The sequence below is a fragment of the Triturus cristatus genome, chromosome 4_2, assembly GCF_964204655.1.
Source record: "Triturus cristatus chromosome 4_2, aTriCri1.1, whole genome shotgun sequence".
NCBI lineage: Eukaryota > Metazoa > Chordata > Amphibia > Caudata > Salamandridae > Triturus > Triturus cristatus.
Genome location: NC_140586.1, coordinates 508,867,707 through 509,011,885, shown reverse-complemented (window position 1 = coordinate 509,011,885; position 144,179 = coordinate 508,867,707). Strand labels below are relative to the sequence as shown.

The following is a 144,179-nucleotide window of genomic DNA, read 5'->3' as shown; positions in this document are numbered from 1 at the left end:
GCAGAGTCAGATTACCCCTTTCTAGGCTTACATGGCAGTTCAACACATTTGAGTACTTGGGCATATGAGTTTTCGACTCTAACATGGACCTCCTCGAGGGCAGGGCTCTGAACTCCATCCGTGGGTCCCTACCATTCTGGACTTCACTGCTTCTCTCCGTTTTGAGTAGGGTGGCAATTTCCAAGATGCTTATTCTTCCTTGCCTGCTACACTTTTTCACAGCACTTTCCCATAGGCTTCTCACTCACTTCTTTGACGATATTAATAAGCACTTGGAGGGGCTGATTTGGGGAATGGGCAAACACCGAGTAGTACTTTCTCGTCTCCACAGGCCCATGCAAGAGGGTGGCCTAATTATGAGCTCTATTACGAGATGGCCAAGCTGCAGTGGCCAGTGCGGTGGCTGGGGATGGCCCCCCACTCAGAGTGGGCGGTGGTGACAGCCTTCCTGGACATGACACCCATGAATACCTGGCTGTCCTCACTGGGACCTCAGCACCCTTACGTGACTCATCATATGCAGGTCACATATCACTGCTGGTGGAGGTACATAAGCGGCAAGGTGACCCTGCCACCATATTCCACATGGCTTCCTCTCTGGCAAACGGAAGTGCTCCGAGGGGGTCCTCCGAAATCACGAGATTCAGAGTAGGCATGAGGTGGGAATAGTAAATGCAGAGGACCTCTTGGGGGAGGGGACATTTTTATCCTTTCAGTATCATAGGGACTCTTGTGGCATTCTAGCATGTCACTTTCTGATGTATAATGCAATATACCTAGCAGTTGCTGCACACTGGGGAAGGGGACGTGCTATTCCACCCACGGCTCTCCCGCTACACACAGCCTTATCCCAAGGGGGAGCACGTAGACTCATAATGGCTCTCATTACATGTTTACTGACTCAATTTTGCCAGCAGGACACTTGGGTGTGCGTGCGTTGGGTGAATTTGACACAGAAGCAATGGAATCAAACCCTACAGCGGGGTCGAGGGTTATCCCGAAACCTGTGTTTTCACTTCACACAGTTTAATTATATACACCAGAAATACCTCAGACCTCAATGTATTGTTCACATGTTCCCTGCCACCACATCGGCATGCCCTCATCGCTGAATGCTGGACACGGGCTTCATTCACATGGTGTGGGAGTGCCCAGTGCTGACACAGACCTGGACTGAGATCGTGGGGATTACCTTGGCATTAGTCGACGGAGTGATCCTGGTTACACTACAATTCTGTCTGTTGGGTATACGTCCCAGGGCCAAGGGAACAAAATACCCACATAGATTTGTGGACCTGCTGTTTGTACTATTCAAACACCAGATCGCCATGTCCTGGAAGTCACAGGCGTCCCCTGAAAAGCTGTGGTGAATCTGCACATTACTAAAATGGGCACATACAGAAGCGATGGATGATGTGCGCCCCCTGTGAACATCCCGGCTCCTGTCCCAGCTGGCCATGCTTACAACGATTTATGGTGCTGTGATATTATAGTGTATATTACTGATGCTTCTGGCTGTTCAGGGAACTGATCATGCTAAAAACATTCAATTGTGTAACTCCACTGTATTTGTTTTGGGGCCTGGTTTGGGCTCTGAATTGTATGATGTGCTGCACCATGTTTTACATTCTTGTTTTCTTTTTTCTTAAAAATCAATAAAGGTATGGAATGTTTTTTTGTGCTGGTGATGTATTCTATTGTTTTCATGCCACTGTGTTCTTGTGCTTCATGATTGCAATTTGATGTTGTGTCGTATTGTGTTTATTGTGTGGTGTTCTGGTTTGTCTGTCTTGATTTTTTGTGGCATGTTAAGTTTTAATTGTGTTGTTATGCTGCTGTGGGCATGTTGTTGGGTCATATGTTGTTGTTTCTTTGATATATGTCAGCAAATGTTGTTTCATTTCCCAAAAAAAAGCACATGCTTTTGAAGTTCCTATGAAACGCATCCATTGACCATTGCCTAGAATTGCTGTGCTTCAGCTCAACTTCTATTTAGGAAACCAGTCTGCCTAAAACAGTGGCATAGATGGTGTCTTAGGGCCTGATTTAGATCTCGTGGATGGATTACTCCATCAAACCCTTGACGGATGTCCCGTCCGCCGAAATATGAATTCCTTTATACCCTATGGAATTTGCTTTTCAAAGGACGGGAGATCTGTCACCGGAGACCTTTAGCCCCTTTAGTGCATGCGTCAGCCAGTGGCTCACGCTGGAGAGGCATTAAAGGGAAGCATTGATGTAAGCACCAGATGCTTTCTTTATTTCCCTAAAGGTGGGGGCCAAAGCCGAATCACTTACGCTCATGCTCCCATCCGTTCACCAACCATCTTGGACGTCAGTGCACCATTTCACCATTTCAAAAGCATGCCCTCACCCCAAAAGGGCAATACAGTCTTTCTGCCCACCCCGGATGCAGGTTGGGGATTTGGCCCTAATCTGCCTACCGGTGTTGTTGAAAGACTGGTAGACAACAGGGAACTTTTTTTCCTGAAAAAAGAAAAAGAGGGGTCAGCGTCTCCCGGCACAGGGCTACTCATCATACCCAAAAGGACATTATACAGCCTTTCACCCGCAGGGAGACAGGTTGGGTGGTTTGCCCCCACTCTACTCCCCAAAGGGTAAGAAAGCCCATTAGACACCGGAGTTTTTTATGAACGAAGATGCCCCAACCCCAAATGAGACAATACAATCTTTCTGCCCCACCTGGGTGGCAGATTGTGGGGTTTGTCCCCAGTCCTAGGATTTTTATGAAAATGGAAAGGGGTGGGGAGGCCAGACCATTCTAGCAATTTCAGTGAGTTATTGCAGTTTGCTGACATGTCCTGGGGTACAGTTTGGGGGTTTGCCCCTTCAATCTGCTCCCATAGGGGATAGAGAGACCATAAGACATTAGTGAATTTTCATTTCCAAACAAAAAAAGGGTGGAGTATCCCCATGCCATAGGGCCACTTCCACTTACCCAACAGAGAGCAATACAGTCTTTCTTTCCCCACTTTCAAAAGTAGGTTAGGGATTTACCACAAATTTGCCTCTCGGGGGGACTAGAAATAAGGGCCATTTTCTAACAAAAAAGAGGTGGTGGCAGCTCACTCTGGCATAGGGCCATGCCTCCTCCACACATGGGGCAATACAGTCTTCCCCCCACTCTGCTTCCTGGGAGAGTAGGGAGCTCATTAGACACTAGGGAATTTAGGCCACATTTTTCAAAAGGATGGGGGTAGTCCACCTAGCTTAGGATCATAGCCTCTACTCCTGAAAGGTCAACTGAATGTTTCTGCCCCCAGTGGGCAGATAAGAGGTTTGCCCAATTAGGATTTTGCCCATAATCTGTGTTCGAGAGGGTACAGCGCCCACTAGACAACATGGCTTTTTCATTTGGGAAAAAGAGTGGTGTGGAATCACACACTGGCATTGGACCATGATTCCCCTGAAGGGTCTTTCTGCACCCCAGGGAACAGAGAGGGAGTTTGCCCCAAATTGCCTCATGGGAACTCAAGGCCCATTGGATGCAAGTAATATTTTTTAAAGAACTAATGGGGTGCGCTCTGGCCCATCCGGACCTCCAAAGTCACAACAGCGTTTCTGCTCCTCTGGGAACTAAAGCACCCCATCCCTATTACTAGTGGGAGGAATTTTCAATTATTGTGTGTTTAGTTTTTACCTATGGGCAAGCAGAGTGTGGGAAAATCCCGATTTAGTAATTTTGCCATAATGAATGATTGCCCTATTCGGGGTCATCTGAGGGTTGGCCCCTAATGCTTAGTTTTCAGAAATGTCTGGGTTTGGTTGGTTTTCCTGTGTAGCAGGTGAGCCTTGGCCCAAAATCCCCAGATATCTACATGGCAAAACCAGGTCAATTTTCCCATGTTTTTTTATATCTCCATATCGTGTTTTAAAGTGTAACAAGCACTTGGTCCAGCCACATAAGTGGGGTACTATTTTTATCATGAGAAATGTGAGTACTCTAGGTGGGAGGAATTTTCTGGATCCCACAGCTTCCTGGACCTTCTCTCACAGAAATGGGATGAAGGTGGATGGTTTTAGACAAAGTGTGAGGTCAAATGGATCCACATGAGTCACACCAGCATGGACTTCTGTAGGTGTCTTGTTTTCAGAAAGGTCTAGCTAGGATTGATAGATTTCCCTGGATGGTGGCAGAGCTAGGACCCAAATACGAAAGCTACCCACATTGTGTTGATTTTGCATGGGGAAATGTGATGTCTCCAGGTAGCACTTTGGGGTGTTTTGGGCAGAGACATTTTAAGTCATGGACAAAGTAGACAATTGCTCAGGGCCTCCAACCTCCAAGACACCCCCTGGTAAGTGAGGGGGACAGTCGAAATGTCTGCCATAATAAAATTGTTCTTAAAAAAATCTTTGTTTTCTAATTAGACTGCTAAGCTTGCTTAAAATAAATTTTGGGAATAGTTACCAAGGCTTTATGTGTAGCAAAGTCATACAAAGCAAATGCTTGCAAAGGTGATAACCTTCCAGTGCAAAATATTGGTTGTGCTGAAAAATGCCTTTTTCTCAGTACAAATAGTATTTTGTGCAATTTTGTGACAAGGAGGCAATATTTGGGTGTAACTTGGACAGAATAAAGGAAGAGTGTTGTATTCTGCTTTCCCTCCTCTGTGTCCTTTGTCAGTGTCTTGTTCTCTGCTGCTCAGCCAGTCTCTGTGATGTCATGTATTGTTCTATCTGTGTATGTTTAAGTGTACTTGTCAGTTATCTTGGAGGCTGAGCAGCAAGGTGGCTGCTCCCGGCGGAGTTTTTACTGGATTCTACTATCCTGATTATATACTGTATCTGTCTATCTTGTGACTTCATCTCAACAATACATTTTACATCTGGAACACAGTTACAAGGAGCCATCTTTTATTATATTGGATGTTACAAAGAGCCCATGTTTTTTGGCACAAAAACGAATCCATACAGATAGCAGGACCAGACTTTGTATGAACATTGAAAGCCCTGATAAAGCAGGTATTAACATGGAGAAATGTTTTAACTTCTCCAAACATTCAACACATTGCATGTATAGTGCCCTGTACAGCACAATACAAAATATGGAATGTATAAGAATGTGTACAAGCATAGGTTTTAATATGGTATGCTTCCAGAACAAATCATATGCTAGACAGCACACACACTTTTCTGCACCATGGTGCAAAGGTTGTGCATGTTGCTAAGCAGCTTGTTTGTGTACAATCACAGAGGTTGTATGCAGCAGCAGGTCCTTATTAATTAATATGGCCCTGCGCTGCTATTTTTCCCTGCACTGCATTGCAGTACAAAATATTAAATCTGCCCCTTAGTGTTCGTGCCTGCACTGCACAGCTTCTGTGACTTGATGAGGGGGAGGAGCTTTCACCTATAATACTTGAACATCAAAGGCTCTGTCTGAGCAAACTCATAAAGGGTTTGAGACTATTATCTTCTGACCATGGACAAGCTGTGGCCCGGGCAGGAAGACAGGAAATTCCAAGCATCTCCCGGGATGGAAACCTCCATAACATTCTCTTTTTTCAAAGTGGGCACCAGGTATAAATATTGGACCCTCAGTCCCAACAATTCAGTACACATCTTGACCTGTGGAAGACTTACAAGGTCTACTGTGCTGCTGTGCTACAAGGACTGCTACTATGTTGCCCTGCTGCCTGTGACACATACCCAGTGCAGGATCCTTCACTGCAGCCGCCGTGCAATGCATCCTCGTTGTAGGACTTTGCATCGCAAACAATACGTCGATAGAATCCTCGCTACTGTTCAGTGCATCCCCAATGTGGATTCTTACAGCACTCCTTAACAAGGATTTAAGGTAATATGTTCAGCGGGCCTAACTTGTTCCCTGAACCTGGCCCACGCTCCATCGCTGCCAGTCTCAACTTGTGACTTTGTTCTGTTCTGGTTAGGCCAGTTGATGTTTTTGCTTTGAGGCACTATTTTCTCCTAAATCTTTAAAACTGCATATCTCCTGTTCTACTGATTGGATTTTGTCATTTTGGTCTTTATTACATTTTACCGTATTTTTCTAAATCAATGTGGGTTTTTTCTTGTGCTTTGTTTTCACTTTATTACTCTTTGAAGTGCTGCATAAATACTCTACAAATTGTTTCTAAGTTAAGCGCAGTTTAATTTGGGGTTACTTGTGTTTTACCCTGACAGAGATTGTGGTTGCTGCTTGAGTAGGGTTTCACTCCACTCAACCAGTACCCCAATTTCTAACACTCCTTTTGTATCTTACTTCTTCATGACTACTTTTATTTCACTGCCTTTAGCCTGTTATCTCTATAACCAACTCCTTTCTCTCTCTCTCAGTCTTTCCTCTCACACTCAAACACATATTTCCCACTGGATCTTCTTGTTCATTTCATATCAACCCCTCCACTTCAACTATCTCTCTCAATGTCTTTCTTTTTGACCTCTACCTCACCATCTTTTCCTCTCTCAACACTACCTCTGTATAAATATCACCCCTCTTTCTATATTTCATGTATGTCTCTCAACATTTCTCTTTTCACCCTATGCCACAATTGACTTTCTACTCTTAACTGTCAATGTTTTAGTGATTCGAGGATGTCCTGCGGTACTTGCTTCATGGGACCATTGTAACACCTGTTGCTGTAAGCTCTCGTGAGGAAGATAATGTGTTTTATTATGGAAGAAATAACCATCATGGATTGTGTGTAGTCTATGTGACAACCATTTCGACTGGTCTAAAGTCTGTACCTTTTATTTTACTTCTTGAAGAAAAGAATTGGAGTGAATAACAGCCACTATCTTTTCTGGAGGAATAATGTGTTGTGGACTTTTATTTTCCTCTAGCTTATTATTACCAATTAACCTAGACAATGTATCAGAGATCAATTGTTTTTGTCTGGGACGGTACGTTATTAAAAAATCAAATTCACTGAAGAACTGTAACCAGCGCATTTGTCTGGGAGTGAGAGCCCTAACAGAAGTAAAGAATTGAAGGTTTTTGTGGTCAGAGAAGATGGTGATGGTGTGTTTTGCCCCCAATAGATGATGTCTCCATTCCGAAAATACGGCTTTGATTGCTAACAGTTCGCGTTCCGCAATTGTATAATTCTGTTCTGCAGGTAACAGTTTTCATGAATAGAAGGCAATTGGATGTAGGTGACACATGGAGTCATCTTTTTGCATTGACACACCTCCCAATGCACCTTGCGACGCGTCCGCTTCCACAAAAAAGGGTCTGTCTGGGTCAGGATGAATTAAAAATGGTGCTGAGGTGAAGGCTTGTTTTAATTTTGAGAAAGCATTGTCAGCACCCGTAGTCCATTGAAACCGCTGCCCCTTGCGAAGCAACTGGGTAATAGGAGTCACTATGTCAGACAATTTAGCAATAAAACGCTTATAGAAGTTAGCAAAACCAAGTATCCGTTGGGTGTCTTTGACTGCAGAGGGAATGGGCCAATTCAAAATTGCTTCGACTTTCTTTGGGTCCATTGTTATGCCCTCAGGAGAAAGTCAATACCCTAAAAATTCCACTCTTCTGGAGTTAAACTCACATTTCTCAAGTTTGGCATATAATGCATGGTCTCCCAAACACTGTAATACAGAACGTACATGCTGAACATGTTCTTGTTCCGTTTTGGAAAATATAAGTATATCATCGATATACACGATGACGCAAATGTCATGAAAATCATGAAGGACTTCATTTATGAAATATTGAAACGCAGCTGGGGCGTTACAGAGATCGAATGGCATTACCGTATATTCGAACAGACCGAATTTTGTCCGAAACGCGGTCTTCCATTCGTCTCCCTCCTTAACGCGAATCAGGTGATATGCACCCCTTGGGTCTAGCTTGTTGGAAATGATGGATCCCTTGACTTGGTTCAATGAGACTGGGATTAGTGGCAATGGGAAGTGATTTTTAATTGTGGCTTTATTAATGGCGCAATAGTCAATGCACGCTCTGATATCGCCACATTTCTTTGCCACAAAAAAGAGTGGCGAAGAGACTGGGGAAGTGGAATGTCGAATAAAGCCAATTTCCAATAACTCGTCGAGGTATTTCTTTAGATATTGATTTTCTGGCTCAGTTAGAGCATAAATCCTGCTTCAGGGTAGGACTGCACCTAGAATTAAATCTATCCTGCAATCATAGACTCTGTGAGGTGGTAGAGCGGTAGCTTGTACAGGATCAAACACATCAGCAAAATCTAGAAACTCTTTAGGCAACTGTGGAGACTCAGACTGCAACGCAGCACAGAGTAAGGGATCTATGGGATCATGGGTTTCTTTGTAGCAATGAGTCCGACAAAAAGGCGAATCTAATATTACAGTCCCTTTAATCCAATCAATTTTTGGATTGTGAAGCTCTAACCACGGAACCCCAAGTATAACACCAAAAGTGGGTGTATCAATTAAGTCAAAGACTGCCTCCTCTGTATGTCCATTGCCTCCTACAATGGTCAACGGTACAGTATGGTGTCTAATCAGGCCAGAAGAGAGAGGAGAGCCATCTACTGCTCTCACTGGTTCAGGTTCACTTTTTGGGACTTGAGCAATTCCTAACCTTTTGGCTAGTTCTAAATCAAAAAAGTTTCCTTTGGCCCCTGAGTCAAGTAACACGGCTAGACTGTGTCTCTGTTGTGCAGATATTATAAAAGTCAATCTTATCGTTGAATGTTTTGGGAGCCTATTGAAAACATTAGTAGCATATTGTGAGATCTGTGAAGTAGTATTACTCGAAGAGATCATCTCGCTCTTCTTCGAGACCATTAGTTTTCCGACTCAAGTTGGCTTTTATCAGACAAATTATTTTTGACCTCTACTTCTTTTTTCTCGTGTTTAAAATATAACACTCTAGAGTCACCTCTGGGCCTTTCATTCTTTCGTTCTCCTAATCTGTGGTCAAGTTTTACCACGAGGTCCAAAAATTCTGTATAATCATCGGGTAACTCCACTATGTGAGCTAATGAATCTTTTAAGTCATCTCTGAGTCCCCGATAAAACAAGGAGATTCTCTTTTCCTCTGGCCATCGTGTTTCAGATAACAACCTATTGAAAGTAGTCATGTATTTGAGCAAAAACCTTGATCCCTAACGTAAATTGAGCAGCTCATTATCTGAAGCTTGTATGAAAACATGTTTTGCGAACAGTCGAGTCATTGCCGTTTTGAAGACAGCTAGATTATGTAACAAAGGATCATTTGAATTCACTAAGGGCCTAGCCCAGTTAGCCCCTACCCCACCTAAATATGAGATAATAAAAGCAACCTTGGTGGTGTCTGTAGTAAAAACCTGAGGTTTGCACAACAAGTGCAACTGGCACTGACTCATAAAGGAGGCAAAGTGATTACTATCTCCTAAAAATCTTTTAGGATCAGCTAAAGGGACCGGGCTAGGGGAAACTACAGTCACCTGAAGGTTCTGATCAATATTGGAGGAAGGTGTAGGGGCAGAATAGAAGGGACTGCTGCGGGTATCAGTAGTTAATGGCTCCCTCCAAGTAGTGAAGTCTGATTTGGCATGACTAGCTTCCTCCCTAAGGGCCTTATGTAGGTAAATTACATTTACCGATTCTTAAATACCGAATTTTACGGATTCGGTATTTATGAATCGGTAAATGTAATGTAGGTAAAAAAATACCGATTCGGTAAGTGTCGGTATTTAAGAATCGGTATTTACCGATTCGGTAATGGTAACCTGTATCTCCTTGATTCCTATGGGCCAGGAGGCCCATAGGAATCAATGGGAAGCCAGTTACCATTACCGAATCGGTAAATACCGAATCGGTAATGGGGGGAGCTCAATCAAGGGTGGCAGGGTGTCACATTGACACCCTGTTGCACCCCTGATTCCTGCATGTGTGCACATGTGGCACACATACATGCCCTGAGGGCATGTGTGTCTGCCACATTGCACACATCTAAGGGCCAAATAATGCATTTACAGAGACATTCGTCATTTACCACCAACTTTCAGTTGGTGGTAAATAACAAATCCCCACACCCACCACACACTCCCCCTACATCTCATTTCTGAATTCGGTATTTACCGAATCGGTAAAATTACCGATTCGGTAAATTACCGAATACAGAAATGATCCCCCTACATCTCAAAAGCCTAAATACCGGTCGGTAACGGTATATTTACCGAAAATCGGCCGTTACCGACCGGTATTGGGCTACCTACATATGGCCCTAAGTGTTTGATTTTCGTGTCTAAGTTTCTGCATTTTTGTATTTAATTTATGAATCAATTTGGTTAATTGTGCCGAATCCATCTCCTTTTGTTCAAACTCCATCATTTCAGACTCCAGGAAGGAACAAAGTAAGTATGGGCTTCGCTTTCTGTCACAATTTTCACCCACCTGTACTTCGGTTTGTTCCTTCCAGGGTGCTGTCTGTTCCCGACTCCATCGGAAACTACCAGCACGGCAAGGAAGACCAACACTTACCGTCCTGACAGTTCCCTGGGGGAAGGGGGAATGGGAGTGAGAGACAAAGAAAAAACAAGAGAATGGATTCTGCTGTTCACTCTTGTTGACAATGCCACTCGACTGTCTCTCAGGGTTAAGGATGTTCTGGATATCCGCGGGTTTTTTGGCATATGTAACTAGGGAACACATACAATGCACACTTACTACTGAAATACTATACAAGCATTTGAAGGAACTCTCACAATTATGTATGTAAACCTACCATGTTAATATAGTGCCTAACATAAGACCCTTCTACTCAGAAGCGTCCACAGTGTAACTTCTTGTATATGTGGATATGAACACCAGATTTACCTTTCTAAACATAAAACAAAGAATAACTTTTAATTTAGGATCCATTCACTATTTGCAAAGTTTCTATTTCACTAGATTTAAACAAGAAAATCTTTGTCATGCACATACCTTGCATTAGCTCGTGCTTGTTGTAAAGGGTTCTTCAACTGAAAGAAAAATAATAACAGACACAGCACAGAGCAACATTGTAAATTGGCAGTTCTGATTAACAAAAAGTAAATTGAAGGTTCATACAATCAGTGTTGCACTATGAGGCTTAATCCTTGAAAGTCTTTTGCAATGAAGGAAAATAAATGCAAAAGCTTACAACAAGTCTTTCAAAGCTTTCTTGGACCTGAAAAGGGGGTTGCCTAGCAACCGGAATAACCTTGCCTTTCCTTTTCCTTGTAGGAATGAAGCCCAGGGACTGGAATCAAGAAGGGACAGGAAGCAGCAAAAGCTGCAAGTTTTCTGTGAACAGCTTGGACAGGATGCCTTGCAGGACCGGAGTCAGGTAAGCTGTCTGGATGCATTGCCAATGCGACGAAGCGAAGCGTTAATTAGACACAAGTGCTTCCTTAAATAGCCTGGTGCTCACAAAGTACTAGAAGACACGTGTGCACTGGGGAGCTGTTGACACGTGCGCTTGTCTTTCAATGTAACCGGGCACACCCTTCAATATTAAACCTAACAAGCATTGGCCAATGCAAGAAAACAAACATTGGCAAAACCAAGTGTGTACATAATTCAACAGTTTTGTCCATATCATAACCTAGATACTGATAATACATATTCAGGATATGATTCAGAACAGTTATGTGGAATCACAACATTTATGGGCCATACTGGGAAATACTGACAAGCATTCCTTAAGGCATACAACAATTACAGAGAAACCAAACCCTGTACTAGGTGGCATATCATGACAAAACAGCAGAATTCCGTTTACCCATAACATTAACCCCTCTCTCTACCTTTCTCTCTTCCCCACTGCTCTCTTTACCTGTCCTGTATTTCTATCCATCTTCTCATTTTCATCTCTGTCTACCTTGCATCTCTTAATTTTTCATCAAGTCCCTCTGTCTACTGCTACCTTTTGCTACACTTACCTCTATCTGATGCATATTTGTTTCTACATTATCTCCTTCTCTACCTCAACCTTTGGGGTATTATACTCATCTGCTCCTCTGTACAGTTTCTTTTCCTATCTCTAGATCACTCGCACTCTCAAAACCATACCTATGTTTCTACCTCTTTTACTCTACCCACACCTTTCTCTTTCTACCTCTGTTTATCTTTCCTTATGGTTACCCCACTTTTCTGTATTTACTTTATTTGCTCCATACCTCAGATATCCTACTACATCAGCTCTGTTTCTACCCCTTCTCCCTCTTCCTAACGTTTTTAGCTACACTGTTCTCTTTATGTTTCTGTTTAGGTCCTGTATAAGCATGAATTCTCACCTTATACATAGGAGAAAAAGCATGAGGAAGGGGAAAAGAAATTAGTAAAAAGTTATTATTCTTTAAGCAAAGGAATACTGAACATTGTCATTGCAGTGCTTTGATTTTCATTGTTGCAGAAATAATGGCAGCAGTGACAGAGATCTATTTGTGATTACAAATATTCAACAACTAAAGCTAGAATTTCAACTGCTATTTTCATATGTCTTATTCTCAAATTAAACACTAGGGGCCTCATGTAGGAAGCCAAATACCGGTCGGTAACGGCCGATTTTCGGTAATTATACTGTTACCGACCGGTATTTTGGCTTTTGGTTTGTAGGGGGACAATTTCTGTATTCGGAATTTACCGAATCGGTAAAATTACCGATTCGGTAATTTTACCGATTCGGTAAATTCCGAATACAGAAATGAGATGTAGGGGGAGTGTGTGGGTGATGTTTGGAGTCGGTATTTACCACCAACTAATAGTTGGTGGTAAATAAAGTATGGATGGTGAAATGCATGTCATAGCGCCTACAAGTGTGCAATGTGGCAGACATACATGCCCTTCGGGCATGTATGTGTGCCACATGTGCACACATGGCCGTTTCAGGGGTGCAGCAGGGTGTCAATGTGACACCCTGCCACCCTTGCATGTGTTCCCCCCATTACCGAATCGGTATTTACCGATTCAGTAATGAGGCATACCTTCCCATCAATGGGTAGCTATGCCTCATTACCGAATCGGTAAATACCGATTCGGTAATTACCGAATTATTCCGAATCGGTAATATTTACCGACCAATTACCTACATATCATTTACCACTTCATAAATACCGAATTGGTAAAATTCGGTATTTATGAAGTGGTAAATGTGTCCCTACCTACATATGGCCCTAATCCACTAAGAATCTAACAAGTCATCCGTAGCATTTTTTTCCTAAAATCGGAATTGCAAGCTATTTAGTCAATGAATTCGACATAAAATGTAGTTGTTGCAAGTAAAAAATTAGATCCAAAGTCAAAAAGAAAAGTTGCTTCAGTGCTTGCTGAAGCTTTCTTCTGTTTCTATTTGGCTGGCAGACACAAGACAGCTTGGCTCTTCAGCTGTTTATGTGTTCCTCCATGTCTGAAGGTTTAATAAATAATTCAGCGTTGAGCCGCAAAGAGGAAATACATTCAAAGTTGTTCCAAACAGTGGCCCAATATATATCTTACCAGGGGCCTCAAATATATTTAAGATGTCACTGGTTGTGTGTCATGACTGCTGAGCCCAGCCAGACCAGTGGGTTACAGTTTTTATCAGGAAACACGTGGAATAGAAGAGCATTTGTTATTAGATTTCTCTGCAGTTTAAGCCATTGTGCAGGAAAGAAGACATTTTGGAAATTGGCCTCTGAACCACATGAAGGTATGGAAAACCCCATATTATCAGGTGTGCAAATACCCACTGTTCCCAAAATCAGTTTCTTGTGCACATTTCAAAAATAACTTTTTTTCTTCATACCCATTTTTCATTTTTTCTGTAGACATTGAAAAATCATGATAGGCTGCAGCTCTGTTATTGGCTCTAGGTATCGGGTGTTTTTTGAGACCCTACAAACCCTATAATCCCTGCAACCAGGAGGGTATAATAACGTAATAGTATATTGTTTTTGTAACTGAGCAATTCTATAAAAAAAAAACTCATGAAAATATTGCCAGCAATTGATATTTTTTCCCACTCATTTTCCTTATACTTTTTTTCAAATATTAGTTTCTTTTGGAAAACCTTGAAGGATGTACTCAAACAAACCCTTGCTGCATTAAGTTTGTCTACTTTTCAGAAGTGAATAGTTTTCCAGGGTCACCCACGGGTTACACACCTGTTTCCATTACAAACTGCAAGTAGGTTGAAACTAAAAATATGGTAAAAAATGAAAAAAGCTATGGTAAAAAATGTTTTTCTTCTTTGATAGCTTTATTTCGGTCAGATGACCATAAAAGCACAGGCAAAATATATACAAGCATAAAATACATAAATAATTCAGAATTTGAGATAAAAAGTTATTAAACAACAGTTATCAAAGTGAAAACAATCAAGAGTACAATATACATATTCGATCTCTGATAAGAAGTAAAAACATTTATAGGGGTCCTAACGCCTTTAAAATCCGGTTGCGCGTGTGCCAAACATTGGTCAAAAATGTTGCTACTGCGAAAACAATTGGGCCAGAGAGGTCAATTTTTAAGATTCTGTACATTGGTGCGTATTCCCTGCAACCCATGTTCCTTATCAACGGGAGGAGCCAGTATTTTCGTGCTATTTTATATGCCGGGCAGAAGAAAACCACGTGCAAATCAGTTTCTTCCATGGCGTCACAAGCCGGGCACTGCTTTTGGGTGGAATCCGATGACCAGGTACTTGTAAAAAATCTGAACGGCAATGTGCCGTATCTCCATTGGAGAAACAGCTTCCTGGTGAGTGCGGGGGAGATGGAATCCAGCACCCTCTCCAGTCTATAGACATCCTTGCTCTGCATGAACACAGAAGCTAGGGACCCTTCTGTCTGGGTAGCTTGAGCCCTGTTTATTTTATATTCATGGTAAACCTTAGCCAGGGACCTTTTGGATATTTTCGGTGCGGCTCTCGCCGGGTCATTCCATAGGTCAGGGAGCCCTATTCCCACACAAATGGCTTGGATGTTTTTGACCCAGGGAATACTGAGCGCCATTGGTTCTTTCAAAAGTTCTGCCAATTCCGCCCTATATTCTACTAGATCAATACTGCTCCACAACCTACGCCAAAGTGCTAGAGGTCTCAGGCCTATTTCGTCAGCTAATGGTCGTAGGCCCAGATCTAGCCTCAAGGGGAGGAGCGGAGTACTGGGAGGGAGTGCGGCTATCTGTCTAATAAACTTGTTTTCCACTAATGACAGACTCTTACAAGATGTGTGGCCCCATATTTCCGCCCCATACATTATTGCTCCCCGAGCCTGGGCTTTGTATATCTGGATCAATGCCCCCAATGGACGATATGATGAACCCTTCATCATACGAGCAATACCCCCAGTGATCTGCGTGAGTTTGAGGCTTGCCCTGCTCTGGTGGGATCCCCAGGTCATGGTCTCGTTGATGGTCACACCAAGGTATTCAAAAGTAGTCACTCTCTCCAGCCGTCCAACACCCAATTGTGGATTTGGGCGAAGTTTTTGCCTCGGGTTCAGAACCATATATTTGGTTTTTGCCGCATTGATTTCGAGCCCCCTATCGCTACAGAAGGCCACGAAGGAGTCAAGAATCCTCTGAATACCCATGGGGGTTTTGGATAGCAGCAGGGTGTCGTCCGCAAACATAATTGCGGGCACCCTGCTGCCATTCAATTTCGGGGCGTCAGTGTATTCAGTGGCATTCAAATGGGCGATTACCCCGTTGACAAAGAGGCAGAACAGGGTCGGTGCCAATACACAGCCCTGCCTTACCCCCCGGTCAACGGGGAATCTGTCGGTCAGTTCCCCCGCCCTCCCACACCTCACTCGGGCATAGTTGTTGTGATGCAATCTCTGTAAGATCAAGAGGATGTCCGGGGGGACGCCCATCTCTGCCAAGATGCTCCAGAGTTTCCCCCGGGGCACCAAATCAAAAGCGGCACGTAAGTCCACAAAAATTGTGTACAAACTACCGCCCTCGATTTTCGCTACCCGCCAGTAGACCAGATTCAATCTAAAAACCTGGTCCACTGTGGATACCCCCCTCCTGAATCCCGCCTGGTAAGGGCTAAGGGCTCCCACCTCCTCAATCCAGTCCTGTAGCCTATTCAACATCACCCTACCAAACAGCTTCTGCGCCACGTCGATCAAGCTGATTGGTCTATAGTTGGCTGGGAGGAGAGGAGAGCCCTTTTTAAAGATGGGGACCACCTCAGCCCCCAGCCAAGTACTAGGGATCTCCATACCACCAATAACTCCATTGAAGAGGGCGGTAAGATAAGGGGCCCATACAACAGGTTCCTGCTTAAACATATCCCCTGGTAGTCCGTCCAGTCCCGGCGCCTTTCCAGGGGCAAGTCCTGAAATGGCAGCAATCACTTCACCAAGCGTTATCAGCTCCCCTTCGTAGTCCCGGAGGCCTACCTCAACAGCAGCAGGGGATTCTTCCGAGTCAGGGCTATATAGAGTCTGAAAGTGAGCCTGCCATACCCCAGGAGCAATATTGGGCTCTAGTGCCGATTTTAAGTTCCCCGCCCCCCCATTCACAATCCTCCAGAACAACCTATGGTCTTGGGTTGCTAGTGCCTTAGTGAGTTTTTCCCACTGTTCTTCCTCCCATTCTGCCTTAGCGTGGGCAGTGAGTTTCCTATAAGCTCGCCTGCTTTGTTTTAGGGTATCCCCACCAAGACCCTCCTTGATTAATTTGAGGAGCTCTGTTTTTGCCCTTCTGCAGGCCAGGTTGTACCATAGTGTTTTTCCTGGGCGCCCCCCTTTTGCCATTCGCGGGCTACAAGTGAGATGGGGTGCCGCAGCTTTTATAAGATCCTCATGGGCTTTGAATAATTTACCCTGGGAGTCTTTACTAAATGGTTCGACGTCCAAGCAACCCACAGTTTCCAAAATGGGAATTATCCCATCATAGAGCCTAGGGAGTTTGTTCTTGCTCGTGGCCAAGTGCTCCCACCTGATCCTTCTGCGGTTATTGTCAAGGAGAAGTGCAGGGGTATTTTCTACCACATTATTCCAGGGGCCAGGATGGACAAGGTCGAGCTCAAGTGCATTGTGGTCACTATCAGACCTTTCCATCACCCTGAAGTCCTGGATTGTCGGCCACTTCACTATTTGAGCCAAGACATAATCCAGGCGGGACTCTCTTCCCAGCCTGTTGTAGGTGGTTTTACTGGGTATGTCAGATTTTATTCGCCCATTACAAGCTCTGAGTCCAAACTTCAGGGTGAGGGCTGTGATTTGCACCGCTAAAGGGGTCCATGCCTTAGGAGGTGGGGCTTCCACCATAGGAACTGCCCATTTAACTTCTTCATCAGATGATAACCCATCCAATAGACCAGGGAGTGGCTCAAAGTGAGAATTAAAATCCCCTCCCACGACATAATATGAGTCACTCGATAGGTCAGTTAGAAAATTGGAGAGTTCATCTATGGTCGGCGATTCCTTTGCATTCCCCATTGGCCTGGAATAAATGTTGATAAACACCAGTTTAACTTGGTTGGGCCATAATAGAGAAATTGCAAGGATGTCCTCAGAGTTGGTCGGCATCCGAGTTGCCACACAACCCAGATGGGATGCAACCCAAGTCGTGAGTCCTCCTGACGGCCGGCCTTTGCCCTCCCATCTCGCTGGAATGGAGAATGACATGTAGCCTTGATGGCCATGTTCCTCTCTGGCCCAGGTCTCCTGGAACATACATATGTCCCCCGACTCGATGTAATTTGCCCAGTCCGAGTCCTCCAGTTTGTTAGCGAGGCCAGCGATATTCCAACAGATTAGCCTCAAAAATCCAGGGGTGTTAGGTGCCGGACCAGGAGAATTAAGAAGTGTAATTCCGGGCTCCACTAAAATTTGGGGTTCTGACGTAGTACCAGCAGTAGGGGCCGGTAAATCAAAAGGTCTACTGTGGTCATTCTCCACCAGTGATGGGTCAATCGGAGTTCCAAAGGCATTGGGAACATTATAGGCCAATAAATTGTCCAAGACCGCCAGATTGTTCAGTGGCCCATCCAATTTAACATCAGTCGAGGCAGGTAGCTTGGGAGAACTGCAAACACCGCCATCCAAAGCCATTGGCTTGTGACTAGAGAGTCAATCAACCCCATCCAAACTGTTCAGGCAATTAAAGCGATTAAAATGGAAGTAGGGCCTGTCCTGCACTTGAAGACTTGGACGTTGTACATGATCCTTGTGTCTATGTCTCTGGTCCACCCTCACCCACTCATCTTGTGTCGGAATATGATGCATATGGGTAGGGGGGAAAAAAAAGGATACTGGCATGGTCTGGATAGTAGAGTCCAGTGACCTGTTTAATCCTTTGCAAATGTGCCGCACAGTGCCCGGGTCCTTAAAGCTTGTCAGGATACAGTCCCCTATTATTGATTTCCTAGTTTTACCTAACCAGGGGACCCTTCTTACCATAATAATCTCATTGTTAAAATGAGACGGTAAGGGTCGATTCCAATTTAGCCATTTAATGACCTTGTATTTTAGTGATTGGTAATCTTCATTCTCCCCTAGTCTTAAGCGGGGGACGCCTGCTAGGACCACCGTTAGGCTATTAGCCTCTGGCGGCAAGTCTGGTCTCCGTGGACTTGGAGCCGGCCGACCCGGGGAGGGTAGAGGGGTGCCACCAACTTCTAGATTGCCGTCAATAGTCCCCGAGTGGGAACTTTGAGGGGCCGAGTACCTTGTCTCTCTGGGCCTATTAGATGCATTGCAGCGCGGTGCCTGGTCTAAGACAGCCATTAATGGTTGCAAAGGAGGGGCAGTAGTCGCACTCTGTGGGGAGACTTTGTTATTGCCCTTCGTAATTCCTTTTTTAGTAAGGTTTCCTGCGGAGGGATAAGGTCCCGTATTACTGGATTGCTTACTAACTAAGGTGTTCAAATTAGTAAGAGATGTTTCCAATAAAGTGAGCCTGCTCTCTACTTTTATCAAACTATCGCTAATGGGCTGTAGAAGAGAACGCAGTAGCGATTCTATGCTCCCTATAGCTGTAAAAGGGTTAAGTGTGTCAGCCACTGGGGCGTTTAGAATAGTAGCTCTAGTTGGACTAGGGGCCTTTGAGAGAAGAGCAGTGGGGACAATCATATTATCCCTCCCAGGTTGGGGGGCAAGTGTGTGTTTTTTGCCGAAATCTAGATGTGACAGTTTGGCTTTCCCCCTGCCCCCCATTGACTTTTTACTGCGTTTACTCGGTGGGGGCCTGTGCAACTCTACCTCAACTCTTTGTTTAGGCTTGCTTTTCTTAGCTGCATGCGGAGGTGGGGTTTGAGTAACCAGATTAACAGGAGTAGGACAAGTCCCAGCAGGGGTTATATCTAAAGGTTTTCCAGGGACCAACTCAGGGGAAGTGGGGATGTCCCGTAATAAGAGAGGGAAATCCTCAGGGGTCAGAGGTTTTGGACTAAGTGGAGTGCCATCCTCTTGGGTAATGGGATACGGGGTGATCTCTGATAGGGGCGTATTCTTCATGGAATCAATGGAGCGCCGCCGCTCGGCCCTGCGTTTCTCCAATGAGTTTTCCTTACCTACGTCTTCTTTGGTAGGTTTGAAGTACTTGTCCAACGTCCCTGCGTTGCAGCCCCCTTCCCTGGCAGTAGATTTGGAGGGTCCTGGAGAGGGCATCCTCCTGGACTGGTTGTGGTTAGGAAGAAAGGGGTATAGCCCGGCCCGGCCTCCTTTGGCCCCTGACGGCCACAGACGGCCCGCCCTCTGCCCGGGCTCAGCCCGGCGCCGCCCGCGCGCGTCCCGCGACGCGGAGGAAGGCGTGTGTTTTTGAAGCGCCTCCGGGCGCGTTGGCGGCGTCAGCAGCCGCAGGGGTGCTTGGGAGCTGTAGTCTCCCCCCGCTCTCGGCCGCAAGTATGGTGATGGCGGCGGCGGGGGAGACAAACAGCGAAGAGTGACCAAGGCTGTAGCGCCAGCAGCGCTGGCGTGACGGTATCCAGGCGGCTCCCTCAGCGGCGGCAAGTGGCGGATTCGGTCAGTTTCCCAGCTCCTCAGTGGAAGGCGCGTGTTTTTGAAGCGCCTCCGGGCGCGTTGGCGGCGTCAGCAGCCGCAGGGGTGCTTGGGAGCTGTAGTCTCCCCCCGCTCTCGGCCGCAAGTATGGTGATGGCGGCGGCGGGGGAGACAAACAGCGAAGAGTGACCAAGGCTGTAGCGCCAGCAGCGCTGGCGTGACGGTATCCAGGCGGCTCCCTCAGCGGCGGCAAGTGGCGGATTCGGTCAGTTTCCCAGCTCCTCAGTGGAAGGCGCGTGTTTTTGAAGCGCCTCCGGGCGCGTTGGCGGCGTCAGCAGCCGCAGGGGTGCTTGGGAGCTGTAGTCTCCCCCCGCTCTCGGCCGCAAGTATGGTGATGGCGGCGGCGGGGGAGACAAACAGCGAAGAGTGACCAAGGCTGTAGCGCCAGCAGCGCTGGCGTGACGGTATCCAGGCGGCTCCCTCAGCGGCGGCAAGTGGCGGATTCGGTCAGATGTACGTGTTCCTTGCCTGATTCGTCACGCGCAGGACTGAAGGTCGTCAGGGCCTGCTGTGAAGACGCGGGAAACGCGACCATTCATTCGTTTTGCAGTCGCAAGCTAACCGCGTTTGTCTTTAGACTGACTGTTTCTTAGCTTTGGAAGCAACATGTCCATTTCACCACAGTTTTCGATACAGCCTGGCCCTGTATGGCTGTATTTCCCTATATCGAAAACTCACCCCAGCTATTGCCTTCTGTTCCCCTTGGAACTGTTTTTGATAACTTCTGCTTGTTCCTGAAACCTGTTAACATAGTGATCCTAACACAACAAATCTTTCTTTGATTTCATTTTTAGAATAAAGCATGTCAGTGCCCTGCAGGGAAATCCAAAATTTCTGGGTACCTTTATAATCTCTTGACTGCTAGAGAATAAAAAGTCACATTTGGCATAGATAACTTACATAGGAAAAAGCTTAAGAATGCATTTGCACAAAGTGCCTAAAATATCAAAGAAAGCGTTCAGCTGAGGATGCAAAAGCCTCAGTGGTAAAAGGGTTAAATTAGTATTTCCACTGTTCACTTCATGTGATACGGCCCACACACTCTTTGAGTCTGGTTGAGGACATGGGAAGAAAGCAATATGGTAAGAGAGTTGAATGATGTCACATAGAACAGTTGATGATAAACTTGTAATAGAAATAATTATTTTTCTGTAAACGTCTGTCCTCTGCATTGTATTTGAATTTTTAAGATATCAGTAAAGGTAGGTCATTTTAATGATGAAGCCTATATTTCCACAGCACAAACCAACTTGTATAATAATATCTCTTTAAAATAATGATCTTCTTTCATGGTTCTATTCTGTGTACGCCATCCCAGGACTAGTGTTACAGTTTAGAAGATGATTTTGCTGAAAAAACACTTAATATAGAATTTTTTCTCTGTTTCTTGTTTTCTGGAAAGCCCTCAGATATGCATTGGTTAAATCTATTTAAAAATAATTAACATGCAGGGCAACATACCATCTTCAAACACCAGTACATTTCACAAAATGACTCCTGAAGAAACAATTGCCAAAGAATTGAAACTTATTTGCTGCTGAGGTTTCCCTTCCCAGAGCTTTATTATTTAGATCTTGTCATAGAAATTGGGTTCCTGGTTGACAGCGGTGGAAGCCACGGTCAAACAGTAATCACAATCCTAGTCAGGGTAAGTCACAAACACTCCCTAACTGAACCTGTGCTCACCCTCTGGTAGCTTGGCACAGAGCAGTCAGTCTTAAATTAAGAGCAATGTGTCAACTATTTGCGAAACCCTTCAAACTGCAAAAAAGTAAAAACATCAAACAAACAAGATTCAACACAAGGTTAGAGAAATAGTTATTATTTTACTAAATAAAACAAGACCAAAATGACAACAATCAAATAAGTAAAACTTATGATATGATTTTAAAAGAATAAACTGTAAAAACAATGCTTAGAAGCAATAGGTGCTTATTTGGGGTATCTGGTCGTGCCAGAGTGGGACAAAGTCAAAAGTTCAGGTCGACCGCAATGAAGCGCGAACCGGATACAGGGACCCCATGAGGCCCACTGACCAAAAGTACCTTAATATTGGTGGCCACAGCAAAGATGCAGGGTGTAGCAGAGCAATGCATTGGTGTCGATCCCGCAGTCGAGGCGATGCGTTGATTTTTTCCACACAACAGCAACGATGCAGTGGTTCCAGAGGCAATACATTGGGTTTCTGCATGCAGTAAAGGTGATGCACTGAACTTCTCCACGCAGTGATACATTGGTTCTGAAACGGCAGTTCTGATGTTAATACACAAGTTCCGAGGGTGATGAACCGATACTGTTCCTACAACAGCAGCGATGCACTGATTCTGGTCTCACAGCAGAGGATGTGTCGGTTTCACTGGAGAAAGCACTTTGGCCCACTTCCAAAGGTCCAGGTACGGCAACAGGGTGAATGGAAATCTTTTATGTCCCTGAGAAATCAGCTCAGGTGGCCAGTCAGCTAGCCCTTGGAGTCACTCTGGGTTCTTGTGATGTAGGTCCAGTGTTTATCACCCAGGCAAGAGATATCAGCAAGCAGCAGGGCAACGTAGAAATGCAGCAGTTCTTCCAGAACAGCACCCAGCAGAGTGGTAGTCCACCAGCACAGCAGCTCTTATTCTTGGCTGAATGGTCACAGGTTTAGAAGTGTTCTGAAGTGGAGATGTCAGAGGTCCTGTACTTATACCTAGTTGTGCATTTGAAGTGGGGGAGACTTCAAAGAAGGGTCTTTGAAGTTCACAGAGGTCCTCCCTTTGTGCCATGGCTCCAGACTCAGTACAGAGGTGTGCAGACATTTGTGCGGGGACGGAACACACCCTATTCGGGTGTAGGTGTGAGGCTGTGTCCAGGTCCTTCTTCCCATCCTCCCAGGATGGCCCATCAAGTCACACCTAAGCTTCCATTGTGTGGCTGTCTTTAGGAACATACAAAGTCCAGCTGTCACCCAATGCAGACAATGGTGAGAGACAGGTAGCAGGCACTAAACAGCTAAGAGCAATAAAATGCCTACATTTCTTAAAGTGACATGTTCAAAATAGTAGCAATAAATCCAACTTTGTCATTAACGATCATTTAACATTACCATTCCATAGGTACTAAACATGACAGATCTACCTCTCCTCAATTATGAATTACAGTGTATTAAATGTAATATGGAATCCCCCATGTTCTAATACCCACACAATATATAGGGTAGCACTAAAAAAGAGTAATGTGAAAGCAGAAGGGAAGGGGGCACAACGTAGTTTTTGCCGAAAACTCTCACTCACCAGAGGGTGACATGCTTCATCATTGGGTTCCTCCAAACACACGGTGACCGCAAAATACCCCGTGTGGGCTACGACTAACCCAAATGGGAAGGAGCAAGAGTGCAAAGCACATGTTGGATCTACCAACTTGGTAAGGCAAGGAGGGGCAGAGTGCAAATAAAATGTGAAAGTGTGTTAAAAACTACCTACATAGGGGCAACAACTTCCATCCTATGTGTTTTTCTTTGCTCATTGTTTTGCAGAGCCCTCTGACCTAAAACTACTGACTGTTACAAGCAATTGATGGACAAGATTTGAGGCCTAAGTACCACTTTTATTTCATTATTTGTGCACTTTAGCAGAGTGACTGTATAGATCTAGATCCTGATGAATGCCCTGAACTTGATTGTCGTTTTGGCAGAAACATGTTACCAGATAGTGTATACATCTATAACCCTACTTTCACTTGCTTTTTGATTCACTACCACATAGGATGGAAGAATAAAGTTATTGAACTATGTTGTCCCCCCTTACGCTTTCACATTACTCTTTCTTAGTGCTACCCTATATATTGTGTGGGTATTACGGAAGGAGTATAGGATAGATTTTCAATTTTGTAGCATAGTCCTCCCTTAGACCCTTTGTGTGTGATATATATCCCCAATGTCATCCCATTAGAGGAGTTGACCTCACAGTAATGAAAAGTGAGTTTAAGAGTTTTTCAGTACTAAGACATGAAAAACTTGAAAGCACATGTCCTACATTTTAGGCACATAGCACACTGCCCTCTGGGCTACCTAGGGCCTTCCTTAGGGTTGACTGATATGCAAAAAGGGGAGTTTAAGGCTTGGCAAGGGGTTTTAAATTCCAAGTCGACATGGCTGTGAAACACTGCTAAGGCTGAAATGGCAGGCTTGGGACAAGTTTTAAAGGGCTACTTGGTGGGTGTCACAATCAGCGCTGCAGGCCCACATGTACCATTTAATTTACGGGCCCTGGGTATATGGTATACAACTCTACAAGGGAATTACAGTTAAATCAAATGTGCCAATTAGGCATATATCTATCAAACCATGGAAGTGAGCACAAGCATTTTAGCTCTGGTTAGCAGTGGTAAAGGACACAGAGTTCCAAGACCAAAAATTGGAGGAAAGCTCTACAATTGATGTTTCAATCTAGAGGCATTTGGAACGCACAATCCTAACTAGAGCGGTGACCTAGGGCAGGAGCTCCGAGGTATGATGTATGATCTTTTACAATGAAGCATGATGGTCGTGGGTGTTGAATCCAGTTCTAATGTTGATGGAGTCTTGTTCCAGGTCTGGAGTATGGTTGACTGGTCGGCATCAGTTCACAGACACATGCTAATTGCATGAAATTGAATGGCTCTAAACCCACTTTTGTTTTACACCTCATCCACACCTCATCCAATTTACAGCTGTAATTTAGAAGATATTTCCTGAGCACTATAATTCAAGGAATAAATATGTCTAATAAGTGTAAAATAAAAATCTGTTAGTCCTCTTGGATGCACGTGTGTTCCTGTAACAGAAGATAGATTATCACCATATTTTGCTATTTCTATTACTGTTGAATATGATTAAAATGGATTTGCCCTATTTATCAGAAGACAACTTGAAAACAACTGCATGGGTAATAAACTGTAATAAACTGTTCTCAGATAGAATACTGTAAAGATCCATATGCAGAAATGTGCATGCCAACGTGAATAAGACATTCAGGATTTTCACTAGAACACAGAGAACCCATTCAGTGTGACTAAGCCGTGAAAAGCCTTTACTGTGTGTGCCTTGCCAAATGATGCCGATTTTGGAAATGAGTGATGCTACTAAAAATATTAAATTACACCATACAGCCTGGAGCAGGAAATCAGCTCCTGTCACCTGCTTCAACAACAAATAAATCAAGCTGCTTTTATACCATACTTGCTTTTTATTTGATAAAATAGAAACACACTGAAATAATTCTCAACTTTCTAGTTTGAAAAGTGGATACAATACATTATCAGAATTTCGTATTATGTAAACACAGCAACTACAGTATTGAGCAAAACTTTAGGTTGGAGCTAATACGGTTTGTTTCATTCCCTATTACAAAATCAGAAATTGCAGTGCATGTTTATTTGCCCCATTTCATTGCACCAATATACGTTTTCTGCACTAAGGTCCACTGAATAACACCTGTTCTAAATGTATTCTCTCTTTGCATGCTTGTAGGTCTTGATTTTACTCATTTGGGGTTTAGCGCCATGTAAGAGAGGAATAGGAGCATAATTGAGTGGTTGGTCAACTTTGTGCGAGTTTACATTTGCTCCAACAATAATATGCCTTTGATGGAGATTTCCTGGCGTTCTTTGAGCTACCTATGTAGCTTATTGCTATGGTATGTCCTTGAAATGTTCTCCATATCGCACTAAAGCTACCATTGTGACTTGCAAATACAGTGAATGAAAAGCCATATGTTTGCCTAAAACATAAATATACTTCTTCAAAAAAGGGGGGAACCCAAGTTAATAACCCTCCGGCATCTGGGTATATAAACAATATATATGAAAGAAAACAATGCCTCGGGACTAATAATGTAACATACATTTTGGCGAAAAGATAAGTAAAATATCTCCTCCCTTGAGTAATATTCTTTCCCCAACACAACCTTTGTTGCTGTATTTTGTGACCACGTCAACGGCAATTCCAATGAACACAATTTTTAAAGAATTTTTTTGGGACTATTTAATAGTTTAAGTATAAGTATATTTCTTTTATACCTCACTTCTTCTTCACAATTTTATAGAAATGTTTTTTAGATATATATATATATACAAACATATACAATATTTACAATACTTACATATGACAAAACAACTAAACATATACATATCAACAAAAGCCCTATTTTCAACCAGGATGCCTATGGGCTTATTTTGCTACAGCATTCCTATATATCGAAGATCACTCATTCAGAGACACTTAGAGATTTTGTTGTTACAACCTCCAGATTATTTAGAGTGCTCATGCGAACTAGAGAGACGGAAGGTTAGAAGTTGGTCTCGTGGATAAGTTGGAGAGTTGAAGCGCAAAGATATTATAATTGCACCCCAAATACCAAAAATTGAAAAGTGTGACGAGTCTTTTCGTTGCGGCTTAATAGTGATTGGCAAGCTCGCCAAGATATATAAAAAATAAAAAAGGAGAAAAGGGAGGACGTCCATTTGTCCCAAAAGATTGTAGATGGACATGAGGTTGAACTGTATGAAACTATACGTTCTTATGCCCTAGTCCTGATGAGGCCGAAAGAGTTATTTGGCTGAAACGCGTCGACATTTATTTTGAAGACACTCGCTTGATTGTGTTTTGTGTTTTGGAATTAATTTGGAAAGAGCACTCTAAATAATCTGGAGGTTGTAACAACAAAATCTCGAAGTGTCTCTGAATGAGTGATCTTCGATATATAGGAATGCTGTAGCAAAATAAGCCCATAGGCATCCTGGTTGAAAATAGGGCTTTTGTTGATATGTATATGTTTAGTTGTTTTGTCATATGTGAGTATTGTAAATATTGTATATGTTTGTATATATATATCTAAAAAATATTTCTATAAAATTGTGAAGAAGAAGTGAGGTATAAAATAAATATACTTATACTTAAACTATGAAAGCACTTCAATAAGAGTCCCTATTATCTGCAACCATTACACCTGTATTTCAATGCATCTCCATACCATGTGTGTAAAGTTGGCGTCGTGTTCTACGCATCTAGGGCATGTCTTGTCTTAAGTCCCATACATGATGTTGAGCTTGTGTGGTTTAAGGTAGGTCATGTGAAGAATATTGAACTGTATATGTTTGAAATTAGCGTTTCTAGATATTTTCATAATGCTACCAGAACCATTCCACGGCAGTCAGAGGTCTGCCGATAGTTCCCCTCATTTCTCCTACAGGTGGGTCAGAGTCGGTACCGACAGTTCCATAATCGCCCCACTTAACCATTTTACCAGGTGACTACCGGATCCTAACGGAACCACTGCCTGGAGGACCGGGTGTGCGCTAGGCTCATGTGAGTCCCTGCCCCAAGATGCAGCCTCCGCTCCCCTGACTGTGATAATTTAGGTACTGGCCCGATTTTAGTTTGTAGTATTCCAGGAATTCCGTGAGGGGTAATAATTCACCGCCTTGATAACAGTCCAGGATAGTGGTCACTCCCGCCTCCACCCATTCTTTCAACTGGCCGTGTGAGAGAGGGAACCCGCCACCCTCCTGAGGTAGCCCCACCACAGGCAAGTAAGGTGCATATAAGGGGAATCCCACTCCGCACTTCACACACCTGTTCCAGCATTTCAGGGCCACCTTCAACAGCACTCCCATGTTTTCAATCTTATGTTTGGGTTGCAGCATTCTGGGCAGTATTGTACCATGTGGGGGTTTCCCCAGCAGTGCCAGTGTCTCAAGTCCTATTCCATCTAACCACTGTGCCAACCACAGGAGTTGCGCTGCCAGGTAATATGCCTCAAAATCCGGAGCTCCTAAGCCTCCCATAGTTTGTGACTGTCACAGGGTCTTGAGAGACACTCTATGCCGGGCTCTGTCCCATATCAGCTCTCTTAACAGAGCATCCATGTCCTTAAACCATTTCTTGGTGATCACCTCCGGGAGGATCATGAAGAAGTACAACAATCTCGGTAATATCACCATTTTGGAGAGCGCTATTCTAGTCATAACTGGGAGTTTGAGTGTTCGCCAGCAGGCCACATTTATCTTTAAGGCATGACCAGTCTTCCCCAAGTTCCCCTCCAAGAAGTCTATCTGGCTATGGAATACTTGGATGCCCAGATATTTAAAGGATGAAAGTGCCCAGGTAGGCCTGTCTGGCAAGCCCACTGGTCGGCTCAGTGTGCGTCTCATTCAAAAAATCTGGGTCTTGCGTGTGTTCACCTGGAGTCCTGACAGTTGTGCAAATGTTCCCAGGATGTGGAATGCTCTCTGTATCCCCTACCTTCCATCCCTAACATAGAGTAGAATATCGTCTGAATATAACAAGATCATATGCACCGATTCATCTAGCTCAATCAGATGTCTTTCTCCCTCTCGTCAAAAACTTTCCGCCGGTGGCTCCATCGCCAAGGCGAAGAGCAGAGGTGACAGCGGGCAGCCCTGCTGTGTTCCCCTATATATAGGGTAAGATGAGGACACCATTCTGCCCGTTCTTACCCGTGCTTTGGACTTCGAGTATAGCAATTGTACCCATGGCAACCATTTTTCTTCCAGTCCCATGATCCACCTCACTTGGAACAGGAAGTCCGACCGCAGAGAATCGAAGGCTTTTTCCAGGTCAAGCGCCACCACCACAGCCTCCAGGTATCTCAGTAGATCCTTATGGAATAGAATGTGATACAATCTTCTCAGGTTATTAGATGTCGACTTAGTCGGGATAAACCTGTTTTGACCCAAGTGGACCAGTCTCTGTAGATATGGTATTAGTCTTGTGGCCAGCACTTTGCTTAGAAGTTTAAAATCAAGGTTCAGCATTGACAGCGGTCTAAAGTCTGATGTAACCAGCAAGTCCGATTTGGTTTTTGGCAATGGAACCACCAGTGCCTCCCCTGTGGACCCTGGGAGTGGTCCCCCCTGAAAGGCCGAGGCCTATATTTTTTCTATATGTGGGGTGAGGATGGTTCCGTAAGTGCTGTACAATTCTGCCGGTAGACCATTTGGGCCTGGTGTTTTCCCTCTGGCCATCTCTTTAATGGCTGCACTAATTTCTTCTTTTTTTTTTGTCCTCTTTCTCAACCCATTTAGGTATGCCCAAACTGATGAGGAAGAGAAAATTCCACCGTCTCAGTACACTGGATCTGAGGGCTTGTACCTAGAAAATGCACAGCCTGCCGGTGTCTTCTCAATCGTACAAAACTGGAAACAATACCCACTTGGGAGGCCCTTAACTCAGCTTATAAATGCCGGAACATCTCAATCATACCCTTAAGCAAGGTAAGGGGTATACCAGAGAAAGAGGGCTGTGTAATCCTTGGACTGGAGGGAAAAAAAACCCTAGTACCATTTCAAAAGCTTCCAGAAGTCTAGCTTCTTCTTGTTTCCTGCTCTTGAGGGATCCAACCTGGAAACCCTCAATAGAGATGACTGCCAGTCTTGATTTGTAGGTGGTAAAGGGTCTTTCCATTTCATGCAGATCTCTCTCCTAGCGAGTAGAATGGCATAGAGTAGGAGTTTCTTAGATGGGCCTTCCAGATTTGTTGCTAGGCCAAAAATAAGCATTGGTAAATTAATAACAATGAGTGTCCCTAATGACCTTGAAAGCATATTGCCCACTCCTTCCCAAAAATCTGCAAGGACAGGGCAGTTCAAGAACATATGAATATCCGATGCTGCGACTTCCCCACATCTCGCACAGCAAACTGGTGGACCATTTGATAATTTTGTTAGCCTCTGAGGTGAAAGGTAGGCTCTATGAATTGTGAAGAGGTGGTTCCTGCGGAGCCAAGCTGGTTTTACAATGTCCCACAGCATTTTGCAAGAATTTAACCATATTGACTGGAGATCTTGCTGTGGGATGCAGCTCTCCCAGAGTGAAGTTGGCAATTGAAATACACCGTCCACCTCTTCCATAATACACCAATACCAAAAAGCAACTTCTTTCTTTACTGGAGATATCTGTATAATCAAATGCTCTAATTGATTGCCACTACCCGTTAGACATTTATTTCAGGAAGCTTCAACTGAGGTAGCCCAACTAGTTAGTTGCAGATATTTAAATCTGGAAAGAGATGTACCTACTTTCTCCCTGAGGACCTCCCAGGGGACTAATGTACCGTCCACAAAGAGATCTCCCCACCTCTCAATTCCAGCCGTCCTCAGGGGCAGAGATAGACTGTCTAACAGACATTCTGGAGTCCCTGGAGAGTCCCAGAATGGAGCAAGACTAGAGAAATATCCCAACTTCAGCGAAACCCTCAGCTTGACCCACATTTTTAACAGGCCCTGTAGTACCTTCAACCTAACTTTTTTAAAGAACTTAGGGTCGCCGTATTTAAAGAAGAAGCCGTCCTCTGGGATACCAGACCATCTCGGCATGGCCAAAAACATAATACCCGCTCCCTTGCTAGTAGGTATCTTTAATAACATACGCGAGTGGGACAGTTGAAACACCCAGGCATACATCTGTAAATCGGGAGCTGCCAGACCTCCCTTCTCCCTACGCCTTCTAATTTTCTTCCAGGCTATCCTGGAATGCCGGGAAGCCCATACAAATGTGTTATATTCACTTTGTAATTTAGTCAGGGCGACAGTGTCAAAAAATAAAGGAATAGAGTTAAAAGGAAAAGTAAATCTAGGCAGAATAGACATTTTAATTAAATTAACTCGCCCCAGAATAGACAAAGGTAATAAAGCCCAAGTTTTCATTAGCTTCCGTGTTTCTCTTGCAATCTGTGTTAAGTTATAAGTGGGTATCTTATCTATGTCTTGAAGAATGTGAATACCCAGATATCTCATGTTAGTTTTCAAAAGGGGGAGCTGGTGCTGGGTCTGCATATTCCAGGCCATTATTTCGGTTTTAGATGTATTGACCTTGTAACCTGAGACTGTACCAAATTCTTGTGCCAACTTAATAACAGCGGGGAAGGCACTATTCAAGTCTGATGTAAATATCAAGATATCATCGGCATAAAGAGCCACTTTTTTTTCCCATTCTCCACATTTGAACGAAGATACTCTAAGTTCATCTCACAACGTTTGGGCGAAAGGTTCAATATATAGATCGAACAATAATGGGGAAAGGGGACAACCCTGACGCGTGCCCCTAGAGATCTCAAAGGGTTCTGCAAGGGAGCCGTTTATGAGAAGGTTTGCCGATGGTTTACTATATAGAAGTGCAATAGAACACCTAAACTTATTCCCGATCTTAAACTTAGCCAAAGCCTCAGACAGGAACGACCAATTGACCCTGTCGAAAGCCTTCGCTGCGTCAAGGGTCATCACTGCAAGTGGAAGAGACCATGTTGAGGCCAGATCTATAGCGCCAATCAAGTCGTAGGTCAAATCTGACAGGTGACGGCCCCCAACAAAGCCCCTTTGGTCCGGGTGTATAAGGTCCCCCGCAACCCTGCCAAGCCTGGTAGCCATTATTGAGGCGTAGATTTTATAATCCGCATTTAATATAGAAATTGGCCTATATGATTCACAACTAGTGGCCACTTTTCCCGGTTTTAGTATTAAGGTCATAGTTGCATTATTCCAAGAGGGCGGGGGCGCTATTCCATCTTGGAGAATTTGGTTAAATAGGGTTGTCAAAACCAGGACGACCTCCTTAACAATGCATCTATATATCTCAGAAGGAAGGCCGTCCGGGCCTGCTGCCTTACCCTTTTTTAGCCTCATTATTTCTCTATATACCTCCTCATGGGTGATCGGTTGATCTAGCGCCTCTTGTTGTTCCGGGTTTAGTGCAGGGAGATTTATATTCCTTAATCAGGACTAAGTTTTCGATAGGTCTATATCTCCATCCTCCGTATAAATTCCCTGAAAAAAAGAGTGAAACACCCCTCTGATATCCACATCAGAATTATAGGATATACCATCCTTGAAGACAGAGTTAATATAATTTCTTGCTTGGTCAGATTTTACTTTCCAAGCAAGAAGTTTCCCTGCACCTTCACCATATTTAAAGAGGGCTATTTTGCTAGCCTCCCACCTTTGCATTAGATGTGAGCTCAGTACAGTTTCGAGCTGTCCCTTAAGATCACGTAAATTAGCTTTCACCCCTTCAAGAGAGCGCAGGTTTTGTAAATCAAGCAATGATTGCGTATCTTTAATTTTAGTCTCTATCTCAGAGATTTCTTCCTTATATTTTTTGTTCTTATAGACCGAAATACTTAATTTATTGCCCCTCATGAAATCTTTAAATGATTCCCATACATTGACCACTGAAGCAGTATCCAGATTCCTCACCATAAAGCCTTCGATCTCTTTCTGGAGGGCAAGTGAGACATCATCCAATGTCAATAGTGAACGGTCCATAGACCACGTTCTCAGCATAGGCGCCACAGCTCTTTCAATAACCAGGCTCACTGCCGAATGGTCGGAAAGATGGGAGGGGAGGTAAGATATGTTTTTTACCAACTTCTTCTCGTCTAGGACCCGACCTAACCCTACATATATCCAAATACCCCATTTGCTTCATAACACCCATGAGACAGGCCCTTGTTTTGTACGAAGTTACTGCACGATTGTTTGTGGAGTTATCAACTAAAGGATCTAATACTATATTAAAATCCCCGGCTAGAATGACTGGTTCAGGGAAAGCCAACAAAGCTGATATCATATTTTTGAGAGAAGAGGGGTCGTCCTGATTCGGACCATAATAGCCTGCAATCGTAACTTTCAGACTGATTAACTGGAGTTCTGCGATAGCCCATCTGCCACCTAGGTCCACCGTTGTTGATCTAAGAGTTGCTTGTGCAGTTTTTTTAACCAGAATTGCCACCCCTCCTGTGTTTACTGATTGTGTGGCACAAATTACAAAGTCAATCCATCTTGCCTTCTTGGCTAAAGCAGATAGCTCGTGCTCGATTAAATGTGTCTCCTGCAGGATCATGATCTGCGCACTACTATCTCGTATATATTGAAAAATCCTATGTTTTCTAGGGTTAGTGCGCAGACCATTAACGTTCCAGGAGAGAACACAAATATTATTCATGAGAGAACCACCCAAACCATATTAAGACTTCCCAATTTGTATACAGTCCCACCAACCCAGTCAGCCTCAAAACGAAAAAAGAAACAATGATACAAACACTCACCCTTTTTTTTTTAAAACTACAAAGAAAAAGGCTTTGACAAAGAGAAGGAGAACATTTTTTGTTTGGTTTTTTCCCATTGCAACACCCCACCCTGTTTCTCCCAAGTGCCCCTATCTCTACCCCTATCCCCTGTGACCCAGTAACCCCCCCACCCTCCCTGAAAATCCCTGCTCCAATAATCTGGACCTTGTCCAGTATTCGGCACCTGGCCGTATGTGACACTAATTTCTTGTGCAGTGTCCCTTATCTGCTGTTCTGATCAGCCCCAGTTGTCCCACTTTGACCTACTTTGATCCCTGCAGGGGTTCCGCTCCTACTCCAGTACAGCCTGACTTATTACTGTTCAGGGCCTAGTGAGGCCATTCAGGTGGCTGCTCTCGTTCTCCCAGCATCCATCGTCACCGGCCAGTTTGTGGAAGCAGGTTCGTCGTTCATGGTTCCAGATCTCAACAACTTCAGAGATTCTCTTTTCTTCACTCTTCTCGCTGCGGAGCCTTTGCACTGTTATTTTATCCCCGCGAGAGGGTCGTCTCCTCACCTTGAGACGGAGAAATGGAAAATTTATAACTGCCCAGGATAGAGCTCCGCGTCTGCGCATCTGCCATGTTGAGCTCTCGGCCATGCCCCCATCCCTCTGGTAGCCTGGCATAAAAGCAGTCAGGTTTAACTTAGAGGTAATGTGTAAAGTATTTATGCAGTACACAAACAGTAATAACAGTGATACTTAAACACAAAAAAAATCCCACAGCTCAATTTAGGAAAATAGAGTAAATTATAATAAATAAAATTATACTAGAATTATACAAATGCGTTTAAGTAGAACCTGAGATATGCAATTTCAAACGTTTTAGGTAACCATAGCGCCTCAAAGTACAGATTGGGTTTAGAGATCAACTGGTCGTGCTAACTACAGGAAAGTCACAAGTTATTACCAACTGGGATGGAGCATGGGCCAGATTCAGTACCCAGGTCAGAGTCTGGTGCGAAAAGTCCAATTTGGGATGGAGGAGGCCACAAGGAGAGCATAGTGGATGGCCGTGGCTGTAGTGAGAAGAGCAGGCCTGGCATCACGGACAGTCAGTGCAGTAGCTCCAAGATCAGATGGGGATTTGCAGACAGTCATAACCGGAGCTTCACTTTGGTGGTCTCTGTGGACTGTTGTTGCTGTAGCATGAAGTGCAGATCTTTTGTTGGGGGTTGTCACTGGCGGTCTGCCAATCCAAACCCACACTGCTTATCAGTAGCAGTCTGTCAGGCAATCCAAGCCAGCAGAGTGAAGTAACTCGGCCCTGCAGGGTTCAATTCGGAAGAGAGCGGTGGGAGCCTCGTACATTGAGAGTCTTGAGCAATGGAGGAAGACTCGGACTGGGTGCCTCGGGCAGCAGCGGAGGCCTCGGACCAGAAACCTTGGTCAGCAGTGGGAGGAAGTGGAGGAGCACTCAATAGAGCAGTGAGAGCCCAGGGCAGCAGCAGGAGCACCTTGGACACAAGCGTGAGCCTCGGACAGCCAGACAGGGGTGGGAGCCTCCGACACAACTGGGAGCCTCAGACAGCAGGAGGAGCCTTGTGAAAGCTTCAGGCAGTGACACGAGCCTTGGACAGCAGTGGAGGGACCAGGAGAAGCCCTGCAGGCCATGATAACCGGAACCTACGTCTGCCCTAAAGAAGCCCCTTAAAGGGCGAAATGCGTTGGCTGCACTTTTGTGTACACTGACAGAAAGCAAGAACAAAAAGATTTAAAAGACAAAGGAATTATCCGTTTTGCTTTGTTATTTGTCTCATCTTCTTTTTGTATAGTCTTTTCTCATGTTGCCTTTCTAATATGATTACAGGTCGTTATAGAGCAAATGGTCAGGTTCACCAGAGCATCGCGTTAGAAGTCGTAGCAGGCGTTAAAGTTTAGGCGGGAATGGGCCCATTTGCGGATACGAAGAAACCGAAACTTCAGGGCTTCACCTTTCCTTGCAGAGAAGTGCACTTGGATGCCAACGAAGGGTTCAGGACCTGGAGAGGCCCCTCCTGCAGATCAAGGACTCAATCTAGAAGAGGCCAGCAGGGCTCAGGCAGGTCTAGTTAGAGGTCCAGGCTGGCCCAGTTGCAAATGTCAGGTGGGCAGATATAAGTAGGCCTCTGGAACTTGCTGTGTCCCTGTATCTTAGAACAGGAAGTCAGCCAACTGACTGGAGTCAATCAGATACCCTGAGGCCTCAAGCAGCAGGGCTGTCTCATGGAGAACAAGGCAGACCCCAAGCAGCAGAGCACTCCTCTGGTAGTAACAGGGCAGTCCTCTGAAGAGCAGGACAGTCCTCTAGGGAACAAGGTAGCCCTTCTTCTGTAGTTCACAGGTGCAGGAGTGTACAGAAGAGGTGGTTCAGGAGGTCCAATATTTATACCTGGTACCAGCCTTTGAATTGAATTTAACATCCTTGCTACAGCCAAATCTGGTTGTGTAAAGATCTTCCCTTCCCCTGTCAAGGCTCCAAGTAGCCTAGGGTGACAAAAATGCTGGTGCCAAGTTTCTTCTGAGTGTGCTGGCGGCAGTCCTTTGAAATGGAAGCAGGGCAGGGATCTGCTCTGCCCCATCGATCCTGGTATAATGGCCCTTCTTACCAATCACTATTCCCACTTTGTCTCACTCTCCAGGAGGAATACACAAAGGCCAACTGCCAAGCTATTCACAGTCATGTGACACAGGATGCAGGCTGCAGGCATGTGGTTGGAACAAGAAAATGGCAACTTTCTAAAAGCATAATTTTCAGAAATGTGACTTAAAATCTGACTTTGCTATTAAAGAAGAGGAGTTTAGATTACAATTCATTTGAGTTCAAATTTGACATTCCTATCTGTTCCCAATTAAAATGTTAGCACTTATTAAAGGCAGCACGATAACCCAATGTTTTAAATACAATGCAATCTGCCTTGTGTGCTGTTTAGAGCCTATTTTCGGGGTACCATTACATGTTCTAAAAAGGAAGGTTTAGGCCTGGCAAAGGTTTTTTTTTGCCATGTCGAATTGGCAGCCTAAAACTGCCACACAGGCTGCAATGACAGGCCTGACACAGGTTTTAAAGTGTTACCTAAGTGAGTGGCACAATGAATGTTGCAAGACCACTGGTAGAATTTAATTTTCAGGCCCTGGGTACAAGTAATGCTTTTTATGGGGACTTATATGTAAATTAGATATGGCAATCAGGTCTAAACCAACTTTACCATGATTTATGGAGAGAGCACAAGCACTTTTGCACTGGTTAGTAGTGGTAAAGTGCACAGAGTCTTATGGCCAACGTAAACAAAATTCAGCAAACAGGAGTTGAGTTGGCCAAAACTTTGGGGGAAGACTACATCAAGGACTTTAGGTCTAACAATCCCAAATCAGCAATATGGGAGTTGTCACCCGAGGTCTGAGGGAAATTTTCACTGTCCCTTACACCCAGGTTTTACACGGCGGCAACATAAAGTGAACACTGGCCATTTGACTGACCAAACTAAATCGGACAGGTAATCATATGGCGCAATACTCCTATGGCCCTTACTCCGTCAGACCATTGGAGGTGTATGTCAGCAGCAGAGACGGAGTAGTCTCCACGACTGACATACTGAAGTTCAGCCTGCATCTAAATCAGGTGGCCAAAATTTCAGTTTGGTGGAAAAGGTACTCCGTCATCTTTGTAAAGGAGCACACTCTCCACCAGACTTTAAATGAAGGCCTAAACCAGAACGTTAAGAACTCAATCTAGCCTGTTCACCTTGGACACTTACTGCACTTTCACTGGTGCTACCATTGACAGTTTGAAATTAACATTCTACTTTGTATTCCCTACTGCCTAGGCCACAGCAGGGTTAGAGAGTTTGTGCTGCTGCTACTATGGACAGATAGAGCCAGACTGCAGTTGTTTATCCAGTTTTCTTGCATGGTCCAGAACAATCCAAAATGCAATCAAAATTATTGTGTGACAGTGGCTACACTGGACATTGCCTATTCTTTGCAGAGACATTGTAGAAATGCTATCATTGCATGTTATCCAAACTTAGTACTAGTGCTGCCAGGATTTCCTTCCCACCTGTGGAGTTGTGAAATAGTCACAACATGAGTAAAATTTGCATCCCCCAAAAATCTACAATTGGAAATCTGAGAACCTGGTGCTAATATTTCTGAACTTACACAGACATAAAGTAGATGTAAATGTTCTACCTATTTCGTGTAGGACATTACCCTGATCTCACCTCTATAAAGAGGTTCTATACAATGAATTTTGTAACATTCAAATGCTTTCCAGGTTGAAAATGGGGAATCAAAAACATTACATGATTTTAATCAGCCTATATATGTGGATTGTTCACATTGTTCTAATCTAGGGCAGTCTGTAGGCGTAATGTAAGGCAATGCATCTATTCTGTAATCAGTCAGCCAGTATTCACTATACAGGCATCATGAAGCAGCCCTGCTCCCACTTTAGCAGCGTGTGGGGTGAGATTAACATTTACCACTATGGCCTTTTGTGTGAAATTAAACTCAATGCAAATGGACTATAGTTGATAGAGGGGGTATTTTAATTTTCTGGCTCTTCCCTTGAGTGACATCTACGTAAATCATGTATTGTCTTGACATACACACAGGAAGTTGTTGAAAAGAGGAAAACTCATTACTGTCTACAATGATTACGGTATATCCACACATCTTTTATTTTATGACTTTCTTTGTGAATTGGGCCCTACTTTTATGACACACCTATTTCTAAAGAAGAACTCAGAGTCAAGCTTTGAAGCTTAGAAGCTTACTACTATCTAGCTGATGTTGTCATGCTATTGTGTGCTAGCTAAGTGGGTTTATGCTACTGCTGCTGACTCTTCTCAAAATCTAAAATCCATGAAAAAGACTAACACCATAGGAGATCCGTTCTGCTGTGGATCTACAGTAGTGTCAATCTTAACTGAGAAGGAGCTTTTTAAAATGTTGGCTTGTATACATATCACCTTGCACATCTATTGGACGCAGTTTGTGTTCAAGCTTCTATTATGTAGGGTATCTAACACAAACAATTACAGGAAATATCTCATTTGTAGGTCTCATGAAGGTGATATATTTTTCAATATGCTTAATGTCTAGTAAGGAGCCAAACTTGTTTTTTTGGGTTTTTTTTTGTCAGATGACAACTTTATTCAATAGTCTCAGGTGTCATATTCCTGTTCAAGCTGCAAATTTTAACTGCAATACTTTTCTGACTGGATTCTCTTGACACCCAGTGATGCATTCAACCTCATGACTCTTTAACATATAACGTAAGGGGTTAAAATGAAGAAGTGAATTCACCTATGCTTAAGTGAGTCGCAGTCAGGATTATGTTTTGTCAAATCAGCTCATGCAAAGTGAATTTGACAACAGCCAAATCTTGTGGATAAAGCAATTCTAAATCTGCTTGTTGAGGAATGTATGAAAGCCTCAAGGTATGTGCTGAAACATGTCAACATCACTTTGGAGCACAAGAAATTGATCAGAAGGTCTTAGTAAGGAGCCAAACTTGTGTGTGTTTTTAGAATAATTATAGAACATTCTTTTCCAGTCTCCTGATTTTCAGTTAAGCATTACTTGGATTCAGGTTACAGAATGAGGATCACACACAGCCAAAAGAAACCAAAACAGGTATTGTTTTTTAAATGATTTATCTGTAAAAGGAAAGGGTGCTTGGCACTAAATCGTACATATTTGAAAAAAGATTACATTCTGGAAGGAAAAATAAATGATTTTGAAGAGTCCTCTTTGAATTCCATTATTTTACTGACCTTTCTTTTAAGACAGCATCAGGTGCTGCACCCCTAGTTCCAGTGTAACTGCAAAATAATTACACGAATCCTAATTCTTTGGAGAAAAGGTCAATTTATGTTTACGCATTAATGACTTGCTTACTGAAATGAAACAATGACGCCTGTGCTTCTTTTTGAGTGAAACAAATATTTATTTGGAAATAATATATTTATATGGAATTTATCATTTATAGCTCGAATGGCAAATCAATTTAGATTTGGTTTACAATCATTTATAATGACACACTGGTTGAAGGTTGATGTGGAAATCTCATCCTCTGAGTGGTTGTTCTGCGGAGTGCTTTGTAGTTCTCCAAATCAGCATCATGTTGTGTCACTAAAAATGTTCACTCCTTGCCTACTTTAGACTATCAGCAGGGTTCAGTGTAGAATCTGTACAAAAAGAGTGAAGGTTATCAACAAGGGACAGCCAGGTTAACGTTGAGGCCCTTACAGTGTTTACCATAAGAGACATCAATAAATGCACACAAACAAATGTAGATACATATGTTGTTAGTGGCGAAACATAAATGAGTATATGTTGTTTTTTTAGTAGTAAGCTCCCAGATTATTAGCAGAATACATTCAGGCATTACCAAGGGTGTCATTACACATATCTTATTATTTGGGGTCTTAATATTATACCCAATCCGACAGGATGCAATTTTTACCACATGTCATATTATCTTCCAGTGCTAGTTCTCCATTCTACAAGCTGCAAAACTAAGACCAAATTGTGTTTCCCTCATACAACTTACACTAGGTTTTACCTTGCAAAATTTCTATGGAGTAAAAGTGTGGTATTACAAGACACATTGTCTTGTAAATATAGTATTATAAGAGAGGCTCCTATACTTCTTTGGTTGCAGACTTCTATTTCTATAAATTCTATTTAAAGACTGTTTAAGCTAAATCATAAGTAAACCCCACTTTATAGTCAATAAAGGCTACATTTGCAAGATTATATTTTCCAATAGCTCAGCATTTTTAGAAGTATAAACCAAATAAGACCAGAATTGCAGTTGCACCTCCACTATCCTGTCCACTCAATTGCAGGGTAGGTAGTGCCTAGGTCCATTGGCTTTGTCCAGAGGGCATAATTGTATCAATCCATCATACAGGACATCAGCCATACCTAGGTAGTGCCCTTCACTTGACCCATATGTGGGTCCTCATTTCAGTCAAACTAACTCAACATTCTCTGCCTTGGGGAACATGTCAGCTCCCTAGGATACCTGGGCCTAACTAATATAACGTCACCAACAGGGAACTCATGGTACACCTCTGAGACAAAGCTGAAACATGTCAACAACCTTCTAGGGTCTCTTGCTTCTCTATGCTGTGGCATAATTGGTTCTCTGTCTCATGGGTGTGATCAATTACTATATGGATGATCACATACATACATACATCCCTTAAACAGGCACAGTGAAGGGCAGGCTAAGTGATGTGACATAGTTCAGAGGGAAAACCCAAGTTGATGAGAAATCATAGGGCCAATATTTTATTTTCTTGTTGCAAAACACGGGTCTCAGTTTGAAATCACTAATCACTAATTTTGTGTTCAGTAATTACTTTTCTGAACTGATCTTTGTATCGTTAGTTCTAGTTGGAAAATTCAGACTCAGAGGGTGTCGCAATTCAACCTACCTCATACATATTCATCAGGTAAGTTGCAAATTGCGACTCATTCAAATTGGAGGCCATCACAAGGATAGTGGACTGCTTGTGTCCGCAGAACACAACATCTGTTATTGTCTTTCAATAAAATATCTATTTTTTACTACAGCTTGTTTCCCTAAAGAAAATGGGGATGCATTTAAAAAGATGAGTTTAATTTATTTGCTTGATTCTATTAATCCACAAACGGGTAGAGTTCCAAATTGGACCACTTCGTTTTTGTAAAGGGCTACCATGCCAATGTGGGGGGGTTGGCAACATGTCAATGTTTTCAATTTGGATTTGGTTGCAAAATATTGATACATATGATATCAAATTGGCGTCAAAGGGGGGCCCTAAACATATTAGTGCCAAAAACTGAACTGGTATCCATTCGGAATTCCATGTCGCAAATGGTGAATCTGAGGAGATATGACTTTTAAAGGGTTTGTACTTCACAGGCAATATCATCTTATAGTTTTGAATTTTTTTGGAACCACTTTTAGTTTCATTTCATCCCTTTAGTAAACAGAACAGGTAGGTATTTATGTGTGGGTGTGTTTATGTGTAGTACCTTTTGTGCATGGAGTGTGTGTGTGTATTGGGGATAGAAACAATATTCTTTTTATGACAGCACAACCCTGCTCCTCCTTGACAGTCTTAATCAAAATTATTAAGAAATATGCAAACATTTATCCTACAAGATAAATTGCGATATTCATCCTACCATTAAACAGATCATGTTCATAATTTGACATTCTAGATACTATTTGGAAATGGAGACAAAATGAAATGTGCTAACATACCAAGATAATAATATTCAATAATGACTTGGAAGATACCAGGAAGCTAAATGCGGGAAAACTACTTGAGAGAGGAAATGTTTTATTGGCTACATGGGCCCCTCTGCCAATCTATATGGTAGACTTGGTTCTAATAACATGACAGCCACTCTGCTAGAGTTATTGCATTCATCCAATGAATCAGTTTTGTCAACTCACCAGTTCTAAACCTTTTATCACTGTTGAACAGAACATGATTCTTTTGTATTCCAAGATTGGACAAAACTCTCCTCATCTTTAGCAACAATTCCATCTGGCATCTGATATTCCTGTTCCCTCTCATCATCATGATGGCCACAAACTCCACATGTCTTGCCCTTCATCCACAAAGCTGGTGTAACCTTCATGATAAACAAAGAAAGAGACATCTGATGTAAATCTATGTAATCTTGTCAATATGGCCAACCATGCAGTGAGTGAAATGCATCAGAATACCTGGCATGTGATTCCATTGTAGTGAAGCTTCTCAATGCCAAAGTCAGGTGCGAGCAGGATCAGCCCATCAGTCTCCTTTTCAATCTTCAAATGCGGTTCTGGAATCAAAAGAAGTGTATGTGGTTGAATTTCAAATGAACAAGTAACTAGCGATATATCCAAGAAGAGATAGAGATTTATCAGTTAATAAATAGGAGCTGTACATATAGTTTTAATTTGAAACTTCTATTTAGAATGCAACGAGTCTGCAAACATGCTTACTATGTAGGAGGTGGCCCTTTAATTGATTTGCAAGGCATGTTCAAGCCCTAGAGAACATTATATATGTGTGCATTGTTGTTGTATTACCTTTGGAGTTAAGTATAGTAAATCTATGCATACCTATGCCTACTTATCTTCAATATATTCTGATAGCTAAAATGCTGGTCCCCATATGTTTGCATGTCAGTTTTCAAAAAGTAATATTGTGGTACCATAACCACTTTTGTATTTGATTTCACTCCTGGTGATTCTTCTGACTCACAATTCAGCAAACCTACAACATTGCAAGGAAACGTGATTCACATGTCATCAAGGCAGAAGGTGGTATGAATGTATCCGTGAGGACATTCAAATACAGTTTTTAGGATCACGCACTCTGCTTTAAATCAACCAGTGTTGCCACAAAAAGTCAGCATTCAAAATCTTTAAAATGCGATAATTAACTTCAAGTGATGAATTCAAGTTAAGATTTTCCAATGCTTGTAGAAAAGACTGAAATGAATACATTTCAGACGTGTAACTATTGATTTAGCTACTTGTCAGATAAACATAGTTACTTTGGGAAACCTGGAAGTTGTGTACAACTTTTGTGATTTATGAACCTTTCCTGCATTAGAGAACAAAAGGAACACTCCCATATTTAATGTAAGCATAAGGGGTAGAACAAGGGGCTTACACAAAGGGGAAATATCTACCTTCCAGAGGAAAATGTTAAAAATGCTCATGTTTACTCATGCACCTTGTATGGGTGATGAAAACTCAAATGAGTACAGTTTTGGGAGTAGGGGTGCTTTTGGAATAGCACGACTGCCATTGATTGCCAGGATTTTGGCTTATATTGGTTAGGCAATCCCAAAAAGTACAAAATCTGCTTCATTTTTTTTTTTTTGGGTTAACTTTTTTTTTTTATTGAATTTTTTTTTTCCTTGACAAAAGTTGTGGTCAAACGTAGGTTTAAGACTGTCAAAACATTAATACAGAATATCCCGGAGAGAGAAAAAGAAGCAAAACCACATAGAATGGCACAACAAATCGGGGAGAAAGAAAAGGAAATTAGAAAAACGAAAAAGAAGATTCAACTGATCCATTCGGTGATAGGGCTCCAAATTTTCCGGCTCCTTTCAGATCTGCTACGTCCTTTTAGACTGTATACTGCTAACTTCATATTATATATATTGCCAACAGCCGAGCTCTCCAATTTAAAAATGTGGGGGAATCAGGACTGATCCATTGGGAACTTAAAATAGACATAGCAATAAACACAAAGCTTTCCTCAGATTTGTTCCACCCTGCCTGATTTTGCATCTGGTCAACCCCCAAGATCACTAAAGTGGGAGTTAATTGCAATTCTTTACCAATTATCTGAGCTAGAAATAATTCAATATCTTGAAGATATTTAGACAGTTTGGGACAGGAAAAGAACATATGAATCGTGTCAGCAGCCAAGATGCCACATCAACTGCACGAGTTCCCTTGATTATTAGACCATCTCGAGATTTTCCCGGGGGTATAATATAGATCAAAAGCTGACATGTAGTGCTGGGCCCTCAGACTACCAGTTATTAAAGTCTTATTGGCCAGCTCCAAAGAAGCTTCCAGGTCAGTGCTCTCTTGGCCAAATTTCCTGTCCCACCTGTCCTTTTGAATAGTTAAGTCGTCGGGCAAGCCATAAATAAGTATTTGATATATTAACCCGATCCGAGACCTTTTCTCAATAGTCCCCATCAAAGGACTTTTCCCAAACTTACCTTTCCTGGTGTTACATGGTTAAGCAGGTAGCTCCGGATTTGTAAAAACATAAAGAAGTGCCTGGTAGGAAGCCCATATCTATCTTGTAAGTCGGAAAAAGAAGTTATATGACCCTCGGAGAAGAAATCGCCCAATACATTAATTCCTAAAGTACCCCAACTAATAGTGATCGAGTCCTGAAAGATTGGCGGCAACAGAACGTGATACAGAAGAGGGGTGTAAGCATTGATATTGAATATGCCAAAACGGCGTCTGTTTTTTTTCCAAACAGAGTAGGCAGATTGCATTACTTAGAATTTTACTTTCTTATAATAACTAGGTTCAACGTTTCTAACTAAACAGTTACGAGCATCTTCCCCTAATAGAACCTCAAAGATTGTAGGTCTGGCAAATTCCGGCACAATCGCCTTTCCTCCGACCAATAATATACCCATTTGCTGTAACAGTGCAGCCCAGGAATATAGCGTTAAGGAAGGTAAGCCCCGGCCACCCCTTGATCTAGGGAGTATTAGCCATTTAGCCGCCCGTCTAGATTTATGATAACCCCACAAGAATCTTGTGCAAGCCCTTTCTGCACTAGAGATAAGGTGCACTGGGAATTCTATGGTGATAGTGCGAAATAGGTATAAAAATTTAGGAAATATGGACATCTTTATGACATTAGAGCGACCTTGGAGTGAGAGGTGCAAATGGTCTAATCTTTCCAGGGTCTGGTTCACCTCTTTAATAATAGGTGGCAAATTAATTTCTGGTATCTGCTCTACGGATGGCGTGATCTTCACCCCCAGATAGGTTACTACTGGGGCTATTGGGAACCCTTCTGGCTTTAAAAAATCTGAATGTGTGACTTGGGTTTTATCAGCATTAAGCCTATAGACCGAGACTGCGCCGAATTGTTTGGCTAAATCATAAACTGCTGGAAGAGCAGAACTGATATCCTTCGTAAAGATGGCAACATCGTCGGCGTAGGCTAGTGTTTTGTAAGCCACACCATTAACAATGGCAGCCTTAATCCGTGAATTGTTATCCAGTTTACTCAGAAAGGGGTCGATATAAATTGAAAATAGAAGCGGAGAGCAGGGGCACCCTTGACGGGTTCCTCAACTAATGGAGAGGGAACGCGACTCTTGGCCAGAAATACGAACAGAGGCCGCTGGGGAAATATATAAGGCTTGTATAGCTGTAATAAACTCCGGAGGGAATCCCTTGGTTTTTAACAGTTGCCATAAAAAAATCCCATGAGACCCTGTCGAACGCCTTTTCGGCGTCCAACAGGATCTTTGCCAGAGGTTGTTTGCAAACCAGAGCCCAATCAGATAGTGTTATTGCCCGCCTGATATGATCTGATGTATTGCGACCAGGTATAAAGCAGTGTTGATGAGTAGAAACCAGGGGGACAATAACCTTTGCTAGCCTTAATGCAACAATTTTAGAATACATTTTACTATCGGCGCAAATTAAGGAAATCGGGTGATAGGAAGAAGTGCTGAGTTCTGGTTTATCTTTTTTCTTAAAGACTACGATGGTAGTCTTATGCCAAGAGTCAGGAGTCTGACCATTCTGTGCAAGTAAAAATAAAGATTCAAGCTCTCCGAATAGAGTATGCCTAAAATATACGATAGAATTCAAGGGGCAGTTAGTCAGGACCAGCAGCCTTCCCTGCTGCCAGTAAGGCTATCGCTAGTTTCATCTCCTCCCTGGTTATCGGGGCGGAGAGTGTAACCCTCTGTTCCGGTGTGACCTTGGATGTTTTATAGTCACACAGAAATTGCACACCAGGTATTTCTTCTTCGTACTCGTCTGGAGAGTGGAGCGTCTTATAGAACTCTTGGAATACCTCCAAAACCTTGCCCGGTCAATCCTGAATCTGGCCATTTTTGTCTTTGATTCAGCATATTTGGTTCGAAACTGCCTTCTGTTGCAACTCTTTGGCCAGCAGTCTGCCAGTATTTTCGCCAAACTCATAAATATCAGTTTTATATTGAGAGAACTTAGCGGCAAGTTCCTCCCCCAAAATTTTGATGTATGCTATTTCTAACAATTGCTATCTGACGTTGGCATTCCTCTCTTTTGTCCTGATCTGCAATTACACGAATAAGCTCTTCCTCTGCTACTCGAAGCTGGTTAACCCAACCATTAACCCTTTCTTTGATCACCTTCGATGAAGGAAAAAAGTAAGGGTCGCCCCCCTCACAGCAGCCTTAAAAGTGTCCCAGACAGTTAAGTCGGATGCTGTACCCTTGTTCCTATGGAAGAAATCCGTTATCCAGTTTGTCATATACCTACAATATTCTTGGTCCAGCAGCAATTTTCGCTCAAATGTCCAAGTTGCCACAGTTTTTTTTGGGCCACTCGACGGAATTTGCATTATTAACGGATTATGATCCGAAATTACTCTAGGGTGCAGTTCGCAGCTAGTCCCCTCAAGAATCGGATCTGAAACAAATAAATAATTCAAACGTACGAATTTACTGTGGGGGGCTGAGAAAAACATATAGTAAAAGTCGGTCGGTCGCAATGTTTGCCATACGTCTACCAAGGCATGTTCAAGGCAGAGCCCAAGTATGGCTTTGAATGTCTTGCCCTTCCTTCCAAGGTATGGGGTATTACTATACAAATCAAAATTCGCATTCAAATGAATATTAAAATCCCCACATAAAACTTTAGGAGAGGGCCATAGAGCAAGTTCGATACTCAAGAAATTTGGAATAGAAGAGTCAACAAGGTTAGAGCCATACAGGGAACAGATAGTGCAGGATGACCCTTTGATTAGTATGTCAGCGATTACCCAGCGGCCTAAATTGTCCACCTTCAGTTGCTTAGTAATAGAAGTGCCTTGCCTAGCCATTAGGGCAACACCCCTAGTGGTTGTGGTTTGTAGAGTACAAGCAATAAGTTCAAGACCCAGTTCTTTTAGCCAAGCCCGGTTGTTCCAAGAGACATGAGTCTCCTGTAGGCATAATAGGTCTATATCCAAGTGCCTCATAAGTTTTGCTAAAATTCCCCTCTTCTTTCTGTCATTTAGCCTAAAGCAGTTTAAAGAGCAGATTTGAATATAGTTGTGCCTACCCGGCATCCTTAATTGTTGACCAGACCAGCCCAGTACCCCCAAAACAGATCAGTACAGTTTTTCTATTCAGGATATAACCAAAAATAAGATTAGCCAAATAATGCTTTTGAAGTATTCTGTGTTGTTTGCCACAACTACTATTAAAAGGAGCTATTTGTACCCCCCAGGACCCACCTCCCTTAACACTCCCCCCCTAAGTGACCCCCTACCCTTTTACCCTTACTGCCCTACCCCATCCCCTACACCCGCCCCTCCAACCTTCTTCTTCTGAGGCTTGGGGACCAGTGGTCCCTGGTGATGGTGAGCCAAGCAACCCACTCTCTCCCCACTACACCCTGCATGTATTTAAAGATAGGAACATGCAATGAAGAACAAAAAAAAAAAAGAAACAGAAAAAAGAGCCAGAGCCGGGAAAAACCGGAAAAGACCAGCTCAAAATGAAAAAAACTAAAAAACAAAGAGAAGCAGAGAGCCTCCTGAGCAAGGTTAGTGACAATGTTAATTGAAACAGAAAGTCAATCAAATCACAGATAGTCAGCAAAATTCTGTCAACTAGCGGCTCTGATAGTTAAATCAGACATTATGCCTTGACTTTATCGAGTGTAGATACCCTTTAGCCTGAGCTTCTGACTGAAAAAAATTAGTTTCCCCTTTTAAAAGCACTTTTAATTTGGCCGGGTTCAGGAGGAAAACCTGGGCTCCTTTCGCCTGGAATTCGGGCATCAATTGGTGAAAATGCCATCGTAGTTCGACTGTCTTCTGACAGAAGTCAGGTCGCACAAAGAAGCTACAGCTTTTTCCAGTTCTTTTACGATCGGGCCTGGCCAGGTCGTACAAAGATTCCCGGGCCAGGAAATTATTAAGAGAGATCAAGATGGCCCGAGGGCGATTGACAGACTGCCCCCCTGATTTACGCTGGTTAAATGGGAAACGGTGCGCCCTTTGAATTTGAGTCTTCCAGTCCCATTGAGGAAGATCTGGAAAAGCTTCCTCGAAAAGTTCGGTCACAAATTGGTGGATGTTAGAACCTTCCTGACCCTCCGGGATGCCCAGGATTCTAAGATTATTTCGCCTAGCCCGATTTTCCAAGTCAGTCAGTTTAAACAGAGTATCTTCTCTGGCCATCTGCATAAGTTCTGTCTTGGATTTCTGCATCGCCAGTTCATCTTCAAGTTGAGAGATCCTGGTTTCTGCTTCTCCTATTCTTGTGGAAAAGTCTGAACATGTCTTGGCTATCCTACGGATAGAGTTTTGTAGTTTCCTGCAGGTGCCTTGTGTACGGGGGCTTTCGACCCTTGCCTCCTCCCTATGTGTCATCATCACCTGATTGTAGACAAGGTGATTTCGTCAGGACAGCCAGGAGCTGTAACCAATCTGGCAGATAATGCTCCATCCGTTGTGCTATTTTTATCTCCCAAGTCTGGTGAGTAGGAATAGTCCCAGGACATAGCTCCAGTGACCTCCTCCAACGGAGTAGGGCAAGTAGGGATTACTCTCGGTTTTTTCACCTTCTCTGGGTTCAGCTGAGAGTGGTCAACGTCACCCTCCCAGTGGAAGCTGCTGGTGTTGCTCCCATCCCCAGCCCATTCTATCTCCTGGGTGTCGTCCTCTGAAAAGTTGGATACATCAGATAAAGAAAAAAATGTATCCAATGTGTCATCCTTCCTGTTAGGGTCAGTGCCTTCCTTCTGGGTATTCAAAGCTTCTGTTGTATATGTATATAGGCGCGCTGATTCTTGTACTTTAGCTGGGGGGACTGCATCTACCAGAATGTATTGCATTTGCTGGGTAGAGATTAGGTCGTTTTCTGGCCCTTCTGTAAATTCAATTAGGATAGAGCCTATAGCCTAGCCCGATGCTGCATGAACAGTAGCCAGCGATTCTGCACTCAAAGACAGTTCGCTCCCTGGTAATAACACAGATGTAGGGGGAGACCCCCCACTAGCATGATCATCAATCACCTCAGAACAACCATTTGAGATGAGGGCTGGTGACTTTGTTCCTCTAGCCCCCTCCGGGGCACTAAGCGGTGGCTTGGTCTTCAAAGACTGTGCTTTAAACAACGCTGGAACAGTCTGTCTCCCCCGGCCAGAAGTATGGTTCTTACCGGTGGATTCCATCGAGGAAGGAGGGGCTGTCTGAGGATTGCCGGCCTCCCTGCCAGCCTCCCTGCTCTCGATACCTGAGTCAGCCACTGGAGTCTTCATTTGACTGCACAGAGCAGACGATAAGCCGCGACCCCTAAGGCTTCTGCCAGATGTCTTTGGCGGCATAGCGGCGATTGGCGGCACCGTAGATTGCACAGCTGATGGAAACGTAGTGGCTTCAGAACCGCTCAGATTGTGGGATGCTCCGTGACCAAAGCACAAAACGCCTAATCATTAGGGAAGACTAGCCAACATTTGGTGAGTACACGACTCTTTTTCCATCCAGATAGCAAAGTTCTTCATTTAAAAAAGACAAGTCAGCGGTGGAGAGTTATAGGGCAGCTCATCCAGCCGTCCAGGCGGCCGCCATCTTGCCTCTCCTTGTGCTACGAAATCTGCTTCAAATGTAGAAGTAGATTCCTGGCTTTTTAAAGGTGGTTTTTGTGAATCTTTTCAAGAGAAAGACGGGCATGTACATGATTTACACATTGTAGGACCCAAAAATCACTCGAACCTGGACCACAAATCTTACACTTTTAACGCGTTTTACAGACCACTTTATACAATTTGAGGCCATGGAGAGAGTTGGTGACCAGCAAGGGAAGACAGTAGAGTCAAAAGAAAGGACAGGGAGAGCAGGGGAGAGCGGGAGAAGGGGTCAGAGAAGAGTCTGTATTCATTTATACATAGAAGGACAGTGAAAAACTACAGGACTCTTAATATTCTTAACTGAGCATTATTCCATGATGCTGATAGTGATGATTCCGCAACATCAACTGCTAGCTTTATCTCATAATAGAAGCAACTGAGTTATACCAACTTATCAGCTGTAACCTGGTAGAACCCTGCCACTGACCCTTAAATGGGTCCTCATTTCAATTATGATGGAATTGATTGTTTGATTATTGATGCATTAAATAAAACTCTGTCACCTACCAGAATGTGATTCATATGGCAGCCTGTTGACTTCAATACCATTTATCATCAGCTTCAGGGAGTCAGCAGTTGGATACATGTCAATATCGCTGAAAAAGAAGAACAGATTATATGGATGTTTTTTATATCTTTTACTACCAAAGCAAAATCACATGCTTTGTTATGGTAAGTGAGTGGCCCAGCGCTAATAACACTTTGCTCTGTTTCTTTGATAGGCTTGCACTTTGAAATAAAAGAAGACCCTTCCTATAAAACATAAATGTTTCACTGCATAATCACTAACGTGGTCAGGTGGTGGCATTCAAGGACTTCCCTGACACATACTTCAGGCAAATCAAGAAATCCCTTTCACATGGTGCACATTCCCAAGAATGAACATTGTGCCATCTGATTCGACACTCGAGAGTCGTACTTCTCATTTACCACCCTGAAAGTGGGCTAAACCCACCACCCATAGCCCATACCTGTTCTCTGGCTAGGGGTAGGCAGCAGATTGGGTCTTCATGATGGACCACCTTCCATCTTATAGCCTGTTTATCTATTGTTAGCTCATTTCTTTTAATCTGATATCAGTTGCATTTTGGGATAGGAAGGGTCAATTAGCAAGTGTCAGTGTTTTACTCTGCTTTTATTTACTGCAAAAAACCATGCTGCTTGTTACATATGCTAGATCCCTCAGTTAATTAATATCCTGTCATATGATTTGTTTTTAAATGGCCAAATTCAGAATAGGCATGCTTCTATTACAAGATAGTGAACTTTAGGAGACATGTCTGGTGTTGCATCACCACTGCCGTAATAATCCAAATCAGAGCACTCAGGTTACAGAAAACTCAGATGAGAGCCAAAGGGGATTTTTTTAAATGAATTGTTTGGTTGAAAGTACACAATCAACTAATACAATCAATACCTGTACCCACAGGGGTGAAAGGACATGCTTTAGAACATGTCTAATCATTAATTGTCATTAGGTAAACCTTCTGTCCTTCCTTTTCCCCGTATGACCATAATATTGATTAAATCTGATTATTGTTACCAAAGGAAACACAGACTTCCTATACTATTAGGATTTCTTGCAGTGGATAGAGCAATATTAACTAATATTGCCAAGTCCTTTGATGGGATTGTCTTAAAAATACAGAGCTAGCTTAGTATCAATGTCTGCTCTTCTCCAAGTGGTTAATGATGGCATTTGATAACCATGCCCCTTTAAATTCTAAATAAGTTTCTGCTCCATATTACTCCCATGATTTAGCACAGGTCAAAGTTAAACCCAGCTGGTTACAATGCAAATGGGGGATCCTGTTAAAGGTTAAAGAAGAGTTTAAAAAAGGGCTAGCTGCATACAAAAAACATTTATTTGGGTAGGACAACATTATTTTTGTCTTGTAATCAGTGAATCAAATAAGCAGAAATAAATCATTTTGATTCTCAGCTCTCTGACACTTCCACAATAACCTCTTGCATGATTCCAGCACAAGTGTTGTGCAAGCAACTCAACTTGTATTTGTGGAAAACTTTGTCAACTTCGGCCTAGATATTTACAAAGGTTTTTTCCCTGCCTCCCCAACCTAAAATTCAGTTCTAAAATGAATCTTCTTCAGTCCAGATGACTAGAGAAGACCTACTCTCTATGATTGCCAAAGTAAACTCAGACACCCCATTAAAACCTTGTCCATCTATTACCCAGCACTAAATCTGACCATTTGCTTGTTTAATTTAATTATCCACTTGAAGAAGAATTTATTCCTAGCACCCTTAAAGAAGAAACTGTTGTTACAAAGTGAAAAAAAGACAGTGACTCATACGACATAAAGAGTTTCATCCAATTTCACTTTTAACAATCATTCCCAAAACCACAAAAATTGTGTGGGAAGTATCCTATGTACTCATTCACAATAGACAAACTTCTTAGATGATTCACAAGCTGGCTTTCACCCACCACATAATACTGAATCTGTTCTGGTATCTATTTTAGATGACCTACAAATGGACTTGGATCAGAGACATGTCAATGCCCCAATCTTCCTATCTGTAGCATTTGTTATGGCTTATCATGTTATCCTACTTAATCATATCATCAGGGATGGCTTGGAGGTGAGTGAGCTTAATTGGTTACAGTTTTTTCTTAGTAGGCAATATCAAACAGTATGGTTGGCACAGGGTACCAGAGAGATCAACTGGATTCTTATTAGCCACATGATCCACTGTAAGATACTCTGCATGATTTTTGAGTCCTTTCATAGCTATCGTCATATATTTATAGCTCAACGAGAGGTGAGATATTGCCCTGACCGCAAGCAGCGGTCCTCCTCAGATAACAGACCCAGTGTTCCTAAACTGTTTTAAACTAGAACCGGAGTGCACAGTTTTTTTCTATGTCCTTCAAGGTTTTTGAATCCTGTGTCCCTCAGTCTAATCTGCACATTTCCTCAGATTCACACCTATGTGGGGTCACTTGCACTAGCTATTTTTCTTATGAGCTTGATAAAGAAATGTGCCATGTGCTGCGTAATGACATCTGCCATTTTAATGAAGTAAACACATTCATTTCAGTGCTAGGTTAAAAGCATCATCTTAGTCCAAAGAGGCCATCAAATTGGGTAAAGAAGGTACTAATGTTTGAATGGCTCAAACATAATAATCTATGTAAACTTCCATATAGAATACTATATTCAACCATTGAGTTAACCACCTCTGTAATCCGATAAAGCATAAAAATCATTAGACAATCATTTCATAGAATAAAACACACAAGGAACACATTTCTACTGGTTTTGAGAGATTAACATCTAAGGGTAACACCAAGGATACACACTTTTGAACATTCAGCTTGTTAGACTGAAAATACTCACTAGCTGCCAAGTTTGACATTGATGGCCTTTTGCTCGGAAGACTCTCTCACTTTCTTCATCATCACCAGGAAGTTCAGATCAGGACTACAGTCTTGGACCAGGACATGGTAGCAGCTTCTGGGCATCGAGTAGTTAAAAGCGACATCATTAAAGGTAGTGATTGTGTCTTTGGAAACCGTGCAGCGACCTAAGAAATTTTAAACACAAATTAAAATAATTATATTTGGACACCTTACAGTGAGAAAAACAGAAACTCTAAAAACAAGACATTGATTTTCAGCAATGCACTGGTTACTGGAAGTGACAGGACACTTTTTTAAAGGTTGATGCTCCTGAATTGGCCCCTTTCTCAGACCTAGCTCATCAACTTCATCCTTGTTAGTGATGAGGAACTGCTAGGAGTGAAAATGACTGAAATTAGCCTATGTGATAGTACTGCCTCTGACCACATGATGCCTGAGATCAAGGTTACCAAATGGAAAGCCAAGGGTAGCTGCTGCTACTACTAACTGGCATCCATGTTTAAATATTTGGTCCTATCATCAACACCAAGTGCCTCATTGTACAAACCTGATTTTATTTATGTTCACTTCAGGTAAATGACTGCACATTTCCTTCGTCGTGCATACTCATTTATTTTGACTTAGCAAAGCCATGGTTGCATGGATTGCAACATGCCTCGTTAAAATCCTATATGTATTGCAAATTTCAATGCACATGCCTAGCCATGGTATGAATATATATTATTAGAGTGCCTGTTATTTGAGCGTTTAAAAGTTTAGACAATTATAGGTTTAAAAAAATGACATTTAAAGTATGACGTAATACCAGTTTTTATTGGGCCTTGTGCTCAGTGATTTTATAATATTCCTCAAACTAATTATTGTAATTAGGAGGACATGTATATATTCAAAATTTTGCAATTTTATATTTTAAAGTTTTTTACACAAATGTGTGGCATGTTCTGATATTCCAGGCAAACAGCAAGTGTGGCCTTAAAAGAAACTTAAATTGACATTCGAGAGCAAAGGAATAGCTAGATATAAGTAATCCCAGGTGTTTACCTCTCAGATTGTCCAGCAGGTAGTCAGGGGCTTCTGTAAAAATATTCCAGCTGGGGGACTGAAGGGATGAGATCTGCGTAGGATGAGCAGCAGGGATTGCAACTGGAAGCTGAATGGATCTGTAATAAAGTGTGAGCTGCAGAGTAATCAGAAAAAAGGCAGTAAATATCGTTGGATCCACTCTTTACATAGATACAAATATGTTACTGTCAGTAGCTGTAATATTTACCCTTGGAACCTGCATAACTGCATCAATGGTTCTTGGAGAGCTTAGTGAGAGGACCACTATTGCTTTCTTAGAGGGATTTTTCCGCATCTTTTCAGAGAACCCAGCCATAAGTGCAGCTCCTGGGACAAACTGTGCAGCCCTGCATAATTGATAAAACATTCATTTTTCGATGCTGATTTACTCATTTAGATGAAGTATAAAATTAGGTGGTAATGTTTCCATAAATATAGTGCTCTGCATTGTAGCAGTTTTTTAAATAGCTAATCATGCTCCTTAATGGGTGAGTTTGTCTTGGTTTAGGAATGTAAAACTAGTTGATCTATTTGTAGGGAGTCATTTACGATCAGTTGAGATTTTGCAGACTGTATATTTCAACTTGGAGTCTTTCCTTCAATCTTTCAAGTGCATGTTCTGTCCTATTATAGGCATTGGCAATCAATTAATCAGTCCTTCGGCATAGGTTATGTCAGTGCCATCACTGGTGAGTTAGATCATTCTGGGGGATTCCTTTAGAATGTAGAGTTAGATAATTCCTGGGGATTCCTTTAGAGTTTAGAGGGTGGCCTGGCAGCCTCCAGGTCAGCAGAGGTTCTGGCCTCCACACTCCTAGCAGAGTACACCCCAGCTGATGCAGCAATCACTACCTGCCAGTTACGGATTTCTGTGCTCTGAGTGAAGGCGCTTCTGAGGAGGCTTCATCAAAGGCACTGAATATCTGATGAGCGAGCGCCATGTTTGATATACCTGCTACAAGAACAAACAAAGTGGAAGTTTGTTCCAAAACAACACAAAAATAAAAATTCCTCATACATGTAGTGTGTAGGCCACTATGAGATTTTCAATAAGAGTGACAGTCGCATCACCATAAAAAGCATGGAGCAACTGGCCACTATGGGTCTGTAGTCCCAAGATTAATGGACCCCCATTCAAGGGTTTCCCACAGAGAACCAGCTAAGGTTCTACCAGTGTAAACCTTGCACCCTCACATTTCTGCAGGGCACAGGAACTTCAAGTATTGCATAGAGAGGCATCTATTGGTTGATGGAGGCTGCACCATGCCGTCAGACTCTAAATGCCCCTAAATGTTTGTAACTGTCAGATTTCTTTGTGCCTCTCCCCCATTAGAGGAAGTACCCAATCCTGCCTGAAAGCTTGGTATTGAAAACTTTAACACAATTGTAGTATTTGTTCATTCCTAGCACCGCATGAAACAAACACAGGGGGCCCGATTGACAGAACTAACTTAAGACAAAATCCTGAACTTACTACCATTTTGGTATTCACAGAAGGCACTTACTCATTTTGGTATTCACAGAAGGAACTTACTCATTTCGGTATTCACAGAAGTTAGGAGGTCTAACTTTAGGACTCCTAAAAACCTTCTGTGAATACCGACAGTCTTAAAATTAGGATTTTTCTCAGTTTAGGAGTAGTAAAGTTAGGACTCCTAACTTTAGGACTCCTAAACTGAGAAAAATCCTAACTTTAGGACTTTCGGTATTCACAGAAGGCATTTAGGAGTCCTAAAGATAGGAGTCCTAGCTTTACTACTCCTAAACTGAGAAAAATCCTGACTTCAAGACTTTCGGTATTCAGACAAGGCATTCAGGAGTCCTAAAGTTAGGAGTCCTAACTTTACTTCTACTAAACTGAGAAAGATGCTATCTTTAAGACTTTCGGTATTCACAGAAGGCATTTAGGAGTCCTAAAGTTAGGACTCCTCACTTCTGTGGATACCGAAATGAGTAAGTGCCTTCTGTGAATACCAAAAGGGTAGTAAGTTTAGTATTTTGCCTTAAGTTAGTTCTGTGAATCGGGCCCATAATTATTGCACTTGTGAAAATATTTTAAGTATGTTATGCGACTAAATTAAAATACGCAAAAATGTTGCATTGATTAGAAGTTAAGGATTTTAGTTTAGGCCCATCAATGCATGCGGAGAGAACGGAATGATTTTTTTTTATGTCACAAAGCATGCCTTCTTTTGAATATTGGGATAAAAATGTAGTGGCTTGGCAGCGGAATGAGGTACATGCACCAGGTTAAGTTAAAAGTGGGTTGACAAAAACCTAAATGACCTGTTCTTCTAACGGTTCACCTTGATTCATTCATAAGTTAGATCATTGAAAAACTACTCAAGAGAAAAAGGTCTAAATAAGCTTGAAGTTGACCTTCAGGTAAAGCTACATTGCTAGTACAGGTTAATGGAGACTAACATCAAGCATCAAATGTCTAGGCATGCTGGTTATTTGTGTCATATGTTGGGTACGTTTTGAACTGTGGGGCTGAATATCATGTAAGATGTCTATTCTGCAGTATTGTAACATAAAACATTTTGAATACCCAGTTTTATTTTCTGTACTCCTAAGACCTATCATCATGCTTAACACTACTCAAACTACAGGTTGGATTGAGACCTTCTATAGTGCTAATGTGTAAGTCACATGGGGAAATCACCTGTTGGTGCCTACCTCAGAATATAGTATTTCTTGCTTTTCCTGAATATATACAATTAGTAAATTCTTACATAATGTAGAAATATTACCATTTTCCAGCCGATTTCAGTTTTGATGGAATTTTGGGCCACTCCACCATCAGCCTCAGGCCCGGTTGACTGCCAAAATGACCAGTTTGAGCCTTTGCAACAATTTTGTAGTCCTTGCAATTCTGACCCCATTTCAGGTAGGCCTAATCATAATGTAAGAAATGACATAGATTAAATTTGATGCATTCTATACAGAGGAGATGTTAATTTCCCTGTGTCGTCTGCTCCCCCGGCCTCACCTGGGCTTCATGAGAGTTGACAACAATTGCATTTGCACAAGCGCGCCATCTACTGGAGGTGGCGATTTCTACTGCATAGGCCTGGATCTGGGGCTTGGAGGTGTGGTAGTTGGCGTACACGATCACCTGGTATCCTTGTTTCTTGTTGTCATTTCTCACCGCTTGAGCAGTAACAGCGAGCACTGGGGGCTTGTTGTCTCCCATAAATGCAGGCTAGAGGCATGTGACAAAAGTGGAAAATAGCTATTAAAATGGAGACCTGAAAACTCTGCACCAGTTCTATTGTCAGGTGGGATACACAGGCACTTCCTAAAGTGGATGTTTGTTCAGACAACACCTTAGCTCTATTAAACATGGGGCACCCTGCTCAGAGGAAACCTTGCAATATAATAAGAAAAAAGGGCCGTATGCAAACATTTTTGGTTTCCATAGATGGGAATTGCAATGAATTGCTCAGCCAGCTTGTGTATAACGCAACTGGTTGTACTTATGCTGTATAGCAGAGCCCCGATAACCCATAATGCCTCGACTTCCAAGTTCATCATAGGAAACATATTCCGTGCGTTCCAAATTGCAATTGCGCAGTCTATAGAAACTTCACCACCATCTGTGGGACTCTAAAAATACCTCTCTTCTAAGCCTCTGCCTCTAGTGATTACAAGCTTTCTCGACCTAGAGACAATCAAGGAGTATGAAGCCTGATGCATTTGTTGTTAGTGAATAATTCATAAACTATAGTCTCTTGTAAGGGACACTGATGTTTCATCTAGTTTATTCTAATTCATTAAACAGAACAGTTGCACCTTCTCTGCCTGTTTATCATTGAAAAAAAAGCTTTTTTTTGCCAAATGATCTTCATTATTGTTTCATAGGATACAATTTGCATCAGCGATAATCAGCAGATTTACCTTTCAAAATCAGTGGATGTTTATCATAAAAAACAAACATCCCTGCCCTGGTTTATTTTAGGCACACAAAGACTTCTTCTCCTGAGTTGCAGAGGGAATTATTGCTTTGATATCTCCAATTCTTCATATAGAACATGAAGATGTCTTCTACTGCAGTCCATAAAGACTCCTCCCTGAGTTTGTTGTAGTCAGCACTATGTATTGTCAAGATGGTTTACAGGAAAAATAGAAAGTGATAAGTGCCTCACTTGAATGTATCACTTGTAATGAACTGGGCCTTGTAATAATCAATTGTTTTCTTCTCAACGTGCTGCACCAGACAGAGCAGAAGCTAAGAGAGGCACCCTTAGTGCAATGGTTAAACCCAAGTATAAGTTTCCAAACAACTGTGTTATTGGACTGGCGTCACACATAGCTTGTAAAATGTCTTGGGTGCTTGTATCCCCATCTGTATGGGACCTGGTATTGTAGTTCAGAGTGGCATATATATGGGGCAGAACCCCATTGTGATTTGCATATGACTGGTCTCTGCCTAGACTGGCATAGCTGGCAAAACTATGGACTAGAATGCAGCTAGAGTAATAACCAGTGGCTGAAATTAATTCAAGCATTCCACTCATGATTTTTTGTTTGTCGCTTATGAAGAATGTATGCATGCTTTGGAATATGTACAGAACATTAATGCATCATCTGGATTAAGAACAAAATAGTAACGCGTTATCTAGGGCTATGAGCAGGCAGCTAATCCAGTGTCTCTCTGACCTACAGAAGACTCCCACATCTTGTGGACTGTGCATAGAACACTCATAATGCACCATCATGACTGCACAAAGGCGAACATTAATGAATCTTCATATGGGAACGGAGCAATTACAATGAATTATCTTTATTCCTTATGAACGGTACAGGGTTCTGTGGTTTGTCACTGAGAAAGAGCAAATCTATAAATGTATTTGCTATACATAACACTAATTCCTAGTTCTCTTTTATATTTAGTTTTTACATTGCTATCTATAGCATGGGCAACACAGGCTATTGTAGCACTGCATAGGAGAGACCTATATAAAGTGTATATATATATATATATATATAAATTACCTACTGGCGGTCGCCAGTAGGTAGTTATAGTTAGGACCACGTTTCCATAGGAAATCCGCAACATTCTATTTTGAATAACTTTGGCGCCGGTTGACGAATCCTTGCGAATTTTTCAAAATAGGTGGGGCGCTACGCTCCGCTCCTACCCTGAAAGTCTCGGGGGGATTCGTCAAGCGGGGGCTGAGATAAAAGGGGGGTCCCAAAACGCGTTTTTCCATGCATTTTTCCATAGGACCTTTAGACACAGCTACAGCCCGAACGGCTGAACAGAATTACTTGAAATTTGGCAGAGAGGTAGTCCTCAGGTCAAGGAAGTGCCTTTTGTAGGTTTGGTGTAAATCTGTACAGTAGATTCTGAGAAAATAGCCTTTAAATCAATATATATATCTGAGCCAGCTTACGGTGCGCTTACAGTGCGCTTACCGTACGCGTACGGTGGCGTGCGCGAGCGTGATTCTGATTGGCCCTTAGATCTTAGTAAACATTCAAATCGGTCGAAACCAGGAAGCGGCGGCCGCCATTTTCTCTCTCGCACTCTGACAGGGGGTTGAAAAACCAAGTGCAAAAACATGTAAAGGGGCTGTTTACACAGCTCCCAAGCACCTAGCCATGTCGAGGGAGTCCCCAACGATCCCCCAAGTGAAAAAAGGCAATTTTAATTTTTTTAAAAATTTCGCCGATTACGCTTACCGTACGCGTACGTTAAGAAATAATAATAAAAAAAAAAATATCCACATTCATCCCACCCTGTGTGCAAAAGGTGCCCGAAGGGCACCTTTTGCGCTTGGCTTATTAGAGCTAAACAAAACATATATTTTACCTATCACAACGATGCTCATCATATGTCCTCCATGTGCGCACCGTGCGCGAAGCGCATCGTGCGTTCATGGCCCATCTAGCGTAACGTGGGCACGCGGTGTGCGAAGCGCACCGTGCGCGCACGGAACGAACTGCGTTAAGTGGGCGCGCACGCCACAAATGGCGTAAAGTAACTTAGCATTTAAAAAACCGTACAAATTCACTGAAAAAACCATAGGTTTCACACACGTTATAGTTAGGAATTAGCATTTAAAAAACCTTGCAAATTCACTGAAAAAACCATAGGTTTCACACATGTTATAGTTAGCTGGACATTTTACTGATAAAAAACCAATGAAATTCCCCCGTTATAGTTACTGTAGGCAACTATAACTCACGCGACCGTAATCCTCTGCTGATGACATATGTGTCTTTATGAAAAAAAAATATTTGTAATATATGTATAGCTAAAATTAAATGGAAGAAGACATGGGCAAATAAGTGTCTAAATACAGTATTAGCATCAGCAGAGGATTGCGGTCGCGCGAGTTATAGTTATCTGAACTAACTATAACGGGGGAATTTCATTGGTTTTTTATCAGTAAAATGTCCAGCTAACTATAACATGTGTGAAACCTATGGTTTTTTCAGTGAATATATATATATATCTATACATATATTCACTTAAAAAACCATAGGTTTCACACATGTTATAGTTAGCTGGACATTTCACTCGTAAAAGACCATTGAAATTCCCCCGTTATAGTTAGTTCAGATAACTATAACTCGCGCGCCCGCAATCCACTGCTCATGACGTCACATATTACATCACTCATGACATGGTCAGTGGCATCACTCATGACATCACTGATGACATCATCCTTGTGATAGAGTGGCGGTCGCGCGAGTTATAGTTATCTGAATCAACTATTACGGGGGAATTTCAATGGTTTTTTACGAGTGAAATGTCCAGCTAACTATAACATGTGTGAAACCTATGGTTTTTTAAGTGAATTTGCAAGGTTTTTTAAATGCTAGTTCCTAGCTATAATGTGTGTGAAACCTATGGTTTTTTAAGTGAATTTGTAAGGTTTTTTAAATGCTAAGTTATGTATGTATTATTATATTTTTTATATATTTATTTTACAATAAACTACCTATGTATATAGTTATAGATTGACTGTATCCTGTAATATGGAATGGCTCGTTTAAAATGTTTTTTTTTTTAAGGTCTTTCACAGTGCGAGCACAGTGCGCGAGCCCCGCGATTTTTTGAAAAAAAAAAAAATGTTTTTTTCATCCTTCGGGGTCCTTCAGGGACCCCCTGACAAAGGCTAGGGGGTCAGGAACTCTCTACCCTCAAAATGGCGGCCAACACTTCCTGATTTCGACCGATTCGAATATTGACTGACATGTAACCACCAATCAGAATTACGCTCGCGCACGTTAGGGTGCGCGCATGGTGCGCGCACGGTGGGCGCTTATAGATATTTATGTACTTTTAACTGCAATTTTCTCAGTAACTACTGAACATATTGACACCATATATGCAAAAGGCACATGCCTGACCTGAGGACTACCTCTTTGCCTAATTTCAAGTAATTCTGTTCAGCCGTTCGGGCTGTATCTTCGACTAAATGTCCTATGGGAAAATGCATGGGGAAAACGCGTTTTGGGACCCCCCTTTTTTCTCAGCCCCCGCTTGACGAATCACCCCGAGACTTTCAGGGTAGGAGCTGAGTGGAGCGCCCCATTAGTTTTGAAAATTTCGCGAGGATTCGTCAACCGGCGCCAAAGTTATTCAAAATAGAATTTTCTGATTTCCTATGGAAACTCGGTCATAACTATAACTATCTGCTGGCAACCGCCAGTAGATAATATATTGACATGGGGAGAGATACAGACAACTCTGCAAAACCCACTGGGGTGATTTTATAATTTTAACAATGACGGAGCAACACGAAGACCCACTGTGGTTAGATATTGCAGGACTACCTTTACCAGCATGCCCGGAGGCCAGTGGGCGGGGCTTATTTGAAATAAAATTAAGGACTGCATCCTTCGTGTTTGTTTTGCTTCGTGTGGCCAGTGATCAAGGGCGCGAGCCCGAAACGCGTTTGGCCGTGGATTGCCAGCATTGTGTGCCTGCCTCTTCTCATTGCCCCTCTTCATTGGGAGAAGTCAACAGCTTGAGAGGCCTCCTCCTCATGGGCAACTGTGTGGTTTTGTATTTGAGCGGCCTGCTCGGTCGCGGAGGGGGCCCGCCGCGGAACGGCGGATTCGGAGCGCCGGACGACCGGAGTGCTTATGACGAGCTGGTGCTCTATGCAGAGGTGAACTATTGACATGGGGAGAGATACAGACAACTCTGCAAAACCCACTGGGGTGATTTTATAATTTTAACACTGACGGAGCAACACGAAGACCCACTGTGGTTAGATATTGCAGGACTACCTTTACCAGCATGCCCGGAGGCCAGTGGGCGGGGCTTATTTGAAATAAAATTAAGGACTGCATCCTTCGTGTTTGTTTTGCTTCGTGTGGCCAGTGATCAAGGGCGCGAGCCCGAAACGCGTTTGGCCGTGGATTGCCAGCATTGTGTGCCTGCCTCTTCTCATTGCCCCTCTTCATTGGGAGAAGTCAACAGCTTGAGAGGCCTCCTCCTCATGGGCAACTGTGTGGTTTTGTATTTGAGCGGCCTGCTCGGTCGCGGAGGGGGCCCGCCGCGGAACGGCGGATTCGGAGCGCCGGACGACCGGAGTGCTTATGACGAGCTGGTGCTCTATGCAGAGGTGAACTATTGACATGGGGAGAGATACAGACAACTCTGCAAAACCCACTGGGGTGATTTTATAATTTTAACAATGACGGAGCAACACGAAGACCCACTGTGGTTAGATATTGCAGGACTACCTTTACCAGCATGCCCGGAGGCCAGTGGGCGGGGCTTATTTGAAATAAAATTAAGGACTGCATCCTTCGTGTTTGTTTTGCTTCGTGTGGCCAGTGATCAAGGGCGCGAGCCCGAAACGCGTTTGGCCGTGGATTGCCAGCATTGTGTGCCTGCCTCTTCTCATTGCCCCTCTTCATTGGGAGAAGTCAACAGCTTGAGAGGCCTCCTCCTCATGGGCAACTGTGTGGTTTTGTATTTGAGCGGCCTGCTCGGTCGCGGAGGGGGCCCGCCGCGGAACGGCGGATTCGGAGCGCCGGACGACCGGAGTGCTTATGACGAGCTGGTGCTCTATGCAGAGGTGAACTATTGACATGGGGAGAGATACAGACAACTCTGCAAAACCCACTGGGGTGATTTTATAATTTTAACAATGACGGAGCAACACGAAGACCCACTGTGGTTAGATATTGCAGGACTACCTTTACCAGCATGCCCGGAGGCCAGTGGGCGGGGCTTATTTGAAATAAAATTAAGGACTGCATCCTTCGTGTTTGTTTTGCTTCGTGTGGCCAGTGATCAAGGGCGCGAGCCCGAAACACGTTTGGCCGTGGATTGCCAGCATTGTGTGCCTGCCTCTTCTCATTGCCCCTCTTCATTGGGAGAAGTCAACAGCTTGAGAGGCCTCCTCCTCATGGGCAACTGTGTGGTTTTGTATTTGAGCGGCCTGCTCGGTCGCGGAGGGGGCCCGCCGCGGAACGGCGGATTCGGAGCGCCGGACGACCGGAGTGCTTATGACGAGCTGGTGCTCTATGCAGAGGTGAACTATTGACATGGGGAGAGATACAGACAACTCTGCAAAACCCACTGGGGTGATTTTATAATTTTAACAATGACGGAGCAACACGAAGACCCACTGTGGTTAGATATTGCAGGACTACCTTTACCAGCATGCCCGGAGGCCAGTGGGCGGGGCTTATTTGAAATAAAATTAAGGACTGCATCCTTCGTGTTTGTTTTGCTTCGTGTGGCCAGTGATCAAGGGCGCGAGCCCGAAACGCGTTTGGCCGTGGATTGCCAGCATTGTGTGCCTGCCTCTTCTCATTGCCCCTCTTCATTGGGAGAAGTCAACAGCTTGAGAGGCCTCCTCCTCATGGGCAACTGTGTGGTTTTGTATTTGAGCGGCCTGCTCGGTCGCGGAGGGGGCCCGCCGCGGAACGGCGGATTCGGAGCGCCGGACGACCGGAGTGCTTATGACGAGCTGGTGCTCTATGCAGAGGTGAACTATTGACATGGGGAGAGATACAGACAACTCTGCAAAACCCACTGGGGTGATTTTATAATTTTAACAATGACGGAGCAACACGAAGACCCACTGTGGTTAGATATTGCAGGACTACCTTTACCAGCATGCCCGGAGGCCAGTGGGCGGGGCTTATTTGAAATAAAATTAAGGACTGCATCCTTCGTGTTTGTTTTGCTTCGTGTGGCCAGTGATCAAGGGCGCGAGCCCGAAACGCATTTGGCCGTGGATTGCCAGCATTGTGTGCCTGCCTCTTCTCATTGCCCCTCTTCATTGGGAGAAGTCAACAGCTTGAGAGGCCTCCTCCTCATGGGCAACTGTGTGGTTTTGTATTTGAGCGGCCTGCTCGGTCGCGGAGGGGGCCCGCCGCGGAACGGCGGATTCGGAGCGCCGGACGACCGGAGTGCTTATGACGAGCTGGTGCTCTATGCAGAGGTGAACTATTGACATGGGGAGAGATACAGACAACTCTGCAAAACCCACTGGGGTGATTTTATAATTTTAACAATGACGGAGCAACACGAAGACCCACTGTGGTTAGATATTGCAGGACTACCTTTACCAGCATGCCCGGAGGCCAGTGGGCGGGGCTTATTTGAAATAAAATTAAGGACTGCATCCTTCGTGTTTGTTTTGCTTCGTGTGGCCAGTGATCAAGGGCGCGAGCCCGAAACGCGTTTGGCCGTGGATTGCCAGCATTGTGTGCCTGCCTCTTCTCATTGCCCCTCTTCATTGGGAGAAGTCAACAGCTTGAGAGGCCTCCTCCTCATGGGCAACTGTGTGGTTTTGTATTTGAGCGGCCTGCTCGGTCGCGGAGGGGGCCCGCCGCGGAACGGCGGATTCGGAGCGCCGGACGACCGGAGTGCTTATGACGAGCTGGTGCTCTATGCAGAGGTGAACTATTGACAGGGGGAGAGATACAGACAACTCTGCAAAACCCACTGGGGTGATTTTATAATTTTAACAATGACGGAGCAACACGAAGACCCACTGTGGTTAGATATTGCAGGACTACCTTTACCAGCATGCCCGGAGGCCAGTGGGCGGGGCTTATTTGAAATAAAATTAAGGACTGCATCCTTCGTGTTTGTTTTGCTTCGTGTGGCCAGTGATCAAGGGCGCGAGCCCGAAACGCGTTTGGCCGTGGATTGCCAGCATTGTGTGCCTGCCTCTTCTCATTGCCCCTCTTCATTGGGAGAAGTCAACAGCTTGAGAGGCCTCCTCCTCATGGGCAACTGTGTGGTTTTATATATATATATATATATATATATATATTTTTTTTTAATATTTTTTTTATATATATATATATCCTTGTTATATAGAAGCAGGAGCAAGACAGTCAATAACATTAGCATGGCTTTGAAAGGCAATTACAAATCAGGAATACATTACAGACAAGTGTCCAGCAGTAATGTCCTTTCAGAATAATGAAGGTAATGCATTTTGTAAATCACTTAAAAATCTGAAAATGGTAACACCCTAGTTAAATGGAGGCTGGTAGTTTATAGATTCATAAACATGCAAAGTAAACAGTAAGGCTTGTAATAGGTAAGATGTACCCGACAGCAGATGTTGATCAGAAGCAAGTCCAAATATGATATTTTCCAAAGCAAAAAGGAAATACCATAAGGTCATATGTACATGGCTGACATTAGACAATGTTAACCAATCAACAGATCGTTTATCGTATAGCACAATCCAGTTTACACCAACTTTGTGAAAGCACATTTTTGTCAAACCTTTTTGAGTTTATACTCAAAAAAATGTGAGAGTATGCTCTTTTCAGTGGTAGAGTAGTATAGAATTCCCTAATTTGATGGTCACAGCAGATGAATCCAGGTTCAAAGTGGTGTGTTTTAATCATAAAACTTGTTTGCTTCTAGAAATGTGGGCATTCCCTTGAAATACAGCCCTTCTGTAATAGTTTGCATGGCACCGAAAGTCCTGATTTCGTGATCCACCCCTCCTCCAAGGTGACCAGCGTACCATCTCCACTTCCTCAGTGTTGGCCAGTGTAATTTGTTAATTTGCAGAATCTGAAAAGGAGCAATCCCAAGATGTCTGACATGGGGGGACAATGTAATATGGATCTATTTTAATGCAGCACCTACCCTCTGAGATCTTCTGGCATTGGAGGCACTGCTACTGCTGCTGCTTGAAGAACTGGAGCTGGACTGGGAAGAAGCTCTGTGTCCTGAGGCTCTCTTCTTAGGATTCTGGATTATTACAAAGTAGTTTAGGAAAATGCTTATTTAAATGCAGTTTACATAAATGGTAGTTATGGCAATAACTTTAAAAAAACAACTTTAAAATATATTTGCAGGCCTGACTGACCCTTAGAGATCTCAGGACCAACTAAACCCTCACAATTGAGCTTGATGGTCATGTATTTCTGTGTTTCTATCAAACATTATTTTACTAATCTTTCTGTCATTCTGCTAAAGATATCTTGGATTGAGGTATGGCAGAACTGGGTGTGTTTGAAGGTCTTCCTTCCACATAATAGCAGCAGCTAAAGCATGAATACTGCTATTGTATGAACTGAGCTAAGAAAGTAAGGAACGACAAGTCCCTTCAACATTTAAACATACTTTAATTTCTATCTACAAAGGTATCGCTGAACCCCCAAACTGTATCAAAACACTGTGGCCTGTAAAAGGTACTTAGGGGCCTATTAGCATATCGGGCAAATCGCCGGCCCGGCGGTGGCGATCCACACACCAGATACTCCCGTTTCACCCCCCGCCATTTTAGTATGGCGAGGGGCACCGTGGCGGACAGAAAGACCGTCCACTGCTTTTCTGCCGGTCGGATTCCCGGCCGGGCAGAAAAGGCCCTCAATATAGTGGTGGTGCCTTGCAGGCACTGCCATCCATATTATGATGGGTGCGTGGGGCATGCCTTTAGGAGCCCGCAACAGGCCCCCGAAGAGGTGGGGGGGTGGATACCTGCACTTGGGGGGTACCCATGTTATCTCCCTTCATTGGCATGCACAGGGTGGCAGGCCAATGCAAGACATGCATATTTTGCATTGCAGCGGGTGCTGCTGACAGCACCGCCCGCCTCAATGCATAATCTGCAGGATGCGACCGCCAAGGTTGGGGGTACATCCTTATTGCCATAGCGGGACCTCTGCACCTCTGGCGGTCGGTCCCGTTTACCGTTACGATGGCGGGAAAACAAAGTCCGCCCACCATGTTAATGGGCCTCTTACTATTTTTATGACTGTGTCTTGATTTTGTGACCAGTTCCACTTAGTGCTCAACTTAGAGAAATGGCTTAGTTTCCCATATGAAAACCCCACATTCTGTTTTTTATGACATATACAATGTGGTGCTAACGTTAGAGAAATCTTATTGCTCCTTACACATAATTCAAGTAAATCAACATAAAATATCACAAATATTAACTTCAAATTATTTTGAATACCACTTACAGAGCTTCTGTATGCTGGGGTGAAACGTAGGTCATAAATGTCAGGGTTCGTCTGCAGGAGAAACAATGAGAAGAGATATGTTTGGTGGTCCTTTCTCTAAACATGCAATTGATGCTGCACAAACAAGTGATTATTACGCCTGACGCATAATATTCAACATCAGCTGCATCATTTACAAGACTGTCAATACCAACATCCTTCCATACAAGGTCAAAAGGTTGGATCAACTCCCCAAATCAAATCGAGCAGGTCAGATCACTGCTTTAGTTCTGGAAGGATCTCAAGAACCATCTCTTCAAGAAGCGCTCCATCACTTCACTACCCCTACTGCCATTTAATTTGTGGTGCCCCCACTTCATCAGTTCCCCATCTCTCATACTTTCTGTTCATTCTACTATTAGCTTTCTAAACCTATTCACTTTGTCCTCATCACCACCTTCCTCATCCCAAAAAGTTGTATTTCTTTTCACCTACATACATTGTAACTTGTCTCCGGTACAGCGCTTCATTGCATTGTAGCTATATTCACACTTAATAAAACACGTAAAAAATGTCAATTTTATTTAAAATTTAAATACCATTAATATTAAGCATTTCCCAAATGTAATTGCCATAAAATGAAATACATTTAATTAATTTTAGAAATTCAACTTTACTGCTAGCTTATTCCCAAATAGTGGACTAGAGGTGATTGAGGAATCAAGCAGAATGAGTGACAGGTTGTATTCATTCATTTCAACTTGACAGCTTCTGTTGAAGCAGTTTTTAGCTCTTCTAAAAGGGGTTTTCTTTATCCTGATTTCATATATACTGTTATATCCACTTTTCTAGAATAAATACCATTTGGCTTGTAAAATATATTATGAGTGAAGAGCTTTCATGAATGTTTTGCCATTATAGTTTATTTCAAAGTGTGGATGAGTTAACAATTTTGGAGGGATGGATGAAAAGGAAAGCTGAAATGTGTATTAAATAACAAGTGTTAGCTAGACCTGTTCTGCTGCATATTTTAAATTGGTCAAGTTATGTGATTCTGCACTGTATTTACACACCTGCTGCAATGAATAATAATATTTGATATTGAGCTATTTTACATATACTCTAACATGGGTACCTGTCTACAAAAGAAATTATATGTTGTAAACATGTTCACAAAATACAGTGATTTTTTTGTTGGGTAGTACTGCTAAGGTATATCTGTACACAATGTGGTTTGTAACTGACATTACTATTGCAGGATTAAATACCCTCCTCAAGCCATTATAGAGCATCAGTAATGTAATGAGCTGGAATCACAGCTGAAGTGCATGCAGACTGTTTGAAAGCAGGATCGAAAGGAGTTAAAATCACGCACATATGTCACCCTAAAGATGAACACACAGATGGATCTAATGAACATGTAGAAGAGCAGTGAACAAGGAATAGCCAGCGCTAATGAGAGTTTGTGGAAGGAGCCATTGATGTACCAGAGCAAAGTATCACTGAGGTCAGGTTCTCTAATATTGCATTTGAAGATTCTTCACTGAGTATACTACATGATGGTTCAGGTAAAAATATAAATGTATGTCTACCATTGCTCATCACTTGAGAGGATGTTGGTCAAGAGGCACCTTCATGCACATGCTATTGAGCTGCCCAACCATTAAGATATATTGGAGAAGAGTGTGTGTGGAACTGAAAGCAACATTCGGAATTCCTCTGCATTGAAAGCACCTTCTATACTTTTGGGAATATGGGAAATTATTTAAGTTACGAGGTACAAAAACAATTGCACCAGAAAAGAGTTATTTAAGTACATAAAGCAATTGTACAAAAATGGTATCGTTGCCGCATACTCATGACTGGAGCAGGAGCATGAACTGGTGAATTTTGGCTAACAACGCAGTGTATGACAAAATAGGCTGACCGAGGAAATTTGCTAAGATTTGTAGGGTTTGTTTTGAACAAAGTGGGCTTGAGAGAGCTAGGGATATATTATCACAATGCACATCTTTAATTCACAAGTGTTGCATGCCTAGGAATCAAAATGAATCAACTGTATGAAGAACGATGATGCAGTGTAGTCTTTGTGCTCTGTTCTAACCTGATAAGTGAACTAGATTTTCAATGGATCTACTACTGTATGACTACATGAGTTGAGAGCAGGTCCGGCCTTTAGCATGGGTGAGCTTGGCCCAACCCAGGGGAGCCAATTTTCCTAGGGGCGCATGAAGCTATGTGCCCTAAGGTTATTTCAACAGCAGCAACTTTCTCGTCTTGCTACAGCCTTGTTCTTGTCCGTTCCTGTTCGTTTCCGTCTGATTTGCTAGTGTCTACTATTTTTAGCCCTTGTTTATCATAAAGCGGGTAATGTTTTTAACACCCCTTTCACCCCTTCCTTGCTCCCCCTTCTTCCTTTGAACCCTGCTGGCAAACATAAACAAACCCATCATCTGCGTGAGGCAGCTAAGCTATTGGTGATTTAGATGAGCTGGTGGAGGTCGGATATTTTTGTGTTCAGGGCCAGTCCCTGATCATCCACATATTGACCAGTGAACACAAAGGGGCCCCCTGCTGCCTCATTTAATTCACCTCATGCACTCCCTTGTAATTACACCAAGCCCCTGTTGCCCAACCCAGATTCAGCACCAGGGCCACCATACTCACGTGCTAACAACTAATAATAGGTATCAGCTCCTAACTGACCTTAACTGCTTAGATTGAGACATAAGTGGTCCCACTGAACGCAAAAAGAATTCAGTCAAAGAATTAACAAGACATCTCCAGAGGACCAGATCCCCTAGAGCGAAATATCCCATCACAAAGCTATGTTTATCCAGAACACGATCCAAACCCAGGTACAGAAGAGCCAGTTGAGGGCCCTACGTTACAGGTATTCTCAAATCTCAAAGACCAATTAAAATCATTTCCTGGAACGTTGCAGGGCTAAGGTCCAAACTTTCAGATTCCAACTGGGCTAATCTAATAGACAAATGTCATATATGTAAGTTCCAGGAAACATGGTGTACCAAACCAATTTTTACAGTAGGGTACATTAACTTTAGCATTCAAGCCAGACCCTCACCGGCAGGCCGACTGTCCGGATGTCTACTCATTTGGGTTAGGACAAGCCTTGCTTGCAAAGTCATTAGACTAAATATCGAGTCAGCTGATATACTAGGCATTGACCTCATATCTCCAAAAGGGGAGTTTGCCATAAGACTAATCAATATATATAATTATTTCAAGGACAAAAATCAGCAATCTAACACAATAGCTCTTTTGCCCAATTTTTTAGACAACTCAGATAGAGGGAAATTATTTATTGCAGCTGGAGATTTTAACATTACATATGAGCCTGTGGCCTATGTCCAGTACCTCGTGCAATAGGAAGAACTGGCAAGGGGTATTAAAAAACTGCAGGTACCCCTACTTAAGACATGTACAAAGGTGGGGAAGAAAGGTCTAGCTTTTACCCTAACCCAGTGAGTATGTGCCTGCAACAGACGGATGCAATCTGATTTAGAAGCTACCTTTACATTTAAGAGGGTGAAAAGCTTGAAGCTGGCTTGATTATATAATGTTTGATCTAGACAAAGTACATGATATGGCCATTATACTTAGACATGACAGTAATCATAATGCAATGGTTCTGGGATTAGTCAGCATTCCTTTTTTATTAAAGAGTTCCGTCAGAATGGTCTCCCCTATAGTCACTTCAAATGGTAATAGACGGATCAAATGGAGCCAAATAGTCTCAGATGTCAAACTTCATGGCTATTATATATGCTGAGGTAGCGTCTGCCCTTGTTAACATGAGTAACTTGGGATGTGATGACTTTAATATCATGTCTACTTTGTCCTTTCTCCTTAAGGCAATGAACAGCCACTTCTCTTGACAGACAGCAAGCATGACTCCCAAACCTAGGGATATGCCCTGGTTCAACAGGAACTGCAGACAGCTTAAGAGCACCTTTATTGCTGCAGTAAAGGGTGGGGGTAGCGCTCTTATAGCGGAGAGAAAAAGAGACTACAACAAGACACAGATAGAAGCTAAGACAAGTTAGGAGGAAGAGAAATGGCGCACATCGGCCTCAACATCAAGAAAGAAAAATAGTAAATCCTTTTGACATTTATTGACCAAAGGAGCAGTGCACACGGTAATAAAAGAGTATTTTTTTATTCAATCACATGTTTGGGAGAATCACTTTACACAGCTATATGCCATGGAGGGCAGCGACATGGACGCTGAGATGCCCAAGGATGATCCAAGTCTGATGATAGAGAAAGTAGTAAAAGAAGCATTGTCCTTTACTCTAGAAAAAAACTGTAACTGCAATCAGCAGCCTGGGTAAGGGTAAATCTCCAGGATTTGACAAGATACCGGGGTTCTTTACGGTTCAGAATCCACCATACGAGGTCCTGTACTTCAGATACAATTTAACACAATAGCACTAAGAAGGGATATCCGAGGCGCTTGGAAGGATACCAAAATCATCCTGATTTTTTAAAAAGGGAATAAAGGGGACTCCTCCAATTACAGACCAATCAGCCTCATAGATACGGCTCAGAAAGCTTTTAGTAAATTGATCCTGATGCACCTAAACACTTGGATTGAGGCAAACAATACACTGTTTCACCTACAAGCTGGCTTCATGGAATCCACTAGCACCTTAGATCAGGTATTCCGTTTCTAACTGCTTACCTGGAAGGAAGTCATCATCAGAAAGGGTCATCTCTATGTTGTGTTCTTAGATCTTAAGCCAGCACTTGACTCCATAAATCGCACCAAATTATGGGTCGCCCTGCAGGATCTTGGTCTGCTAAATGGGCTGCTACAGCTTATAGTGCAGGATAACTATGCCTAGATTCGATGGAACGAAGTGGGCAAACTCACTGGGAAGATAGGAGTGCACAAAGGAGTTCGACAAGGATGCGCCTTAGCCCTAACCCTATTTACCTTATGTTGGAAGTGGGGGTCCATATCCCTCACTGCCGCCACCAAATTGAGTCAGGAGTCTCTGTCCCACACTGCTGTCACCAGGTTCGAGGTCCGGACCCCTCGTTTCAACGTTAGGCTAAGTAAGGACACCATCTGAGATAGCCCTGCTCACCCCCTTAGCAGCTTGGCACGAGCAGCCAGACTTATCTCCAAGACACGAGTGTACAGTATCTGCAACCACACTCACAGCAACCCCATGATGTCACCACAAACAGACTCTCCACAAGTTGTCAAAAATGAGTATAATCTTTATATAAGAAGCTATACGATATGACCACACGATACAAAACCAACATATAATAATGGGTAGTATTCCTTCCGATGGATTGGTAGGTTCTAATTCCAACCACCGCTTCTAACTAACAATTAAGCTTACTTCTAACCGTTTCCAGAAGGTTAGGCAAGTCGTATTGCTAGAATCATACATGTTGCTAAAGAAAAGAAATACTGCAATGCGTAACGATATACTCCTGTACTGTACAATAGAGAAACAATGCCATACGTAGCGCCACAGTCATGTACTTTGCAATAGAAGGAATAATGGAATGCGTATCACTACCAGCATGTCCTGTGCAAGGAAGAAACAAAGCAATGCGTTACGCTACAATCATGCACTGTGCAATGTCGAAATGATGCAATGCTCCACGTTATAATGATGTACTGAGCAATGAAGAATTAATGCAATGCACCACGTTACAATCATATACTCTGCAAGGGAAAAATAACGCAGTGTGCAGCATACCCAGCACATAGTTCGTCAGGCACAAATAAGGTCAGGCGTCATACGACAGTTCGATAGTTCGTTAGCAGCAATAATGCAAAGTGTAATACGACAGTCTAGGTTAACACTTGCTCCCAACACGGATCAATGATGACAGAAAAGTACCGCTTCTCACTCCGGCCCCAGTACTGCCCCTCCTTGGGCCAGCACGGACCTCGATCTGAGCTGAAGCAACAGGCTCCCGCAGCTGACAGAAGCGAGAGGCAGAGAGAGTGTCCCTCCGAGCCCGTGCCCCCACCACAGGTGGTGATCCACGTTACCTGGGGGGACGCGACCCCACTCTCCTCTCCACCTTCAGCAACTCGGCCTTGATCCAGAACTCTGTCAATGGGCACGGCGAGCTCGGGCTGGAGGCCCAGCTCCTCCGGGGCTGCCGGTCCGGGCCGCTCCGGTTTAACTCTGAAGGCCCGATGACCTGGCCCTCCTTCCTGCGGTCTCAGTGGACACAGAGACCCGCACTCAGCACTATGGAGACTTTTGGTGCACGCACTTCCCAAGCACTCCTCACCAGCGCCTCAGGTTGCACCTCGACACACACTCTGCATGTCCTAGACTCACTTCTTCACCCAGTGCACACGATGACCAGGCACTCTTCACAAATTCCTTGGCTTGCACTTGGACATGCACCATGCACCCTGCACGTCCGAGTCTCACCTTTTTTCCCGGTGCACACGATGACCAGGCGCTCTTCACCAACACCTTGATTCCACCACGACACGCACCCTGCGTGTCCAAGACTCACTTCTTCACCCAGTGCACACAATGACCAGGCGCTCCTCACCAACGCCTTGGCTGCACCTCGACACGCACCCTGCGCGTCTGAGTCTCCTATCTTCTCCCGGTGCACACGATGACCAGGTGCTCTTCACCAGCACCTTGGCTGCACCATGACACGCACCCTGAGCATCCGAGACTCACTTCTTCACACGGTGCACACAACCACCAGGCGCTCCTCACCAATGCCTTGGCTGCACCACTACACGCACCCAGCGCGTCCGAGTCTCGTCTCTTCTCCCAGTGCACACAATAACCAGGTGCTCCTCACCAATGCCCTGGCTGCACCACGACACGCACCTTGCATGTCCAAGATTCCGTTTACTCCTGTGTGCCCACGATCACAAGGTACTCCTTCCGAGGGTCTCACGCTGCAAAAGCACGCGCACACCTCTTTGCTTGGGACTTCTCCGGAAACTTTTATGTTCCTGTGTTTCCAAACAAGGAGCCTGCTCGCCGCGTGCCCTTGGGGTTCAGGACACAGCACAAAGCACAGTCCTGTTCAAGAAGGGGGGACACCACCCACTGCAATGTCCATTCAGCCTCTTCCTTAGTAAAAGCTACAAACTGCAGGCCAGCCCCATATCACCAAGCAAGGGTCAATCCTATCCAGCAGTCTTTTCAGCAACTTCTTCTTTGGCAGAGGTTCTTCTTGATCACAAAAAAGGTCCAAGCCTTTGCAGACTGGACCTGTCCATTTCGCCATTCAAAACTACACCAAATTCTAGGGGTTTCAGATCCCTTAGTTATACCTCTTCACGTCTTTGAAGTTCTTTGTGATCAGGTGTCCCTGACCCCTGCCTTAATCAGTTCTGGGTGTCTCCCTCCCAGTGTCACTTTTTCCCTTTTATACTGGGGATCTGGATCCTTAATCACTCAGTTGGAGATGGGTCAAATGGTTTATAGCACCAGCCCAGGCTTTTTCACCTACCGGGTTTCTCCTCCCCCTACTCTCCAGATGCAGGGCAGCCTAGTGCCATCTCAACCCCTCCCTCACAGATACAGAAAGTCAATCCACATTCAGCAGACACACACAGAAATGCTTAAAGCACAAAACTCAGCCACTTTCTAAAAGAGTGGTTTCTGAACACACAGTGACAAAACCACTTTCATAGAAAGATGTGCTATGACACTGTGAGTTCATACGTACTAAGCTTCACCTCTCCATTTTAAACTTACAGGAAACTAGGCTAACAAACACAACACCCAGCCTCCACATTATGTCCTATGGGCAGGATGGCCTTTCAGCAGTGAAAAACGAAATGAAGTGTTTATCACTGTCAGGACATAGCATACACCTTAGTATATGTCCTGCTTTTTACCTACACTGCACCCTGCTGAGGGGTTACCTGGGACCTACCATAGGGGTACCTCCTGTGTATGCAAAAGGGAAAGTAAGGCCTGACAAGTGGTGGCATTTGTCAGGACAACATGCTAACTTAGCAAACTGCGTGCAGGCCCTACACTGCAGGCCTGAGTTCCCTTCTCCGTGCGCCTTTGAATTACTAGCCCTGGCACACACAGTGCACATCACTAGGGACTTTACTAGTAAGGCAAATATACCAATCATGGACAACCAATTAACATTACACTTTAAACAGGGAGCTCTTGTTCTTTGACACTGATCAGCAGTGGCAAAGTACCCAAAGCACCTAAATTGGCTCATCTATGTCAGGAAAACGGTCTAGGGGAAAAGCAAAAAGTTTATGGAACATTAGCCAAAAAGGCCAAGTCCTACATGAATGGACTAATTAAAGCTCTGTACAATTATGGGGGTGATCCTCCTAAGCTTGTGGGCAGAAAAATTCCATTACTCCTGTTCACAGAGAAGAGGCTACTGATTGCAAAAACACCTATGGTCGAGCAAAATACACTGAACAGGTTTGCAACAGCAGCACTGACTTTGGTCTAGAGATAAACTGCTCAAAGACCTAATTCATGGCTTTTAACCCCCACCGTTGCTTTAAAAGGACAATCGGATTGGGCTTGTTTGAACAAGTCAAGGTGTTCGACTACCTAGGTGTCAGACTATATAGTAAGTCGAGCTGGACTGACCAAATCCAAAAGAGGACCATTACACTACAGTATGTTGACTCAGCAGTGACCAAAAAACGTAATCAATCTGCTTATCGCCCTATTTCTCCAGCCCTAGAAATACATTGAGCTAGAGGTCTGGGGGAAGCACTTTATGGTGCTGAACTGTGGGGCTTTGACCAGACAAAGAGCTTAGAGCTGGCAGACAATAAATGTATAAGGTCATTACTAAAACTGCCAAATAGTACCCCACTCCTACTGGTTCGGTTTGACCTTGGACTAAGAAGTGTTAAATACATAGCAGAATTGAAACTCCTAGTGTTTTGGGTCAGAATATGAACCAGCAAAATCCAAATCCCAGTAAAAGAAGCTGTAGAGGAAGTACAAAGCCTCGATAGAGCATTAGGATGGGGGAAGTGGTTTAGAGAGGTTAATGAGATTGGGGCTGTAGGCTATGTGGGAAAACCCAAAATCTCTGACCAAAGACGCAGTACCTCTTTTAAATACAAAGTTCTGGGCTTACATTCAGGACTCCAGTCATATAGCCAAAGCACAGGGCACCATAACAGGAAGATTTATAGAGTTTAAATGCACATTTTTAGTTGAGGCAATCATGGATGAAATTGAACCCCCACAGGCATGTCCACTTTACCTTAAATTCAGGTATGGAACTTTACCCCTGAATTACACTAGAGGTAGATGGAATCAGGCCACTGTAAATCCGATTTGCCCTGCATGTACCCTTAGTCCTGAATCACTAGGCCATTATATGTTTTTTGTCCCTGCTATGCACAGATTAGGAAAAAGTAGCTTATACCTCCATGTTGGCTTTTATCGTTTAGGTGACCATTAGATGCTCTGCGAGCATTTTGATCAAATTCTACAAAATGGTTAGTATTTGCCATATCGTGGTATTTGATTTATACTTGACGCATTAGGTCTAAGTTGTTAACCACGAGGTAAAGCAGAGGACAACACACGCTAGGCATAATTTTCAAATACGATTATGACTCTTCTGATTACACTTGTTTTTAATGTCAATGGTAATATGCTCCTAATCACCTTTTATTATTTTAAAATGTGTATAACTTTTATACTAGGACCATTTATGTACTATTGTATAATGTATTTTATTAAGGAAGATTGTTGTCTATAATTTTTTTTGAATGATCTCTCTTTGATCGAATAAAGGAATATTCAATTCACAACCATCAGCAAAGGCACCAAATGTCTCATCCACCCCCAGCCAGGGTTCTATCTTAGTAAAGGCTGGCCCTCGTTGGGTGTTTATGTCAGGTTTCCCACAGGGACTGCGCATGCAGTCAGCTCAGCTGCAGATAAGTAAACTCATCTTTAAAGATTACTGCATTAACTTCATTAATATACCTTGTCAAAATGATATAATTCATATCACAATAAAATCAGTACATTACCCGTTTCCTGTGGGACTCATTGCTACTGCTGCTGCTGCTGCTTGCACTGCTAATGCTCCATTGATTCCTGCGATTATGTTGATGCTGTTGTTGGCTTCCATGGTGAGACGTTTGATGGCGCCTGAGACTTTTTCTCCTGCTGTTGCTGCTACTGCTGCTGCTACTGCTGCTGCTACTACTACTGCTGCTACTGCTGCTGCTGCTGTTTGGCCTCTTTTTGTTTCTGCTCTTACTGCTGCTGCTACTACTACTGCTGCTGCTGCTGCTGCTGCTGCTGCTGCTACTACTGCTTCGCCCTTTGTTCTTTCTAGCAGTTCTGCTGTCTTGTTGCTGGCTGCTGCTTGAGAGGCTGCTAGATGATGAGGATGATGAGGAGGAAGAGGAAGAAGAAGAACTGGATGAACTAGAAAAACGTTTCTTCTTTCCAGACGTTGCAACCTCAGCAACATTTGGAGCATGCTCCTTAGAATGTTTGTCTTTCTTCTGATGTTTTTTGTTTTTTCTAAGCAAGCTTCCATTTTTAACCTGCAAACAGAAACAGGATATGAATGCAAGGTCTTGTATTTGCTCTGCAAAATAGCATCAGTGTTTATCCAACAACACTCTCTTGCACAGTTACATAATGCAAGAGGGTGTTTGGTGTGATCTAAGTAATTTTGTGCAATGCACCATGGACCACCATTTCAAATGATTATTCTTATGATTATTAAATAAGTAGTATAACAGATATGCACCCAGTAAGTAAAGTCAAACTTGGAACATTAGATAAGCATATTTGTCCAATATTCGCAAAACTTTCCTCAAAAGAATAATGGTGAACTTTATTAGAAAACCATTTAATATCACTTACATTACTAAGGACAATTTCTTGAGTGGGCTATTATAGTATGTTGCCAGTTACCTTATATTCTTCCTCAATTCCCAGAATCTTCTTCAGCTTCATTTGAACCACGGAGTCTTCAAGCTCTTCACCTTCGTTCTCTTCCACAGTTACCATGGTGATTATTTTTGAGGCTGCTTTAGATCCTGCCTGGACCTCTAGCATCAGTTTCTCAATAGCTGCATCTGTATGAGCTACAACCAATAAGGGGAATTAAATTATTGCATACAATCTGTAATTTATTTTCAATTATCAATTATGTTCAACATTTTGTACCTGAACACAAACAAGAATTGCTCAAATGTTGTAATAGGTGTACCTGGTTTTATGACAAGTTTGGCTTCATTCTCTCCAATTAATTTGTACAGAGGTGAATTTCTGAGAAAAGCAGCATTTTGTGATTTGTATTCAAGGCAGATTTGGAAGCCAAAGGATTTAGCCTTCACACAAGACTGATATGCATTAGTACTTCTGGCAGCAGAGCGGTGATCTCTATCTTCTGCGGAGTAGGCATACCTCTTGGACAAAAGTTCTGACGATACTTCCTGTTTTAAACATAGAAAAACGATTATTCATTAATGTGTTTTAGTGTGTGTACATGTAGTACATATTGTGATTGTTTTGCTAGGTCTGTTCATTGCGTGGCTATGTAGGTAATAATGATTAATTAGTTTACTTCTCTGTTTGTCTGTCTTCCTGTACATCATTGTGTTGGTCTGTCTTTGTGATTGACTGGTTATCTGTTGCTCTCTGTCTTGCACAGGTAGTTAATAAGAACTAATTTTAGATGTAGACCATATTTGGTGAACATGAAGTCGAAAGGAATGCAATACCTTTTTACCAAATCGTTTCCATATTATTCTTTGCCATTCATTTCTTTTGAATTCCAATCCATTCATGAATTAGGTGCCAATTAGAATTTTAGCCATATATCTTTTTAAATCATTTCCACATCTGGTCACAAATTATTCTGCTTTGTCCTGATCTGAAATCTAAGTATTTGATTATAAGTGAGCATTACGTTTAAAACCTTGCTCATTTGTAATTTGTTTGCATAAAACATTTGAACTTTAAACAGAAGTAAATTAACTTTATTTCAATATGCCTGTTTATTCCCTTTTCAAATAGAATCAGTGAAGTAGTAAAAGCTCATATTACCATCATGCTGGCAGCTTCCGCTGACGACTTTCCTGTTGTCTCAAAATGTTTCTTAAGAATGTTTGGCACAGCTCCTTGTGTCAATAATGGGGTCTTCTTGGCTGCATCCTGGTCTTCTACATTCCGTGTAACAGCAAACACCTGAGCTCTGGTGACACAAAGAAGAAATAATGTGAATCTGTCCAATGGAATTGGGCTGCAACAGAAGGTTCTGAGGTGAGCTTTACATTCTGCATTTAGGGGCATACCTTTCTACGCTGCCATATGTCAAAGTGAAATGTCTAATACAGTGCATTTCTTTTCCTTTCCCCCTGTGCTGGTGGCATTGCTGCAGACTAGCGCCAATGCAGGCACCCTTGCACCATGGTGTAAGAGAGCCTGTGTTGTCTGCAGGATTGTTTATGTGCAGGAAGTGGCACCTTCCTGCACAAAACCAACCCTGGGAGTGACAGGCTACAAAATCACAGATTCAATTGAACAGTTGATCAGTCATTTCTTCTTGCAATTTATCCCTCAAGGTTGCCGTATTTAACTTTATATGAGTCTTGTCTGATAGCTATTTAAGCTGTAAGTGAATTGGTGATGGGTGCACACATTTTATGCCTCTACTCACAGCTTTTACATCTGTTTCATGGATTGCTAATAAAACTCTTATGACTTTTCAACACACTCCCAGCGAAGGGAATTGCCACATACCATCTTATATCTGCTGATTGGTTTGTGTATAGTTGAATCTACCTTTTATTTATATATACAGTAGCTTTTAATTTATTGTCATAGCCTAGGCACAAGTAACATATATTTTATGAACACCTCATCAATTCAACACAGTACTGTTTAGGATGGAGTTAAATCCAGATAGGACTATAAGAAGCAGGGTAGAGACAGGGCAATTTATCCATGGCCTGCTCCAGGGCAGTGCTCTGACATTTAGATGACAATCTATATAGTTAATGACTCAAGTAATATGAAGTTATCAAGGTCTAACCTAACTGTGTAATTTTAGTTTCAGCTTCAGAGCTGCTAAGCAATAGCCAAATAGGCCCATTTTTTGAGGTGTGGGTCTGGAAAAAGCAAGATAGGTGACCCTTTCTACAAAAACCAAAACTGAAGTATCGGTGTACTATGCTTATTGTGACACTGTATTCTTTTTTTCTCCATTTCATTACATGCAGATACATCATTTTCTGTAGCAAAGAACATTTTAGTCTTGACAATATAGACAAATAGGCATAAAGGTAAAAGGGGAAGTTTGGTGGATAAAAACACAACAGAGACTATGGAACGTTTGTTGGAGTATTTGTTTTGGGAAGATAAGGGTAATGGATTACTATCCCTACTATACATTTCTGAGTGATGGATATATAATAGCATGTAGAGGCGAAAAGTACTGACCAGACCTAGTGTTGGAGATATGAATAACCCAACACTTCTTTAGGTAAGGAGATGACACCCATATATATTTGGACTAAGAGAACATGTTACATGGAAATAGAGTGTGAGGCTGTCAATGAACTTTACACCATCTCTCTCTGTACCTTTCAAAAATAGAGAGAATGGCTGTATGCTTCTTAGGAGTGATTACACATTTTAAGTTAAGAGCACACACACTTAGTACAGCTATTTCCATTCAATTACATTGTTACAACCAAGCCTTCATGCCTATGCCCTCATAGAATGAAATTGTAGGTGAGTGGTGCATATTTTCTCATTCATCGCTAAAACACAGGGAATATTTTATGAAGCACAGCAACCGGTTAGGCCATTCAGTACCAAAGATGGTTTTTGCTATATGTCAGTGTTTTTGCCTTGTTAAAATGGAATGCTCAGAACCTTGATAATTTACCAGATCATAGAAACATTTAGGATCCACTAGTTAAAAAATGTAGTCATGTCAATTTCTCAGGCAACCAATTTTTTAAATTAAAATAATGTTTAATGATAAAGGAAAAAATACCTGAGCATTTGCAACAAATCTATGTTAACAAATATTTACAAACAGATGGAATACCTGGTTATTAACAGTTCATTCTCCTGCTGGCATGGTGTTGTCTCAACCTTGATATTTTTCTCTTTCATGTCAATCTTGGCAGTGAATTTCATTGGGGTATTTGCACGAACCTTGGCATGAAACTCAATTCCAGCCTGGATGAGGTGGGTGTTGATACCCATAGTCGCCACTGTGTGCTTGGACACACTGAAAGAAAAATGGTACTATTTGTGGTCATGAACTCACTATTGAGACAAAAAATATATTGTGGACCAACAGCCGGTGGTCACAGTAGGACTGCATACACACAATAGGAAATTCTCATCTACCACGTATGTGATGAGTATGAGTATTTGTTAACACACTATGTGCGACACTTGGTTTGAACAGGAAAGCCACCAAAGTGAGGTAACATACATTTATTTTAATTAAGAGTACACATTCATGTTAGTCCTGATATAAGATAATATGATCTGCCATAGTAGATGGAGAAAGGAAAAGTTAAGCCCATATTTAGAAATAATATGCTGGCTACAAATTCTTGGATCATTAGCCTGGCAGCAATGGAACAGCAAAATTGTTCAACCAAGCTCCTTCAAGTTAAAGGCACTTGAAGGAAAGGTGAAACATATACTAGGAGTCTAATTTTGAGTTTGTTAGATGGGTTACTCCTTCAAAACATAACAGATATCCCACCCAGCTTATCACAAATGTGTAGTATCAACCACATTTGAATTAGGGTGGATGAGTTACTTGTCACATTTGTAACACAGTAAACCATTTGCCAAACTCTAAATAGGACCCTAAGTCAGACTTAGTGTACAATTGTCGATGACTGAACCAAAGTCTGTCTGTCTATCTGTACTCTGATTGTCATGATTAAACGGTATCCTTTGTAAAGTAACTTTAGCATACCTGACACAATCAATTTGAGCAGCCACCTCAAAAATATGTAGTGGGACATTCAGAAGTCTGAACACCATGTGACAAATAGATGACTTTCTATATTTTGATGCTTTCCAAAAATGTAAAGTTTACTACTGTGTGTGTGTATGTGTGTTTTTGGCCAAATATTTCAGGTGCACTTTCCCCTCCTGAGGCGATAAGCCGGGAGGTTCTTCCTTGCACCCTTGCCTCGTGTATTTTAATTCATACTTCTCGACTTGCCTGATCTAATTAGCCTTTTATTTCACTGTTTGATTTGCACGTGTGTGGTAGCTTTGGTGCCTGGTGTGTAAAATCTCCCCCAGAGACTGCAACTTGTGTGCCTTACTTTTTTAGGTGCTTCCTCGACCAGTCGCTCTTGGGCAGCTCTCAGCTGAGCATCGACGCTGAGAGCTTGCTCACGGAGAGGCAAACCTGACTTTGGCAGCCATATTGGGGGTATTGTAGCTCGAGGACGCGCTCTAGTTTCCTACATAAGGGGTCCCTGATCCGGGGATCGCGTTAGCCAGCCGCACTTTCCCCTCCTGAGGCGATAAGCCGGGAGGTTCTTCCTTGCACCCTTGCCTCGTGTATTTTAATTCATACTTCTCGACTTGCCTGATCTAATTAGCCTTTTATCTCACTGTTTGATTTGCACGTGTGTGGTTGCTTTGGTGCCTGGTGTGTAAAATCTCCCCCAGAGACTGCAACTTGTGTGCCTTACTTTTTTAGGTGCTTCCTCGACCAGTCGCTCTCGGCAGCTCTCAGCTGAGCATCGACGCTGAGAGCTTGCTCACGGAGAGGCGAACCTAGCTTTGGTGGCCATATTGGGGGTATTGTAGCGCGAGGACGCGCTCTAGTTTCCTACATAAGGGGTCCCTGATCCGGGGATCGCGTTAGCCAGCCGCACTTTCCCCTCCTGAGGCGATAAGCCGGGAGGTTCTTCCTTGCACCCTTGCCTCGTGTATTTTAATTCATACTTCTCGACTTGCCTGATCTAATTAGCCTTTTATTTCACTGTTTGATTTGCACGTGTGTGGTAGCTTTGGTGCCTGGTGTGTAAAATCTCCCCCAGAGACTGCAACTTGTGTGCCTTACTTTTTTAAGTGCTTCTTCGACCAGTCGCTCTCGGGCAGCTCTCAGCTGAGCATCGATGCTGAGAGCTTACTCACGGAGAGGCGAACCTGGCTTTGGCGGCCATATTGGGGGTATTGTAGCGCGAGGACGCGCTCTAGTTTCCTACATAAGGGGATGACGTCTCCTCCGCGCAGCGGACGTGCTTTGCGGACGGGCCGGGCTCAGGCCGGAGTAATGCCAGAGTCCTGCCTGTCTGCGCCCGTCAGTGCTAAGGAGGTGCAAGGTACCAGGGATGCTGCCCGGCTCTCATGTACATCATCCTGCACCCGGCTGTATCCTCTGAGTACCCTTAAATCTCTCAGACCCCCCCAGTTAGATTGTCATCACACTTTCTCTCCCGGGCAGCTGCGCCGTAGTCTGGACTGTAGATGTCTGAAGGGGTCGAGGATAGCCCTCCCGGGACCTGTCACTAATTTCCGTATGAAAAAAGGGACTCAAGAGCCCCCACCCCCTTGAAAGAATTAGGCTTCCTCATCAACGCCCGCTCCCTCGTTAAAAACAATTTAGCCTTCAGAGACTTTGTGTCCAAAAGGAAACCCTCCTGGGTCTTTGTAACAGAAATGTGGGGCTCTGACTCAGCAGGTCCTGACTTGCTCAACGCTCTCCCTGATGGTTATACTATGGTAAGACAGGACAGAGAGGGCTGTAAAGGGGGCGGAATTGGCATAATACATAAGATTGCCTTTACCCGCCGTATGGAGTCTCTTCCCTCTCCCAATAACTCTTTTCAGGCCATGTTTTTCTCTCTTAGTTCCTCTCCCTCAGAAAACTTTTCCGGTGTTCTTGTTTACAGACCCCCAGGCCCCAGATCTTCGTTTGGCCCTGACCTTTTGGACGTCATAGAGCCTTTCTTAAATAGGCCCTCCCTCACTATTCTCGGGGATTTTATTTTCCACTTGGAAAATAGCAACTCCAGCGATACGCTATCCCTCGTGGATTCACTGGCCTCCTTCAATCTATTTCAAAAGGTCTCATCTTCCACCCATATTGCTGGTCACACGCTAGATGGAGTCTTTACGAATGATCTCAGGTTGGAGCTGGGTCCACTTTTTCCCCTTTCCTGGTCTGATCACCATGCGGTTTCCATGGAATTTACTCCCTGTGCCTCTCCAGTCCCCAGAGAAGATATAAACTGTTGGGTGCAGAAGAGGAATTTCCGGGGCCTGACTGACCAATCTTTGGGCCCCTTTATCGCTAATTTCAAGCCTCTCCCCTCACAGGATATTGACTTCTCAGCACGGGAGCTTTCGAGCACTATCGCAAAGGCAGTGGACACCCTGGCCCCTCTTAAATCTGTATACAGCGCCAGGAAACGTCCCTCAGCACCTTGGTACTCTGACTCCCTGAGAACTCAGAGGCAGGTATGTAGGAGGCAAGAAAGGCTCTGGAGAACTCAGCCCGATGTGGAAGGCCGGACCAATCACAAAACCCTCCTTAAGAACTACAAAGCGGCGGTGCTGGCTGAAAAACAAAATTATTTCTCCAATCTCACTTCTTCCCTTACTTCCTCTGGAGACTTGTTTAAAATTGTGGATACCCTATCCCTTATCCATCACCCTGACCCCATAGTCCCCTCACAAGATCTCTGTGATCAGATCTCTTCCCTTTTCCACACTAAAATATTAAATATTTACACAGCCCTCCAGGCGGATAATCTCACTTGTCCTTTCTCTTCTGACTCGGTGAATATGACTCCCTCTATCGAAACCTTCCCCAGCTTTCCTCTTCTTACGGCCTTTGACCTTGAGAGACTTCTGGACTCCCTTAGGTCAGGTTCTCCTCTTGACCCCTGTCCGCTTAAAGTCTTAAAAAATTGTAGGGCTACTCTAATTCCCCCCATGTTGGCGGTTATGAACAGGGCTATATCCAGTGGGACTTTCCCAGCCTCCTGGAAAACTGCTATTGTGAAGCCCCTCCTAAAAAAGGCCACTTTGGACCCTGGGACTCTAAAGAACTTTCGTCCCATCTCCCTCCTTCCTGCCCCGGCCAAGATGTTGGAGGCTCATTTCAATTTCCATCTCAGCTCCTTTCTTGATAAAACCTGCCTGCTTGATCCATCTCAGCACGGTTTTAGAAAGGAGCATAGCACCGAGTCAGCCCTTACAGTGGTGGTCAATAACATCCGCGCTAAGGTCGACAGGGGGCAGACTACGCTTCTGATCCTGCTCGACCTTACAGCTGCATTTGACACCCTGTCCCCTACCATCTTGGCCTCCTGACTTAGCGAGATGGGGGTGGAGGGGCTGGCCCTCAGTCTCCTCACCTCCTTCCTCAATAATAGGGAGCAAAGGGTTAAACTGGGTGACTTCCTCTCCACCGCCAAGCCTTTGCAGTGTGGGGTCCCTCAGGGCTCTTCCTTGAGCCCCACTCTTTTCAACGTTTATGTGGCTCCACTTGCTAGGCTTGTTAGATCTTTTGGATTGGAGGTGCTCTCGAATGCCGACGACACCCAAATCATGGTCTCCCTGTCACAATCTGTGGGGTCTACGGCCCTTAACTTTAGGAATTGCATGGGGGCCGTGGCAGGTTGGATGACGTCAAACTTTTTAAAGTTGAACGGGGAGAAGACTGAGATCCTTGTGTTTGGGGGAAACAAAGAGGTCTGGTCAGCCGACTGGTGGCCATCGGCTCTGGGAGTATGCCCACAGCCTTGCTCCGTTGCCCGTAATTTGGGAGTCCTATTTGACACTTCACTTGCCTTTGACAAGCAAGTGAATAGGACCGTCTCCACCTGCTGTGGGGTCCTATGGGTGCTGAGAAAGCTCACCCACTACCTTATCCCTGATAACCGGAAAGAAGTCTCGGTTGCCCTTCTATCTCCGCGCTTGGACTATTGTAATGCCCTCTATCTTGGGATGAGCAACAATCTGGTCCATCGGCTGCAAGTTGTTCAGAACGCGGCAGCAAGGTTTGTCGTTAACGCCCCTAGACGCTCTTCTGGAACTGCTATCAGGAAATATCTTCATTGGCTCCCGGTCCATGCCAGGATAAAATTCAAAATCTTGATTATCATCCATCGGGCTCTTCATGACGCAGGGGCAGAGGGCATTAGGTCTCTGGTGTCGTACTACACCCCAGGTAGGGCCCTGCGATCCGCCAGTCTGAAGTTGCTAACTGTCCCCCGCTTTGCGAAAGCAAGGTGGGGAGGCAGGGCCTTCTTTGCCCTTGCCCCCAGACTCTGGAATGAGCTTCCCCCTGATCTCAGGAATCAGAAATCTTTTTTCCTGTTTCGCTGAGCCCTCAAAACCTTCCTTTTCTCTGAAGCCTACCCCTAAAGTCCTTCTTTTTCCTGGATTCGGCTGATTGTTTTCCATCATCTGCGCCTTGACGCCTTCGGGCAAAGTAGCGCATTATAAATTCCCTATCAATCAATCAATCAATCAATCAGGCAGTAAATCACTCCTCATCCTCATTCCTTGCAACTATTCCATCTGCCTTAAAATATCAACTATCATCCTTTTTTTGATGATCAATTGTATTTGGTTTTTAGTGCAATCCCAACCATTAGGAGAAACAAACGGGTAAGGGGCCAGATTCCCCCAAGCCATGTACAGCATTCCTATTACAAGCATCAGTTCTAGGAATTAGGAAGCATTTATAGGTCCAATTAAGAAAATTCCCACCACTTACTCCAGATCTTGGTGTGGTTTTGTGGACAGCCTCTCACTCCATAAATGGTGGCCTCTTGTTGGACGCACCAGTCCACTAATTTGCGCCACATGGCCAATGTAGGTGGATGTGGGTTCCATACTCGGGCTATATCTCTTTTTATCACTATGGTGGCTATGCTCATCATCTTTTTGTCTCCTCTGGTGCCACCAAATTGCCCAGAACTCCCAGTAAAGCACTCTTCAGTGTAAGTGCATCTTGATATTCTAAGATTCTGGATAGGTTTTTGCCCACCACGTGCCAATAATGAGCAATAGGGGACACAGCCAAGTCCTGTCATAAAAGTCTCTGTCAGTTTAGTTCTTTGGGGGCCGACTGAGGCCAGTGTCTGACCCACTAACCTGCCAGCCATAGGTGTTTAGCCATAAGGTATGTGGTGTCAAGGTAGTTAAATTTGATCATTTGGAGCCGTGGGGGTATTCAGGACTTGAGCCAATTGATATCTATGAAAGGGACCACAAACTATCATAGTTAGCCCAGGTGGTCAGGCATTGAGTATTAAGGTTCAGGATATATGGCAAACCCCCTTTCTCACAAGATTCCCCATCAGGAGCTCTAGTGGACTGTGCATGGGTAGGTTCACCAACTCCATTGTGTATACTGCTGGTGTATGTCAGAGCTAAAGGTCTTTCAGAAACTAGCTTTTTGAGAGGTGGAACTCTGTATGTAATTCATGAAAGGAGCTTGGACCCATTCTTCCCCATACATCCCTTAATTATCGCACAGTCCATGAAGAACATCATTTTATCTGGGATGCGGTTTTTGATGGGTTGGAGTTCCTGCGTGAGGTGTCTCTATCCTGGTGTGTAATTTGTTGAAAAAACACTGATGTTTACAAGCTGTTCGTGTTATGTATCAGGGTATAGGGAAAAAGGGCTGGCTAAAACAACTGCCAGCCGCACATCACCATTATGTCACCTCCTCCAACAACACCCACCTGAACTTCCTCCCCAGAAGCATTTGTCACCTCATACATCCCCTTAATAAACTCATAAACAAACACAGACCAAAGATAACAGGCTTTAGAGTTAAGCCCCTTCATCCCAGGATCACACAGTTATTTTAACATCCACACCATATAGTACCAGGATAAACCAAAGTAGTCAGAAGGTCTCTGCTCAAGGGGTCTGCATCCAGACTCTCTTCTTGAATTGAGGCTCCAGGACAGAGGTGACCCCATTGATGAAGATTATCTATGTTGGTTGGTCTCTCAATTTCTGGTATCATTGGGTGTGGGTGGGCTGTGGGAGGGTGCACACCATCTACCCTCTATCGGTACTGGCCCAGCATCTGGAGGATCATTGTGGTGTAGTCGCTGCTGCACAAGAGGGGTTGCTCACGGAATGACCCCAATGAGCCCCAGGATCCAGTGGTTCAGACCTCTCCATCACCATCTACCATGCTGCCTTGGGAGTCTCAAAGAAAAAGGATCTCTTTTGAAAGAGGACTTAGAGTTGTGCTGGGAATATCAGCATATAGTGAAGGCTCATGGCACAAAGTTTTTGTTTGGCTTCCTCGAGGGATCATGTGTCTCCCTTTATAGTTCTATATTCATACGATCATCCGAGGTCTTGGGGCCCCCCAGTGGAGGTCATTGTGCTGGGGAGCAGTGAACCCTTCCAATTGTGAACAACTTGGACAGGTGATCTGAGAGCATAAATGACACGAGCCAGGATTCCAGGAAGGAATCAGTGTTCTTACTCTCCGTCTCTTCTGGGAAATCCACAAAGAATAAGTTATTCCGGCACAACCTGGTTTCTGTGCGACCTGTTTTCCGCTGTCCTCTGCTCGAGTTTCAAGGGCAATGACAGTGGACAGCAACCTGGAGCTGTCGTTTTCAATGTTGCCATGTCATCCGTAAGGCTCACGACCCTGCTTTAGGCTTCGGTAACCTTGGGTGTCACATTCTGGAGATCTTGGCACAGGATCGAGACATCAACTTTTACCACTCCTATTTTGGATTCTTCTGCTTTCTGGAAGGATGGGATGGCTTGCAGGATGGTTGGAAGATCTCCAGGTTCTGCAGGGAGCTGCGTTAGAGAGACATTCTTGTGGGGTACAGTCACACCAGAGGAGCGAACCATGTATTCGTTCATTTTAGATTGAGCACCCATGCCATTGTCTTTCCTCCATAATGGAGTGCCCACCGACACTGTTCTTGGAGGCAAGGGCAGGGGATTGGGTAACACGAGGATTCCACAGGTCTCTGGGGACAGGCTGATTGCACCTTCTGACCTGTGGTATGTCCAGGACTTAACCTGTGTCCCCCAAGGCACAGGCAAGGGTGACCAGCTCAGGGGCTATCTCATGAGCCTCCCACCAGAGATCTGTAGTGCTGCAGCATCTGTGTTGCCCAAATTTCTCTGCAGAGGGCCTGATGTAAGATGTCATGTCACTGGCCCGCTACCCCCCAGGAGGTGCTTGAGGAGGGGAGGGGCAGGACAAGGAGCCAGCAGACTACTGTTACATGCTCTCTATTGGTGGAGGGAAGACCCTACCTCTTGGGATTCGTGGCCCTACGGCAGCCACTTTTCAAGGCCCCTGATAGGCCTTTTCTGCTCCCTGCCCCTCACAGAAGTCCCTCACCTCACTAGGTTCAGGGGGAAATAAGGGCCCATTGAGAATTAATCCAGGGCCATGGCCATGTGGGTCTTGTGTGGTCTGGCTCCGGAATCTCAGGTGTGGCTGGGAGGCAAAGGGTGGCAGTAGATTCAGCTTGTTGGTGATCTAACGTCAGCCCACTTGCCCCCAGTGGTTCTTTGAGTAGAGTGGGCAGTACAAGCAGGCAGTAGCCAACTGCATGTGTCTTCCACTGGGAGGGAAGGGCCCATCATCTTATGAGCCACAGCACCTGTGGTTAAATGTTTCCCCGGCTGGAGTTGGCAGTGCACTATTGGGTGCCTCCTGCAGGGTTCCAAGCCCACTTCTGTTGGGGGACGCAAGGCTGTTCAATAGTGCAGATGAGGCCTTGGCCAATCACCCACCTTGTGACCACAGTCATGTGGCTTTGGTGCAGGCAAACTCTGCGGGATCCGCAGCCCCCCCAAATACCTGGACGTGTTCTCTCTCAGCTGCAGCACTGTCTCTCCTTGGAGCTGCAGCTGTTCCGATGTCAGTCCTGCTTTGTGGAATGTGGTGGCTATACCTCTGGCCTGGCCCCTGACCAGCGTCTCAGTTGTCTCTTTGTTACATTGGAATGGTCGGTCTCTCCCTGGGCCTCCAGGTATTGGGAGTCACCACTGTGGCTGAGAATGAAAGATAACGGCAGATTTGGGAGGAGGTCATGCAGCACTCTCAAAGTGCAACTGCCATCTTGGCCCTCTCAGCCACACCACCACCTTTCAACCTTTTTTTGCGACACCCACCCAAGGGTTGTTGCATCTCATCACTAGTTTCTACTAAAATGTGTAGGGGATAATGTGTACTTAACTGTACATTACAGACATATTGTGAGTCACCGTGAGGGTTTGTGGCCATATAAAGGTGCAATTTCATTTTGGGAATGGTAGTTTTGTTTCTACTTTAGCAAAATAGGAAAACGATGACTGTGTGCACTGCTAATCCTCCACCAGGACAAACTGAAAGCGTCCCATCTATATTTATGTGGAACACCCAATTCTAACACCCAATTAGCTAATAGAGCTAAAAAAGGTTAGTGACAGACAACATTGATATTAAGCGCATGTGCTGGCTACAACCTTAATAAACTTCTATAGATAAGGCTAAACTGCCGTTTAAAACACTATTTTGGAAATATGAACCTCTTTTCTCATCAACTAAAAAAGAAAAAGTTTGATTCAAAATAATTGTTTAAGTTATGTGCAGCTTAAATAAAATTCCTGTAAATGGGATCCGAGGGCTCAGTTTCACTACGAATATTAGTTGGACACTATTAAACAACATCTCTGATGCACTTACTCTAGAAAAATTGTACTCTAAGTTTGGCAAGGTTGTTCACGTTTGTATGCAACAAGCTGATTGATGAAGCTTTGTCCCAAAAAAGTACATGTCTATCCACATTTAATTTTTGGGGATTCTTAATGCACTTTTTCCAAGCAGCAAATTCTAGGCTACTGGCTCTTCTAATGGCAGGAATAGCAATTCACATTCTGGGTTGAAGCAATTAGAGGCTTCTTTCCCCATCTTCTCTCCTTGGCATTTAAAGATATTCAACAGGTTAATTTCAGATGATCATAATGTTCCTGTCTGTTACAGGAGGCAGTCCAGTATTTAAGCCCTGTATCATGTAGAGTTTTATGTATATACATAAACCTTCAAACTAATTTGATGGACTCATTCGAGTCATTGAATCAACCTCCGTCTTTGCAAGTTATCATCATATTTGCGAAGAGCCAGAGAAAGTCTAAACTTAGTATGGTAACAGTGATGCTTAGAAGTAAATGTTGTGCTCTACATTGCAAGTTTGTTATCTTACTTATAGCTCATACTTAGGTTTGATCTATCCTAGTAAATCAGTGAAGGAAACTTTCATCATGGAATAGATAGACCTCTCTTCAACCTAGAGAGGATTATCTTTGTTTTGTCGTCAATAAGCTGGTTATGCTTCAACCTCATTGGTGACTACACTCACTGATCCAATAATCAAAGTCTTATTAAACTGTAGTCATACATGAATCGGCCTAGGCATTGGCACCTGTTCTGCTCAAGGACCACACAGATTGATAGTCATTTTTAACTTCTGCTAAAGCCCATCGTTTTGTTCCTCACATTGAATTGCTTCTAAAACATTTTCCTATATTTCACCTGTATTATTTTTCTAAAGTGTAATTAGTAAAGACTGTATACTATAGTTAATTTTTTCATAGCAGAGATTACAACTACATATCCATTATACTTTTAAATTTCCTGCTTTTTCAATCACTGTTTTTATATCTTCCTTATTCCCCTAGAGTACGTTTTCAACCTGACTCATAGAACCCAAGGCTAGGATACTTTTAAGAACCTTTTTTACTCGCGCTGATGGCGTCATCTTAACCTATTTTTGTTGGAGCTTTGGTATAGCATGCATCAAATGCCTGTGATTACTCACTTATAAGTTATCATCCTGATCTAGTAGGCCCACTTTCATTCCCACAGTTCTGAAGACTATTTTTCAGGCAGTTGGTTAATAAAAGTAATACCAACTAAATGTTCTATACCCTTTTCTCTTCTTGTCAATTTCAACAAACTGAGACATTTGAAATAATACTTAAGCCATCATCAATATCATTGGCATTAATATTATAAGACAAATAATATAAATCTCTTCGAATATGCACAGTTTATAGAAATCAAATGAAATTGGGATGCAGGATATCATGTTTCTAGGTTCAGAGGTTTTTTCTACTTCACTAGGCCTGTGTAAGGCTTTTTATAAGAACCTGTGAGTTTGGAAAGCAATTTGAAAGTGCTTTTGTGAAGGTATGGGATATACAGACACACATACTAGGCCTGTGTAAGGCTTTTTATAAGAACCTGTGAGTTTGAAAGCAATTTGAAAGTGCTTTTGTGAAGGTATGGGATATACAGACACACATACACAATGTATAATAATTACAGCATATGGGTCATAACCTTGAACACATCCCTGTCTTTCTTGTAATCCTGAAAAGGTGGAGCTTGTTTTCTTCTGTGCTCAGGACTTGTTTTAAGTTCTAATACACAAAACACCTTACAGAATTCCCTTTTGTTTAGTGGATATAATACACAGCTGAAAAAATGTTGTGTTTAAAGTGTAGAACAGGTAGGGCTGAACCACACTCTATTAAGTGATCTGGTAGCAAAAGCTTCATTAATTAAACATTGCATCTTCTGCTTTTTACTAAATACAAACATTAAACAATAAACTACAAGTAAGTCAGTAAACTTGCACTTGGAAAGGGCTGCAGTGCAGCACTGCCCCTGTCCCCCCGCACCTGACCTTCTGTCAGGACAAGGGGAAGCATGCAATTCTCCCAAAACCAAGTAACAATCCCATCAACTGTCCACTCCTCCCTCTATTTCTGCCCTGCCCCAGCCTCCTAGCACTCATTTCCAACTTGGTTACAGCAGGTGGAATATATGTGTGTTAAATCCCACATAATTCTACCATGAGATCTAGGATTCCACAGTTATTCCCAAATTTCATTGTATTTAACTGATATAAGACATAGTTAGGTGCAAATATACTGTCCATAACCATTCATTTCAGCCACCTTGCATCTCAGCACCTGGTTACACCTGGCTAGTATTTGGGGTCTAACTGTTATATCTGACTTTTTAGGATAAAAAAAAAAATCATTAGGATTATGCCATTTTTTTCAAATGTTGGTGCAGAATTTTCAGTCACCCTGGATATTAACAATGATAATTTTTGTCACATTTCTGCCAGTCTTCATTGGATAAATTAATGTATATTTATTTTACCTTGGAGCTATATCAGCGTGAACTTGGATATTAGACTCAAGAAGCTGAGCAAGGCTGAAATCTGAGGATGGAGAAGGAGTCACCTTCACATCAGCTGCAAAAAGAAAGATTAGCATTGAAACAGACAGATAAAAACGTTCAAAATAGACACATATCTCTGTGCAGCACTAGCTCAATATTAGACTGTTGTTCTCATCATAATTTCTTGATATAAGTATTAAATAAATGAATATTAGAAACTTACTGTTAAGAGCAGCATTCACTACAGCAGCAGAATATATGCTCAATTCCATGGGCAGACCAACACAAGTGGGAACAATCTGTCGAACTTCAGCTGCCAACACCGGTTGGGAATATTGCCCTGCAACACCATTAAGAAGTTTGTTGATAACAGTCTTCACCATACTGTGTCTTGCTGCTGGTTCATTGAGAGCCTGTGGTAAGTGAAACAAACCAGAGGATTGTTGAATAAGAGGTACCGCTGCTGTAGAGAGCTGTGAGAATGCAGTATAGAGCTGTGGTTACCTTATAGGCAGTCTGAATAAATTCTTTGTCAATGTCAATGAAGGCCATCTCCTGACCAAACAGCTTTATGTAAGCTGAGATTAATGGGGCATCTGCAGGCAGAGCCTTAAATCCCAGCAGCTGTGGAAACAGAGAACACAAGTAGTAAGAAATAAACAACAGCTTTATAAAATCAAAAAGCTTTGTAAACTAACTTCACTAAGAAATTAGTGTTTGATGCAATGCTCTTGAATGCAGATACCATACGGGGTGGCACTGACTAAACCTCTGCCAGTAAACATTTGCCCAGGGCATGGGCCAAATAGAAATGTGTCCAGCACTGACTCCACCAGGCTCCCTATTTTAACTTAAATCCTAGCCAGTATCAGTAGTGCACAGAATCAGTGGACACCTGGGCTTCCAGCCCATCTCAGCTGCTTCTCTCAGGATGTTTTCTTGAGGATTCTCTGTCTTGGCAGTGACAAGAGAAACATGTCATCTCCCTCAGAGAGAGTACTACAGATTCTCAGACCACCCATCCAACATATGTTTATTGAGATCATCTCCCCATGGAGAAGTTGGGTCTCTGGATGCCCCTACATCAGAGATGGTTCTTAGGATACTTATTGAAGTCCCTCACATGACCTAATGCAATTGTTCTATGTGTCTGTCACGGCAGTAGTCACACATTAAATAAATGGGTTGCAAGAGCACCTATAGTTGAACTATCTAACCACTAGTGCCGGTGAACCCTTTGCCAGCTTATGTAATGGGAAACTATGGACACCATTTAGAGTTCAGCAGAATGATCATCCTGCTGTAATTCGGCAATGGTCCTGTGCCACAAAAATGTAAGTTTCTCCACCTTAGATAGGGTTGGGACAACTATTATGTTTCAGACAGCAGAGCCTCAAGCAGTCTCTGGCGTGAGAAACTCCTGACCCGATCACCCACCTTCCACACTCCATGTATGAGGCCAACAGCAGTACAGATCAAATGTATAGGTCACCTGGCCTATACACTTGGGCTATACCTCTGTTGGCCTCATAAATAGGATGGGCCTTTCAATGCATACTTTTCCTGCATGGGACTGACATATGCAGGGAACTCAATATCTCCCATGCTACAAACAGTTTGCATTTCAAGGCCATTGATTTGCTACGGCCCGACTTTAGGGACTTGTTTCACAAATAATGATTACAGGCCACTAGTGCATGGTCGTTGCTGGGAAGTTAAGCTTTTCCAAAGGGGCTCATGATGTGTTAGCAGTAGCTCTTTCATCAATACACTACGCACCAACAAGGCAGAAATCTCAATGATGGGTGGTGTTCTGCTAGAAAAGTAGAAACAAGGACCTCATATGTCAAGTGAGATTTAAATTAGCTTACTTTTGTGTAACTGTCTTAAACTCAGATGGGTCACGGTAATTGCACCTAAATGCTTCATTCATATTGCAACAAAAAATGGAGTGACTTAGTCTATTTAATACCTTAACACATTAGCCAGACCTAATGACGTTTCAGGCACAGAGAAAGACCTGCATTTTACAAAAAGGCTTGTTATCATTAGACAGATCAATTCTGATAGCTCTTCTTCATTACTCTAGCAGCAAAGTTTACTATCCTTGTTCTATGTTTATACATCTTTGTACCTTATCAGAAAATTAATACCTATTACTTAAACGAAGAAATGCAGGTCTATGAAAGACTGATTTAATATACATTGTTAGGCACAATTTTGTTTTGTTTGAAATTTTTTAAGTGAAAATTTAGTGTTACCGAACATAATGCTACAAAGGCTTTCATTTTTCTAAAATCTTCTGGTTCATGGCAGTGGGTTTCACATAGCTGTCTACCTCTAAATCGGAACCAAAATTATTTGGGCAATGTTATGAAAAATATATTGTCAAACAATACTCTTGTGTGTTTCAATGACTACCTGAAATGGTTAATTTTAGCAATAGTGCATATATGTGAACTTGTGTGAGACTTTTGGTGGGAGTGTGTCCAATGTTTGAAAGGCATTGACTCACTGTAGTAGAAATGGGTGTGCCCTGGTATTTATGGAAATCCTGCAATTAAATCTATTGTGTAAATAATAAGTTCAACAAATATGAATGAATACCTTACCGTTTTTACAATCTGCTGGATTTTCTTGCGCATTGGGTATTCAGCAAATGGAGTATTCTGTTTCCTGAGAGTTTGTTCCAGACCTTCAGCTCGGACAGCAATCTAGTAACAAATATTCAAATGTAAGTTTCTGTAGAGAGCGGTGATGTATCAGTTAGGAATATGTTGATCATTGATTTGGTATACTTTGAACTGCAATAATGATTCCCTTACAGCAGCACAGTTGGCTTTTGGTTTGCAAGGTTTCTCCCATCTCCTGATACACACTTTACTATATCTGCCTTTGTTTATTTTATTTATTTTTATTGATATGGTTTTATATAGCGCGAACAAGACCCAAGTGGGTATCAGAGCACTTTTTATGTAATCAGGGAAAGGAAACAAGTGGATCAAAATTAAACAACAAATTCAAGAACGAAACTAGCTGTCCCAAAGTCAAGGAGAGGGTGTTAATTCCCGCTGAAGGACAATGCAAATATGAAAACAAACAGGAGCGCTGGTAGGAAGTTGCAAACATGGGTGAAGAGAATGCTCCATAACGTGGTCCAGAGGTAGAGTTTGTGAATTGTAGTTCAGAAAAGTATTCATCAGCAGGGCTTTAACTTCTTTTTTCAAAGCCACAGGTGAGGGATTTAGTCTGGTTTCGGGGGGGCAGAGAGTTCCAAATTCGCAGGGAAATGCCCGAGAAGGCACAGTTGTAAGTTTTCTCTTTATGAAATTACTGTAGTTTCAACAATAAAGTGCTGGTGCTTCTAGAGGACCGACAGCCACCAGATAAATCCAGTTTGTATGTAATGTTCAGTGGGGTGTTGAAGTGTAGGGCTTTGTGGGTTATGCTGGCAATTTGTAGCAGAATCCTAGCCTCATATGGGCACCACTACAGAGATTTTGAATCTGGTGAGATGTGGTTGTTTCTTTTGGATGTTGTGATGAGCCTTGCTGCAGAGTTAAGACCATCTTGTATATCAATAGACCTCAAAGGGTTGCACTGCCATAGTTTAGCGTGGAGATTACTAGGACTTGAACAGCAGACTTGAAATCATCAGGGGGGAGAAAGAGTTTAAATGCTCTTAAGATTTTCATTTGGAATTTGCTCCTCTGGTGGCGATGTTGATGTGCTTCTGCATGTTCGGGTTCTTATCTAGTGTTATTCCCAAGAGAGCTTGCAGAATCTATGATGCATGGCATGCAGTTAAAAGCAGTTAGTTGTTTCAAATATTCTTCACTAATGGGAAATTGCTTGGGTGAGGCGATTAGGAAGTTTTGAGAGTGGACAGAAGAGATATGTTGAGGGGCCTGGTATCCTCAGGAAAGAGATTATCAGGTCAAGTTGGGTGTCATCGGCATACATGTGATAGTGGATGTTAGATGATTTCAAGATTTGAATTAAAGGCTCCATGAACAGTTTGAAGAGAGTGGGTGAGAGTGCGGAGTCCTGTGGAACCTCTAGTGTGATCTGTGTAGACTTGGACGGAGACTGATTGGCCTTAATTCATTGTATCCTTTTGTGGTGAAATGATGTTAACCAGTTTAAAACAGACCTAGATAGACCCATCCTGCATTCTAGGAGGCTGTCATGTTTGACAGTATCAAAAGTTGATGAGAGGTCGAGGAGGATTAGAAGGCAAGATTAGTTCTGATCCAGTATTTTTAACGCCATCAACTATGGGCCACATGCATCAACGAGAAAACTGGTCGCAAACGGGCAGATTAGCAGAATCTGCCCCTTTGCGACCGGTATTTTTGCATTTGGGATGCATCATCCCAAATGCAAAAATCGCAATATAAAGAATCTCTAAATAGCGATTCCTTAAATTGCGATTGCATTTAAGGAATCCCAAATTTAGATTCCTGAAATGCAATGTATTAAAGTTAAAAAATTCGCGATTTCGCTAATAGGGGGAGCAAATTACCATGATGTTGAACTTCATGGTAATTTGCAAAAACTTAGAAAAATGCACTTTTGTGCATTTTTCAAAGTTTCATGTTGCGCACACACATGCCCTTAGAGCATGTGTGTGTGCAACATATGTGCACAGATCAATTTCAGGGGTGCAATAAGGAGTCATTTTGACACCCTTGCACCCTTGAAATTGTATGAACAATTTGCGAGTACCTACTGGTACTCGCAATTTGCTCATGCAATCTCCAATTCATTCCTATGGGCCTGGAGGCCAATAGGAATGATTGGGACGGCATTCCTTAATTGCGACTCGCAATTTGCGAGTCGCAATTAAGGAATTTGTAGGAATCGCTATTTTTATAGCGATTCCTACATGCATAGGCTTTTGCAATTCCTTAATTGCGATTCCTTAAAAATCGCAATTTAGGAATCGCAAAAGTCTTTGTTGATGCATGTGCCAGTATATGCTTAATGGCTGTTTCAGTGCTGGGACCCTGAGGGAAGCCAGATTGGAATTGGTCAAGGAGATGAAATTGTTCTATGTGGTTGCAAAGTTGGACATAGACACATTTATCGAGGATGTTCTCCAGAGTAAGAATATTGGTGATTGGGAGGAAGTTGTTGAGGTCCTCGTGGTCAGCCATGGGTTTTTTTAAAATAGGAGTTAGCTGCCCCATCTTTAGGTAATCAGGGATCTTGCCTTGAAGTAGGGAGGCATTAAATATCTTGGTCCAAAGTGAAAGCATAGAATTATTCATCGCAATCAAGAAATTTGCAGGAAAAGGGTCGGAGTAGTGGTTTGAAGGTTTCAGTGCTTTGGTTAACATGACAATTCATCCATTCTTTATTTACTGGTCTAGAAGTGGGGTCCTTTACCATGGCAAAATAGCAGTCTTTACCTCAAGAATATCAGCCTCTGCACCGATGATGTACCCTCGGGTTTTGGCAAGGAGGAACACTGGGAACATTGTGTTGGCGCTGTTCATGATAAAGACATCTGCAGTTGCTCCAGCCATAAGTGCATCTATAGAAAAAGAATAAATATATGTTCTTTAAAAAAATTGAATAGATGGTTCATCTTCCAGCTCCTTTATTGTGGCATTCCCATAAGGCCATGACACCTTAAGACACTGAACCAGATTCTAAGTTTCTAGGACATGTGCACTTAATAATAACTTTTCACGTCATCAGGGTAAAATAAGTTGAAGTTGAAATATATAAAAGATTCAGAGAGAATGTTCTCAGATTATATATGCACAGAAAGCCCATATTTCACTTCTACATACCACCTAAGGATGCAGATCATCCATGTTGGATTATGAGGAATGTGTTATTTTCCAAGTGAGGCACACATCACATTTACAATTCATATAAATGTCAATAGAGGCACCTTCCATGAGGAACAACATTTGGAAATACACGTTCACAATAAGCTCTATTTCATAGGCACATTCTGAGTGGCATCTCATTCTGATCCAGTGCCAGTCAATATTTTCCACCTTAGCACTGTGTGGAAATAGGTAAAATCATAAATGATTGATTGTCACTGTCTAGGTATTTCATGTCCCACCAAATGTTAGTTTGAATAGCTCTTATCTGTGTCACCATCAAACATGTGGTGTGCACTCACTAGATCAAGGAGTCCTCAAACACTAATTTGACTTTGTATTCTAAAGCTAAGAGGTATTTTTCTTTCAATTTGGGTTCCTCCACAACTTCACATCAGAGATTCTTGGGGTACTACTGGTATCAACAGCACACTGTCTTCCTCCTGTCCATGTGGAGGGTAGGTATTTAAATATAAATTAATATGTGTTGCCCTGTGTTTGTGTTAGAGCACTAATATTTGGTACAGAACGCAATCATGATAGTGGGTGAGGGTTAGAAGCCTTCTATAATTTCAAAATATCATCTGTCTGTAAAAATGTGGAGGACTTTTGATAGTTTGGAGAAAAAATATTATGATAATTGTGATTTACTTGCATTTATCTTATACGAACACTATTACTTAATTGTAGTCATACTTCTATAGAACTTCAAAGGTCAACTATATATATTTTTGCAGTCCGCATTTGAATAGCCTACATCTTGGCTGGTAGGGTTTGGGACAGTTGTAGACAGACAGTCAAAACAATTGGAAAAGTGGTCAAGTATCTGGTAAGCTTTTTATGTACTTACGTTGGAATGAACTGACATGTAAAGCTTTGCTGTAACGATAGCTCATTCTGTCGAGCATGGGGTTCAACATCTTTACAGCAACACTGGAAGCAGCAGCTCTAAAGGAAATTATGTTAACTGTCATCATTAATGTCTTGTTAAAGATGAGTTGGCATATATGATCACATTTTTATCCATAACATAACCTTCCACTTTGATGCTTACACTTGATGGAGCGATGGAACACGGTTTCTGGACAAGGCCTTCATCTGTGAATATACAAAACTTGCGAGTTGTAGGTTCACTTTGCTCTCCTTTGATGCAATGTTGGCGATGGTTGTCACTAAGGCGAGACCAGGCTTGGTTTCAAACAGAACCACAGAGGCCATCATCCGGACTTCAGTACGAGCTCGGCGGTCCATGAAGATCTGCAGAAGAATTTCCTGAATCTACAGAGAGAAACATAATATATTATATTGAAATATCTAGCGTGAAAACACATCACCAGTATCCTGTGATGCGAATTTACCTTTGTATAAAATGCATATAATTGTACTGATAAATAGATTGGTTCCCAGGATACACCATGGGGTGTGTAGTTACTAAAGAGGCGCCTTCCTGCCCAGTTATTTCTTCATCTTTCTAAGATCATATCAGGATGGCTGACATTCAACAATCAATACTTGTCCAACTTTTAAACCATCTATCTTCAGTGCAGTAACTACAACAGAATCACCAGGTGCTATGAATATTCAACTACTATTAAAAAGATTTAGATTACATATTCAATGCACCTCATAAGAAGCAACAACATGTAATTTAAAGTTTTATTTTCAAAATGTGCAAGTGATAAGACGTGGTAGCGTATCAGTGAAGTAGACACACTCTATACGAGATGTGTACTCCAACAGCACTTTTACCATTCTCTAGGAGCGAACCTGTAGATTTTTTAATGTGCCTGAACCTGTAAAGCACTGGCCATGAGAATCAATATGTTAGCTTGAAACAATTATGTAGTGATGAAAGTCCACACAGGAAGGATGTAATTCAGTAAGATTTATTTCATGAAGATAACAAGTAGTAAATTCAGGACATCAAGTAGATATGTTGGAGATCAGAGCCCCACCAGGAGCTGTCTGTCAGCTGCTCAGCCCATGACCAACTGTCACTCTGCCTCTCTTTGTCCCAACATTCGAGGCATCATCAGACTCTAACATTCCAATGAGTCAGAGCACAGGCACTGGCTGAGCAGGGGAGGTAAAACACCTTATAATATATATCCAGGATACTACAAATTACCATAAAACACAGATTGTTCCCTCATATTTTGGTCTTTGTTACAAACCTTACCTTAAGTAAAGCAGACCTTTGTGGAAAAAGGTCAGAAACCCTGAATGCAAAACTGTCAGGTCAGTAGTGTGAGGCATCATAAAATAAGGATGTGAATTTTCTAAAATTTAGAGACTTCGTATACATAGGATTAGGAAGATTTTGTGGGAAAATGTATGCAAATTGGAATGCTTCATAGAGAATGGCTTTACTTATCTGAGACATAACCACATTTATGCATCAGAGGCCTTTATCTTATGTTATATTTTAAAGTAATGATAAAATATTGATGTAAGGGAAACATTGGGAAATCTGGTGTTACTTTTGTAGATGAACCAAAACGGGTTAATAACTTCTGGTGGTATAAGTAAAATTGTATAATAAAGAAATATAAAACTATATTTGGAATGCAGTTATCTATTGTGTGTCTCCATAATGGTGAAAAGCCTATTACAAAATAAGCTGCTGCCTATCAAATTTTAAAATAAGACACACTCTATTATCCTACTGGATCTCCATTAAATTACACTTAGAAGGCACCTGATTCTGGCAAGAGACTTCTGCAGCCCTCAGGGTATGTTTGTGATATCTTATATCAGAAAACATCACTGAACTAAAACTTGTCCACTTCTTAGAAAGTCTTACGGAATCCCTGATAGAGAACAACTGATTTTGTAACCACCAATCCAGTGAAGCATGTGAGTATTAAATTACATCAATGATGAACAAATGTATATTTTCTTTGTTCAATTCATATTAGGTTTAACATACGTGGTCTATTTTCTTTTTGTGTTGCCTCAAAGGAGGCAGACCTAATGTAAAATGACTGCCAAAGTGCCTGAACAATGAACATCTTTTTCTGTAGACTCTTTACACTCAAACTGATAAGTGTGGTATGCCTATAGAATTCCACACCGTTGGTACTACACAGACCTTCCATGGAAGGCTAAATTTAATCTTATTGCTAGGGACATGCAATAGATCAATGAATGCTTCCTTCGCTAACTAGTGATGGTTTACGGTAAATCTGAGATATCTTCAAGCCACTCTCTAACTGGGATATATACTGACATCAGAATGTGATATAGGAAATGTTTATGAAAACGTGTATAGATTAAATTCACACACACACTTGTATGATGGCATACACACTCGAATGCGCTGTCTTGTCTGATTTTATTTTAACAACATTTGAAAAGACATCTATGAAAGAGCACCACCTATTTGTTAAGGGTAGCCAAGATCTGAAAGCTAAATTGTCCTTTGATGACCCAAAGGACAATAAATCAGTGGACAAAGCAACACGTAAATTGCATTATTAATTGTATTTTGTATAAAGATGAAACTTTTTTTATGGTGCTCGTATGTAGGGAAACCAAATAACTGAAATGGATATTTAATCAAATATTATGCTCAAGGTGAACTATACAATTATTCTTTTGATTCCGGAATGCATCTTCGTATGATGGTTGTTTTGATGAATCCCGCTCCTTCTTACTTACCCTTCTTGGATCCTCCTTCACAATGTTCCTCAAAGCCATCACTGCATCAGTCTGGATCCTGACAGGCAGCTGATAAGCGCTGGAGGAGAACCCTGGCAGGAACTTCTGGATCCTTTTGATACTGGCCGGCTGTCCTGCATTTCCAAGAGCCTTCAGAGCCAGTGCCATGTCCTCTTCATGGGCATTGTTGGCCGCTTCAGCTGCCAAGTCATGTAGAGGCTGCAAAAGAAACACATCTAATGCTCATCCTTTTGCCACTCTTTTACTCTCAGGCTCTCTCTCCCATTCTTTATTTTTACCTTCTTTTTATGGATTATAATAAATTTCCCAGAATTCTGTCACCCTGTCTAATGACCTCTGTGTCTCCTTTTCTTCTTCTTCCCATAATCCAAATGAAAGGTGCTTTGTGTTTCTGTAGTTCTTACTTCTCTAGTGCCATAGCAATGAATAAGTGGGTTTCAAATCAAGTTTCCAAGCTAAGGGCTCTCCTCGAAAGCCACAAACAACATCTACATCTCCATGCAGTGAACGTATTGTTAATATTGTTCTACATAAAGTACAAATATCCATTATGCTGTTTGAATTCTAACCATCAGAAAGAGGAAAACATATTCTGATACAGAGACACCCATGTTCTACATGAGCAATGGTCTATTGGACAAGCTGAATGCACGCAGGAGAATTCTTTCCATTGGGTGAATTCGAGAAACTAGTGTTTGCAAATGACTGGCACTTATCAGACAATGAGGACATACCATGCTTATTTATGGCTTTTTTGTGGACACTTTATACTGGTGCCTACATGGTGGTAGGACATAAACAGATGCTGTTTTATCATATCAATGCACATACCTACTTTAGTGCATATATTGACTAAAGCACACTGATTGTGTTTATAAAATAAATATGTAAAACAATTTTCCTTGTCAATACTGAAAAGTTACTCACGGATAGAGCTTCCTCGGGACAGGAAGAATGTGCACCACAGTACTTGTTCACCATGGACCCATATGCCAGGATTGCTGCCTTGTAGACGACAGGGGATTTCTGATGTTCTGCCTCTTTGACTAAATCCTGCATGGTTACGGACAGAGGTTAACCACTGGAAGTTTGTAGACCGTGTTTATTTTATACACCACACATGGTATGAACATTTCAAATACATTTGTCCAATTATGGAGAATATGGTTAAAATGTAAAAGAGGGCTAACACATTACAGAAAACAATCATTGAGGTATATCATACAGGTCAGCACTCTACATAACAACAATTCATCAAGTGATTTTACAAAAGAGGACTTTACATGTCCCTATGGGCTATTTGTTGAACTTCATACACTGGTGGCACAGAGGCTAGACTGCTAAGGATATATTAGTGAGCCAACATGTTATGGGTGTGTAAAAGCAACAACCGTGTGATTTTAAAAGTCAATGGTGGCATGAAGGTATGGCCTATGCAGTTACAACAGGATCAAAATTAGAATTTCACTGATTGGTAATAGTATCAAATACATCAAATGCTTCATAAAGCTTCAAAGCACACAATTAAACACAAACAATCTTTGTAGCGTGAAGAATTTAGAATATTTATCCGAAGCGTGATATTTTCACAAATTGCATCAGACACCAATATGATGGATAGAATGCTATAAATAATCTCAGCCACTGCAAATCATTTGGGGGTCGCATTCCAGTCCATTGTTTTCCATCCTCTATGCCAATCTAGCAGAGGCCAATCAAATGAAAATGAGCCCTGATCCTGTTCCAATGGGAACAGTTCAGTCCAAACTTGCCAATCGAGACATGCATAAGGCATAGTAGGGAAAACATAATGGACTGGAATGCAACCCAATCGCTTATCAGTTGCTGTGGCTTTTTACAAGCGTTCCACCCCACACCTTTCTTTTTTCCTCCATACATTCTCTTAAGTACTTCAGGAATATCCAGTTTTGGCCCCATGCTCATTGTGCCATGGGATTGAAGTTATACCTCATTGACAAGTCCTAAATAGGCCAAAACCTGTCTGGGATTGCATGTGTTCTTACTCAATCCATGCCACAGAGTTTGTGCATTGTTGTTCCTATTCGATTACGACCTGGGCTGATTTGGACGTCTTAAATTGCACACTGGGCTGAAAATCATAGACTGGAATGCAGCCCAAATGATTGCTAGTGACTGTGACTTTTTGCAATCACTCCACCCATTGCCTTGTTGTTGTTTTTTCATCTGTAAAAATTGGACACTACAATAGCAAAACCGTAGCTGCAATGAGGTGATAACAAAATTAGATGACATTTTAACACTGAACACTCAATGGCCCAGCAGTATGTTCTGCTGGTATTCCTGTAGCAAACTGCAAATCTTTGATCAGGAAAACAAACGTCACCTGGTCTCTTCACAGACTATCAAAGTTTAGCAGAACATAGGAGAAGAGACGTCATATAAACCACAGATGGATGGGTAAGCACAATCTAAATTGTCATTGCAATGGAAAAGATATCTGAAGCTGAGGGTGACTCAAAACATGACTTTAAAATTAACTGTGGTCGAGTGTTCTTGGAGAACTATGCGTCTCTACTATTGTTCCTGTTATTTTTATATAAATAGGATCAAAGACAGGGTACCAATCAGAAAAGTGCTGCAGTTTGTTTTTACATCAGAAGAGGCAACGTTTCTGTAACAATCATTGGATGGTATTCTATATGGGGAATAATGGCTGACCAAGGCCCCAGTTGGAGGAGGCCTTAAGTGGGGACATTTGTTTTTTTATTATGCATTTGACTTCCCTTCTAAGTAATACTACACTGTCTGCCATAACTTCACAGTGTCCACTAACATGAGAGAACAAAATGAAAACACTTGATTAGACTTACTTGAGCCACTTGCAAGGTCTGGTGATCTGCTTTGGTGAACTGGACAACCAGAGTGACAGCCTGGGCTGCCTCCCTGGGGCTCAGCTCCTGGTTGTGGATCTTCTGCTTAATAACCTTCAGTGCATCAATGGTTCCCACCGCTGGGATGGCATTCAGCAGCCAGCGCCTGCATGTAGCATACAAATCCCAGGAGTTAGGCAGATACAATTCCAGTATTATAAGCCATCAGTTGACATAATAACAGCAAATCACCTGTACTGAGGTCTGTCTGCAAACTGCTTCCATATGGCTTGGATATTTTCATAGTTTGCTGCTCGAAGAATCTGGGTGAGCTGTAGGAATTTGGCAGGCGCATCAGCATGTACCTGTTGTTGGTTATTCTGCACTAAATGCTGGAGGGTTTCTGCAACCTGTACCAAAAAATAAAATAGGTGGAATTTATTTACAAAACAACTAATGGAAAGTATCATGAAACATACTGTGCCATATCTTTCAAGAAGCTAGAGGAAAGGAGTGGATTCGCAAATGTAAAGTTTTTAAATTGCTAGTTCTTCATGCCTCTTCTCTCACACTACCTCTGGAAGGACATTCATCCCTGTTTGATTAATTGCTGTGTAATTTCAAGTTTCCTAGAATTATCTAGAGATGGAGCATCAGAGGGGCAGCATGCATCAGAGGGACAAACAACAAATGGTATTTATTATATGGAACAGAGAGACAAAAACAGAGGCTGGAAAATCTTCAGTGCCATAATTGAATAATCATTTGTTTTTTTCCAAATTGTCCCAGGAAAATCTTTTGAATTCTGAAAGTGATTAATCTCAGGTATTGTTCTATTTTCTTCTACACAATATCACCATGGTGTGGGAAATTCCTTGGTGAACTATATCCTCTATATTTAGCACATCATCGTTATATGTGTGGAATTACATCATCATCCAATTCCTAATCAGACCATGGTGATCAAAACTTTCTTACTGTCTAAAATGTGCAGTGTCTATTACTTCTCTGCCTCTCCCACTGGTATTACTTTCTATTTGTGGGCTCTTACATGGTATGAGTACAATGTCTAATTTATAGGGTCAAAGAGTCTAGAACTATGTTTTGTGCACAACTGTATTATCAAATAATGTATGGATTACAGAACAAAATCAATCAGTGTAGGACCTGTAAAATGCTTTAGATTGATGCTAATTGACTGAGCTTAAAGATATTTCTATCTCAATTATAATCTATGATCATAGTGGTAAACGTTTACCGCACTACAGCACTCTGACTGGTTGGTGATTAAAAAAATGTCCCAAAATGAAATAAGTGAGAGTGTTTTCTCAAGCATATATCTGGATTGTTTCTTAAACTTAGGCACAGCAATTGCCATAGAAGGTCTGTGCATAAAGGGAACACTTTGCTTGACTGAATGCTAATGGAGCCTCAGTGTGGTCCCATTGATTAATCACTATCAATAAATCAAGAATTAAGGTATTTGTGTGTGGAGTGAACAGACGGAGGAATAGCTTTAGGGTTAGAATGGTTGTACATTTGACAGTGGAGAGGCATGGGAAAATAAGTTGAATGTTTATGTATCCAGAGTGAGTCAGCCTGGTGTCATCCATGTTTTTCCTCATCCAAGGATTTGTTGAAACTGTTAAACTTGTGTGGCTTGGCCTCTTCCTGTATAGGAGCAGTATCTCGGTATCATCAATTCATGAGTACAAACTACCAACTCTGAATTCAATAATTCAATAATCAGTAGAAGCAATGTAGGTAGGCATTGAAGAAGTCCTATAGGTCTTACATGGTGCTGGGGGTCAGACCTGGTCTTTAGGATTAGATATGATTCTTTAAGAGATACAGGGGATTACATACTTATGTGTTATTACAGATTTTCCAAGCAATCGAAAGGGATATCCCAGGAATAATGTCTCAATATGCCTTAAATCCAAAGCAGACATCAGTAAACAAAGAACATTCTAGAATACTTATTGCTGATGATTTTTAATGACGCGTAACTGGGTGAAAATAAATGTTCCTTTGTCAGGCATGGCTTCCATAGTAAACCTCTATTGTTTAAACCAGATTCCAATTCTAGTAACTCACTGCTATGACATAGCAAAAGTTGATAAGAAAACCCGTTATCCACCATTACTACATTATCAAGGATTTTTAGACCAGGCTGACAGGGCTGTCTTAAAGCCTACCAGCACAGTGCTGCTTGCTTGCTTTGGCTGAAAGCAGAGAGCCCAGCTGCAGGAGGGGAATTGTAGGTCGGGATGGGGGTGGGAGTTAGATAAGGATGGCCAGTAAGGTATTATTTCACATTTGGGTCTGAGATTGGAGGCCATGCACCCCTATTACTCCTCTCCCCCTTGGGTAGCAGTGATAAGCAGGGGCAGATGCTTTTAAGGGCCATCCATTACTTTATAGATGGATAATTGAGAGTTACAGAGATGTTATTCTCAGAACCCCTGAGTGAAAAACATCCCTGTAACACACAGTTACCCATCTATATGTCTATATGCTATGTATGTTTCCATTCGAGGCATCTATTGTGAATACCAGATTATAAATCTGATTATTCACAGCTATGATGTAGCAACAGTGAGAAACAAAGGTTGATTCTCACAGTTGCTACCTCCTAAAGTAAGTCCACACTGCTCTGGCAGGGCTCTCTGCAAGCCTGTTAGTGCAGCACTTGGTCTAGCACAGCTTTGAGAGGATAGGGAGTTGGTAGCAGGTGGCCAGATATTCCTTTTTTACATTTGGACATTTGGGAGAGGGCATGTCATGTACAGCTCCCCAATTACTCCTCTGCCCCTTCATAGTTGTTGAAAGCAGGGGCAAATGATTTTGGACACCATACATAACATACCATATAAACATAATATAAAAGTATATATGGGTATAAAGTGAATAACAGAGATCTTTTTCACCTAAGTGACATCATACACAATTTGGCCTTTTCTTTTGTTGTCTACTTAATGCCACTCAGAACTCCTCAGTGAGAAACATTCCAGTTGTACTATGTTACCCAAATATAATTTTATGAATATACTGGATGGCCCTGTAAGAGGTTTGTATCAACTGTGATGAAACCAGGGGCCAAATGTACAACGCGTTTTTCTGGACACAAACGTCCCGATTCGCAGATTTGGGTCACTTGCGACCGGAAAAATGCTTTTTTTCAAATGCACAAAATGTGATTCTGTATCTTATTATTGAATTACATTTTGCATTTGTGATTCGATATTTGAAAGGGACGTTCCTTCCAAATACTAAATCAATATGGTATGTATTACTGTTTTGCAATTAAATTCTGGACGCAAACCAGTATTACTTTCCAGCCAGTTTAAAACTGGTGGTAACCCATTTGCAAATAAGAGGGGTCCCCAAGGGACACCTTCCCTGTTGAGAATGAGAATACAAATATTTTTTAAGAGCAGGGAGTGGTCCCATGCACCACTGCCCACACTTAAAAACTTCAAAGTTTAACTTTTGAAACACATATCATTTTCCTTTAAGGTAAACTAAAGACTTCATTTAAAAAAAAAAGATTGCTTAGTGAAAAAGCAGCCACAAGCATGGAGGTCTGCTGATCTCAGCTGGCCATCATCCCTGTGATGTCAGTGACTCCAAACGGGTCGCAAACTGCAACTTACCTCCTTAATATTTATGAGGTAGATCGATTTGCAACTCAAAAGCAATCCCAAAATGAAACTCTATGAGTTTCATAAATTAGGATTTCGTAATTGCGATTCAGGGAAAATTTGAATTTCACGTGCACACTGATATATTGAGATTTACATACTTGGGTTTCAGGACTCCTTGTCTTCACTAACTGAATAGGCATTTGCAAAATTTCAGAAGCGAACTGGTAATGAAGACCACCGCGGTTCTGTAGCTCAGTCTGAGGAGCATTCACTCGATTGCTTTTCGTTTCCACAAAAGTGAGCACTTGCCTGAAAGAAAGATGAATAGAAAATGTATTAGCTCCCCATTTGCCTTGTCAAGCATCTTAGCTTGCAAACGATCAGGTAAGCAGGGGTCCTAAAGTGCCACCTGCTTGGAGTATGCCGTTCCAGACATTATACATGCACATATTTGGACATTGGAATATAGACTTTTGTACTGATCTGATGAGGGCAGATGTTCAACTTATCCTACTTCCTAATGGACTTTTTTGGATTAGTAGATGCTCATTTTCTTCCTCACGGAGAAATTTAATTTTCTCTGGCCCTACTCAGATGTTGCATCAGCCCTGATTCCCTCACAGTTATGAAAAGTAACATATATAGATGCAAGGCCAGCGCTCCTAAGATTCAAACATGGCTCTGTTTGACTTCATTCCATTGCAATGATTTGGTGAGCTGAGAATCTGGATTCTATTTTCCGCACCACCTTTCACTTTCTTTGCACAGCTCCATGTTGTGAAATATATCTTCGGCTTGAACCCTCTCAGTCTTTCCTCCTTCATTATAACCTATCTAAGGGAGAAGATCTAGTGACATAGAGAGATGCTGAAAATCAATTTAGAGATTCTACACTAAACAGTTATGGTTGTATATTAACGTATCTGTGTCAATGATTTACAGAGAAACACCCCAGCAGAACATTGAAGGACAACACTTTACAAGCAAAAATCCAGTCAGTCTTCTGCTTGAGAATGCGCTTTTTGCAGAAACTACCATGGACATGAATTCATCAAGTGTAGCAGAAGGGACATCCTGAATACTTTTGACCACCACTGTCATCACATGCATTGACTGATTGTCTCACATCGAACCCCTCAACAGAGTTATGTTTGCTGCCAAGCGCCTAAGAAAAAGTCAGTGAGTGGAAGCTACGAAAGGTAAATAGGGCTCACAGAGCCTTGTACACTTTCTTTTGGTTTTAATCCCAGCATAATCTAAGAGCCGGAGATAGGAAGAACAGTTCCAGGGGTGGCATGCAATAGGTAGATGCTGCAAACCTTGGCTACCTTAAACTGATGTCACTGGACAAGAGCTCCATTAATAAAAAAGATGAATCAGAATTCATATTTGGGGGGAAATCTTGTTATACTCTCAACAGTTATCCAATGTATAAAACAAAAACAAGCTTTTGTATTTCTTGTAGTAAAATCAACTCACATAACTAAAAAAACAAAAGGCTCTCCTCAAAGCATTTAAATTCATTTGATTTGCTTGCTTTCTGAACTTATTCAATTCCAAAGTGATTATTAATTCTGTAAATCAAACACTCGCCATTGTGGCACTCAAACCACATGTATCCTTCTTGTGTAAATAGTGTAACAATGTGTTGCATTGAGTATAATAATATATATTTCTTTCACAGAACGCCCCTGACGAAGGGACAGCCAAGTCCCGAAATGCATTGGGCTCATCACAAGCATTTCATTGTGATTTCATGAAACATTATGTGGCATGTTTAAACATTGTAGTGTATATGGTAGTTGTCTACCGTTTTCTGTAAAAATGTTGATGTATTAACAATGTTATGTTTTGAAGCTGTTGTTTACATATATGTTGAAAATATATGTTTAAACGAATAATTGTGTTGGATATATTTTGATTTATAATCTTTCGTAAATTTTTGGGAATTGAGACTAATTGTTAGTAACTCAGTTACAAATAGCACAGTGCGCAGCGCCAATCATTAGTTGATTGAATCATTGTATCCAGTTTTTTCTATGCCTGATAGACAGCGGGCATTACGCTGCAGCACCTATATCATCCAGAGAATACTTAGGGATAAATCAGAAAATTAGGAGTGCTCTGCTTACACCGTTTTGTATCACTATTTCTCTGTCTCAGCAGTAGCACCCAACAGTTTAACATGTCTTTTGACGCAATCACGAGTATAACGGATAACAGAGCCAATACTAAAGCATATACCTCAGATGAGGCTTCGCAAATTTATTCACTCATACAGGAAGTGAAGATTACGGATTCACATGGTGGCTCAATAACACAACAATTACGTCAACTGGAATTCATTACCAGGAGACAGCTCAACCAGAGACTTCATGCTTCTACGCTTGTTCAATACCATAAGGCTAAGAGAATTCCGCGTGGACTACGCTTGGCCATTAAACCGATGTTATTTCGATTCCATCTGAATACAGGTTTCATGGAGAAGTGGTATTCAATCCTTAATAAGTGCTCACTGGATCTCATTCTCTTAATAATTGAGGAACTGTCAAAAACGATTAAAGACTTAGAAGACGAAATCACCTCCTTGAAGACAGAATTAGAGTTTCGCATGGAAGCGGATTCTTGGAGATTACATCTGGAGATCCTCAACCAGAAACTAGATGGATATGAGAGGGAACTTCAAGAAGGCAAACTACGCAAGTATAGACGCGATATTATCGATTATAAACTTAATGAGGTTTATACGTGGGCAGAGATTTACACCCGTAAGAGATTTGACACCAAGAAGACTCCCACAACTTCAGATGAAAGTTTAGCGTCAGAGAAAGAGACCACCACTAGCCGTACACCGGCACCTTCATTGCATTCAGTTCGCCCGTCTGGTTCCACTACATCAGGGGATCAACCATCAACTAGCATATCATCCACAGCCTCCACATCATCTACATCGTCTTTTTTGTCACAGGCAGCGGACCAGGGACGTCCACCGTCCACAAAAGAGATGTCCAAATCTATCCCCCAAGAAAAACCAGGAGAGGGAAAGGAAAGCAGCGGCAAAGCACTACGAAGTGGCAAAACGGTGACTTAGTCATCAATATATCATCATACAACCTTTCCCACCAACAAAAATCTCTTTTGGGACGTGGCCTTTCGTTTGTTCCAACGACACATACTAACCATTTGCAAACACAAGGTGAATTTTACAGATTTATGCGAACCATTCGGCTGAAACATTTTTTCAATGAAGTTGAAATTGAAACTACACAAGTTCAAACCTCCACGCATCATCCATTCAAACCTAAAAGTACCTTTATGCCACCAGTAACTCACAAAACTCTGGACAGTTTTGAGACATTGGTTAATAAAGATTTGGAAAAACTTAATTATAAACCAAAACATCACAACAACATGTCAAAACATGAACGTCTAATTTTGTCCAAATTATCACAGAACCAGTCAATCACAATTCAGCCGGCAGATAAAGGTGGGGCAATAGTGTTGATGGATACAGAATATTACAATTCCAAAGTCCTGATACATATTTCGGATACCAACACTTATCTACAACTGCCAAGTGATCCTACAATACAGCTTTTGGAGTTACTCAAGTCCATTCTCAATCAGGCTCTTGAACAAACATGGATCGATTACAATACACGTCTTTTTCTACTATCCACCAACCCACAACGTCCGCATTTATACATGATCCCTAAAATACACAAGGATCCCCAAGATCCTCCTTTTCATCCAATAGTTTCTGGATGCAAATCTATTTTTGATCCCATCGGTAAATTTTTGGATCATTTCCTTCAGCAGTTTGTACAAGCTTGGCAAACCTACATCAAGGATACCACTCATTTTTTACAATTACTCCAACAAACTACAATTGGACCTCTGGACTCCATATACTTATGCACCATTGATGTTACAGCTCTTTACACCTCCATTCCTCATGCGGCTGGTCTTGAAGCGGTTGAATGGGCATTACTTCAAATGGAAGACGTGAACATTGAGAAGGTCTTGATTTTACAACTTCTAAAGTTCTGTTTACATAACAGCTATTTTCAATATCAAGACAAATTTTATGCCCAACTGAATGGTACTTCAATGGGCTTTTCAGGAGCACCAGCCTATGCAAACATCTATATGGCTCAATACGAATTGGAGCATATCATTTCCAACCCAGATTGGTGGTCAAAAATACGTCTCTACTGTCGTTTCATAGATGACATTTTTTTAATTTGGGGCGACTCAAAACAGTCTTTTATCTCCATGATAGAGACACTCAACAGCCAACATACCCACATTCAACTGACCTACAACATTCATCAGGATTCTATTCATTATCTGGATGTACAAATTACCAAAACATCAACGAACCAATTTCAGACTACTGTTTTCCACAAACCTACCGATCGCAATAGTCTACTAACCTTTACAAGTTTTCATCCACGCCATTTAATCAACAATTTGCCAATGTCACAATTCACTAGAATACGCCGCATTTGTTCTGACCCGGACAACAGTATCCTCCAACTTCAAACAGCTGTTGAGAAATTTTCTTCAAGAGGGTACCCTGAAGAGGTACTACAAACATGCCTCACACGAGCTACGTCCATCTCAAGGACAGATTTACTCAAACAGAAACCTAAGATTTCTACGACTAGATTGGTATTCGTCAGTAACTTCTCAACATCCTCATCTAAAATCAAGAAAATCATCCTAACACGGTGGGAATTATTACAACAAGAGCAGGATTTCCAACAACTGTATCTTGAAAAACCGTTATTTGCATACAAAAGAGGCAGAAATCTGCGGAATCTATTGAAATTTTCCAAAACCAAGGACAAATCTATTGTCTATCATGGCACCCGTAAATGTCATTCATGTATTCATTGCAATAATGTCATCACTGGGAACACTTTAACTCACCCTATGTCTGGCTTAAACATCCCTTTGCAACATAACAGCGATTGTAACACGACTCATGTCATTTATTGTATAAAATGCCCTTGTGGCAAGGCCTATGTAGGCAAGACTGAAAGGAAAATAAAAACAAGGATTACTGAGCATAAATCCAGAATCAGGAACAAGCGCAGCACCTCAAGTCTAGCCATGCATTGGCTAGAAGCCAAACACTTGATTTCCCAACTACGGTTTCAAATCATAGAGTCCATGGATGTCAAACCGGGCGTGGACATCACAAACGTACTCTTACGTAGAGAGCTCTTTTGGATTCAGAAACTTCAGACACTGTCCCCCAGTGGTCTCAATGACCGTTTAGATCTCTCATGTTTTCTATAACCATATCTTTCATAGATATTGTAACCCTTAGGAAGCCAAGCGTAGGAATTCATGCATTATCATGAGTAGTCTGTGCATCACAGACGTTATTGCAATTTGTATGTACGTAATTACACACCATACCAGGGACTTTTCTATCTAAAACCCGTGGATCGTTTTAACCAATTTTTGCTTTTATTATTAACCACATCAATTATTTCTTTATTTAATTCTTCTTTCTTTATTTAATTATTTTTTTTATCAAACACTCATCACAACATTTTTCTAACCATTCTGATATTCATTCTGTTAGTCCTTTTCTTTCTTTTTATTTTTGTCTTTTTGTGGCGTTTAGACTTTGCACTCATGCTCTATAACTTTATTGACAATTTTCAAGTGGCCACAATTGACTGCGGTGTTTTTGATACAAAGTATCCATTCATTGCGTGTTGATGTCTCCGGTCTTTTTTCTAATTATCGAGTTGACTTGGCATTACCTCATGCATTAATGTCTAAAGTGATAGTTCATTTTATCCTGCCCCTTATATGGATAGCACATTACACCCTCTCCTTTTCTTTCACAACAACGTGTGAAGCCCTTTTTTTAGTATAATGAACGTTCTGAAGATACAATCACCATTGATACATTGAAACATTCTGACGCGCGGGCATATTTCGATATTAAATTGTCATTTGCGTTTTTTTTGAATGGGAGTTCGTATACATAATGTTTAAATAATCGTGCGCTTTGGGATACTTAGATCTTTTTACATAACCTCGCTCTCGGCAAGCTAAATACGTTTTACATATCATGGCGCTACATGTTAGTCCCCTTTCCATTACTATGAACTCCTTACTGACTTGGCGATCGTCGCGGATTTAAATTTGGCGCGTTTTTCGTCAGTTTAAAAACCTTCGTAACGAAGAGAGGACTTATACGTGATAGCTGGTTGTACCCCGCCGTGGTTCCATAGTAAGTAGAAACTCTCGAATTGTTTAAAAACCGAGCTACAGTGTTTTTCATCTCAGCTAAAGAAGCGGTAGCACATAGACAATATTTCTCTATTATTATGTTTTCAGCGTGTCGTGATGGAGACGAAGTTTTCTTGTCTGGTTTAGACGACATTTAAAATATTCAGACGCCACATCACTTTTTTCTCGTATTGATATTATCGCCTTGCCTGGCGGGTAAGTCATGTTGTTTTTATATGGTTTACAAGTGTTTTGAGTTAATCTTAGAACTTTTTCTGATGGAGGCACGTCTTTTGGTTTTCAGTACCAGTCAACCTGCTCACATCGTTCAATTTGCATTAAGGCCACACCCACATAATATTTGAGGTGAGCTTGCATCATTATTTATTCGGCGGATTTGTCGTATCCACATAGTTATCTCTCAGTATTCCTTTCATTACTTTACTCATGTCTTATCTAACTAGATGTTCTCCTCTGGAGCTAATGGTCGCTTTTATCTTCATTCTAATTACATTTTAATTTTTATTTGCACGATTGGGTGATGGTATTTCTTCTGTCAAGACTTGTGGTCTGTCTAAAAAGGAGAGTTGTTTTACCACAATAGTGTTCCACGGTTGCATTATGTGAATTATGTGAATTAAGTTATCTGCCACCATGTATCCTTCTTGTGTAAATAGTGTAACAATGTGTTGCATTGAGTATAATAATATATATTTCTTTCACAGAACGCCCCTGACGAAGGGACAGCCAAGTCCCGAAATGCATTGGGCTCATCACAAGCATTTCATTGTCATTTCATGAAACATTATGTGGCATGTTTAAACATTGTAGTGTATATGGTAGTTGTCTACCGTTTTCTGTAAAAATGTTGATGTATTAACAATGTTATGTTTTGAAGCTGTTGTTTACATATATGTTGAAAATATATGTTTAAACGAATAATTGTGTTGGATATATTTTGATTTATAATCTTTCGTAAATTTTTGGGAATTGAGACTAATTGTTAGTAACTCAGTTACAAATAGCACAGTGTGCAGCGCCAATCATTAGTTGATTGAATCATTGTATCCAGTTTTTTCTATGCCTGATAGACAGCGGGCATTACGCTGCAGCACCTATATCATCCAGAGAATACTTAGGGATAAATCAGAAAATTAGGAGTGCTCTGCTTACACCGTTTTGACTCAAACCACTGAGGCAAGTGTTGACAAACGCTTTTCAACTGTTCCTCTATTCTTGACACGTGTAATTTTACAAATGTCCTCTAGAAAGCATTAGCTTCATCGAAACACACATTTAGATCTCAGACATATTCTAACAAGACTTATACCAAACATCCTTTGCCTTCCAAGACTCAACCTCCAATAGTACAAAGAACCGTGCACTGTAGAAAAGTTTGTGCCTTTCTCTTAGCAATAAATGTGTGGAACTCAGTCATGGCCAGTCGACCCAATACCCCGTGAAGGGTTATTCTTTGCTCACAGCTGTTTGTCAACATATGTGTGGTTTCATGGAGCTTTAAGGGTGCATATTTAGTCCTTATGATGTACAGGATCATTACTGAGAGAACAGACAGGCAGTTTAGCTGTTTCTAAAAGACCAAACTGTCTTTCTGAGCTCAAGTTCAAAGTGGCTTGGTGTTCCATAGCTTGCTTGCTGGAAGGACAATGGTCAAACCCCATTCTCATCTTAGTAAGACTTGGAACATAAAAGATGTTTTTGGTGTGATCATCTGGATGGTACTCTATGATATATCCAGTCTAGCATGTAGGAGCCAAGCCAATTTCATTGATCTGGTATGCCTATTGGCAAGAAGCAAGCAAAGTTGACTTGTGGCTCTAAAAAGCTACTGCCACAATCTGGATGTATCTTAGACATTAGATAGGATATGAAAGCAAGTGTAAACACATGCTCTTTCTATAATCAAGTCAGAAGGCCATGAAGGTGGAGATGTCAGTTCTCCTTTCACTGGCAGACAGACAATATTTTTTATGGGGAGAAAATTGGTACTAAGAAATGGAAATTGAGGATAGCTGACTCTATAAAAGGAAGAATCTAACTATTGATAATTATTGATGTTTTTGTTTTTAAGTTTAATGTGGAAGCTTTTAAACATTTATGTTTCTTGGTCCATGCTGTTGCTTACCTAGCTGTGAATCACATTAATATGTACTTTATTTTAAACATATTGAATAAAAAATAAATTCATTTTGAATTGGAATAGCTAAATTCCTTAATAACACTGCTGTGATCTTTTGGGCACACGATATGCAATTTTGTGATCATCCTGCACAAGACAGCACACAGAGAGATTGATGAATATAAGAAAGACACCCACCTAGCTTCCATTACAGCTGCGCCATAGAGTTCATAAAAGGGGGAGAACTGATACACCTGTCGTGCAGTCACTTCAGTGATTAGAGCACCACCATCTCTGGGCTTCATCTTGTAAGTAAATGTTGCAGCCCTTCTTAGATTCTTTACCATCTATAAACGTATAGAAGCACATAAAATGATCATGGAGAGGTACGATATTAAAAGTCAAATTTGAGTCTAGATATGTGACATGAATGTACCTTTTGCCAAGAATCGCTTTTCTCCATGTAAGCCATGCCGATGTTCTTTTCCACTTTATCCTGACAGTTGTTCAGGTCTATGGATTTCACAACGATGATTCTATCTGTTCTCTTGTCTTCTTGAATCACATACCTTGTGTGGCAGACACCGGTGACACCAGACTGTGGAAATTAGCAGAGACAATCAAAATTGACAGGCGGTGGTCTGGGTCCTTATATGAACATATTCAGATAAAGTAAGATTTGCCAATTAAAAAAAATAAGGTTTCTGCTGTAAGTAACACATCACTTGATTCAACCCACCGATCTGCAGACCATGACAGCAATGGGCGATCTCTTGATTTGCTGCAAGCTGAATGTTCTATGAAAACCATCTAGCATTATTGTTACTGACTCTTAAGGGAGGACACCATGCCTCTTTCAGATGTGTGGGTGATACAAACAAGTGTCATTACTTCCCTTCCATTTTATCGAGTCTGCATCAGTTACCCTTGGATGCAAGGCGTTGAGGCAATCAACTGTCTTGTTTCTAGTAAAATAGGGTTAGCATCTCCATCATGAATGCTGCTTAAACTTCGGAGTCTAAGTATGTCCAGGTCCACTTGAGTTGTGCACTTTGGCAATTAGAAACACATACTTTTTGAAATCGCAAAACTCAAAGAGTACCTTGCTACCTTTCTCTTTGTATGCAGGACACATGTTTCTCTGCAAGTTTTCTGCTTTAAATATTATTATTTAGTGCATTAGTCTGATTGGCTCCATAAAAGTAAACAAAGTCTACAACTCTTAGAACTCATTAGATTAGCAAAATGCAGAGCATGTTCTGCCAATCTAAAAACAAGATGGAAACAATATATTAGGACAGTCTTTGCAGACATGCTTTTATCACTCTAGAGATAATTTGTGAGGACTTCTTCTCAACACGGTTTCAGAAGGTCAAAATATTTCCTAGAATGTTGATCGACAGTTTTATACTTTATAGATATCATCATCACACAACACCATCTATGAACCTAGGTGGAAACAATGAGAAAGACATCCAATGTGTTGTTGACCAGATTCCCATCTAACATCAAATGATGTCATGGAAGCTATAGGAGGTGTAGATCCTGGACATTGTAAGTGAAGGTGTACTTTTACCAGACAACTTTCTTAAGTTTCGGAAAGAAATAAGATTTCTTTTAACTAACCATTCTAGAATATTTCTCTGCAGTTCAAGCAGGCCAAACCTCTAAGACCTCACAACACTCAGACAACAGCATTTTTATATCTTGGAGGGAAACTTTACCACACTTTGCAGGTGGCTTCATACATTTGTTCATGCCACTTAAATATATATTTAAGAAACTATTTTCACATGGTGTTACTAATGGATCTCAATATTACTTACAACTGTTTTAAAATAATTGACACTAAAATAATTGACACTAACCTCTTGCAAGTCATAGACATTTTGTGTTTTCTTGATGGTGACCTGCAGCATGTTCACGATTCCTCTGTAAATGTTAAGTATAGTTTCAGAAACACCATCAGGGGCGTACATGTTTCCTACACGTCCATTGCTGTACTCAAACTTCACAGGTCTGCTCAGCTGAGCAGCAAGAGTCTGGGTCAGCTTTGAGGAGCGAGTGAATGGATCCTTAGGCCAGATGCCATTGTACTCTTTGATTTCCGGAGATGTGATCTGGAAAATAAAATAGTTATATTTAGCATCTTTGAAAGGTATTGCTATGTATCATGAAGACAATACCATTAGAAACTAAGATGCTGAGTGCATCCTGTAGAATATTGAGTTTCTTGACTTACACATATTGCATGCACCTATGTATTACACTGTGTACCAATGTATTACACAGTGCACTACTGTCTGTAATACGGATCACATTGCGCATATATAGTTTATTCCCACCACATTCTGGATGCCTTTCGCACTCCAACCCAATTGAAAACAAAATACATGTCATCTTGTGGACGTCCCACAAACCCCTCAGCATTACCCAACCCTTCAACTCCCAAATATTGAAAATTAAAATACTGGTGTCCTGCCATATATCCACATCGCCCTCTCTTTATTGCCCCTCCCATCTACACCCAAATTTAGCAAATGCACTATCTGGTGTTCTGCAATCCTGTTCCACAACCCTTTGTTTCTTCCCCACCCTCACCTGAAGCTGTGCTTTAGGGTAGGCGCAGCGCCAGTAGTGGCTCTCTGAAAGCCACATAAGCACGTAATGGAATCCCCTACCCTCTGTGGTCTCTGCAGACCTGTAGCTGACCACGAAGATGTTGGCTGGGGAGTGAAGAGCACGACCTGAGTTCCTCCACCTCCCTCAGGTTTATGGAGACCCAACAGAAGTTGGAAAAGGCCAGTGAGGATGAAGAGCATTATATGCCATTCTGCTGCTTCGCTCAATCTCTTGTGACCTGGGTAAGGTGAAGGAACACCAGGAAAACAAGCACAACTAATGGTGACATAGCAGAGAAACAACAACTTAATGAATGAATGAGTGAGATTTGTTTGGCGCACTCCGAAGAGTGCCCCGGTGCTAACAGGCATATTCCAGTTACTCAACCCCACAGCTGAGAACTTACCAGAATTTAAGTTTTTAGGGAAAGTGAGCTCAGAAGAGATCCAGCACAAGTCTCGAGGAAGCTCAATACAGGCCTTAGGAGCCAGGAAAGAAATGGCTTTGCCACCCCTTGAGATATGCTTGCCGCGACGGATAACCAAAAGTGAAGGAGAAGTGAAGCGCTCTGGAGGGAGTAAACTGACTGAATCTCTCTGCCAAATAACCTGGACTGGAAAGGAACTCTGCCCTGTGAACCATCGCTGTGAAGTTACTATTGTGATATCAAAGCAGCGAATCATTATTGTCCGGTTGGACCCAATATATATTTTTTTTGTTGATATTTATACTTGTGTTTGGCCATGAAGCCAGTAGGTCTTTTATCATTATGAAATGTACAGATGGAACACTACTGTCTTTCAATAAAGAAGATTAAAACTAATTTTAAATAATGCAATTGCTATTAAATGAAGAGTAGTTCCACTGGCAACGTTGGCGAAGTCTAGCATATTAGTTTAACTTTTAAAGAAAATGCTATGATTGTAGGAGACCCTCCTCCCACTGCACCCCCTGTGCCACGTCATCACTGTGCCCTTCACACTGTGCTCATTCCTACCTTGAGGAGATAGGCCTTCTGTGCGAATCCACTGATCTCCACCTTGCAGTTCAGTTTTATTCCAGATCTGGCCAGGCCAGCCTCCGGTAATCCATTCAGGATAATGGCCTCGTACTGGAAGACGTAGGTCTTACTTTCACTGAAGACGGGTTCTGGAAGAAAACATAGAGCTGAGCACTGAGAGAAACATTTCACCTGGCATTGACTCAAGATAATGAGATGCAGCGGGGCAAATACAGGTAAAGACACCACTTATACCCAAAAAGGTACATACCATAGTTGGACTGCTCGCTGCCTGTGGGAGGAATACCAAACAGGAAAGGTGAGAAGCAGCTTAGAAAGAACCAGATTCATAAAAGGTTAACAGTATAGTGAAGGTCAGTACATAAAATAAATGAGGCTTCTTGTCATTATCCTACTATTCACCCTACCACAGGCATCTTAAAGAAACATTTAACTTTAATAATTGGATAGCGAAATATATAGGGGATAAAATCAAAAGAAACATTTTCTATTCATCCCCACAAGTTTCCATTGAGAAGAGCAGAAGTGCAGCTTACCCACAAGAGCAACCAGAAGGGCTAGGATGATTCCCCTCATGGTGGCGGTGAATGGAGGTGAGTGGTTGTGCTGTTGCTTTTATAGCAGGAAAAGGGGAGGGTTTGGCCACTTACCAGCTTATTTTAGCTGATGGGACCGTTTTTCTTATCATTCACGACAAACTTTGTTTTCACCTTTAATGATATCGACCTCTAGCCGGAAATAGAGATGCAGAAAGGCTTGACATAGCTAGTATTATCTTACATATTGTGTACACTAAAATAATTCAAATGTATCTTTGTAAAGATGTATCAAAAAGTGATTGATTGTCAGACAGTGATGAAAGAAATGAATATTTGGTTATGCTGATGAGATTCACTGGAGGTTTTTGGCAGGTCTTACTGTACACCTGTGAAAGGTTGTGGTAACCTTGCTCTGGTCATTCTGACTCGACCGACATATCTTATCTAAATGATAGTGAGTCTCAGCACTGAGCAAACCACATGATGACATCAGAGTAGACAGTTGTCCACAAGAATGTATTATGTTCCACTTTGACGGATGTGTGTGAATGCAGTGATGTACTGTGACACCTTCCTTGGTTTATATATAAAATTAATGTGTGGATTAATGCCGCATGCTCATGAATCTGTCGCTTAGTGCAGCTGCCTCTTTTTACACGATAAGGCACAGACAGTGAGGTCACTGCTGTAAGGCAGATATGATATATAGAAAGCCCCCTATACCTGTGTATATATCTGCATCTAAGTCAGACTGTAGTCATAACATTGCCACTCCTCAGTAATATAAAACAGCATCACGCTCATATGAACGGATTGCTGTGCAGTTGTGGTGCACAATCCCTGCTGCCAGAGCAGAAGAGAGTGGGAAGAGCAGCTGCAGAAGCACATCCCCAAGTGCCACTTACACACTTAGCATTCACAGTCTTGATATGACAAGGCGCGATCCGTGTCAGCCTATGGATGTAATACTCTCCTGGAGTGCAATGTAAGAGGGCAGCAATTCATCTGCACGTGGGCAATCCTTGTACACATCGAAATTCACTTGAACTGTCTTCAACAAGTCGGAGGCTGCTTTTGGTTTTGTCATTGTCACTGTACAGATTCCAAATGTTTTCTATAAAAGTGTGACAAGAAACTCACTTCCATGTAAGAGTTACTTACCAAGCGTTGTGGGGTGAGTGGTGAGTAAAGAGATATCTGAATGTATGATATATATATTGTGACATATACATTATCCCCTCGCTGTACCGTGCAAGTCATATCAGAGTCCCCTGCTCCTACAGTGGGACTCTTGCTTTAGCCTCATTCCTCTGTAGGGTCACAGAATTCCTCTGAGGCTTGAAATAGGCTTATAGCCTGATATACCTCTCTCCCATAATACACCCTCAATTATAACCATGGTCATACACTTCAATATCAAGAGAGCACTAGTAGTATTGCAGCACCATATGTCAGCAGGCAGATAAAAAATGCAAGTGAGCTTAAAGGATTTATTTTAGTAATATGTTCCTTTTGGTGCAGACCCTGAGACAGTCCATGCGACTGTCAGCACATAGCAGCAAGTGCGGCATTACTAAGCCACGGGTAAAATACAGGAATAACAGGGGACATGTTACAGAAAAGTGTCTCTATCTAGAGATCAGTGGAGCGCGGAACAGTGGGCGAGGCCTAGCATTGCGGTTCTTTTAATATAGGGTGAGGGTGAGCGGGCTCTTTGAAGAGATGGCTGCTTGGTGTGTGTAGTTGTGATGTTGATGTGGATGCTGTTCCAGACCCTGAGGCCAGACATAGACGAGGATAAATGCCCTTCTCATTTCTTTCTTGTATTTCTTTGCCTCCTGTTTATTGGTGAGGCCTTCTTTGCCAAGAAAAAAGGTTCCTGAGCCAGGTAAACAGGGACACTGTTCCTGAGAGGATAGTAGGTAACCTCTCTGGCTTGGAGAGCAGGCCATTGGATTTTCATCAGCATCGGAGGGATGTGGTGTAGCTTCTTCAGGCACATAAGGCGAGGAGTAGCAGTGTCTAACCTGCATCCAGGAGGGGCAGGGCCAAAGTTTGAACTATTGATCAGTTTCAGGTGGGAAGGGTTGAAGGATGCTAGTTAGCCAAAAACGCCAGGGGTAGTTAGTTATTAGTTAACTACGAAACATTTGTTATAATTATTTGTATTATTGTTATTATTACTATTACTAGTATTATTAGTAGAAGTAGTATTATTATTGTTGTTGTTAATATTGTTAGTAATACAACTACTACTTCTACTACTACTTCTAATAATAGTAATAATAATCACAATAATAATAATAATAATAGCCTTTTCTTTAAACATCATAAGGCTGCAATTTTAGAGCCTCTTTTACTCAGTATTTGGAAATGAAACTGTACTATTTAAAGGCATTTCACATGGCAGGTGTTAATTAATTTCTGCCTATTGCAGCTGCCAATATGGGTATTGTGAGTAGCAGTACAGAGGTTCATTATATTGATATTACTTTTATTTATGAATACAAATAACAAACTAAGAACAAGCGTGCCATTATTTTAAGGAAAGTTTGACGAAAAGAGACATGTAAAGATTTTCTATGCTGGATATGACAGTCAATTTTGACTTATGAGAGGGATTAGAATGGCCTACAACGTTATTATTTTGTTAATGTTGTAGACCGGGAATTTTAGCATTCAAATAATAGTACAACTTGAACTTGAACTATTCTTTGAATTGTATTGCAGTGGATACATATTTTGAAGGGCCACAGAAGGTAATGGGCCATAATCGTGCTACTAAATAAGTTAAAAAGTCCTCTGGGTATATTGCTATTACAAGATGGTATTTGGATAAAATATTGGATCAAAAATATTGAGTCATGAATATCAGGATTTTATATATGTCATGCACAGGAATAACAATGTAATTTAAGGTATTTATTAGGAGTTTGGAAGTCCATGGACAGCTGTTCCGGAGGTCCGACCGCCGTGAGCTCGGCTGTCCGACCGCCATATTACAAGTTTTGCAGATTCGCATTGTGAAGACCGCTGCTGAAACACTGACACCGCCAGCCAACTCCGACCGCTGCACCCACAAAATGTGCCTATGAGGCTGTAAGAGGCTCAGGCAACCAGTGAAACCACCTGCTCAATTACTAGTTGCTTTGCAGCCAGAGTGATTGTGGCGGTCCAACCACCACATCTGAGATAGCAGAAAAGGAGGGTTATAAGACCAAAACTCAACTCTACCCATCTTTACTCGTCTTCTACTGTCATAGAGCCCATTGGACATGTCTTGCAATTGCTCCACCTTCTCGACCAACTCCAAAACCCTGGGGCAGATCTACGAGGAAGTGCCACAGCGTGGCACTGCAAGCCCTTTGGCTGCGCCATGCTGCGGCACTTACAAAGCACAGGGATGCGACATATTTACAAGAATATGTCGCATCTCTGTGCTTCCCCCTGCGCTGGCGCACAAACTGCAGCCATGCGCTGGCGCAGGAACTCTTGTGCAAGGATGCCTGCGTCGTGGGGCGATTGTATTCGTGCAGGAAGGTTCACCTTCCTGCACAAAAACAATCACTACAGGCATTTTCCTCTTTCAATGCGAGCTGTAAAATGCAGCATGCATTGAAAGAGGAAAAAATGAGGAGAAATTAAAACATTTCTCCTCATTGCGCCTTCGCTACGCCACCTCTAAGGTGGCGTAGCATTCACACACATCTCCAGATTTACGATTTCTCATAAATCTGGAGATGTGTCTTGTTCCATGGGTGTTGCGTGGAACACCCACAGCAACACCCATGGACCGCCCCTTCAGCGGAAAGTGCTGCATGTGAAGGGGCTGTATTTACAAGTAGAGGAAACGTCACGCAGGGTGGCTTTTCATGTCCTTGTAAATATGGAGGAGCCCCCTGCGCCACCAGTACGTCACAAAAAGTGATGTACTGGTGGCGCAGGGGGCTTGTAAATCTGCCCCTCACTCTGTCACAGACAAAATTGGTGGTAATTTTTACAACCTCCTGTTGCCATAGACTCCTCATCAAATCGATGCCATGCCATGGACCAGGCAAGGGAGTTTGGGCCCATAAGTATTTTTAAACGTATATATGGACCCTGTCTGGGATTGTTTGAAAACAATAATCAAAAATACATCTTTAGGATGCCCTCCTAGGCCAAAACCTTGGTACTGCACGGCACAATGTGCACAAATTGACATGTGTTTGCAAATTGTATATATTGATAGTGATATGTGCATTATTTTGTATTCCACAACAGCACCTCCTCAACAATATCACACTTGTTAATGTCTGTTACACATAATTTGCCCTTTCTCACTTGTCTGCCATGTTACTACTGATCTTCCCTAGTCATGCAGCTTACCATTCCTCAAGTGTTGGGAAAGTGACATTTAAGTAACTACAACTACCATTAGGCCTAGAGACTGGAACTCTAACCAAGCTGCTAGACTCATTTTGCCCCTGCTCACTTGCCTACGATGTCACTATTGATCTTCACTAATCATGCAGCTTGCCATTTCTCAAGTGTTGGGAAAGTGACATTGAAAAGCTACTACTACTACCATGAGGCCTTGTCACTGGAACTCTAATTAAGATGCTTGACTCCTATTGCCCCTTTTCACTTGTCTGCCATGTCACTTTTGATCTTCACACATCATGTAGCTTTCCATTTGTCAATTATTGCTAAAGTGAGATTGAAAAGCTACCACTACTACCATGAGGCCTTGTGACTGGAACTTTAACCAAGCTGCTAGATTCCTTTTGTCCCTTCTTACTTGTATGCCATGTCACTACTGATCTTCACTTGTCAGGCAGCTTGTCGTTTCTCAAGTGTTGGGGAAAAGTCATTGAAAAGCTACCACTACTACTATAACGCCCTGTCAATGCAACTCCAACCAAAATGCTAGAGTTAATGTGACACACTCACATTGCAGACATCTCAGAACCTGTTTTGATATCAAAGAAACATCTGTATGGAAACACTTCGCTGCTACAACTCTGTATTGGACTGTCACACATCACCCACATGAAAAAGCAATGTCAGTCGATGGGATTACAAAGTCATTGTGAGAACCATTCTAAGGACAAAATGGAAACACTCTCTGCAGGACAGTTATGCCTCTATAAGGGGGAACCCTGAAAGGCTGGGGCCCTAGGGCATAGTACATTTTACACATCTCTGATAAACTCCATGTGAACTGGACCTGGGAACTGAAGTGTATTAGGGACAACCAAAAGCATAACCAAGTGCCATGCATGTGTAGGCAATGGGTAAGTGCAACCTATGAAAGCAAACACAGCAATAACAACACGTGGCACGCATCCAGATGAATTAGCTGTAAGGTACACACTGCAAATTTCACAAATGTCCATGCATAACTCCACAAAGATATGACAAGTTGACACCCTCCATGTGTGGAAACACAAACATGTAATTTCAGCACATCAAACACATGTCCATCATACATCATAGAGAGAAGTGCAACCTAAGTGTCATTGACAGTGGCCAGGCCAAGCTGAAATACTTACCACATAACATGACACCCAAAGGGGGCGTGGCTTTACCGGGGACGATGACGGACGCATGAGCACAGAGCTACGCATCAGCCATCTAATTGTCCTGTAAATGTTTGTCCCCAGAACTGCTTCGAACATCCCCAGCACCCTAAAGGGGACAGGGACCACAGGGATAGTCCGCAGAGCAACTGTGGTGCCAACCAAGTGCCGGAACTCGTGAGCTGTGGCCGACAGAGGAGTGCGGACGAAAGAAGCTGCACAAAATGGCGGCGAGGGCGTCTCTCGAAATGACTGCGACCAGGCCCGGCTTCTGAAGACAATTCTCTGCGATTAACAGTGACCGCCCTGGAACACTGCCAAGGGCAGCGCCCGCGGCCGTACAGAAGATGGGGGCCGCTGGTGCTGTCATTGGCAGCAGGTTCGTGACTGAGGTAGCGATCGAGCCCCGGCCTGAGGGGAGACTCCTAGGAGGGCCTACGGCCCTCTAGAGTGACTGGAGCAGACACGCCGCATTGGATGGGTACTGCAGGGGGAATCAGACACCTGGCAGCCGCAGAGGAACAGCGGGCTTCCTGGGGTTGATGACGCCGACCTGGGGGCTGTTAAATTTACCTACACGTCTGAAGAAAGCACCCCCTGTGGCACGGGGAGCAAAAGAAAGCCCTGCACTGGGCAGAGTGCTACGAAGATGGGATTTGGTGATAGTGCAGCAGCACCTGCCCTTCCTGGCCCCTGTCGGAAGTGGCGGACTCCATAGACAAGAGCTGCGGCGGGCCTCTGCAGTGATTGCACGCTGAAGAACCCTGACGCCATTGAGCGCCTCCGGACCTGCGAGGGGTGGTGAACACTACCGGGTCCTCTAATGGACAGTAGAGTTTTGTCTTGGACAATCCTGGAGCCTACACTTGCAGAGTGAAAGCAGCGAGTGGGCCCATAGGTAGCATGCCCTTTGTATACCCAGGTAAAAACCACAAAATACTGGCCCCACATACCCTGGTTGTTAACCCCCTTTGAGGGGTGATAATAACTGTTCCCCCGGAGATTGGATTGGGTTGCTGCATACTAGCACTTACTAAGGGGATTCTGGAAGAGCCCATCTTTTGTGGTAAACAGCGTGAAAAGGGGAGCTGCTACCCACCAGAAGACAAGTGACTGTGAATGGCGGACTCCCATTTGATGACCACTGGGTGACGAATTGGTAAAGGAGTGGCGGCGACGGGACTGCTTCCGCTTTTGTTTATTACTTCCATACCACCATGGGAAAGCCACGGGGTCACGGGCATCCCAAGACCCGGAAGATAGCACCCCATAGCAACCGCAATCCACCCTAGAGGACCCTTTACAGCAGCAGCTTCATAAAATACTGGAGGCCATAGCAAACACGAAGGCTACCCTCTACCAGGACATTAGCACCGTAGCGGCCGGGCTTGGTCTACTGAGCACAAGAAACTCTCAGAGAGGGTAAAGACCACTGAAACCAACATTGCAGAATTGACTCCGTGCAGACAGCTATCGTACAACAAATGGGAGCCCTCACAGACAGAGTAAGGCTATTTGAGCGTAGGGCTGAAGACGCAGAAATAACATCAGGGTCATGGGTCTTCCGGAAGGGACGGAAGGAGATGACATGGTGTAATTCCTGGAAGCTTGGTTTAGAAATGTTGTGGCCTCTGAGGGCCTGTCAGCCTTTTACACTCTGGAGCGTGCTCATTGGGTACCAGCGAGGCCGCTGGCTCTGGGAAGGCCTCCGCGTCTGGTGGTGGCCCACCTGCTACACTTCAGTGACAGGGACCTACTCCTGCAACGGTCGAGTCACCCTTTCCCGGACTACACCATGAAGGTACAGAGAAAGTGGGCCTCTTGTGTGGAGGTCAAGAAAGCATTACGGGACGAAGGCCTCCAGTAGTCTCTGATGTTCTCGGCTCAACTGTGTATCATCCTGGAGTGGAACACTCTCTATTTTGACTCTCCTAGAGATGCCTGGGACTGGCTAGAGGTGTACAAGGATGGAACGCCGTAGGAGGGTGCACTTGCTCACTCCAGACGGAGGTCTAACGACCCAGTGTAACGGCTGAATCGTTGATCCCGCAGGAGGACCCAGACAAAGCCATCATCATCTCAAACGGAGAAATAACAAGCCGAAGCTCTACAGGTGCTGATAGCACTGGTGCAGGCTCGAAGCCCCACCCCAACAGCAGAAGCCGAATCTTCTAGAGACACTGCCGACAACGAAACGGACATGTCCCATAGTGATAGCGTAAAGATGCCAGCAGTGACGCCTAATACAGCAGATGATATTATTTGACTGAATATGGTAAGCTAGAATGGCTTAGAAACCCGGAGGGGTGCCGGACTCAGAATGACTGACCTGGTTCAGGAGTCACCTTTAAATATAGGTGGCTGATGCATTATGATTGACGTATGTCCCTCAAATCAGCCGTGCTCTCTATACCTATGTAACTCACAGAGGATTTTGTGTCTATTGCTTTAGTTTGGATGAAAGCTAGTTTGATAGTAGCTGTCCTGGGGAGGGGGAGTTGGGAGGTTTTGTTAGTTCAGGTAACTCTTGGGAGCAGGCTCTTCACTAACAAAGTTTGTAATGGAGCGATGTTTTCCTACTTACAATGGGTACTGCTATTGCTTTAAAATGTCTTTCATGGAATGTGTGGGAAATGCATTCAATGTGGAGGCATCATAAAATACATGCCTATTTAGTCCGTAGCGGGGTCCAGATTGCGCTGCTTCAGGTAACTCCTTTGCAAGCACAAGAGGGCAGGGCTTTACAATGACGGCGGCGTGGCCAAGTGTTTTATACTGCTTATTCGGCGTTCGCCCAGAGAGTACTGATTTGGGTGCGGGCGGGAGTGCCCTTTCAATGCATGAACCAACTCATAGACACTGAAGGCCGCTACGTAGTGGTGACAGGGAAACTAGATGGTCGGGACATAGTCCTGGGTAGCATTTATGCTCATAATACGGAACAACCTGCCTTTTTCTCACAGCTGTCCGGGAGGTTGGCGCCCTTTCTTACAGGCTCAGTATTGCTCGGGGGAGATTTTCATTGCATTGCAGATGTGGGCCTAGACCGTTCGCATCCCCCGCTTCCTAACACACCCACTCACAAAACAGTGGAATCGAGAAGCAATTGGCAGACTAGATGGGGGTTGGTGGCTATCTGGAGGGCCCAGCATCCAGGGAACCAGGACTATTTCTTTTTCTCTGCTTTGCATGATCTTTATGTTCGCCTTGATGTGTTCCTGTGCTCACTAGATGCACATGCCGGGGTAAAGAGTAGCGAATACCTCACGAGAACATTGTCAGATCATAACCCCATCCCGATTAGTATGCAGTTGACACGCAAGCGAGCTAAGATACCCACTTGGCGCCTGCGCCCTGAAGCCTTAGATGACCAAGTATTTCGCAATTGTCACGTACGGGCGTAGGTTGGCTGAAAAAACACTATAGCGAGCACCGTTATATGAATGAGAAGGAAATGCAGTATACACATCTTGGAACTTCATCTCCCATGATGCCTAGGTTGTAGCGTGCTTGACCTGCCTCTCTCTCTATTTATTCTCCTCCCACCTTCAACTCGGTGCTTGTCACCTGATTCCTGTCGATAGATCCAGAAGGGTCAAGTGCCTGACTGCCAAACTCCTGTCTGGAGATGCTCGTTATCCCGTCACCTCTCCACCTTGGCTGCTTTGTTCATTGAGGAGGACTGTGTGAGCGATGGCGTTCTGCTGCCTTCATTTTTTTTTCTGTGGAAGCACTGTTCCGAGCCGCGCTGGGATCCGCGCCTTTCCGGAGGAACTTTCATTTGGTTTAGCCGCACTGGAGCGCGTACCGGTTAAGGACTGAAGGTCTTTGAGCCATGCCATATTTTGTTTTTTGTGTTTTCCGCGCTCGAGCGCTAGTACCTGCAGCAGTACCCTGCAAGGACCGTTTTTGATGCAAGGCTTCTGTTTCCTGGTTCCCTTTTGTTTTCTGTCTTGGATGTTAGTCGTGTCCCACGCACTAACGGCGTGCCTCTGCTGGTCATCTCTAGTGGAGCCAGGAGCCTTTTCTGGTGGATGCCAAAAAACTGCCTGCTATAAGCTAAGTACTTTCCTCTTACCCTTGCTGAAGAAAAGGCTTAAACCTGTACGGAGTATAGCGCTTTCAGCTTAGAACCTTCGTAGAAGCCATGATTCGTATTTTCTTGCTTTAACTTTTCCTTTTTGATTGGTCTACATCAGGACACGTGCAGCAGTGTTAGTAGTAAGTGCATACACATACAGCAGATGTATATGTCTATGGTAGGTGCTTAGGGAGGTGTTTTACATGTGTTGTGTTTTGTCTCACTTGCAGGGAACACGGGGCTATTGTAGGAGTGAGGTCTTCAACTCCTGTACAGCACTCCATTGATGGTTTCACAGCTGCACCTTTATTGTTTCTTTTGTCCCTTTTTTCCCTTTCCCCTGGGGTGGAGTTGCCTGTGGAGTGATGCTATAATACTCGCAGGTGGTTCCGCACATGAGGAAAGGGTAATCAAGCATCATCCATCGTTCCTGCTGTATCCGGCTTCCCAGGTTAGTGGACACCTGGCTTGTGTTGTGACAGCAATGCAGTGAGTACAGACATAACTCAATACTTTCTAGATAATGAGGGCACAACGTCAACTGCTCTAGTGGAGTGGGATGCCTTTAAAACAGTTATTAGAGGCCACTGCATCTCGGGGATAGGGGGGTGCGCAAAGTGCTTGTAAGGGAGGTGCAGGAAGCTGACTAACGCTTGCGGGAAGAAGAGCGAGATCATCCAGAAAGACCAGATAGACAGGGGGCTCTCCTGGAAGCAAAAGAATTGGTTGCGGCTCAACTAGAACGATTGCGCTGTTCGACTATAAAGCGTACATTACACACGCCCATACCGAAAGAGATAAATCGGGGTTCTTTTAGCGTGGTTGGCCAGCCGGAATAGGAGAGGTTCAATGATTCTGGAGCTTAGGGATCAGCTGGGGGTGGCTTGCTGTACTCAGCAGGGTATAAATTAGGCTTTCCTTGAATACTATACAGATTTATATAAAAGTAAATCGACCCTGTCGGAGAACGCATTGGCTGGGTTTACACAAGCAATTAGACTTCTGCATTTGGACAGGTAACAGGCGAACACACTGGGGCGAGACATTCAGCTGAGCGAGGTGAAGGGGGCAATTAAGCATATGGCGATAAATAAGACACCAGGGACCCACGGGCTCCACCTCACCTACAGTGACCATTTGGCACCTAAATTAGTAAAACTTTATAATGAAGCAAAGCGAATGGGCCAATTCCCCGCATCGACCCGAGAGGCAGTAATCGTCCCACTCCTTAAGCCCAGGAAACTACCTAGAGATAGGTCTGTTTTTCGCCCTTTATCCATGCTCAATATGGATTACAAGATCCTGAGCCGTATTTAAGCCACCCGCCTACTCCCCTATATGTCGGCTTTATTACATAGGGATCAATCTGGGTTCATCCCGACCAGGAATACGACTATGAATGTTCGATGCCTACTGCAGATACTTTAAGCCAATTCCTATCCGAAAGACAAAGCCACTATTTTTACAGTGGACATTAAAAAGGCATTTGATAGCCTTGAATGGCCCTATCTGTTCCATGTGATGCGTTAGTTCGGACTCAGAGAAAAATGTGCACAATGGACGGCCTTATTATTTAAGCAGTCTACGGCATGGGTTAAAACGGGCAGCTTGACATCTGATACCTGTGGTATCACCCGGGGCACGAGACAGGGCTGCTCGCTTTCCCCCCTCTTGTTTGCCTTACATTAGCACCGTAGCGGCCAGGCTTGGTCTACTGAGGTAAGAGCACAAGAAACTCTCAGAGAGGGTAAAGACCACTGAAACCAACATTGCAGAATTGACTCCGTGCAGAAAGCTATCGAACAACAAATGGGAGCCCTCACAGACAGAGTAAGGCTATTTGAGCGTAGGGCTGAAGACGCAGAAATAACATCAGGGTCGTGGGTCTTCCGGAAGGGACAGAAGGAGATGACATGGTGTAATTCCTGGAAGCTTGGTTTAGAAATGTTGTGGCCTCTGAGGGCCTGTCAGCCTTTTACACTCTGGAGCGTGCTCATTGGGTACCAGCGTGGCCGCTGGCTCTGGGAAGGCCTCCGCGTCTGGTGGTGGCCCACCTGCTACACTTCAGTGACAGGGACCTACTCCTGCAACGGTCGAGTCACCCTTTCCCGGACTACACCATGAAGGTACAGAGAAAGTGGGCCTCTCGTGTGGAGGTCAAGAAAGCATTACAGGGAGGAGGAGCCAAGATGGCGACCGAGATGGCAGCGTAGGCTCCCGGCTCTGTGAATCTCCGCATCCCGCACAGATATCCTGCATGAGATCCTCAGCCTGCGCTACATGCCCGTGTTGGTGATTGAGAGCGGCAACCGATCGTGTGATCCTGAAGCTTCTAGCGGCGGTACCTCCCGAGAAATGCTCGTTTGAAGTTTGCGGCCTGGGCAGCCCTGGGGCCGGGACCTCGAGTGGACAACATGGCCGGGCGGCAGTTCAACAACAGCGGCCATTGGTGACCGAGTGGAGTCGGAATACCGAAGCGGCGCGAATATCGGCCTACATCTCGCTGTGGTTACTCCTATCACCGAGAATAGCGTGACGGGTGCATACCCGGGGTGACGATTCCGGGGGTTATCGGCGATCGCCTGGACCCTCGCCAATGATTTGATCGGTCGCGGCCTGTGGCTCGTCCCGATCTGCACGGGCTGCTCCCGGTCTTCGCAGACGCTGGCCAAGGGGGAGAACGACTGTCACCTGTGACCACACACTGGATACATATCTCGCCTGCCTCCGGACCCTTGTTTGCAGCGACATGGAACTTGATGTGCTTGTGACTGAGACCCGGTCCCCATCTGGGGTGGCCCTGCCCTGCGGCCATCTTGATGGGATGGACTCTACCATCCTGTACGCTGGGTCGCAGCAAGATTGGGAGTGTGTGGCGCAGAGGAGCGTGGCGGAGCGAGTGCGAGGGGCCGTGCTGGGGTACGGTGACCTCCTCGATGCTCTCGGAGCCCTTCATTCCACCCTGGTTCATGGCGCTTGGGTATTGGGGAGGAAGCTTGATGGTATTGTGTTGGCGTCGGAACAATTGCGGTCTTCCTGTCCCCAGGTACATAAGGCACTGTCTCACCTTTCAAAGGAGGAAAGTGCCGTGACCGCCTCTGTGAATAAGGGACGGATGGAAACTTTGGACACTGTGGCAGCGTGTGGTCGGCTGGCTGTGGGGTCGGTCTGTTCTGGAGATTTTGGACTTGAGCGGAGGGTGGTGACTTTGTCCCATGCGTGGCATCCGGCGACCCAGGCAATCTTCACGCAACGGTCGCCTGCTCTGGCTGATTCCTCCTTCCTGGACCTCGTGTGTGGCGCAGGCCTTGGGGCAGTTCTGGGAAAGGTGATCTCCCATGATGATGACTGTGTTGGTGTTCCGAAACGTCCTCCCCACATGTGTGTGTCCCTTCCTGGTCAACTCTGGACGCTCATCTTCCTTGTAATCTCGGACATGATAATGGATCGCTGGGTATGCACTGGTGGTTTCGCAAAGAGTGGCCAAGGATAAGGCGGATCCTTTAGAGGTTGTCATTTCATAGGCGGGCGGGCTTGGGGGTTGTGTGCTTTCACGATGTAACTAATAGTGTAGTCGGTGAATACTGCTCCCCATTTCCCTCAGACATGGCCGAACTTTTGCTGTTTAATGTTCGTTGGGGAGGAAGATATTGTGCGGGAGGGAGAAGCCGGGGGCCTGGTTGAAGGCCCTCCTCCAGTTTATTATTACTCTCTCCCCTTTTCTGTTAGGGGGTATTTCCTCTCTTTTCCCTTTTTCTCTGTTTCTTCTATATTTCGGGTCTGGTTCTGGGGCGACAGGCACGCTGCGGGGGGGGGGGCCGTAGTCATCTGCAGAGGTGCAGGGTGGGGGGTTGGGGGAGGGGCTTCTATAGTCCTTTATCGTGTTTCTATGGCCTTCTTTTTCTTCTCTTATTCTTCTTTGTCTTTCTTTTCTGGGGTCAGTGCGGTAGGTTTCCTTCGTGGCCAATCATTGTTTTTCATTTGTGCCTCATTTCCGTGGGGTTTTCTGGGTCCTAGGGCAGGAGACTGCAGGCGCAAACGGCTCGTGATATCCCTCCACATCCTGAACTTCCTGTTTCAGCGCCATTGATTTGATAGATTGCTATTTATTGTTTGACGTTCACTATTCTGCCTGCCAATTTTCGCAGTTGAGAACTTGATTGCCACCTGATCCTTCTCTCCTTTATTGTAAAATGAAAACCTTTTATATCCTGGTTTCCCTCTTGGGCTGTTCAGTGGATAAGAGAATACTGGCATTGAGAATCGACTTCCCGAGGTGCTGCATGTGATTATAATCTGCTCGCTGTTACCTTCACTGTTTGGCGGCCGGCCCCGAGGGTTGTAGGCCCATACTTGTCTTTATTTGCAATGTCAATAAAGGTTTTTCAAAAAAAAAAATAAAAAAAAAAAAGAAAGCATTACGGGACGAAGGCCTTCAGTAGTCTCTGATGTTCTCGGCTCAACTGTGTATCATCCTGGAGGGGAACACTCTCTATTTTGACTCTCCTAGAGATGCCTGGGACTGGCTAGAGGTGTACAAGGATGGAACGCCGTAGGAGGGTACACTTGCTCACTCCAGACGGAGGTCTAACGACCCAGTGTAACGGCTGAATCGTTGATCCCGCAAGAGGACCCAGACAAAGCCATCATCATCTCAAACGGAGAAATAACAAGCCGAAGCTCTACAGGTGCTGATAGCACTGGTGCAGGCTCGAAGCCCCACCCCAACAGCAGAAGCCGAATCTTCTAGAGACACTGCCGACAACGAAACGGACATGTCCCATAGTGATAGCGTAAAGATGCCAGCAGTGACGCCTAATACAGCAGATGATATTATTTGACTGAATATGGTAAGCTAGAATGGCTTAGAAACCCGGAGGGGTGCCGGACTCAGAATGACTGACCTGGTTCAGGAGTCACCTTTAATTATAGGTGGCTGATGCATTATGATTGACGTATGTCCCTCAAATCAGCCGCGCTCTCTATACCTATGTAACTCACAGAGGATTTTGTGTCTATTGCTTTAGTTTGGATGAAAGCTAGTTTGATAGTAGCTGTCCTGGGGAGGGGGAGTTGGGAGGTTTTGTTAGTTCAGGTAACTCTTGGGAGCAGGCTCTTCACTAACAAAGTTTGTAATGGAGCGATGTTTTCCTACTTACAATGGGTACTGCTATTGCTTTAAAATGTCTTTCATGGAATGTGTGGGAAATGCATTCAATGTGGAGGCATCATAAAATACATGCCTATTTAGTCCGTAGCGGGGTCCAGATTGCGCTGCTTCAGGTAACTCCTTTGCAAGCACAAGAGGGCAGGGCTTTACAATGACGGCGGCGTGGCCAAGTGTTTTATACTGCTTATTCGGCGTTCGCCCAGAGAGTACTGATTTGGGTGCGGGCGGGAGTGCCCTTTCAATGCATGAACCACCTCATAGACACTGAAGGCCGCTACGTAGTGGTGACAGGGAAACTAGATGGTCGGGACATAGTCCTGGGTAGCATTTATGCTCATAATACGGAACAACCTGCCTTTTTCTCACAGCTGTCCGGGAGGTTGGCGCCCTTTCTTACAGGCTCAGTATTGCTCGGGGGAGATTTTCATTGCATTGCAGATGTGGGCCTAGACCGTTCGCATCCCCCGCTTCCTAACACACCCACTCACAAAACAGTGGAATCAAGAAGCAATTGGCAGACTAGATGGGGGTTGGTGGCTATCTGGAGGACCCAGCATCCAGGGAACCAGGACTATTTCTTTTTCTCTGCTTTGCATGATCTTTATGTTCACCTTGATGTGTTCCTGTGCTCACTAGATGCACATGCTGGGGTAAAGAGTAGCGAATACCTCACGAGAACATTGTCAGATCATAACCCCATCCCGATTAGTATGCAGTGGACACGCAAGCGAGCTAAGATACCCACTTGGCGCCTGCGCCCTGAAGCCTTAGATGACCAAGTATTTCGCAATTGTCACGTACGGGCGTAGGTTGGCTGAAAAAACACTATAGCGAGCACCGTTATATGAATGAGAAGGAAATGCAGTATACACATCTTGGGACTTCATCTCCCATAATGCCTAGGTTGTAGCGTGCTTGACCTGCCTCTCTCTCTATTTATTCTCCTCCCACCTTCAACTCGGTGCTTGTCACCTGATTCCTGTCGATAGATCCAGAAGGGTCAAGTGCCTGACTGCCAAACTCCTGTCTGGAGATGCTCGTTATCCTGTCACCTCTCCACCTTGGCTGCTTTGTTCATTGAGGAGGACTGTGTGAGCGATGGCGTTCTGCTGCCTTCATTTTTTTTTCTGTGGAAGCACTGTTCCGAGCCGCGCTGGGATCCGCGCCTTTCCGGAGGAACTTTCATTTGGTTTAGCCGCACTGGAGCGCGTACCGGTTAAGGACTGAAGGTCTTTGAGCCATGCCATATTTTGTTTTTTGTGTTTTCCGCGCTCGAGCGCTAGTACCTGCAGCAGTACCCTGCAAGGACCGTTTTTGATGCAAGGCTTCTGTTTCCTGGTTCCCTTTTGTTTTGTGTCTTGGATGTTAGTCGTGTCCCACGCGCTAACGGCGTGCCTCTGCTGGTCATCTCTAGTGGAGCCAGGAGCCTTTTCTGGTGGATGCCAAAAAACTGCCTGCTATAAGCTAAGTACTTTCCTCTTACCCTTGCTGAAGAAAAGGCTTGAACCTGTACGGAGTATAGCGCTTTCAGCTTAGAACCTTCGTAGAAGCCATGATTCGTATTTTCTTGCTTTAACTTTTCCTTTTTGATTGGTCTACATCAGGACACGTGCAGCAGTGTTAGTAGTAAGTGCATACACATACAGCAGATGTATCTGTCTATGGTAGGTGCTTAGGGAGGTGTTTTATATGTGTTGTGTTTTGTCTCACTTGCAGGGAACACGGGGCTATTGTAGGAGTGAGGTCTTCAACTCCTGTACAGCACTCCATTGATGGTTTCACAGCTGCACCTTTATTGTTTCTTTTGTCCCTTTTTTCCCTTTCCCCTGGAGTGGAGTTGCCTGTGGAGTGATGCTATAATACTCGCAGGTGGTTCCGCACATGAGGAAAGGGTAATCAAGCATCATCCATCGTTCCTGCTGTATCCGGCTTCCCAGGTTAGTGGACACCTGGCTTGTGTTGTGACAGCAATGCAGTGAGTACAGACATAACTCAATACTTTCTAGATAATGAGGGCACAACGTCAACTGCTCTAGTGGAGTGGAATGCCTTTAAATCAGTTATTAGAGGCCACTGCATCTCGGGGATAGGGGGGTGCGCAAAGTGCTTGTAAGGGAGGTGCAGGAAGCTGACTAACGCTTGCGGGAAGCAGAGCGAGATCATCCAGAAAGACCAGATAGACAGGGGGCTCTCCTGGAAGCAAAAGAATTGGTGGCGGCTCAACTAGAACGATTGCGCTGTTCGACTATAAAGCGTACATTACACGCGCCCATACCGAAAGAGATAAATCGGGGTTCTTTTAGCGTGGTTGGCCAGCCGGAATAGGAGAGGTTCAATGATTCTGGAGCTTAGGGATCAGCTGGGGGTGGCTTGCTGTACTCAGCAGGGTATAAATTAGGCTTTCCTTGAATACTATACAGATTTATATAAAAGTAAATCGACCCTGTCGGAGAACGCATTGGCTGGGTTTACACAAGCAATTAGACTTCTGCATTTGGACAGGTAACAGGCGAACACACTGGGGCGAGACATTCAGCTGAGCGAGGTGAAGGGGGCAATTAAGCATATGGCGATAAATAAGACACCAGGGACCCACGGGCTCCACCTCACCTACAGTGACCATTTGGCACCTAAATTAGTAAAACTTTATAATGAAGCAAAGCGAATGGGCCAATTCCCCGCATCGACCCGAGAGGCAGTAATCTTCCCACTCCTTAAGCCCAGGAAACTACCTTGAGATAGGTCTGTTTTTCGCCCTTTATCCATGCTCAATATGGATTACAAGATCCTGAGCCGTATTTAAGCCACCCGCCTACTCCCCTATATGTCGGCTTTATTACATAGGGATCAATCTGGGTTCATCCCGACCAGGAATACGACTATGAATGTTCGACGCCTACTGCAGATACTTTAAGCCAATTCCTATCCGAAAGACAAAGCCACTATTTTTACAGTGGACATTAAAAAGGCATTTGATAGCCTTGAATGGCCCTATCTGTTCCATGTGATGCGTTAGTTCGGACTCAGAGAAAAATGTGCACAATGGACGGCCTTATTATTTAAGCAGTCTACGGCATGGGTTAAAACGGGCAGCTTGACATCTGATACCTGTGGTATCACCCGGGGCACGAGACAGGGCTGCTCGCTTTCCCCCCTCTTGTTTGCCTTAGCAGTGGAACCTCTGGCGTCCAGGACCTGGACCGGACAGCATTACCAGGGTTTAAGCGTGCAAGGGCAAATTCATCATATTGCCCTGTATGTAGATGATCTACTGCGGTTACTGGTAAATACTGGAGAAGCGCTGCAAGGAGTGAAGGAACTGCTCCATGACCTTGGCATGGTGGCTGGCCTTCGAGTGAATTGGATGAAATCCTGCTTATTTCCAACGGTAGTGGACAGAGTAGGCCTACAAACTACTGCTGGGGTGACATGGGAATATAGATGCCTGACGTATTTAGGAACACAGATTTATAATACACAGAGCGACTTGCTGGAGGGAAACATCAGCAGAGCAATCAGAGGACTGAAGAGTAGTTTTGATTTTGGGGGGACGCTCCCACTCTTGGTAGCTGGTCGAGTGGCAATACTTAAAATGGTGGCCCTCCCAAGACTTTTGTATTATTTCAGGACCCTACCACTTTGGATCCCGGTGAGCTTTTTTAAACAACTCAAGACCATGATTACAGGTTTCCTGTGGGGGGTAGGTAGATGGCGAGTAGCCTTGACTGCCCTGATGCGTCCACGATCAGCGGGGGGATGGGCAGTACCTGATTTCGAAACATATTATCTAGCAGCCCAATTACAATGGCTCACGCAGAATATAGTGGGTCGGATGCGGAGAACTGCAGAACAAAGAGAGAGAGTCCCAGGGCTTCAAATACTTTCTCAAATTTTGCTGAACCTCCCCATCCCCGTAGGTGGCCTCCTGGGAGACCTTAAAACAGCATGACAGTGTTGGCAAAGGAGCTTGAAAAGGGCAAAGATTGACCTTCCATATGCACCTGACATCCCATTATCCATGTGCGAGGTATTACTTCACGGCACGACCAGGAGGGGAGAGGCTGGTTGGCAGGAGAAGGGCCTGTCTACTATCAATGATTTGTATGAGGATGGCGTGTGTTGGACTTGGCCCTTTTTGCAGGGTCATCCCTAAACTATTTGCCTTTCTCCTACCCTTTTCTCTGACATGGTGTTCGTGGTTTTAGGCCTCTAGGCACTTTAGCACTGCTGTTGAGTGTAAAGTGCGTGCGCTCTCTGTGTCAAATATGGTAAGATTGGTCTCCACCTGTTTGGCTTATTTAATTTTCTGGTCAGTCCCTTGTAGAGTGGTATCTCATATACCCAGGGCTGGTAAATTTAACGCTACTGGTGGGTTTGCAGCGCTGATTGTGCCACCCACCAAAGTAGCCTTGCAAATCTCAGGCCTCTGCCATTGCAGGGTCAGTGCGCGCAGTGACTTGGCACCTAAAGTGTGTGCCATGTATGTGACCCTCCCTTTTTCCTGCATGTCAGTCACCCCTAAGGTAGGCCCTAGATAGCCCTATGGGCAGGGTGCATTGTAGGTAAAAGATAGGACATGTACCTAAAGTGTGTGATATGTCCTGGTAGTTACAAACAGCCATTTTGGTTCCCATAGGAATGCATTGGGGATTCCCTGATAAGTATTTCATTGGTAATTCCTGATATGGGGGGAGCAGCATGGTCAAGTTTAGTATATTTGGAATTGTCTTACTACATGCTGCACAATGGTGTGCGCAGATTCATTATAATTATTTTAGAAATGCCACTTTTAGAAGTTGGCATTTCTATGTGCTATGTGTATGCCTGCCTAATGTGAATTGTATTTCTGGCTTATGAGTGACAGGGGCGGGGAGTTGTGTGTGGCTCCAGGGGGGGCAGGGTGAGTCTGCACTAGGCTTAAAGGGATATCAGCATTGGGAGTAGTGGGAGGAGTATTCCCCTGACTCTGATTAGGACTGTGCCCAGCCTGTACAATGCTGGCTCCACCCCTTGTGGTGTGTCTGATCACCTAGCCCCCACCTGACAAAGGGGAAGAGGAGCTTGGTAAACAAAGTGCTCCAATTCCCCCCTGAACCAGTGGCATCTGGTTCCCCAAGCCCTGTGCTGCAGACAAAGAGAATCTCGGTATAAGTATAGGGGCTGTGACCCCATGAATTTGGTGCTGTTCCTGACTTGCAAGTGCTTGCTGCTGCTGGGGTGCAGGAGGAACCGCCATGGGGTCTTACCTCCCTGCTGGAGGGCCCTGTGTGCTGGCCTCTCCGGGCCCAGCTATGCCCCACGGAACTAGAAAAACTTTTGCTGGGATTTATTCTTTTTAATGCAGGACTCTTGCTTCTAGCGCCTCGTGAGCGCTTTCTTTTAATCTTCCCAAGAGGAAGAGCGTGGGCTGCGCAGCGCTGAGCTGCCCGTCTTGTTAGAGGGAATCCCCGTTGTAGGGATTCCCCCGTCATACCTTGCGAGCGGGAGCCCACCCCACTTATTGGATATTTAACGTGTGGGTGCCCACCCCGCTTATGCTTTTATTTTCGCAGGTGCCCACCTCGCATCTGTGCTCTTTTGAATATGCGGGTGCCCACCCCGCTTTGTGGCCTGAATGGTAGTGGGAGCCCACCCCGCATTTTGGTGAGATCACCGCCGCGGCCCAAGCCACCGAAGAAATCCTCTCCGGGCCGCTACTGAGCGTGACCCAGAAGCCAGGCGGCCTTGCCTGGTTGTGCGTGGGGCCTACTACGGGCTGCCGGGAGTCTGCGCGGGTTCCTTTGAGCATGGGAGAGGCCCGCGCATCATAGCAGAGCTTCAACAGAGAAGAGAAGGGAGTCCCCAAGGGATGGGCGGTCTCCTGAGACTCCGCCAGAAGCCTGCCTCGCAAAGTGGTAGACCGGAGGTGCCTAAGCGCCTGCAGAGCCCTGGTGAGTGAGGGCTCTACGGGAGATATGGTTGACCCGTTCGAGGAACATTGCTCCGAGCGGACCCGCAGGAGAGCGGGATGCTCCAACGTCGGCCACATCGTTTTTAGGGCCCCGTGGGGGTCCAGAGGGCCCTGAGGGGCCCGTGCCTCTTCCAGTTTGGCTAGATTTACAGCTGCCCAGCCTGCTAGAGGGCAGTTGCAATGATGGGGGCAAATTTGATTCTGTGAGCCCTAGTGGGGGCCCTGAGGGCACCGTCGTGCCAGGGCCCCTTTTTCTTCGTTCACAGCTCCAGCGCACCAGCGCGGGCAGCTGCAATGTTTTGCGCACATTTGCTTTAGAGAGTCCCAGTGGGGACCCACCCAGAGGGCACAGTGAGTGCCCGTGCCCACGTTTGATTTTCCCAGCTCTACAGCAATTAGTGACAGCTGCAACGTTTAGGTCTGCGCAATTGCGCACTTGTGAATTCTGCTGCATTGGCAGCCCAAGCCCTGACATTATGGACATAGGGCATTTGAGCCCTGTGAAAGGCCAGTTGGCCAGGGTGACTGTGTTCGGTTGATAGGGCGCAAGGCCCTAATGTGATTTATGTGGTGCGCAGGAAATTTATGCCTCTAATGTGGTTTATGTATGAGGTAATTTGCATACTGTGATTTATGCTTGTGAGGTTATTCTCGACTGTGATTTATGCCTCTAATGTGGTTTATGTATGAGGTTGTTTGCCTACTGTGGTTTATACTTAGAAGGTTATGGTCTAATATATTTAGGCTTATGAGGTTGGCGCATAATGTATTTTACGCCTGATGTGATACTGTGCATAATATGATTTATGTTGCAGGATATAATGCTGAGTACAGTATTTGCCAGTAATTACTGAATGTGCTCTACTTTTATTATTGGTTCTACATTTACTATTTTCACTTTGTGATGGTTCTGACAGTGGCCCAATTGGCCCTGTCATGTGTATATAATCCCCTGTAAATACTGCCAAGTGCCAGTTGGCACAGTGTATATTGTGTGATTACTATTCTAATGTGTTTATGATAATACAAAGGCTATTTTTATACATAACCTTGTGTGGAGTTTCTTTTGTGGTGTGCCTAGTGTGTTGTTGCTGTGTGTGTGTTGCGCAAACACTTTACAAACTGCCTCTGGGATAAGCCTGACTGCTCGTGTCAAGCTACCAAGGGGGTGAGCAGGGGTTATCTTCAGCGTGTAACTCCCTTGCCCTAACTAGAGTGGTGGTTTCTGCCTGGCTTAGGTGCAAGCCCTAGCCAACCAGAAATCCAATTTCTAACAGCATGCTACTTCCCTTTGATGAACTACAGGAGCGATCTAGCCTATTAGGGGGCGACTTTTTATTACACGCAGCTCTCACTATGGCTATTCATAAAC

At 43.3% G+C, this 144,179-nt stretch overlaps 1 protein-coding gene across 1 annotated transcript; it reads right to left on the bottom strand.

Moving 5' to 3' along the window:
* Nucleotides 1-38,919: 38,919 nt before the first annotated feature.
* LOC146834631 (vitellogenin-A2-like) lies at nt 38,920-122,090 on the bottom strand. Its single transcript, XM_085602102.1, has 34 exons — nt 122,043-122,090; nt 121,757-121,777; nt 121,483-121,634; nt 119,732-119,983; nt 118,300-118,461; nt 118,062-118,210; nt 109,624-109,774; nt 106,071-106,228; nt 105,819-105,984; nt 103,894-104,019; nt 102,946-103,164; nt 100,340-100,563; nt 100,136-100,233; nt 98,857-98,981; nt 96,055-96,156; nt 93,947-94,066; nt 93,666-93,855; nt 93,422-93,515; nt 81,308-81,493; nt 79,297-79,444; nt 78,458-78,683; nt 78,160-78,332; nt 77,259-77,783; nt 67,256-67,306; nt 65,931-66,035; nt 56,823-57,035; nt 56,584-56,726; nt 54,039-54,177; nt 53,810-53,945; nt 52,746-52,932; nt 49,891-49,979; nt 41,728-41,825; nt 41,452-41,633; nt 38,920-39,184 (listed from the first exon to the last, which is right to left on the bottom strand). The coding sequence occupies exons 1-33, from the start codon at nt 122,080-122,082 to the stop codon at nt 41,469-41,471; spliced, it is 5,133 nt and encodes a 1,710-aa protein (XP_085458228.1). The 5' UTR covers nt 122,083-122,090; the 3' UTR covers nt 38,920-39,184; nt 41,452-41,468.
* Between the last annotated feature and the right edge of the window lie 22,089 nt (nt 122,091-144,179).

Bases quoted from the DNA above. Each gene is read 5' to 3' on its own strand.
- LOC146834631 (XM_085602102.1), bottom strand. From the start codon at position 122,082: ATGAGGGGAATCATCCTAGCCCTTCTGGTTGCTCTTGTGG. The intron at 121,635-121,756 runs GTATGTACCTTT...GTTTTCTTCCAG, and splicing joins CAGCGAGCAGTCCAACTATG to AACCCGTCTTCAGTGAAAGT. The intron at 57,036-65,930 runs GTAGGTGCTGCA...ACATGCCTCTAG, and splicing joins ATGCCAGAAGATCTCAGAGG to CCTGCATTTATGGGAGACAA.